Raw genomic sequence first — 144,179 nt, 5'->3', positions numbered from 1 at the left:
GGAAGTAGCAGCAGCTTAGATTTTCGCTGAGTAGATTTCTGGTTGGACACAGAGGGTTTTGCAGCAACAAAATCAATGTCGGGTGGAAGAGAAAAGCACACACTGCAGAGGGAAAATTTCTCTCAGGGAACTTCAAGTCTCAAAAGTTCGATTTTTCCAAGCAGATTGGCAGTAGTAGCAGCTAGCAGATTTGTGCATTCCAGAAGGGAGTGTGAGTAGCAAAGCAACAACCGAGCAGAGGGAAAGAGAGAGTTTTCGACAAATTCAGAGATGGCCACAGCAGGGCTTAGAGATCAGGATAGGTTGGATGGAGCTTCCAACTATGTCATCTGGAAGGCTAGGATGTCCTTCCTTCTAGATGAATATGGCCTGAAAGCCTACATAGATAATGTGGTGTCAGTTCCCTAGGATACAGACCATCTCAAGGAATACAAGAAGAAAATGGCGAAGGCAAAGTGGTTGCTCTTGGATGGAGTCTAAGATCATATAGTCTCACATATAGCGACCAAGGGAATGGCCAAAGAGATGTGGGATGCTCTCTCCACGCTATACCAAGGTACTTTTGAGCAACGGAAGATGTTCTTGGAAGAGAAGCTGAGATGCATCAGAATGCAGAAGGGGGAAGGCATAGATCCCTTCCTCACCAGGATTCAGGAGGTCCAAGACAACTTGCAGATATTGGGGCAGTACCTCAACCTTCAAAGGTAGTCTGGTTGTCACTAAACAGTGTCTCGAAGGATTGGCAAGTCTTCGTCCAAAGTATATTGGAAAGGGACACGCTAACAGAATGGGACGAAATCTAGGCTGACTTACAGTAGGAGGAGTTGAGGCGAGCTCTTCTAAAGAGCTCCATCAATGGCAGCGGATCGAAGGGTGTGAAGGAGGAGGAGAATGTGGCCCTCGCATCAAAGGGTCCCAGTCAGGGGCAGGGGGAGCAGAAGAAGAACCTGTCTAAGGTCAAGTGCTTCAAGTGTGGCGAGTTTGGCCACTACAGTACCCAGTGTCCTCTCAGAAAGAAGGACAAGCAGGAGAAGTAGGACCAGATTGCATGAATATTTTGCGATGTTCGCAGATATACCTCTAGGAGTGAGGTGGGGTGACTTGGAGTTGTAGCCCCAGAGAGCTACAAAGATTGGGCAGGGTCCTTGAGGAGTCCACCTCATGGATCATTACCTGGCTACAGGGGGCCCACAGTATTCAATAGCAGGATGGATCAGTGGAAATTGATGCAGTCAGTACCAGAGTGACAGTTGCAGACTAGTAGCAGTGAGATGTTGAGGAGCGCAATGCAGTGTTAATAGAGCAGCGAATGGCTCAGTGCAGAGTTGGCAGCAACACAGATTCTTCAATGACAGTGTAGAGGCTAGTAGCAGTCAGAGACTCGGGAGACAGATGCATCATACTAAACACAGTTGATTCAGTATTTTGGATGCTTCTCAGTTGCAGTAGTTGCAGTTGCAGCAGCAACAAATGAGAGGGAGTTGCAATGCAGATGCAGTGTTGGCAGCAGTATGGCAGTGTCAGCAGCAGCACAGATGCAGCATCAAAGTTGCGCAGTGGTTGGTGGGCAATATGCTCAAACATCAACAGCGTGGCAGGAGGTGATACAAAGACAGGGTGTTGTGGTAGGATATGCAGCACTAAAGAGAACACAGTCCTCACTAAGAGGGAGTGTTAATTTTTGTAGCATCGTATGTGTTCTAGCCGCGAAATTTGGTGGAAAGGTTAAAACACATGAGATCTCCAAAACCTAGAAATCGCTTCTGGAAATTCGACCTAGAGATGACTTAATTAAGTTATTTACCATTTTTTTTTAATGTTTCCTAATTCTAAACTAAGGAAAACTAGTTAATTAATCAGAATTAATTAAGTCAAAGTGAGAATTCTCTAGAAACTCACACGGATTGATTTAGAAATGATTTGAGCCATCGATTAAGATTTAATCTTGGTCGTTGGAGTCCCAACAGGAAGATATAAGAAGGAATCGATGTGGTGATGGAGAATACACCAGAGTCACTTGGAGAATTCGATTTTCCAGAGTAGTAGCAGTGAGTTGCCGGAGAGTTTGAGCTTCAGTGAGGAAGCAAAGACAGTGAGGGGCAAAGACAATGATCCAAAGGAAGTTTTCCAAATCCGGAGAGGCAGCAGCAAGGAGGTCGAGTTATTCCCAGTGAGGCAGCGTAGAGGACTGTGTATTTGCTTCAAAAAAGCAATTCGATTTGGCTGAAGGAAACAAATTGATTCAGCTTCCAGCAGCCAGGTAAGTCTTCCAAAGGGCCAGAGAATCAGTTTCCTTAGCAAAGACAGGCAGAACAACTTCATCATAGGCAGTTCCGGGATTAGACATCTAAGGGTCTGGCAAGCACTATACAGAGGCTGACAGAGAGGGTCCAGGAGGATGAATTTTCTAAAGAAAAGTTTTGTCGGGGTTGCTTGCGGAAGAAGGGAAATTCCCTTAAATAATTTTGGCCAATTTTTCTTGTTGTTTGGATTCCCATATGGGCATTCGTAGATTGTACTAAAATTTCATTGTTTCTTAGTAATAAAAACCCTCATCTATTTCACCAGTTTTCCCAAGTTGGGTTTTTCCGGGGCAATTGTCCAAAAATAACAGTGTCACAATTCTTCTGTGTGCTAGAATTTCTCAGCATTTTATTTTCCGCAGTGTTTTTTATGGTGAAAATTGCAGTTGTGATTTTATTCATTGTTTGTCATAGCAAATAAATGGCATAATTAAATTTACAGTTAGGAGAATAATTTCCAGTTGCTGCAATAGATGAAATTTTCACATATAAGGTCCCAGACTACATCCATGATCATATGCTTCGCCTTGGCCATTTCTTTCCTGTACTCTTTCAGTTGATCTGCATTAGTAGGTTCTACCATAGCGTTCTCTGCATAGGTCTTTAGGCCAAATTCATGTATAAGGAATAACATCCTAGCCTTTCAAATGGCGTAGTTGAAGGCTCCCTCCAACCTATCCTGATCTCTAAAGCCCAGTTGTGGCCATCTCTTCAAAATCTCGAACTGAAACAGAAATCTCCCCATTTCTCCTGCTCGATCGCTAGCTCTATTATTCGTACTCCCTTCTGGAGTGAGAATCTACCTATTGCTACGGTCCGCTGCAACTAAGTATTAGAAATTCTATAAATAGAAACCCTCTGAGAGAAATCCCCTTTGTGTGTGCACTTTCTCTTCCACCCGACATTGATTCTGCTTTAGCAACTGCTGCAAAATCCTTTTGCGCCCAAACAAGGAAACTGCTTAGCGAAAATCTGAGCTACTGGTGCTCCCTCTACCTGTTGGAATCACTCAATCTTGCAAGATTTATTTTTTTGTAACCCTGCACTGAAAAATCAAACTGCCTAGCAATTCACACTGCTTGGCTAGGCACTACGTAGCCCCCAGAAAATTCATCCTGTTACTCTCTCTGAACAACGAATTTTATTCTTTCGCTTCTAAGCTTCCCTATCCAATCAATTTCGCTTTGATACCATGTGAAATTTTCAACTATTGTATCAACTAGAAATTATTCTTCTAACTATAAATTAATTCGCAGTTTAATTATTATGGCAAACAATGAATAATTCACAACTACAATTTTCACCAAAATAAAATATTGCAGAAGATAAACTGGAAACTGAAAAAATATTGGCACACACACAAAAATATAACATCGTTATTTTTGGACAAAAGTCCCAAGAAAAACCCAATGTGGGAAACCGATGCAGCAACTAAGAGTTTTTATTATTAAGTAGTAGTGAGAAAAATTTTGAGTACAATAAATATCGCCAAATTGGCGAATCTATCCAAGAGAAATACTGGCAAAAATTTTTGAGGGATTTTACCCTCTCTAAGCAATTCAAGCACTGTCTGACCTCTGAAAAGCTATTCATCCAAGTGGTTTGCGCAGAATTTGTGTCACCCTGGCATTGCCTGCCACATACACTGCCTGAAACAACTACCAAGCTAGTCCTTCTACCCGCTACTGACTAGGAAAATGCTTCTCCGACCCTCTAGAAAATCTTCTCAGCCTCTGGAACTGAAAACGTCTTCCCCTCCAACCAAATCGAACTACTCACTTGAGGCTCTGCACAGCGTCCTGGAGAAAATTTTCGGCCTCCTCTTTCTGACTCTCCGGAACTGGAAAACTTCTTCCAGACCAAGGTTACTTGGGAGCGAGAGCGGGGAGTGACATTTTCAAAATCTCCTAGTTTGGGAGCGAATTTTTATATAATATATATTTTTAAATATTTTGATGCATACATGTCAACAAAAGCATGTAGGATGATGAATTAGTTATAAAGAGCATAATAACATGGATTAAACCAAATAACATCAATCATCTAGTCATTGCAATCTTCATCAACCACAGGTCCACAAGTTACAAGTTTTGATTTATATAGCGTGTAAGGGTGCACATAACCAAAATAGCATAGAGTGCAATCCATTTCTAAACCGAAAATACATCAACAAACAGAATCTAGATGGCCTCTGGCATGCAAACAAATCATGCTACAACAAATACCTACATATCATCAAAATCATTGCATGTCTTGGAATCTTTGTCATTAATATCACCCTCTAGGCATTAACATAAGATAGAAAAAGCATGGCATGTCAAGTCAAGATTTTGTTTGAGTGATGGGTACACTTTTAGTAGGGTCATGATAGAGGAGTTTGACAACCAATGTCACTAACATCAAGGTACACAGAGGGATTAATGCTCTTGATTAAATACCAGTTCCATAACCTAGTAGATGACAAAATCCAATGGAAACATTGCAATCCCCCCAATCTTGAAATCCTAAAAAAGTGATAAGTCTGCTAGATTTTGAGTGAGATCTAAATTTCTACTTTCTCCATATGAAATCCAATGAGGTCGAAACCACTCTCAAACATCCCGAGTCATTTTATGGCAATGTTAAATATTTAAGTAAAAGGATGAAAATGAAAGATAAAGGAGACAGCGAGTCTGGAACATTACCATGAATCACATATCAATACTAACATTACCATGAATCACATATCAATACTAGGGCCATAGGTTTGATCATTAGGCTGCCCCAATCACAAATTCTTATTCCTTTTAAAAAAATTGTGTTTGGAATGTTTTTGCAAAAAATGTCAGGGAACGAAAAAAATTTGGGAGCGCACTTCGAGACCGGGTTCGGGGGGGGGCGGGGGGGCGCTCCCCCGCAACCCTGTTCCAGACTTGTTGTCTTTGCCCCTCTCTGTCTCTGCTTCACTTTTCTAGCTTGAGCTCTTCCAACATAATGCTGCTACTCTCTAGAAAGTCGAACTGCCCCAAGGAAATCGATCTCAAGTCTATTCCTCCATCTACCCATCAATTTCTTATAATCCCATTGTGGGACTCCAACGGCCAAGATTAAAACTTAATCAATGGCTGAGATCATTTCCTAGTCAGTGCGTGTGAGTTTCTAGAGAAATCTCACCTTCCTTAATTAATTGTTGTTAATTAATCAATTTCCCTAAGTTAGACTTAGTAAAAATTTAATCACTGACTAATTAACTTAATTAAGGCATCTTTAGGTGAATTTTCTTGAAACCTTTTCTGGGTTATGGAGTTCTATTGTTTCTTAGCCTCTCTAACAACTGTCGAGACTAGAACACAATCTAATGCTACAAAAACTAACAAGCTAACCCTTCAGCTCACAAGCCTTGGATTGTTTGCAGTCCTTTGCAACCAGTCCCTTTACAATCACCTTGTTGTTCAGGAATCAGAACTCATTTACCAAACAGACTTCATTGTATATAAACCAGTATTAAACCCTCTTGCTCAGCAATCCTTCTATCAATAGATCTGCATCTGCTCACCTTCAGTCTGGCCTCGATCTACATTTATCAGTCCTTCGTGGCCCTTACCAAATCACCCTAAACTCTTCGCCAACCTCCAATATCACTAGCAAACTTCGGCCCTACTACAAACCTTTTGCGGCCCACGGATTTGGGTTATTATGGCACTTACCAAGTTTGTCTAGACCCTCGGCTATCTGATCTGTCACTTAGCTTATAGATTTGTCCATTTGCGACCCTCCAATACTCAGATATGAGACCTGTACATCCTTTGCCTACCTCAGCTAGGACTCGACCCTTCTCTTGTGGATTAGACCCTGATTGCTCCAAATCACATAAAAGACTTGGAGGATCTGTGAGTTACCTATCAGCTTGGACTTGGGCCTAGATCAGCCTCTCCTACGGCCAGATCTAGGCCTCCTTGTCACAACGAACCAGCGCTAGACTCGCTCCTCTTCACCCAACAAGCTTGGCCTTCCTTGGTCTACCAACATGGCTTGACCCTCCTCGCACTTAGCTTGCAACACTACCTCAGACAGAATGCTCATGAATGATCACTTGCACAATGTGCCTTTAGGCCTCTCCATTGGCCTCTATTTATATTTCACTTTTAGGGTTTCTTAGGAAAACTCTAGATCCTTTTAGAGTTTTACCCACTTTCCCTTATAATATTAAGTTGAGTTCTTTTCCCACTCACTTAGGATTATAACTCATGACTTGGGTACTTTAGTCACCTCCTCACAAATCAAGTACCCATGATCTATGGGAGTACCTCCCAAGCTACAAAAATTAACACTCCCTCTTAGTGAGGGAGGTACTTCCATTCCACAGAAGTACATCATCTACCCACACAGGAACATGATCCTCCTCTAGGAATGCTTTCCACCATGCATCCTCATCTACCTCTACCATAACAACATAACCTGAAGCATGAACAATGCTCTCCTTGGAAGTGTCCCTACTACTCGAAGCTTCTTGCCTCTTCTTTTCTTGATAGGCCTTTAGGCCATTCCATGGCTCCTTCTTGTCAGCTATAGAAGACTCCTTTCTTCCCTCTGACGATGTGCTCTTCTCGGGTTGCGGAATCTCCCTCTAAGTCTGCAAACTCCCTCTCAAACTCGACTTCTTCTGAGTCACAAGAACCTTCTTCTCTCCTTGTTCGATGGGCTTGCCCTTTAGCCTGTACAACCTATAGAGAAATCTAGAGGGCTACAATTAGGATGATTTCTCTTATACTTGATAATTGTTTGTGATGTATTTTTACTTTTTCTTGATTATTAGCTTCTTCACTTGTTAATATGTTGTTCTTATCATCAAACAACTACCAAAAACATGAAGATCAATAGTACACAAGAACACAGGATGTACGCTGCAAGCTAGGGCCAAAACCTATCCACTTGAGAGGAAAACCCACAAAACTCTTCTCTTCATATAGATTCTTCAAATGATGAGTTCCAAGACCTCTAGATCAAGACCAATACCCTTCCAAGACCAAGCCAAACCTTCTTAATAATGTGCTTCTTCTATCTAAGTCAAAACCCAATCAAATCTCTTCCAATTGCACAATGTCTACCCCGAGCTATAGAATTTTAGCCTCCACTGCAGTTCTGAAATGTTCAGCCCCTACAACAATTATTGCTTCCACACGTGTGAGCAAATTTAGGGCTTCCAAGGCTTCCTTGCTCCTTCGCTTGGGTTGCTTCTCCTTCTAGGGCTAGAAGGTGACCTAAAAGTCCTTTCCTTGACCTTCTTTCTACAACTTGACAAGTTCGATCCTGCAGCTGCAAAACCCTAGCTTTATCTTCACATGTGTGCGAGAGAGGGAGAGAGAGAATTAATCCACAAACTTTGTCCTTCATCCTTCTATCCTTCTTCGATTGCCTTTCTTCTACCTCTTTGCTTAGATGATGAGTGAGTGAGTGTCCATAGGAGGTCGAGTTCTCTCCTATATATAAGCTTCCAAGGAGGACGACCTTCCCTAATGAAGCCTACTTCTTACCTATTAGGCCGACCTAGTCTTGGAGGGGTATTTTGACACTTTAAATACAAAAATAATTTCAGATTGGTTGCTTCTGCGATTCATGATTTAAGCAAAGATCTTCCGGATAAATCACATAGAAATCTTAGCGTCAACGCATTTCAAACCCTATCGAGGTTCATCATCAGGACATGGTTGGCGAGCAAGATCAACAAATCACTAATTTATATCAAAGATGCAATGGTAAATATTTAACAGTCAAAAAGAAAAATAATATAAAAATAGAAATAAACATTAAGGGATCCAAATAAATAATTAAAATAAGCAAATTATTTAAATAGTTATTTATAAATTTAATCTATATTTTTTTTTCTAAAATTCTTATATGACTTTGACAATTATTAATATTTTATCATATAATATAATAGGTATCAACTATCTATCCCTTTATATATTGATATTAAATAATTGTATGATTAAAAACTCTATCTATTAAGAAAGAGAAAATTATATACTAATAATATTAAAAAATTAATAAAAACAAAATTCACAATATAAACAAAAAATATCAAAACATATAAAGGAAAGGAGACCAAAGACAAATACAAACACAAACCAGGACAAGAGAAGGAAACAAAGAAGGGGAGAAAAACCCAAGGGCTTAGGAATAAAGGGAAGGGACCCACGAACTACTAATCTTCCATCCATCGTCCCTATTAAGAGTACTAATTCTCTTATCAATTTCTATGGCTTCTCTTAATTTGCGGTGATGGAAATGTTTGTTGACATGTTACAATATGCCCAATGGGGTCTTCTTCATATGACAATGACTCTATGACCAACCCTAGAAGCACTCAATGGGTGCTTGACCTCTAAATAAAATAACCTTGAGCATGAAACCCGTGCTACAAAAATAACAATAATATTTTTTCTTTTTTTTACAATATACAAGAATCAAGAGTACATTTCATATTTATGAAGACCAAACCTAGTTACATATTTTAACACTCCCTCTTAACGAGGGAGGTATTCATAATGGTGCATGGACATTCTCATACGGAAGAGATCTCATAAGAATTATCGGATTGGTAAGCCATCTCATAAGCTATTATTTCAGCTTCTCTCATTGCATCTCATCATACCAACTAGCGTTGCATAGCAAGGTCTTAACTAACAACTCTATCTCACCACAAGATCAGAGCACAATGTTGGCAAGACAAGTGATTGATAGACACCATCATCATTGTCTCTCGAGGCCAATGTTGCGAAAATCGTTATCGGGATAATATCGGCGAGGGAAATAATCAGTAAAAAATAGTAAAATACAAAAATATTCATTTTTTTTCAATTTTTTTAATATCTAAAGCATCTACAACATAAAATAAATACATTGACACATAAATATGATAAAAGAACTAATATATAACATGTGTAATATGATAATATCATTTCTAGTGCTACATCACACATAACAGTGAATCATGTCCTGAATAGTAAGTCCTGACTCCTAAGTCCCAACTCAGCCTCAAAATATCAACAAAAAATATAATAATGTATCTCATATCATGAGTCATAATGTCATATACAATGAAATGAACCAAATAACTAAAGTTTAATACTATTGATTTCCTCTACCCCTCTTGCGAGAAAATGCAATAGCTTTCCCTCTGAAGAAGTAGGAGCTAGAGGAGGTAGACCATGTCCTCTACTGGTGGCAGGGGTAGCCTGGGTAGGTGGTGTCACCTCCTTCTCCTGTTGCTCTTCCTCCTCCTCCTCCTCTACGCCTTCCACCACCTCTTGCTCTAACCAATCATCGGCAGACTCCATGAGAGGCCTCTCGGCCTCAACCCTCCATGTAGCAGTGGTGTCAATCGCATCCAATGAGATGGCCTCCATATCAGGTATCCTTTCAAGTTGCCTCACCCACAATCAAAGATTGTAGTAGACATAGACCATGTCATTAAGTCGTTGGGACTCCAACCTGTGCAAAGATCATAAAATAATAATTACAAAAAAAATATTGTTTAATGAATTCAAAAAATTAATTGGAAATTTGCAATATTTTAAGTTTTAAGTTTAGCCTGTTGCGCTTCTTGTTGTGTATTTTTTCAAATACACTCTAGTTGTGCTCACATCCTGAGGAGCTACACGTTTGGCTGAGGATTCGATTGGAAAGCTTTTGCAGATGGGGTACTCTGACACCATAGATTCTCCACCATGAAATTTGAAAGTTGAAGCAAAGTATGAAGTTATGAACTTGAAGAGACAACGAAATTTGAAACAAACTAAAAAAAACCTGGCATTTTAGTTGTCCTATCAATCACAGCCATCTCAAAGCCAAATGTGCTAGCTTTCATCCTGTATATCTCCATTTCTTTGGAGATTTATGCACATTTTGCTGGAGATCGCACCATCCTCTGAACACAAGTTAAGAATCCATCCATGATCTCAGCATCAAATACGAACCCACATGGGTAAGAAAATGTGGGGTTCAGGTAGATCCCTGCAGCATGAATGGGACGATGGAGTGTGTTGTTCCATCGTTCATCAATCACTTCCCATAGGAGGAGTTGTTTCTGAAACCCCTCATCTCCCTTATCATCATAGTAGGCCCGAATGGATTCTTTGGCCCTGTCCATGGCCTCATACAAATAGCCCATTGCGGGCTTTTCACCATCAACTAATCGAAGAACCTTTACCAAAGGTTCAGTAACGGTGCACACCTCTTGCACTCCCGCCCAGAAGTCTTCCTGGTATGAAACTAATCTGCATATGGCCTCTCCCTCTGGTTTGCGGCTCACTGTCAAATCACGCCACTAATCTGAAAAAAGCATTCTCTTCACATCCCACATAGAATTCAAGAGGGATTGAAGAGATATGAAACTGGTGGCAAACCATGTAATGGTGGAGTGCACCAACTCCTTGTTGTTGGTGAATTTTCTCATCAAGCTAAGCACAGATGTATGATTATATATAAATTTTGTAATGTTTTTTTATGAATCAACAATATCTTTGACAAAGGAAAATTTTCCTTTGCCCTCCAACATCAAATCAATACAATGTGCAGCACAAGGTATCCAAAATAAAGTAGAATGCTTCTCCATAAGCATCTTGCCAGCAGCAACATAATTTGCAGCATTGTCCATTATGACTTGGACAACATGTTCTGCACCCACCTCCAAAATAAACACATCCAACAAATCACATAAATTTTTTGCATCTTTGATATGTGAAGATGCATCAACAGATTTCATAAACATTGTCCCCTTGGGACAACTAACCAAGAAGTTTATAAGGGTTCTCCCCTTTTGGTCGGTCCAACCATCTAACATCACAGTGCATCCTGTTTGTGCCCATGATGCCCTAAACTCCTCCAATCTTTTGGTGCAGTCAACCTTTTCATCTTGAAGAATGCGGCCTCTAAAGTCATCATAAGAAGGGATTTTGTACCCTAGGCCAACAGTTGCAATAGCATCAACAGCAAGCTGGAAAAATGGATTATTCCTTGCAACGCTGAAAAGAATATCACTCCAAAGGAGAAACTTGCCCAACAACTTGTCAGCTTGTTCTTTCTCTTTTTTTTAAGCATTGAAGTGATAGATGGTTGTGAACCAGCTGTGGTTCTAGGAACAAAAAATGATGAGGCAGCTACAGGGTTGGTTGTAGACATTGATGCTGAAGTAGAACCAGTGCCACTTCCATATTCACCTGAGCCTAACACCCTCCCTGCTAGTTGCTTCTTCACTTCTGCTTTGGCCACTCTCTCTTGCTCCGATTTTTCCAACGATTTCATGGCTTTTCGGATGATTTCCGCATTTGTATTTCGCAAGGCCTTACATCATGTCCAGGGATTTGTGCAAGGTGATACTTCAATCTATAAACCCCCTTGACATATGCTGCCCACACAACTTGCAAGACAAGTTCAATCTATCAAACCCTCCATCAAGTTCACCAAATTCCCACAGAAGGTGCAATTTTCTTGGCATGTTTGTAACTTGGTTGAACTCTTGAGTTTTAATGTAAGATGAAGTTTGAACTTTGAAGTTGAAACTATGGCACAATAAAAATTGCAAGTTACAAAAATTTAAAAAAATTACATACATGACAGTGAACACAACACATTGAATTTTTAACAATTTAACAAACAAAAAAACCTCAACTCAATTCAAAATGAACTCTCTCCACTCTATGCAAAAAAAATGAAAAAAAAACACCATCAAATACACTCAAAATTCTTTGATAAACAATGGGTTATAGAAACCCAAGAAAAAAACAAGAAAAAACCAAAACAAAATGGCCAAATTTGGTGCGCATACCTGGAAACCACGGTTTGTTGGAGAAATTTGATCCAAAGACGAAGTTCTATGCTAAAATCTCCAAGCTTCCTCCTCCTCTACCCTAGTAGATGCCTTCCAGGGTTCTTCTCCTCCTCAGCTCTCAATCCACGTCGCTGTCTGTTCAAAATGACAAAAAAATCGTGTTTTCCCTTTTAAAAACGCGTTGTCTGCCACCCCCACGATAACTTCCCATCGAATCGTGATAACTTCAAAATTATCACGATTTTTTGAAGTTAGCGCGATTTTTTCACCGATTTTTTGGAAAAAAAAACGCGTAGTAATCGGGCGATAATATCGGCATTTTGAAAAACTCGCGATTTTTTATTGTTATCGCGAGTATGTCCTTTTAGGACAATTCCTGTCTCGGAATAACACATCCTCAAGGACTTTTCTCTTTGACTACTCTTACCTATTGGATGCCCTACCTCATCGTCAAAGAGTATGAAAACCAAATGCTTACCCAATCCTCCATTCTTTCTTCACAAAGTGAAGACAAGAACAATGTGTCTATCTCTCCCTCTCAACTAGGGAGGATATATCAACCAATCCAAGCTTGTCTCTCAAATACACAAGCTTCTTATTAGGAAGAGATTTTGTCAAAATGTCAGCTACCTGCTCATCGATGGAGATATATTGTAGTTGCAACACTCCATCTTGCACTAGATTTCGTATGTAATGATACTTGTTATTTATGAGCTTTGTCTTTCCATGGAACACTTGGTCTTCAGACAACCTTGTGCAACTGGTGTTATCACAGTGTATAACCGTAGGGTCCATCGGTCCTTGAAACAGGTCGGACAACAACTTCCTTAACCAGATAGCTTCTCTGCTTACTTCACATGATGCAATGTATTCAGCTTCAATACTACTCAAAGCAATTGACTCTTTCTTTCTACTCATCCATGATATAATAGAGGATCTGAAACTAAAACATCCTCCAGTAGTGCTTCTTCCATCTATTTCACTGCCTCCCCAATCAAAATCTGTATATCCAATCAATTGGACATCATTCTTTCAATCATACTTTAGGCAGTAATGGATTGATCCTCGCAGATATCTCAGTATATGCTTAGCTACTATCCAATGGTCATACTTGGGCTCTATTTTGAAACTGACCGAGAATATTCACTGCAAAACAAATGTTTAGTCAAGCATTCACCAGATACATTAGAGAGCCAACCAATTGTCTATACCTTGTAGGATCCACAGGGCTTGAATCAGAACTTCTTAGCCTCTTCAAATTTGTGATCATGGGGGTTGTCATAGGTTTGCAATCCATCATGCCAAACCTCTGCAGCATCTTAATCACATATTTTCCTTGACCTAAGTATATCTCACCAAGTCCTTGCCAAAGTTCTAACCCCAAGTAATAGTGCATCAACCCTAGATCCTTCATATCGAATTCTGCTGCCAATTGCTTCTTGCACTCTTGAATACGACCTTCCACACTTGTTATGAGAAGATCATCCACATATAGAAGAATGATTACGGGTTCATCCTTCACTACCTTGATATAGAGATTTGGATCAGCAAAACTCTTCAAGAAGCCCAATCTTTGGAGCTTGCTTAAGGCCTAGGAACGATTTCCCAAACTCCATTCTTCATAATTGATTAATATTCTTCATTCATAACATCTTTCCATTCTTGATGATTGACAATATCTTCAAAGGTGGATGGTTCTGTTTCAATCAACTTTGTCATATAGGATGCATACCTTGAATATCTTTTAAGCTTTTTACTTTCCCTAAACGTACCCTTGGTTGCTCCATGTCCTTCTGCATCTTGAAGAATAGACTTCAACCAGTTAGGCCTTTCTATTCTCAGGAATGATGACTTGTTGCACAGGTTCACTGGGACCTTCTTCATTATTGGAATCCTCTTCCTCCCTGGAACATTCTTCAAATATCGGTAGTTCTTCATCATCAAAGTCAATCGAGAGATCTTTAGATTTCTTATATGCAACACTTTCATCAAAGTTCACATCTCGGCTTACTTCGATTCGGTGCCATTTCTTTATGTAGATCCTATATGCCTTTGAAGTGTTACTATAGCCAACAAATATGCCTTTCATGCTTGTAGGATCTGACTTCTTTCCTTCATCTTTTGGAATGTGAATGTAGATAGGAGAACCAAATATCCGGAGATGGTCTACACGTGGTTTCTTCTCAGTGAATGCTTCTTTAGGAGTCATGTTGACTAGTGATCTGTGAGGACTTCGATTTTGAATGTAAACAGCGGTTTTGGATGCTTCACCCTACGAAAATTTAGGCAAGTCTTGATCATGTAACATAGCTCTAACACTTTCTTCAATCGAGCAATTCTTTCGTTCAGCTACTCCATTTTGCTCTAGATTATATGGAACTATCAGCTCCCTCTTAATTCCAGCCTCCTTATAGAAAGCTATGAACTCCTTTGATATGTATTCTCCTCCATTGTCAGATCTCAGTATTTTTATCCTTCTTTTTGTAAGATTTTCTACTTCTTCTTTGAATTCTTGAAATTTTTCGAATACTTCATCCTTGGACTTCAACAAATAGATCCAAGTTTTCCTTGAGTGGTCATCAATGAAAGTTACATAGTATAGATGACCTCCAAGAGACTTTGTCGACATAGGACCACAGACATTGGAGTGAATGTCATCCAGAATTTCTTTTGATCTTGAAGCATTGCTTCCAAATGGTTTCCTAACATTTTTACCTAATGCACATCCCTTGCAAACTCCTCCATGATCCTCCTTAAATTCAAGGATGCCATTTGTTGTCGCTTCCAGAGACAGCCTCGTATTGCTTACAATACCAGTGCCTGGAACATCTAGATTTTGTGTGTCTATATGATTCTCAAGAAGCTGGAGACATCACATATATTTTTGTACATGTCTTCATATACATATTAAACAGCATGGGTTGGTTCATTCATCTAAAGGCTTAAGCTATGTATTTCTGGTACTTCTTCACATATACAACTCACTGAAATATATGTATAAACTAGTGGGGGGCGAGTAGTTCAAGGACCTACAGTTTAATAAGCTTTGGCAGAGCAATGAGAGAAGATAAGGAGATAGAATAACTCATCACATATAGCTTGAAGCGTCAAGAATTCTACACTCATCACATAGAGCTTGAAGCATCAAGAATTCTACACTTATCTGAGTTACAGGTAGACATAATGGATGAAAGAGGATTGTGTGTGATGATTCATGGAGCGCAATTTTAAAGATATAATCTCAAAGATCCATACTGGCACATGGATTAACAAGTCAATACAAATGAATCTGTAAGAACGTATGAAACATTTCTAGCAGCAACGAGTACCTGAAATCAGGGAAGAAACGTGAACATAATGGAATTTATACAGGGGGTAACATATTGTAGTACTCGAAGGAGGAATCACCACCATTTCCTTAATATTCTGAAAGACGCATATCATAAAGTCATACAGTCTTGAAAATAACATGTAGTTCTTTCTTTAGGATTCTAAACCTTTGTGAAGTGTTGCTTCCCACTATTTATCCAGAGAGGGGAGCATTGAACAGTAATTACAACAAAATATCTTTAGCCAAGCCTCAGCTATCAAATCGACTAGTTGTCTCGGCCTGGGATGACTTCGTGACCCAGAAATGACTACAAAAGATTAATTGCTTCATTAAATGGTCGACACATTACATGATTACAAAACAGGTCAACAATTAGATGGAAACGCCAACAAAATCTCTCCATGCCCATCCTTGGGATTGCCTTTGCTCAGGTTTTTGCTTGCCCACAGTCTGGCCTTCTGTGCCACCCAGCTGAGTCTTGTCGCTTCTGCCTTTACTGCTCGAATCATTCATTCTCCAGAACTGGGAGCGGTCAACTATCAGTTTAATGCCACAGTACAGAAGCAGAGGTCGCCTGGGTGGTACTTCATCTTCCCTTTGCATGGAGCACCATGTTGGATCATCAAGTCCTCCCAAGCTTCCATGTCTTCATTTACTCTGTCAGTGTCGACCCTAGTTTCATGTCACAAGGGGCCTTACTGGGTCAGCCCATGCCGATTTTGAATGTTGCATCTCCTTTCTTAAATGCCTCAATTGCCAGCCCACCATGCCTTTAAAGTTTTGCATTACTTTATCACAGAGTTATCGCATCGGGATTTCCCATTAAAGGTCCTTACGGGACGGGACATTCCGATCCACTTTAGCCCCTTTTGCTTCATGTGACCAGGGGCTATGACCAGGCTTTTAGTCCTTGGGTGCTAGGACCTTTGGGCTCGCATCTGTGAGGCTCGTCCCTTTGTTAAACAGAATCCCACATATCGGTGATTTCTGATGCTTGCCTTCAGTGCCTCCTCCCCAACATTGCGATCTTCGATGTGCGATGGTTTGGCCTACTTGGAAAAAGGATAAGGGAGAGTCTGCGCCCTTTATTGCTTGCGACTGTCGAACGCCGATTGGGCCCACCCAAGATATCGCAATCGGTAATTTCATAATATCGTCTCTATATGTACCCTTTGATACTTGCGATTGCCAATATGCAGGGTCGCCTACTGTGCTTAGCCCCTAGTTCTTTTAGCTCTTTATGTGACTACGTGCTAGCCCCCTTATCGGAGCCCCTTTCTCGGCGGATCGCAATCGGGGTTTTAACCTTGATGTAATAACATGCCTCAACCTATAAACATCGATTTGCGATCTCCGACGTGACATCATCCTCTGCCACGTGTCACCTTGTGAGTGGTGACATGTGTCACTCGGATATGCCCCCATAGGACCCTTGAAAATGTCAGATCAACATGCCACGTGTCCTTCGTACTGCCACGTCATGATGATGTCAACCGCCACATGGCCCCATTGGGACCAATAGTATTCCGCCACATGGCCCCCTGGAGGAGAGAGAAAAGGCCCGCCGATACTTGGTTTTTCACTAAAATCCTTTGTTAAAATGTTTTCGGCCCTCCTGGTGATTTTACACTATATCGGAACTTTTCCATTTCGCAACATTTTTAGAGTTGTTACCCTGTCGGCGCACCAATTCGCCGATCGTCGATGTGCGAAGCCCTGGACCCTTCTGATATGAGATTTGTGATATCGGCGATCACTCCATCACAAGTTTGCTATGACCTCGCGATATCGGCAATCGGTGATCGTTGATATATACTCTACCCCGGACCTCTGACATTGGCGATCACTGATATGCGGGATCGCTAGAACCTCCGATCTCCGATATCGGTGATCGTTGATCGCTGGTTTTCTCTTTGCTCCGCTTGCCTCATTACTGCCAGGGACCTCCGATATGCAATATGCTCTCGAACCTCCGATAAGCTCTTCTCCTTTATTTCAAAGGCAATGAAACCTTCGAACTTCAATAGGCCATATCTTTTGATTCTGGGGTCCATTTGAGGAGTTCCATATACCGTCGAAAAGCTTATTCCAAGCACTATCCAATGGAGAGGGACCGATTTAGCTTTGAAATCTTTTGTGGCTTGGAAGATGGCTTCAAACTTTACTGCTCTTTTTCACTTTGGACAACTGAAAACACATTTGGCAGTGAGTGACAACACCATTCACCATTGTTTTTATAGTTGGTAAGATGTTGTAGTGAAGGTGTCCAAACCTTCTATGCCAAAGCTCACATGGGCTGAATTCAATATGAACCAAGACTTGAGAAAGAGGTGTTAGTAACCTGTAGAGTCTTCTTTCACAAATCCCAATGATTTTTGCATTTTTGATGCTAGAGATTTTATCCCATACCATAACTTTTCCATCTATAAAAGTGACTCTATCTCCCTTATCTTCTAGGATGAAATAGAAAGTAATTTATTTTGCAAACCTAGTATGAAGAGAAAGTTGTTGAGATGTATGTTTCCTCCATTTTCTAGCTCCAACGAGATTGATCCAATTCCTCTTACAGGATAGCTCTTCTTATCACCAAGTTCAACAAAGTAGGAAGGTTTTCCTCTTGATAGGGTCTTTAGTTGTTTGTGCTCACCTATCATATGTCTGGATGCTCCATCGTCAATTCCCAAATATTTTCATCTTCAAACGTACCTGTAAGTGCTAAGAATAACCCTTTGTCCCTTGTGGTAGAAGCCTTGGTCATATGATTCTTGATAGACAATAGGAGATCCCAAAATGCTTTGATGCCTTTCTTGAGATGACTTGCAATCATAGAAAACTACTTCAATGACTACTTCAAAGACGTAGTGATCTTCATCATGCCCTTTGTCAACCTTAGCTCAAATACCATGTTGAGAAATCTAGAGGGATACGATTAGGATGATTTCTCTTATACTTGATAGCTACTTGTAACGTATTTTTACTTTTTCTTGATTATTAGCTTCTTCACTTATTATTATGTTGTTCTTATCATCAAACAGCGACCAAAAACATGAAAATCAATAGTACACAAGAACACAGGACGTACGCTACAGGCTAGGGCCAAAACCTCTCCACTTGAGAGGAAAACCCACAAATCTCTTCTCTTCTTATAGATTCTTCAAATGACGAATTCCAAGACCTCTAGACCAAGACCAATACCCTTCCAAGACCAAGCCAGACCTTCTTGATGATGTGCTTCTTTTATTGAAGTCAAAAACCATTCAAATCTCTTCCAACTACACAATTTAGATCCCTAGCTACAGAATTTCGGTCTCCACTGCAGGTCTGAAATTTCTAGTGCCTACAACAGTTACTACTTCCACACGTGTGAGCGAATTTAAGGCTTCCTTGCTCCTTCGCTTGGGTTGCTTCTCCTTCTAGGGCTAGAAGGTGACCTAAAAGTCCTTTCCTTGACATTCTTTCTGCAACTTGACAACTTCGATCTTGCAGCTACAAAACCCTAGCCTTATCTTTGCACATGTGAGAGAGGGAGAGAGAATTAACCCACTAACTTCTTCCTTCGTTCTTCTATCCTTCTTCACTTGCCTTTCTTCTACCTCTTCTTTGCCTGGATGATGTGGAGTGAGTGAGTGTCCATAGGAGGTCAAGTTCTCTCCTAAATATAGGCTTCCAAGGAAGATGGCATGCCCTAATGAGGCCGACTTGGTCTTGGAGGGGTATTTTGACACTTTAAATAAATAAAAAAATTCTTTTGACATGTTACAATATGCCCAATGGGGACTTTTTCATATGACAATGATTCTATTGACTTCTTGACTCTATGACAAACCCTAGAAGCACTCAATGGGTGCTTGACCTCTAAATAAAATAACCTTGAGCATGAAACCCATGCTACAAAAATAACAATAATATTTTTTCTTTCTTTTTACGTTACACAAGAATCAAGAGTACATTTCATATTTATGAAGACCAAACCTAGTTACATATTTCAACACAACCCACTCTCTCTAACTCCAAGTATCGCTCTTGTACTGGAGTTAGAGCCCCTGGACCTGATGATCACTTTTCCATCCTAGAACACGATCTCAAACCCCTTAGCCTTAATAGCTAAGATAGACAACATGTTGCATTTGAGCTCTGGTACCCACAGTACATTCTGAACTCGTAGCAACCCTCCTAACTCTATCCTTAATGGTATAGCCCCTGCCCCTTTAACTGTCTTTTGACTCCTATCATCAATCTTTACGTCTAGGTCAGGCTCCCATTCTATTAGGCTCTCAACCACTTTCCTCGAACCAGTTATTTACCTCAATGCTCCAATGTCGATGAACCATGCACCCTCATCAATGGTGCTCTTAGAGAAATGAAATACTATAGCAAAGTCCTCATCAAACCTTCTCGTGAAATAATTTGTTCAACAAAAGCCATGCTCATTTCCTTCTTCTCATTCACTCCTTTCATCTTGCGTGGGCACTTGCATAGTGACCAAGCTCACCACAGGTGAAATGTTAGAAAATCAAAAAGGCAGTAAAGATTTTCTTATTCTTGATAATTACTTGTGGTGTTTCTTATTATCACAATTCTTTATATCTTCTTTCTTTAGTTCATCAAGCCATTACCAAAAGCAACAACACATAAAATAATAGACACCAGATGTAGGCACATGCCAGGGCAAAACCCCCTCGAGGGGAAAACCTAGTCAAGATAATTCTTCCTTTACTTCACCCTAGACCAAGACCAGACCTTCTCTCCACACCAAGTCAACCTCGCAGAATTTTAACCTTTTCCCAACAACTTCGACTATGCAGCAACTTACAGCAACTGACAGTGTCCAGAAACAGGGAAACTTGGAAGACTTCGATCTCCCAATCCAGGACACGATGCCGAGAGAGAGAGACACCAAAATTTCGATTTTCCTTGTCTCCTTAGACTTCCCTAAACTCGCATTCACTTCGGCGTCCTAGAAACAGACTTCGCACCTTTTCCCAGCTACAAGAGAATTTCACACTTCTGCCCAACAACAAGAGATTTTCACACTTCTTCCCAGCAACAAGGGAATTCGAACTTGATGAGAGAATGATGCTCCAAATGAATTCGATGACCTTCCTTGTATAGGCTCCTTGTGGGGTCGAATAGGGTCCTTAGGCTAATTTGATCTTCTCTTAGGCCGACATGGTGTGGAGGTTACATAATTCATATTTGACTCAATATGTAACCTTTTTACATGATTCAAAAGCCCAAGAAGAGTCTCTTTAAATGTACAATAACTCTATAGACTCAGAATAAATCCTAGAAGTCCTCAATGGGGACTTTGACCTAAAGCATGGTGACCCATGCATGAAACCCATAATTTAATAAGTCACAATAATAATAGTAATAATTCTTTTCTTTATTCTTTTGACAAGTACATTACACAATCACTCAGATGCATTATTGAAGATCGAACATAGTTACACTTTCCAACATGAAACACTTCACCTTACTTAGGTTTTTCTTCTTCTTGCCATCGATTTTTCCTTTACCCTTCCTTAGCTTACCAGCGAGAGCAACATTCTCGCCATTGGTATTCTTCTTATGTTGAAGGTCCTTGTCCCGGATTTCCTTTTGGATGAAGTCATCCCATAAACTATTCCAATCAAGAAGCTTCTCTCGGGAGACTATACCTTTGATAAATGGCTTCCACTAATCTGAGAAGTCGTTCAAGGCAATCCTCACTAACTCAGGTTCCGGAACATCATCATCAATGGCACTCAACTCATCACAAACTAGTTGAATTCTTGTGAGATATGAAGTCATGCCTTCTCCCTCTGTCATCCTGGTTTCCTTGAGCTTCTCTCTCAATACCATCTTTCGATTCTCGTTCTTATTCTGGAACAAGTCTTGAAGAGCCTTCCACATCTCATATGTTGTGGGCTTCCCTGAAAGATGAGGTATTAAGTGATCCTTGACTCCATCAAGGGTGATCAACTTGGCATTCGCATCAAACTTCTCATGCTTTGCAAAATCAACGGATCTATTGGTTTGGGAATGCTTTTTTCAGCAAATTCCTAGATTTCGTTCACAATCAACACTAGCTTGATCCTTTCTTTCCACGAACAATAGTTGGACAAGCCATCCAACCAATCCTCGTATCTCAAGCCAGAAATCATCTTTCACATGCAGTTTGTCCTTCAGCTACATGTCAACCAGCTCCCTCTTGAGCTGCTTCCTGTGCACACTTTGATCCAACTACCTTCAAAGTAGCTTTGATTCCATGTTACTTTTTCAAAAGCCCTAGATCTGGTTTATGACTGATCTAGTACATTAACACACTAGGAACCCTTAACTAGCAACTTAGCACAGTGAAATCAAACAACAAAGAAATCAATAATAGTAACAAAAGTAAATTGGCCCAAATCAGTCCTCTTATTGATCCATTAACAAGAAAACACTAGGGCTCCCACACCAAGGATCATGGCCCTTCAGATCTCTGATACAAAAACAATATCTCGTTTGTCCTTTGACTGAAAGTACGGGGCCTAAGATCTGATCCTCTAGATCTTAAATCTTCCCAATAAAACAAGTGCATACCTAAGCTAGTCCTTCAGCGCACGATCCTTAGATTGTTTACAATCCTTTGCAACTAGTTCCTCTGCAATCACCTTGTTCTTCAGAACTCCTTTACCAAACAAACTTTGATGTATATAAACTAGTATTAAACCCTCTTGCTCAGTAGTCCTTCAATCAACAAATCCACATCCCCTCACCTTCACTTTGGCCTCGATCTACCTTTATTAGTCCTCCATGGCCCTTACCAAACCACCCTAGACTGTCAGCCAGCCTCCAGTATCACTAGCAGACTTCAATCTTGCTACAAACCTTCTGCAGCCCACAAATCTAGGTTATTATGGAACTTACCAGGTCTGTCTAAACCCTCGGTTATCTGATCTATCATTCAACTTACAGATCTGTCCATCTGCAGCCCTCCAATTCTTAGATTTGAGGCCTATACACCCTCGCCTTGCCTCAGTTAGGACTCGGCCCTTCTCTTGTTGGCTCAACTGACTATATAAGGGAACTCGGCCCCTTACTGGAGCCTCCTCTCCACATATTTAGACCCTCAAAACCTTTGCAGCGCTCTTTGATCCATGCATAGCCACCTGTTAGAAAATCAGAAAGGCAAAAAGATTTTCTTCTTTTGATAATTACTCGTGATTTCTTTGTGATCTTATTAACTTCTTTTATGTCTTCTTTTATCTTCTTATCATCAAGCAACTACCAAAACATAAATGCATGAATATCAAAACAACAAGGACACAGGATATAGGCTCTCAGCCAGGGCAAAACCCCTCTTCTAGGGGAAAACCCAAAAATTTTCCTCTTCTTTTAGAACCAAATCAAATGAGACAACCAAGACCCTTTGACCAAGACAAAGACCTCCTCTAATCCACCAAGTCAGCCCTTAAGAATCTTCCTTCAAGACAAGACAAAAATCTTCCAAAAATGTCAACTCAAGTCAACCCTCCAACTCGGCCTTTTGCAATTTAGCTCTCTGCAACTTCTGAAATTTTGGCCTGCTATTTTAGTCCTGCACCTTTGGCCCTGCAATTCTTCAGACTTCTCGCACATGTGCCAGAAAATGGCAGATTTCAGACCTTCTTTCTTTGGCTTGAGGCTCCTCCTTCCTTCGCTAGAGATTAGGCTTTCTCTTCTATGAATTTGCACTTATTTTTCTCCTTGTGAATTGCATATCCAATCCTCTTGAGCTTGGCTTTTATCACAGCTGTAATAACCCTAACCAATACTCACACATGTGAGAGAGAGAGATATAAACTTCAGATTTTGGCTTCTTATTTTGTCTCCTTGTTTCTCCTAGACCTTTGCTTATCTTCCTTGCTATTTTATTTTAGATCGAACTTGTTATTCCTTGGATGCCACAATAGGTCGAATGCTTGCTTATATATAGACTTCAAGGGTGGTCGAATCCCTTCAATCAGGCCAACTTGCTAGATGATGAGGCCGACTTGGTGGAGGAGGGTAAACTTACAATTTGACTCAATTACAAATTTATTTCTTGATATACAAAGCCCAAGAAGGGTCTATTACATGATGACAAGGACTATGACTCATGACACAAACCCTAGAAGCACTCAATGGGTGCTTTGATCTAGAAACAAAATAAAATGAGCATGAAACCCATGCTTATAAATAATTTTTCTTTGACAATAATTCTTCTTTTTCCTTTCTTTTGACAAATACATTATATCATGAGCTAGACAACAATTATGAAGATCGATACTAGTTACATTTTCAACACACCCTCCTATAATGGTGGCCTACTCACACAAGCCTAAACAGTGTCTTTTATTTGTGGATTAGACCTCGATTGCTCCAAATCAAAAAACTGGCTTGGAGGATCTGCGTGTTACTTGTCAGCGCGGACTTGGCCTTAGATCAGCCTCTCCTGTGGCCATATCTAGGCCTCCTCACCACGGATCAGCACTAGATGCGCTCCTCTTCACCCAACAAGCTCGGCCTTCCTTGGTCTACCAATATGGCCTAACCCTTCTCGCACTTAGCTTGTAGCACTGCCTCTAACAAAATGCTCAGAAATAGCTCTCATGAATGAACACTTGCATAATGTGCCTTTAGGCCTCTCCATTGGCCTCTTTATATTTCACTTTTAGGGTTTCTTAGGAAAACACTAAATCATTTTAGAGTTTTACCCACTTTCCCTTATAATATTAAGTTGAGTTATTTTCCCACTCACTTAGGATTACAACTCATGACTTGGGTACTTACGTCACCTCCTCACAAATCAAATGCCCATGATCTATGGGAGTACCTCCCAAGCTACAGCAATTAACAATGTGTACTCACTCCCAAGTGAATGTTGGACTTTTAGTGTGGGTCAGGCCTCTCCAAATCTAGTTGTGGGCATCACTAAGCCATAAATGGGGATTAATGTGAGTTGAAACCCTCTCTTAAGCTAGTAATTGGGTTGGTAGAGGTTACTATTCATCAAGCCAAGAGCATTCAAGGTCTACAACGTTTCTTTGTTGATTTAGTGCAACAATTTATTGTTGTCAAGCTCTTGCACTCTCTATCTATACAAAGAAAAATGTTGCATTTTCAAGCTAAGTGGTTATCAAATCAAGCAAGTTGAGCCCCGTGTGGTTGAATTAATTATTTTGCAGAATATCATTTTCTTATGTAATCACTTAGTCGCCAGTCTTGTGGATGACAACTCAACAAATATCATTTCGGGAGAGGGATCCACTAGTTGTTAACTAGCCATTACAAGAAAAATTATATAAGGGTAGACCCTCTACCCAAATTGGTTGTTGTTGAACTATGAGTTCATTATATGCCATTTCAATAGAATTTATTTTCCAGTGCAATTTGTGGACTGATTCTTGTATGCTTTTTCTTCTCAAGTTGTTGTAATAGTGCTTCATGGAATAGACTGTGAATCATGACCCGCATAAGACCCACGAGTACCTGCCCGTCTTCACAGGTTCAATATCGGGCCCGGTCACCCACATAGAACCTGTGGTTAAGAATCGGACTCGGTGGGTTTATCATAGAACCCGTGTAACCGTATAAGACATGCGGGTATACTATACGACCCATATCGGACCCGTATAAGACCCTCGAACCTCAAAAGGCACAAAATCTTCGGATTTTTGATTTTTTTTTTCTTTTTTGGAAACGAGGTGGAGTGAAAGGGAAATTGGACGGAACAAAATGCTTTATAAGCACCTTTCTCCCTTCCATTTGTCATTCACTTGTCATTTGAGTGTTTGGCTAATTTGTATGAGTGTTGAGTGACTCCATTGCATAGTGAAGGAGCTCTTGGAGGAGGCTAAAGGAGGCTTCATCGGATCAAACTCAGCTTTAGGTAAGCTTCATGAACCTTGTTTGAATGTTTTCCATGTTATTTTGTATTCAATTTTATTTTTATTTTTTTGGGGGGCCACCTATGGCTGAGTTTCTCATCCACACAGCAACCCTGTGTGGCTGAGAAACTCAACCACATGGTGCCTCCTCAACCCGCAAGCCCTATGGCTGAGTTTCTCAACCACACAGGGACAAAAAAATTGCAAATTTAAAAAAAATAATATATATATATATATATATATATAGATATTTCCTTCCAGATTTTGTCACCATGCCACCAAAGGGTTCTAGAAAGTCTCATGATCCAGCATGGGCACATGGTCAACGAATCATTGTCGGTAATGACCACCATATCAAGTGCAATTATTGCAATGCCACAATGCATGCAAGCATAAACAAGCTGAAATACCACCTAGCCAGAATTCCTGGGAATGGTGTGGGATGTTGTCAAAGTTGCCCTGATGAAATCACTACTGAAATGGCAGCTACTTTGGAATCCATTAAAGAAAAAAGTTCTAAGAGGGCAAGAAGGAAGGATGAGATTGTTGGTATAGGTAGATCTTCATCTCAGAGTGAAACATAGTTTCAAAGTCCAGGTATTGGTAACTCTTCTTCAAGTGTTGTGGCAAACAAGAGTATAACCTCTTATTTCTTTAGTCCTCGTACAACTCCAAGATCTCAACAAACCTTGGATAGTTTTAATGAAAAGAAGAGGAAGGAGGCAGATATGGCAGTGAGGAGGTTTTGCTACCATAATAGTCTTTCATTCAACTATGCAAAGTCTTGTTTTTATCAGCCCATGGTGGATACCATTGCAAGTGTTGACCCTGGATACAAATCCCCATCTTATAAGGCACTTAGGGGGAAAGAGCTAGATGAGGAGATTGAATGTGTCAAGGAACAATTGGAAAGCATTAAAAGCTCATGGAAATTTACAAGTTGTACAATTATGTCTGATGGGTGGACAGATCAGAGGGGTAGAACAATAATAAATTTTGTTGTAGCTTGCCCTGAAGGAACCATGTTCCTAAAATCCGTTGATGCATCTACAAATGTAAAAGATGCACATTTGATTTTTCATTGTTGTTTGGTGTGGTGGAGGAAGTTGGGGTTACAAATGTTGTCCAAGTAATCACGACAATGCAGCGAATTATGTGGCAGTTGGAAGGTTGCTTTGTGCCAAATATCCCACCATTTCTTGAACTCCATGCGCTACGCATTGCATAGACTTGATGCTAGAAGACATTGGGAAGTTGGAGTGGGTGCAAGATGTTGTGCAAGAATGCAAGCAAATTACCAAGTATATTTATAATCATACTTGGGTGTTGAACCTTATCTACGCATTGCATAGACTTGATGCTAAAAGACATTGGGAAGTTGGAGTGGGTGCAAGATGTTGTGCAAGAATGCAAGCAAATTACCAAGTATATTTATAATCATACTTGGGTGTTGAACCTTATGAGGGAATTCACACAAGGTGAGCTTAGTCACCCAGCGGTCACACGGTTTGCTACAAACTTTCTTTCCCTCCAAAGCCTTTTGTATGAGCACCAAGCTTTGAGAAGAATGTTTGGTAGCCAACAATGGGTATTTTGGAAAGATAGCACAAAACCAAAAGCATTGTCTGTGAAAGCATCTGCCTTTGGTGATAGTTTGTGGGACAAAGTCACTGAGATTGTCAGTTTTACTAAGCCCCTTGTGAAAGTCTTGAGATTGATGGATGGAGAGAAACCTGCAATGGGATATATTTGTGAGGGGGCATGGACAGGTCCAAAGAGGCCATCAAGACTTTCTATAAGGGAAATTAGTCTAAATATCTCCCTATGGAAAATTATTGATTCCAGGTGGGAGAGGCAGCGACATTCACCATTGCATGCAGCAGGAGCATATCTCAATCCAAGCTTATTCTATAATGAGAGTTCTAGCATTCAAAGAGATCCTGAGGTGATTGTGAAAAATCGATTACCTGATTCCTACTGCAGCAAACTAATTATATTTCACCTACTTGTTAAATTAATTGAACAAGTTATTTACAGTTTTCTATAGCAAACACTGAAATACATACACTGTAGCCTACACCAAAATAAACTGAGGAAACTAAATACAACACAGAAAAGAAATAATAAGCACACACATCTACACAGTTATTTTTGGACAAATGTCCCTCGAAAAATCCAATGTGGGAAAACTGGTGCAACAGCTCTGAGGATTTTATTATTATGCAGTAGTAAATATGAGTACAGTTCGTTGGAAGCCCAACTGGCTATCCGATACAGAGAGACACTGGACAAACAAATAGTGAGATGATCTCACCCTGTGACTGGAAGAATCCAACCCTGATCTCATTAGAAGGAGGCTCTGCATCCCTTCTGTGTCAGCCTCTGCGCAGATCTGCATCAACCCTACACAGTTTTTGCATCACCTCTGTTGGGGACTGTGTTTCTCCTCTTACGGATCCTTTGTTGCCCAGAAACTTCGATTTCCAACCTCTCGGTCTCACACCCCGACTCCCGGCTTTTGAAACTCAATTTCCTTGGTAGGAATTTGATCTCCCTCTAGGCTCTGCACTGCCACTGTGTCAGCTCTGCGTGGACCAGCGTCAGCCTCTCTCTAAACATCGTTCTACCCTCTCTGCCTTGTAATCCTCTCGCTGATCAATCAACAGCCCAGATTAGATTCTAATCAATGGTTAGGATCATATTGACTTGATCTTCGCCTTCTTCTACAAGTTATACCCACAGTTAATAATACCCATTAATTATTTTAATTTCCTAAGTTTAGACTTAGGGTCTCATTAAAAATAATTAATTATTTTAATAAAATTGTTTCCGGGTGGAATTTCCCAAAACCATTTCTGGGTATTGGAGAATGAATGTGTCTAAGCCTCTCTGCAAATTTTGAGACTTAAAGCATATTCGATGCTACCAGAAACAAACACTCCCTCTTAGCGAGAAATGTGCTCTAGCAATGCAACCTACTGAAGCATCACTATGTTCTGTAACATCTCCTTCTGCGTTGCTGATGTCTCACATCACTACCCACCAACTACTGCGCAAATGTTGCATCTGTGCTGCTACTGATCCTGCCACTGTCAACACTACATCCGTACTGCAACTCCCTCTGAATTCTGCATTTGTGCTGCTGTTGGCACTGCCATTGCCAACTACATTTGCACTACAACCTTCTCCAACTGCTGCTTTTACTACATCAGCAACAGAAAAGCATCCAAAATTATTGAATTGGTGTTCAGTATGATGCATCTCGTTGTTGGAGTCTGACTACTGCTAGTCTCTGTGCTGACCCTCTGAGGCCTCTGCTCTGCTACTGACCTATGTTATGTGCCAACTGCATTGTTTCCAACTCTACTCTGTGTTGCTCAGTCTCTGGCACTCCTAGCCACTACAATTGTCTCTCCTAGCACTCTCCTGCATCAACTGATTCGGTCCATACTGCTACTACTAAATTGGGCTCTCGTAGCAAGGAATTGATCTGAGAGGTGGGCTCCTCCAGGATCTTGCCCATCTGTATCTCTTTCGAACTACAGCTCTAAATCAGCGCACCTCCATCTTGGAGGTATCTTAGTTGTCATGGAAAACTCATCCTCGATCTTCGCGACAGCAGCCTTCAGATCATGCTTCTCATCTTTGTCCTTCTTTCTGAGAGGACATTGTGTTGCGTAGTGACCCATTTCACCACACCTGAAGCATTTAATCTTCGAAACGTCCTTCTTCTGCTTCCGCTGCTCCTATTGCCCCTTAGATGTGAGGGTTGCATTCTCATCCTCCTCCTTAGGCTTTGACCCGCTGTTGCTACTTCCGTCAAGTTTACACTTGACCAAATCCCGCATCAGCTCCTCTTGCTTGAGAGCTACCCACATCTCATCCCAATTTGGCAAAGTCGCCCTGCCCAGGATGCTCTGGACAAAGACTTGCCACTCCTCTGAGATTGAATTGAGGGCCAGTCTAACCATCTCGGATCCTTGAGGTGTTGACCCCACAGCTGCCAATTCATCTCAGGTCTCTTGAAGCTTCGTGAGCAACAGATCAATGTGTTCACCCTTCTGCATTTGCGTACATCTCATCTTCTGCTCCAAGTACATCTTCCGTTGCTCGGAAGATCCTTGATACAGCATCGACAATGCATCCCACATCTCTTTGGCAGTGTTTCTGCCAGCTATGTGACAGACTATATGATCCTTCACTCCATCGAGGATCATTCTTTTTGTCTTCGCCATTTCTCCCTTGTACTTCTTGAGTTGATCTAGATTTGTGGGCTCAGCTACCACGCTGTCGACGTAGACTTTGAGAAAATGCTCATCCAGAAGGCATGACATCCTTGCCTTCCAGATCACATAGTTGGATGCCCCATACAACCTGTTAGCACTCCTCAGTGGCCCAAGGCTAAGAAAGGAGACCAACGGAGGTAACCTCAATCTAATCTTTTAGTTTGGCAGCTAGCCCTACCAAACCAGAGAGGGCTCTCTCTATGGTCACAGCCAAGAATTCGAATGGTGCAAGAATGGATTTTAGGCTAGATAATTCACAATTTGGGGGTTTTTGATTTTAGGGTTTTTGCTGGATGATGGTCTAGGTGTAGGGGGCTAGGCCTGGGTTTCCAAAAGATGAGTTTGCAGAGATATAATGGGGCAAGGTAGGCATGCTCAGTTAGCACTCTTAATTTGTCATGATGGATAAGGTAGAAAAGTAAGGTTTAAAAATGAGCATGAGTTTCATGAATTCATTTTTATCAAAAGGAAAGGTAACAAAAATATGAGAGTTTCATCAAAACAAAGCTTAAACTTAAGAATTATGTTTAATACTTATGAAACAATCACAAGAAGCATGAGATGGAAGTAGAGAGAACAAATAGAAGAAAAACACTGCTAATGAACATACCACATGAATCCCACTATAATGACTGCAACTCATCTTTTGGAAACCCTAGCCTAGCCCCATACTCCTAGACCATCATCCAACAAAAACCCTAAAATCAAAAACCCCCAACTTGAGTTGACTTATCTAGCCTAAAATCCATTCTTGCACCAGTCAAATTCTTGGTTGTGACCATAGAGAGAGCCCTCTCTAGTTTGGTAGGGTTAGCTACCAAACTAAAAGATTGGTTTGAGGTTACCTCTGTCGGTCTCCTTTCTCAGCCTTTGGGACACTGAGGAGTGCTAACAATTTTGGTGACCATACTGGAGAGCGAAGTGACAAATCTTCCCCAGGAATTTTCTGTGAGTTCATCAAGATCTAGGCTTGTGGGTGACAGGTCCTAGTTTTCAAGAAGGTTGATTTGGTAATTGAGCCAAAGTGCAGATTGAGGAAAACACTAGCTCCTAAAAGATATACAAGGTCAAATCCAGATCCCAACCCTCCAGCAGTAGTTGACAATCCTGAGAAACTTTTGAGGAAACTGAAGTCTCAACCTCCAGAATCTGAAACAAGTACATCTCCATTGCTAAGAACTACATCTTTACCTGCACAACTGATTGCTCTTGAAGATTTGTCTTTTGATCTAAACTTTGAGTTATCATTATTCAAGTCCAAGTCTGAATCTTCTCTTTCAGAAACACTTTTTGACCCTGTGAAGTTTGAGTCATATGTACAATCTTCTGAGGCTTCATCTGATAAGCTTGACAATAAGGTTTGGTCAAATTTCCATAAACTCCAGAATCTAGTTGATCAGCTAAAAGTAATATCTGAAAAGGCTTACACCTTGTATCAGCAAGAGTCTTTCCCAATTGTTACCCCTCCTTACACAGCTACCCAGTCATCTTCCACCACTAAACCATCATCTCCTCCCAAAGCATCCTCTTCCAAAACAGCTCCTCCATTAATACCCACTGTCGTAACTGTCATATTACCTTTTGCAACCTTTATGGTGAGATTTGGCCCTTTGATTTTGCCTGGGCAGCTTGCTGCTTTACCTTAGAATTATGGTCAAAGGTTGCCTCTGTTTGATGGCACAATCGAGATCACAGCAAGACAACATGTTGATAAGATAAATGATTTCATTGACCTCGAAGAAGTCGATGAAGATGATGCCAAAATGCACCTCATAGCTCAAAGTTTTTCTGGTGAAGTGAAAAATTGGCTTTGTGCTTTGACAGTTGCCTCAATAGCCAATCCCCAACAGTTGATAGACTTGTTCTTGGCCAGATGGGAAGAGAAAAAGAGCCCCCTTCAGATCTTGGGTGAATACAATTCATTGAAAAGAGATCCAAATGAATCTGTGCAAGACTTCAATATCAGATTCAATAAGGTCTACAATGCTATCCCAAACAACATCAAACCTCCTCCTGACTTGGCATTGTTTCATTATCCTGATGCCTTTGACCCTGACATGGGCTATCAGCTGAGAGAGAGGAATCCCACAACTCTTGAATAAATGCAGCAGAATGTTGTGAGTGTTGAAGCAAACCTGTTGATTAAGAAATCTCAGAAGAAAGTGGACAAGAAGGTCACAATCAAAGAGGATCCCTCTACTTCATCAGATGGTAAGCTTGACACTTTAATCAAAACCATGGAGAAAATGATGGATAAGATGACAATATCAAAAACTCAAGTCAAGAATCCTAATTACTGAGGTCAACAGCAGCAACCTCAATTTAGAATTAAAACAAAGAGAGCAGAAAGGTCAAGATCAGCAAGCACAGCAGCAGATCTGTACTCCACTCCAGCAGAATTATGCACAGGGACTTGATGAAGAAGAAGAGTTTGCAGGTGAGAACCACTTTTTTGAGCAGGATCAGCAACCTATTTTTCTCACAAAAGAGGATGAGTTTTCTGAGGAAACATATGCAGCTGATGATCAGAGACTTGTTCTTTCAAATGATGATGTGTTGGCAGTTGAAACAGAAGATTATCAAAGGGGTTACCAAAATGCTCTTAGCCAAGTGCAAAGGCAGTATAATTTGAGGAATAGAAGTGTGCAACTTACTTCAAATCCAAAGAAGCCAACTTCTCAAAAAGATACTCATACCAAAGAAACAACCTCTGCAAATCAGAACAAAGAAAGGAGGTTGCTACCACTAGTCAGGGAAAGAACAATGCAGAAACAGAAACTGGAGGACAAAGAAAGGAGATTCCCACCAAAGAACAACCAGAAAAGAAGGATATGATTTCCAAAGAGGTAGAAAAACATCCTAACTTTTTTAGTCTAGAGAATGAGATTTCTAAACTGAAAATTTCCATTCCTTTGACCAAATTAGTTAAGAATGATCAGTATAAATTCCATATAGCCAAATTGCTAAAGGTCGATCAAATGTCAGACATGGTGAATGTTAGTGATGACCACCCTGAACTTTTGTTTGGCCCTACCGTAGATGGAAATTTAGAAGACAATGAAGTCCCACCATTTTACCTCAGTCTTAGGATCCATGATTTCATCCTTCACAATGCCATGTTAGATTCCAGAGCTTCTCACAATCTCATGCCCAAAGCCATCATGGACAAGTTAGGATTGGATATTACCCGATCATATCATGACCTTTACTCCTTTGACTCAGGAAGAGTCAAGTGTCTCGGTCTCATTAAAGACTTGGTAGTATCTTTAGATTAGATTCCGACAAAGAATGTTCTAATGGATGTGGTTGTTGTTGATATTCCTCCAAGGTATGGAATGTTGCTTTCCCGGTCATGGGGAGCAAAACTCAAAGGTACTTTGCAGCTTGATTTCTCTTATGCTACTATATCGGTGTTCGGTCAACTTAGAAAATTGTACCAGGAAACCAAGATGAAATATATGATTACTAGCAAAGAGAAGCCGAATAATCACCCTATACATGTTGTACATACTGATTTAGAATCTTTTATTTTGTACAATGATAGTAGTTCAGTTGATTTAGATAGTCATATTGAAGAAGTTTTAGAAATTTCAGAAGTTTCAGGTAGTGTTGAAGTAGTTCCACTTGCAGAAAATCAAGAACAGGGATTGAACAGTTTGCAACCTAATATATCAGTTGAAAGGACAGTGGATTCAGTGAAGGAAACAGATTATGTCAAAACAACGGATCATCTTCAAACAAAAAATGAAATCAATCTTCCGAGTTTCAGCTTCCTGATGAGGAAGAGGCTCTTTGGACCATGGATTTTGATGGAGCCCTGGAAAGGAAGGAGCTGGAATCGGAATTTGGATTCGTACTCCAATGAATCACTCAGGTAACATTCCTTGTAATGTCAAAGTATGTTCATATAAACTAGCTTTTGATTGTTCAAATAATGAAGCAAAATACGAAGCCTTGATTACTGGTCTTAAGATTCTTAAAAAGCTAGGTGCAAAAAGAATTTCAGTTTATGGCGACTCCGAATTGGTTATCAAACAAGTAAAGGGGGAATACCAGGCCAAAAATTCCAGGATGCGAGCATATCGAAATGTTGTGTTAGATATCCTCAAAAATTTTCCTGAGTATACATTATCTTTGATTCCAAGAAACCAAAATTTCATGGCTGATTCTCTTGCCACTGTTGCAAGCATGTTTAAAATCCCAATACATTCCAATAAGAAATTTGAAATCAATGTTAAACATCGCCCTATTGTCCCTGATAATCTTCGGTACTGGCAAGTGTTTCAAGATGATAAGAAAATCAATAATTTTCTGCAAATGGAGGAAGAATTTGCCACCTCTTACATTGATGATGTATTTTATGAAGATGATCAGGAGATCCAAGCCACAAAATTGGAAATATTACAGCTAAAGGACAATTCCATTCCAAGAGGTCTTGTACCCTTGGAAGAGCTCTTCGATCATGATGATGTTGCACAGAAGCCGACATTGGCCCCCACTGAAACAGGAGTTGAAGACATCAATATTGGTACAGCCGAGAAGCCAAAGATGGTGAAATTGTCAAAGTCTTTAACCCCAGAAATGAAACGTAAGTATGTAGCACTTTTGGCTAAGTTTTTTGATGTGTTTGCATGGGAATATTCAGATTTGAAGGTTTATGATAAAAGTGTAATTCAACATACTATTCCTATCAAGCCCAATCAAAAACCTTTCCGCCAAAAGCTCAGAAGGATCAATTCGAAGCTACTGCCATCCATAGATAAAGAGGTAAACAGATTATATAAGCTGGTATCATTGTTCCACTTCGCTTTTCTGAATGGATGTCAAATCTCATTCTAGTCCAGAAGAAGACAGGCGAGATTTGTTTATGCATCGATTTTTGAAATCTGAACAAAGTGTCCTTGAAAGATAATTAACCTCTCCCAAAGATGGATCACATTCTGCAAAGGGTGGTGGGTTCTACCAGAATATCTTTACTAAATGGCTATTCCGGGTATAATCAAATCTTGGTCCATCCTAATGACCAAGCAAAGACTGCATTCACTACACCGTGGGGTACTTTCATGTATGCCAAGATATCTTTTGGGCTAAAGAATGCAGGAGCTACATTTCAATGAGCGATGGACATCGCTTTCGCTAATGAAAAGGATGTGTTTTTGGTTATTTACCTTGATGATATCACAGTTTTCTCCCAAACAGATGAGGACCACTTGCATCATTTGAGGATAGTCTTCCAGAGGTGCAGGAAATTTGGTATATCCCTGAATCCGAAGAAGAGTTTGTTTGCCATGGAAGAAGGCAAATTACTTGGTCATATCATATCAAAGGAGGACATCTGCATAGATCCCGCAAGAATCGAGGCAATCCAACAATTGGATTACCCAAGAAACAAGAAGGAAATTTAGTCTTTTAATGGTAAGATCAACTTCTTGAGAAGGTTTATTCCTAACCTTGTTGAACATCTAAGAGAAATAACTAACATGTTGAAAAGTGATAGCAAGGTAAGTTGGTCTAAGGATGCAAGGAAATCTTTCAACCAAGTCAAAACTACATTGTCTTGCGCTCCCATCTTAATCAGCCCTAATTACACTATGGATTTTATCATTTTTTCATTTGCTTCTGAGCACACATTGGCTGTTGTCCTAATGCAGAAAAAAGACCAAAAAACAGAGCAGCCAATTGCATTTTTCAGCAGAACCATAAGGGATGCAGCATTAAGGTACAATATCATTGAAAAATAAGCTTTGGCCCTAGTAAAGGCTTTGAAGGATTTCCAGGTGTACATTCTTCATTCACATACTATTGCCTATGTTCCAAATGTTGCAGTCAAGGATGTTTTGATGCAGAATGATCTTGAAGGTAGGCGAGGTAAATGGATTGCTGCAATGTTGGAGTATGACCTCGAAATTAAGCCTACAAAGTTGGTCAAATGGCAGGGTTTGGCAAAGTTGATGCAGAGTCCAATTTACATGCTTTGGATATCAATCTTATTGCTGCAATGTCTGAAGAAGAAGGGTTTGATTCATTTGTTCAGGTATCACAGATTTTTACCTCATCTCCTTGGTATTCAGATATTGTTTATGTGCTTCAGAATTTGAATTCTCCACCGGGTGTGTCGAAAAGCAAGGCTAGATCATTGAGGTTAAAAGCTCAAAGATATTGTATCTTGGATAATGTTTTATTCTGGAAGGATCCGGGGGGAATTTTGTTGAATTGTCTAGTCGAAAGCGAAGCAAAAGAGGTAATGAATGACTTTCATAAGGGTGATTGTGGCGATCACCTTTATTGGAAAACTACAGCAAACAAGATCTTGAGAGTTGGATATTATTGGCCAAGTTTATTTTCTGATGTCTACAAAACTGTAATGAGTTTTCATGAGTGTCAAATCTTTCAGGGAAAGAGAAAGTTGTTACCGCTGCCCTTGCAGCCCATTTCTGTCCAAGCACCTTTTCAGCAGTGGGGTCTTGATTTTATTGGTGAGATTCACCCTTCATCTTCAGCTCAGCACAAGTGGATTTTGACAACAACCGACTACTTCACGAAGTGGATCGAAGCCATCCCCACTAGACAAGCTACGGATGCAGTAATAATTCAATTTCTTGAGTCTAATATTTTGTCCCGATTTGGTTGTCCACAGAAAATTATCACTGATAATGCAGCAGCCTTCAAGTCGAAGAAGATGATTGATTTCTGTGACAAGTACCACATCAAACTCGAGCATTCAACAACATATTACCCACAAGGTAATGGGTTGGCTGAATCATCAAATAAATCACTGGTTAATATCATCAAGAAGTTGCTGGAAGAAAACAAGAAGAATTGGCACAAAATGTTGATCAATGCTCTGTGGGCAGACAGAGTGAGCACTAAGAAGTCCATAGGTATGTCACCTTTTCAGCTGGTATATGGAGTAGACATTGTTTTTCCGACTTCTCTTGTTGTCCCGGTGATGAATATTTTGCAGGAAGTTGACAGTGAACCCAATGATACTCAGCGGAGGATCAATCAGATGATTCATTTGCAGCAGTCTAGAGAGGAAGTACTTCAGAATACGTCAAAGCTTCAGGAAAAGATCAAGAAGATCTATGACAAGAAAACCAAAGCAGATGATTTTAGTTTGGGAGATGTTGTTCTCTGATGGGATGCCCAGAATGAAGAGAAAGGTAAGCATGGCAAGTTTGATAACTTGTGGAAAGGACCATACAAAATTTTAGCTTTCAGAGGTCAGAATGCCTACTTGTTGGAAGAACTAGATGGCCAAGAGCTAATAGGAGGACCAGTCAATGGCAGATTCCTCAAGCATTACCTCACCTGATTTCTTTAGAAATTTCCCATTTCCATTGTACATAACAGTTTATTTACCACTGAAGTATGAAAGGAGATGTCATGAAATTTTGAAGCCCATGGAGAAGGCCCTAAGGCTTTTTATGATCAGTTGTTGTTTTGAAAGTTGAGTCATTTTCAGTTTGTTCTATGTTTTGTCAGTCAGTCATTTTAGTGTTGAGTTTTGAGTCTGTTTATTCTTTTTTACTCCATCACCCAATGGATAAGGCTACCTAGTCTACGGTGTTCTTAACATCTCCTAAAGGAGCTGCCATCCCCAGCTAGAGCCAATGTTAGTGTCTGCCAGTCCTGCCAGTCACCAGTGATCAAATGTACTCTTTCAAAGTTTTGATAGGGTCCTAAGTCAAATTTTTATAGTTTCAATAGGTTTTCAAATAAAAATTTGGTCACTGGTTAGTGTGTCTAGGCATGTTACTACTCCCTACGTTTCATGGTCAAGTTGCCATTTTGGTTATGTCATCACTCATTATGATGAGTCATCAGTAAAATGTCTTGATCACCATCTCAGTCATAATATCATGGTCAGTCATGTTTCAAGGTCCAAATCATCAGTTTCATACTCCATTAGATGTCACCATTAGGATAAAATCACCAAAAAAGGTCATAAAAAGAGTCACGACATCACCTGGTCATCATTATGGGAGTAGTAATTAAGGGGAAAAATGTTCAAGGAGATTTCAACGTGTTTCAACATCCTCATTCATACTTCATATAACTCCCTCAACCCTCCCTATAAATCCCCTCATTCCATCTAAAACCCCTTTTTCCTTTAGAAAATCCTTAAATTCTAGCCTTATCCCAAAGTCCCATCCCTCCAGCCGCATTTCCATTGTTTACACATTGAAACTCTAGTCGAAGTCCATTTAATATTCCGACTCTAGCCGTTGTTCCATTTTTCTTTGAAATGTTTAAAAATATTCAAAACTATGTTGAAGTCTCTTTGAAGGCCGGAGCTAGCAAAACACATCGCTATCGGCGCATATTACATGAAACAATAAAACAGCGCCCCTCCCCTTCCCGATTGCGATTGCGATTTCGCATATCGCAGAGACACGACTCACCAATTGCGATAAGACCCGACCCGCCGATTGCGATATCGCAATCGGGGATCGCCAAATCTTAAATTCCCCTCTGCCAAACCCCTTCCCACTCCCCAATGGCGATGTGCGATTTCCTTTGGACGCGATATGTTATATATTGCGATTTTTAAATTTTCAGGTCTGTCTTCTTTGTGAAACAGGAAAAATCCGTGTAAAGGTTCCTCTCTGTATTGCGATTGCAATACGATACAGACCCATCCCGGATGTGATTGTGATAAGGATCGACGGCCCAGATTTGATCGGCTCGGATCAGACAGCTCAGCTCGACAATTCATAATTCTTCTCAATGGTCAATATCAGTTCATTTTTTCACACCCTCGGCCGCAGTTTCTTGTTGTCTTTCATGTAATTTCTCAACTGAAAGACCACGGCCTCTATTCACAGAGCACCAAATCACTCATTTCGTCGTCGCTCAAAGGACAATGAGGACCTTTTCAGCACGTTTTAAGCAGCAAAAGGAGACAGCATTGCACATTCATTACAATAGTTTTCAGAACCAAATGCAGTAAAAAGTGGAACAGCAACGCAATTCATAAGCCAGCAAGATTAACATCAATGTTTATTCAAGGCCTCAGTTACACCAAAATGCCCAGAACAGCACCAGAGCTCAACCAAATGATATTTTTAGCAGTTTGAACTATTTTTATGAATTTTTGTAACAAATCTTGAATTCTGTTTCAAGATATTTTTTTGTAAACCATTGTATAAATAGTTCATATTTCGAAGTATTGTGGGTTGGATGTTGTTTAGTCGAGGCTTGTGGAGCTAGAGTATTTGTAATTATTTGTAGGAGTAATATACAGGAGTTGCAGTCATTATAGTGGGATCCATGTGGTATGTTCATTAGCAGTGTTTTTCTTCTATTTGTTCTCTCTACTTCCATCTCATGCTTCTTGTGATTGTTTCATAATTATTAAATAGAATTCTCAAGTTTAAGCTCTGTTTTGATGAAACTCTCATATTTTTGTTACCTTTCCCTCTGATAAAAATGAATTCATGAAATTCATGCTCATTTTTAAACCTTACTTTTCTACCTTATCCATCATGACAAATTAAGAGTGTTAACTGAGCATGCCTATCTTGCCCCATTATATCTCTACAAACTGATCTTTTGGAAACCCTGGCCTAGCCCCCTACATCTAGACCATCATCCAGCAAAAACCCTAAAATCAAAAACCCCCAAATTGAGTTGAATTATCTAGCCTAAAATCCATTCTTGCACCAGTCAAATTCTTGGTTGTGACCATAGAGAGAGCCCTCTCTGGTTTGGTGGGGCTAGCTGCCAAACTAAAAGATTGGTTTGAGGTTACCTCCGTCGGTCTCTTTTCTCAGCCTTGGGAGGAGTGCTAACACAACCTATCCTGATCTCTCAGTCCACTGGCTGCCATCTCTGCCAATCAAAAAATTCGAATGACCTCCTCTCTCCTGCTGCTGCTCAGCAAATGAGAATTTAAATTCCCTGGCTAGGAATTCTCTAAGGAAGAAATTCCCCTAGTGCGTCTCCTTCTCTCCCACTAACGCTTTTCTCCCAGCAACTGCTGCAAAATATCTGCGTCCCAATAGAAGATCTGCTCTGCAAGGAAAAATACGTTGTTGGTTCTGCCTCTGGAATTTTTTGAACTAGAAATTGAATTTCTCTGTCGACTCTCTCAAAGAAATTGATTTCTCCTCTGACTTCACCCTTCAGGCCTTCGAACTGCGCTACCTCCTAGGGTTTCGAATTGCTGTCTCTGCAGGAATTTCGAACTCCCTCTTCCTTTTTGCTTCTAAGCTCTTCTGATCACAATCTGTGCTCCGATACCATGTGAAAAATCGGTTACCTAATTCCTACTGCAGCAAAGTGATTATATTTCACCTACTTGTTAAATTAATTGAACAAGTTATTTGCAGTTATCTACGGTAAACACTGAAATACATACACTGCAGCCTACACCAAAATAAACTGCGGAAACTAAATACAACACAGGAGAGAAATAATAAGCACACACATCTACACAGTTATTTTTGGATAGATGTCCCTGGAAAAACCCAATGTGGGAAAACCAATGCAGTAGCTCTGAGGGTTTTATTATTATGCAGTAGTAAATTTGAGTACAATTTGTTGGAAGCCCAACTGGCTATCCGATACAGAGAGAAACTGGACAAAACAAATAGTGAGATGATCTCACTGTATCACTAGAAGAATCCAACCCTGATCTCATTGGAAGGAGGCTTTGCGCCCCTTCTATGTCAGCCTCTGCGCAAATCTGTGTCAACCCTACACAGTTTATGTGTCACCTCTGTTGGGGACTGCGTTGCTCCTCTTATGGATCCTCCGCTGCCCAAAAACTTCGATTTTCAGCCTCCCGGTCTCACACCCCATCTCCCAGCTTCTAAAACTCTATTTTCTCAACAGGAATTCGATTTGCTTCTAGGCTTTGCGCTGCCACTGCGTCAGCTCTACGTGGGCCAGCATCAACCTCTCACTAGACGTCGTTCTGCCCTCTCTGCCTTGTACTCTCCGGCCCAGGAAAACTTCCCTCTTTCGGATACTATCTCTGCCCCTCACTGCAAAAGCTCACTTCGAATTTCTCACTAGCAACTACTCTGCTTCAAAAATTCAATCTTCTGAACTCTCTCTCTGTGTTCTCCAAGTGCCCATCAAGCCTTCTCTTATAATCCTCTCGCTAATCAATCAACAGCCCATATTAGATTCTAATCACTGGCTAGGATCATATTGACTTGATCTCCGCCTTCTTCTAAAAGTTACACCCACAATTTAGATTAATACCCATTAATTATTTTAATTTCCTAAGTTTAGAATTAAGGTCCCATTAAAAATAATTAATTATTTTAATAAAACTGTTTTTGGGTGGAATTTCCAAAAACGATTTCTGGGTATTGGAGAATGCATGTCTAAGCTTCCCTGCAAATTTTGAGACTTAGAGCACATTTGATGCTACCAGAAATCAATAGTGATGAGAGGTGTCATGATATGCATTGAGAAGATGTTCCCAGATCAATATATTCAGGACAAAATCAACATACAATGAGATATGTACAAGGAAGCATCTGGCATGTTTGGATTCAGCTCAAGCCAACGTCTCAATGACAAGAAAATGACTTGTAAGTGAAAATTGTTAGAACTTAACTTGTAATTTTGCTAGTTCTCTTTTATATGTTTGACATTGCAAACTAATAATCTTTGTTGTTATTTTTTTATAGCTCATTGGTGGATAGATTGTGGCACTGAGGCACCACAATTACAAGAATTCGCCATCAAAGTTTTGAGTCAACCCTGCAGTGCTTCTTCTTGTGAGCGCAATTGGTCAGTGTTTGAGCACATCCATAGCAAAAAGATAAACAAGTTGGAGCATGAGAGGTTGGAGAAGTTGGTTTTCATCTACTACAACCTTCAAATGCTCACAAAACAAGTGCAACCAAAGGATACAAATCCAATTTTATTGGATGCTATTGATTTAGAGTCTGATTGGGTTGTGGAGGAGGAGACCCCTGATTCGAGTTGGCTTTATGAAGAGACCGAGGATCTCTCTAGTTTGCCAACTCAAATGGAGACTCCAAATACACCTGCCTTGCAGTTGCTTCAACCTTCTGATGTTACCACTAGCTCCACGAGGGCTTATTGTAGGTGTCGGCATCCATGAGTGATGACTCGAGATTGTTATGAGACAATCATTCATCATTTATGACATGTATTTGAATTTTGAACTTGCTGACATTTTTCATTTTAATTATGGAATCATGAGTCATTTTCTTATTCAAAATCTAAATGTTTTGCTTACAAAAATCGAATATGTTATGTTGTACTTTTATAGATATGAGATGATGTTATGAATTATTGCATATATTGTGGTTTTAACTTTTATAACTTATAAGGATTGGAATTGTCATTAGTTTCTATTTTATGCTTAAAATTTACCATATTTTAAGTTTTTTTGTGTTTTGATGAGTCTTATACGAGTCTTATAAGGGTCGTTCCCGAGTCTTATACGAGTTGACAAGTCAATGCCGTGACGAGTCTTATACAAGTACAAGTCGTGCAACATTGGAATAGACACAAGTATTTCTAGATTATTGCAAGACTATTGGGTTCCATTGAGGGACAACAAGTCAAGTGGAAGTAGAGGCGCTAAACCTCATCTTATCCTTTGTTGGTATTGGGTGTTCATCAAACCCAACTGTTGGACAAATCCATATTGGGGTTCCTTCAAGAAGGGCAAGATTTCACTTTGTGCCATAGTTTGACCAAGTGGATGGAGGCTTCTCCCATAGCGAGATCCTTCCTAATGGAATTTGAGAATTTGTACCACTATTTTAGAATATATCATATGTGATAGTCGCCTAAACTTCAATCCCCATTCCTAGTCCAAATTGCATAAGCTAACAAAGAGATGATCGCAATCTGACGCCCTACAAGGTAAAAGCAAGGCCACGGTAAGCCTCATCATAACAACCATCTTATTTTTAAAAATTACACCTCTTATTTTTTGTTTTAATAAAAGTAAAAAATATATTAAAAAAAAAAAAAAAAAACTTTTTTAATAGCTTGTGCCAAATTTTATCTTTAGAAAACCAGTGGATCTTGGGACTTTTAACTTAAGATTTATTTTTATCAAAGGATATTTTGCCCTCTGATTTTCTTCCCTTAAATTAGATATTTCACGAGTATTGTTGAGATATTTTGTAGATCTACAATTTATTACAACATAATATTACACAGATCCGGCAAATATCTTCATACATAAGTCTTGACCAAGTATCTATCACTAATGACCCTTGTTTTATTCCAGATTTGATTCTATAGCGTATCTTTAGTTTTATGGAGCAAAAATAAACGTTTTCCAACCTAGAGTCTTGAAAAATTAGCTGGAAAATTTTCCAGGTTTTGACCCTTGGGGGAATTAAACCCGTCACTACAAGTAATTTCCAAATTGCTAGAAAATTACATTTTATTTTCAGATTTAAGTTTCTGAATTGTTTTTATCATCATTAATTTGCTGCCCAAGACTTCCCACCCACAGATCTGTGGATCTTGTGTGCTTCCACACTTGTGGGTGGCCTCAAAGGACATATTTGCTTGCTGGTTTTCTACATTTTCACCTATTTTGCAGGTCTCTAAAGTGCACAACAGCAAGACACTTGTCCACTTCCAACCACTTATCCAAGGGTAAAAGAGTGAATTCATCTTGTAATTGCTTAGGGTATTCTTCAGTCACTCTTTTGCTACTACTGGAGTTAAATAATTAAGGGTTTGAGTGAAATTTTTCTTGTTGGTCTGTGTTTTTCTGCAATTTAATTTCATTTTCAAATCAGTAAATTAGATAATTAACTCCTACCTTCACCTTAAACATCAATACTAGGCACTGGTCTACTCATCTTGGGTGAAGTTTCGCATGTATGTTAGGGAAGCTTTCCATAGCCTTTAACAGGGTTCGGGTTTAAAGAGTGGAATTTGTAAATTAGAGAAAGGACTTTTTCAGATTGATCACACAGGTTTTTTGGGGTCAACGTTTCGAACCCTCCACTGTGCCGAGGTGACAGTGGGTATTTATCCTGTGTGGTACCACCTTAATGCCACGAGAGGATATTTATCCTGTATGGTACCACCTTAATGCCACGAGAGGACCTTGTCGAGACTGCTAAATCATTGGGTAACAGGATGCTTGGACCCTGCTACCCACAAACTTGTTGGGTAACCATGAAAGGAATGCCACCATCTCTTGCAGGCCGCATGGATTGTGGATGCAAAACCTGAACCTCTCTCAAGCCTAAGGCCTTGCCAATAGCCTATGACAGTTTGAGAGGTAACACCTTCCTCACAGTCTCAATTTGAGATCTTCGAATTATAACTAATGTTCCTTCCATATCCGTCCCATCAGTCTAAGCTTCAATTCTTTTCTGTCACTGCATAATGCTGCAAATCAAAATGTTTTCCTTTCTCAACTTCGAAACCCTTCAATACTCTGTAAACGTGCCAGATCTTAAAAATGGGCCGTAACATTATTGTCTGTAGTCATGACTCATAACACCACTTTGGTCCCAGACAAAATTGGTGGTAACAGGTACTTAATCACATGTACGGGTAAAGTCACTTATGCTACATTGAGACAATACAAGCATCAAAGCTGATTACTAAAGATCATTTTCTCCCTTCACAGTCCTACCAAAACAAGGATGCATACTCCAAACCGCTGAAAAGAAAATGCCAAATATTCAGCAACAGCAACTACAGACACTTTAGGAAAAACCCTTAGAATGGCTGACTGTACATTGTAGGTGTAAATTTGAAATAACGTTACATGCTGCTCTGTCAGTGAGAACTTCAAAGTTCCTTTTCCCAAAACAATATCAAGAGAATAATAACTGGTCTCTCGTTGAATACGTAGAAATAAAAAGCCTGTCCCATGTTTTTCCTGATTCCTATTCTGCCAACAGGAACTTTTTAGCAGCATACATGGTCTAGCATGATTCCATTTATTTCTAAGGTAAAAATCTTTTACTCCTGAAAAGCAATAGGATCCTAACAAGTTCCTTCGATTATTTCTGGCAAGTCTACTACTGTATCCTTACTGTTGTTCATTTAGAATTCAGGTTCTTTCACAGATTTGGTATTTTATTTTCCTCTCTGAATATTGAAATTATGTAGATTGAGGAAAAAGCGTAAGGAAAAATTATACAGGTTACAAATCAAAACGCTTACATCAACACGTAAGCATGAAAAGTTTAGACATGTGGAAAATGCAGATGCACAACACCATAAGCAGGGCCAGAAGCCAAAGGAGTTTCATACAGAATCTATTCTCTTCTCAACGAGAACAACATACGCACAGATGCTTGCATATAAGTCATAATTGAATTATATAAAACCCCATTTTGCTATTTACTTATTTCGCAAGAGTGTAAAAGGCAAGAAGAGTACCAAGATGTCAAATCCACCATACTTCTGCTTAATATTTTGTGACAGATTGGCAATTGAGTCGGTACTGCATACATCCAACGTGTGGAAATCAACATTAAGGCCTTCTGCCCGAAGCCTTTCAGTTGATAGCATGCCCAATTTCTCATTTCTTGCTGTCAATATCACTGTGACATCTTCCTTTGCTAACTGGCGGACAATTTCATACCCAATGCCTTTATTTGCACCAGTGACAACAGCAATAGTATCCCTTGACCACCACCTGCTTGTCAGTTCACTCACCAAATATAATTACCAAATTGGTTTCCACCTCAGAGAAAAAATGCACAATGAATAAACCTTGCAACAAAACAAAAATGAGTTCACTTTTCACCAGTGACAAAGATTTCAAAACCCTTTCCTATCTATCATCCTTTCCTACTAAGCTATGTTTCTTTTCCCCAATTCTATTAAATTTCCAGTTTCAATCCCTTTGCATACTTCCTCTGCAGAACAAGAACAATAAGAGGCCTATGTGCGATTGGTGCACTCAGTTTTGAAAGGAAGAGACAAAAATAAAATAACTTGAAGATGATTAGTCTTTGTCTCTTACTTCCAAGTAAGAAGGTAATTGATTGTAAAATAATTTTTTTCCAAGTAAAAATCATAACTCATTATATAAAATATTGAAAATTACATGTAGCCAAAAAGCATATCTGAAAACTGGTGGTCATAACTGCCACTTACTGTATAGAGTTCAAAAAATAACTGATGCATAGCTGTAAATGGAAACAGAAACAAATAAGATATATACAAATCCATAAGTTCTAATAATCAGCAAGATAGGCAAAAAGAGGTCCATTCAAGTTATTGTAACTCAGAGAGCAAAAAGTAGATAACATGAATATTAAAAAATATTTGGGGTTATAAAATGAAAAAAATAATATTATTATTTTTTAAACTTATTATTGGCAATTGATCATAGAAGTTATTGGAACTAAAATAAAAATATTAGTGTCATAAAGATATTATATGATTAGAAGAAAGATTTTATGTAGTTTGTTGATTACTTGTAGTTAAGGAAGCCAGTTAAAAAGTTAATAGAATTTATCAATTTTTTGAAATAAAAAATAAATTATAATTTTATCTAATTAATAAAATACTTTGAAAATATATTATAATATATTATCACACAAAAATAAGAATAATATCAAAGCAATTTAAATTTCATAATAACTTAACATTAAACATGAAATAATAGATTTGTATTGGCAAATGAAATTCTTGTTGGGACTGATTAAAATCACAATTTGAGTCTGTGATATGTCATCATATCTACAGGGAAAGGAACCAGATTTCTGACGGTCTACCCAAAGAAGTTGCGCAGCAACAGTTTGGCACTTGGATAATTCAAGATCAACTGGGACAGGATTTCTTTCAGTACAATAACAGGCCCTTCATTGATCTACAGATACAGGATGGTCTATCCAAAGAAGTTGTGCAGCAACAGTTTGGCACTTGGATGATTCAAGATCAACTGGGACAGGATTTCTTTCAGTACAATAACAGGCCCTTCATTGATCTATAGATACAGGATGCAGGATCAACATAATCCCTCTCAGCTCATAGATGGAACACCTTTTGATTATTTTTGCTGAATCACATGTTTATGGATATGTATATTTTTATTTGGTCTTGTACTCAGCTACTTATATGCAGTCACAGTTATACTAAACTCTATGTTGTATATGGCAAGATGGCCACTAGTTTTGAGACATGCTCTTTTGTAGCATCTACAACATGTAATTTTCAATATTTTATATAATGAAAATTATGATTTTTCCTTGGAAAAATGAAATTCTTGTTGGGAAGGATCACAGTGACTTTGTAATCCTTGTTGTACACTCTAGATTTTCTATTAATAAAATTTTATTTCACGAACAAAGAAAAATACATGGATATTTTTTAATAAAGCCAAAGCATTGTTCTATTGAGGTTTTTGGATTGTAGAGGATAAAATATAAATGGTAGGTAAACATTTGAGATAAGAAGCTACGGTTGTTGAAAACCAAAACTCAACCCCTCGTTTGTCTTATAACCTGTGAAGCAGGGATACACGAACTCAAGGGAGGGTTTCACATACCCATACCCGATACGCGCACCCAAGCACCGAAAATGGGTTTGGGTTCTTCTCAAACGCACTCTTCCAAACTTGGTTCAGGTATGGAGAACTCATTACTCCGAAATTTAAAAATAAGTTCTTTTTTGGGTACTTAGTATTCCGTAAAAAGGTGCAAGGTGCGTGGTACTCATTACGCCATGCGCAATGGTGAAAAAAAAAAGTCATGACTACAGAATATTCATTCCATTCCCTATCACCCCAGTGAATTACCCAGTGACTTAATTCACTGGAATACTATGCGTGGAAATTGGGAAATCACCACTGCTACCATGGAAGTAACAAAAACAAAGAAATTGTTGCGTTGAGGCAAATCATGACAGAATATACCCATCGAAGGGATACATGCAAATACCAAACTTCCGCTATGTGATCTAGCCGCTATCAAAGAAAATGAATTGCAACATATCATTTACGACACCACTGTCTGTACATTTGCTTTCATTTTTTGTGGCTATCTTGGATGAATACACAGCCACAATTTTCTAATGTCAGACCAGTAGGTAACTCCTCAAATGTGATTGATTTATTCATTCAGGTTGCTCATTATTATATACAAGAGAGAGTGACTATTCAATTCATCTCTCGATGACTTTCTATTTCCTCTATTATTTATTTACATTAATTACAGTTGTTTACCCAATCCCTATGATTAGGTGTCAACATTCCCCCCTTAATCTGAAGGGATGTTGGTGAGTCCAAGCATCGTTCTGAATCTTTCAAGCTTTTCTCTTCCAAGCACTTTGGTGAAGATGTTTGCAATCTGTTCATTAGTGGAACAATGGTGGAGATGGATTTTTTTGGCCTCAACATAATGTCGAATCAGATGATAGTTTGTATTGATGTGCTTCGTTCGATCATGGAACTTTGGGTTCTTGGCCAGCTTTATTACCGAGGTATTGTCAATCATGAGTGGAGTCTATTGTACTTGTTTTACCTGTAAATCTTCAAGAATTTTCCTGAGCCACACAATTTCTTTTGTTGCCTCAGTTGCTGCCACATATTCTACCTCTGTTGTGGAATCTGCTAGAACTGATTGTTTGCATGATCTCTAGGAGACAGCGCTTGATCCAAGACTCATAGCATAACCTGAAGTAGATACCCCAGTTTCTTTGTCTCCATCGAAGTCTGAATCAGAGTATCCAATCAAGCTAAAGTCGCCCACCTGTGTATACTTGAGTCCAAAGTCTTGAGTTCCCTTCAAGTACTTTAGAACTCTTTTTGTAGCAGACCAATGTCCCTCACAAGGCTTTTGCATAAATCTAGAGAGGATTCCAACAGCAAACGAAATGTCTAGTCTGATAGTAGTTAGGTAGTTGAGACTTCCGACAAGATGTCTATACTTTGTTGCATCCTCAAATTCTTTTCCTTCAATGGATGTGAGCTTTAAGTTTTATTCCATTGGAGTAGTCAGAGGATTGCATTCAGTCATGCCAGACCTGTTCAACAAATCTCCAATGTATTTCTTTTGAGAAAGGAATATGGACTTCGGATGTTGAGTTACTTCAATACCAAGATAGTAATGAACATAGCTCAAATGAGTGATTTCAAAACCTTTCCTCAATTCCTTCTTTATGGATGCAATGTAGCTCTCATTGTTCCCAGTTATCAAAAGATCATCTACATATACCACAAGATATACAATTGTTTTGCCAACCTTCTTGACAAACAAAGTTGCATCATCAAGACCATAATGTTTGAAATTGAGTTTCAAAAGATGCTCAGTTAGTTTTTCATACCAGGCTCACGGTGCTTGTTTGAGGCCATACAAGGATTTCACAAGTTTGCATACTTTATGTTCATGTCCTTTTATAGCAAATCCTTCAGGCTGGGACATAAAAACATTCTCTTTTAGATCTCCATTCAAGAAAGCAGTTTTTACATCCATTTGATGGACTTTCCAACCATTCTGCGCTGCTAGGGCAAAGAGTGTCCGGATGGTAGCCCATTTTGCTATGGGGGCAAAAGTCTCCTCATAATCGACCCCTTCCTTCTGTGCAAAATCTTTTGCCACAAGCCTGGCTTTGTGCTTGTCAAATGAGCCATCAGCTTTATACTTGTTCTTGTAGACCCACTTGCAGCCAATTGGTTTGGTTCCCAATGGAAAATCAACCAGCTTCCAAGTGCCATTCTTTATTAAGGCACATACTCCTTTTGCATTGCTTCTTTCCATTCATCATGAGAAGCAGCTTCTTTGAAGGAAGTTGGTTCAAAATCTGTAAACAAATTCAATTCAGAATCATAAGAAACATCCATATCAACAAGTGAATAAGAGTCATCTACATCACCTCCATTTTGTCGGTTTGAATTTCTAGTTCCTATCTTTCCAACCTCATCAGGATGAACACTTTCAAGTGTCTTTGTCAACCACTTTGGGGGACCTTTCTCAGATGGTCCAGGCTGCTCTGTTGATTGAGTTGGGACTGAATCAAGATTGAGTCTCCCAATTTTGTCAATCACATCACTCAAAGTATCATCCATTGTTGGAGTTTCATGCAGGGGAGAGTGTGCTTCAAAAGAAGATTCCACAGGTTGATCTAGTATAGGAATCCCCCCTTCAAGATGTGGAATCTGATTATCAAATTCTTGAAATGATTTTGCATTTGCGAATCTATCCACGCGATCAAGTTGTCGCTTAACAACATTGTCAGTTTTGGATGATTCAAGAAATATTACATCTCTAAATACAACAAACTTTTTATTGACTTCATCATAGAGACAGTGTGCTTTGGAGGTGTTTGAATACCCCAGGAAGATACACTTACGACTTCTTGCACCAAGTTTGTTTCTATGTACCTTTGGTATCAAGGCATAACATGTAGAACCAAAGACCCTGAGATGCTTTACCGAAGGAATGTGCCCATACCACATTTCATAAGAAGTCTTGTTTCTAATAGCATTAGATGGACATCTATTCTTTACATATACAACACATAGAACTGCATCAGCCCAAAACATCAATTTTACATTTTTGAAAAACATCATGGAGCGCACCATATTTAAGATTGTCCTATTCATTCTTTCAACTACTCCATTCTGTTGGGGATTATAAAGCACAGTTGTTTGATGTTTGATCCCATGTTGGCGAAAATAGTTTTCAAATTCATTTGAAGTGTATTATTTTCCATTATCAGTGCAAATAGAGCCAATATGAGATTGTGCATCATTTTCAATCCATGTATGAAAGTTCTTGAATGTTTGAAAAGCATCAGATTTGTTCTTCAATAAATAAACCCAACACATTCTGGTGTAGTCATCAATAAATGTCATCATATATTTATTTCCATTTGCAGAAGGAACAAGCATTGGACCACATAAATCTGAATGAATGAGTTCAAGTTTTCTATGTTCTATGGAATGTGAATCATGAAAAGACTGTTTGCTATGCTTTCCTAGAATGCAAGCATCACATTGCTTAAGTTTCCTAGGAATTGTAGGCAAACCAGTAACACCATTTTTCTTCAACAAGTGGAGGTTGTCATAGTTCAAGTGTCCAAATCTAGCATGCCATAATAAACTTGATGGAAATGTACCTTCTTCATAATGAGAATTGTATGAGAAATTTTGTGCACGAGCAGAGGTACCCTGCAGCTTGAGAAACCTTTCTTCTTCTATCCCCGTCATGACAAGTGAGTGGTCTGATGCTTTTCTCACCTCAAGCTTGCCATCAAACATATGAATGGAGTGTCCTTGTTGGCAGATGTGGACCAAGGACAACAAGTTTCTCCTCAGCTATGGGAGATATAGAACATGTGCAAAAGAAAGTCTGAAAGACCGGGTAATTTAAGCCTGATTGTGCCAAGCCCTGATGGCTTGAGTTTTGATTTGTCTGCAAAGTATACTGCTCCATCAACATTGTCAGTAAATTCTTCAAAAAAATCTCTTCTAAAAGTCATGTGGCAAGTTGCTCCTGAATCAAGCAACCAATCATTTTTCCAAGAAGCAAGTGAAGCATTAAATAAGTTTTCATTTACTCCAATATTACAGTGTGCCACAACATAGTGAGCGGATTCAGGTGCTTTACCTTTCTCTTTGTCATTAGTTTTACCTTTGGGTTGGTTTCTTTCCTGCTCAATTCTGTCCCAAGGAAACTTGCATGTGGATGCATCATGTGATCCATCTCTTTTGCAGTGTATGCAGTGCAAATTTGACTTTTCTCCTTAAGAGTGTTTGCCCCCCCTGCCTCTGAAATTTCTTCCTCTTCCTCTTCGACCACCTCTTCCTCTGGAAGAATCTTGAGCAAGATTCTTTTCTCTATGTACAAGGCACACAGCCTCTTCAGAAGACTGAGGAGTTGTCTTCTTCCCAAAAGCTTTCTCTCTTTCAGCAATTTTTTTCACAAGGGAGTCAAAGGTAATATCTTTGAGGTTTCCATTTGCTTGCAATGACTCAAGATAATTTGAGTAAGTAGGATAAAGTGCCTTGAGAAAAGCTATCAGAGGAATATCCAGTTCAACATTAGTGACTTTGATATCATACATAATAGATTTTACTTGTGATGCAAGAGCAAGAGGATTATTTTGTAATTCAAGGGTGAACGGTTTAATCATGAGTTGAACAACTTCAAGTGCAGAGTGTGAGTCATAGAGTTCCTTCAGCGTTTGTAAGGCTTCGAAAGCATTTGAAAATGGCGAAATATGGCGACTCACCTCTTCATTTACTGACGCTGCAATCAATGCATAAGCCTTGTTGTTCTTATTTTCCCAAATGGCGAATTCCTTATTTGAGGTAAGCTGTTCTGGCTCTTTGTCTCCGTTTCCAACACACACTTATTTCCATAGCTCATTAAAAATGAGAGTGTGTTTGATTTTCCGCGACCATTCTGGATAGTTTTCCTTGCCGGTGAGAACCACTCCCACAATGCATATCAATGAATACATTTTAAAAATCTGTGTACTGTAAAAATAATTCTGCTGCCAATGTAAAAAAAATTGCACCTCTAGTGTTAAAAAATGCAATTCTGGTGTAAAATTGGGAAAAAAAAAATTCACTTTGATATATAGGACAGAGGTATCTTATGGGGGAGGTGGTTTATGGGGAAGGGTTTATATGTGGGGGAGGTAACATATGGGGAGTATTTAATGCCAAAAAAAAATCGAAAGGTCATGGAGTTCCTTCAGCATAGTAGGCAGCGGATATTTTATAACAATGAGGCGCAACCAGCCGAGGAGGGCGTAGAGACCACGTGTTGTGGAGGAGCAGCGCATCGTATGGAGTGAGCAAAGTTGTTGGACAATGTGGGAGCGACGGTATAAGGAGGAGCAACGCAGCATGGGAGGAGGGGCTGTATGGTCCGAGGAGCAGCGCAGCGTATGGAGTGAGCAAAGTTGCTGGACAACGTGGGAGCGACGGTATAAGGAGGAGCAACGGCGCCAGCGCTTATGGAGGAGCGGTATGGAGGGAGGGCTGAAGCCGAGGGGTGACTTCACCTTCGTATTCAGGAAATGAGGTGCACATACCAGAATGCTGTGAGGAGGGCGTATTCGTATACCAGAATGTTGTGAGGAGTCTCCAACATTCAACAGAGTCACCAGCGCTCAACGTATTCAACCTGAGAGATATGAAGACCGAAGGCACAGTCGAGGTATGCCTGGAATATGAGAATAATTATGCACAGCTCAAAGAGTGCAGAGAATAGAGGGACAAAATATGGCAGAAAACTGATACAAGGAGTTACAACACAAAAGCTAATTTTGGGAGCTGGCTCTGATACCATGTCAAACCAGGAGGTAACTCCTCAAATGTGATTGATTAATTCATTCAAGTTGTTCATTATTATATACAAGAGGAAGTGACTGTCCAGTTCATCTCCTGATGACTCTCCATTTCCTCTATTATTTATTTACACTAATTACAGTTGTTCACCCAATCCCTATGATCAGGTGTCAACACCTAATTAGCAATGTCACCATTTTAAATTGTCTAATTAGAGGGAGTAAGCTTTGTTTCGGAAGTATTGGAGGTGCATCAATTAAATCCAAGTTTCATAATGTAATATATTTAACAAAGCACAATTGTGGTTTATTATAATTTAGCGAATTCAAAAGAAAGAAAAAAATAGTTATAAGCCAACAAAAATTATTATAAAAGAAAAGGTTTAATAATTTAGAAGGGTGGGAGAATAACATTACAAAGAAGAAAGAAATAGTATCGGAGATAACAAATATACGTTTGACATGGTCAAGAGATATAAAAAGAAGATTAGAGAGATATTCTTAAAAACCTAATTAAGAAGCACAAAGGCATGGAAGTGAAGGGAGTCATTTCAAGCAAAAATATTTGAGGAGCTATAAGAAAGCCAAGAAAAGCAAAGAGAATTATGGATTTCATATCATCAAAATGATGAGAAGAGGAGAAGAGCAAGGGAATTATGGATTTCATACTATTTTCATAATTAGATGATTTTTTTTGAGAAGGAGTCATATGTAAAGAGTTATTTAAAAATCACATTTTCTCAAAATTGTGAGAAAGCCTCTTGTCAAAGTGACAAAAAAAAACTTTGACCAAAAAAAACTTTGACCAAAAAAAAATTATACATGGTTTAAGAATAATATTTCAAAATTGAAAGATTTCAAAATTGAAAATTCATAATTTAAATTTTATATATATATATATATATATATATATATATATATATATATATATATATATATATACCCTCGACAAACCCATGTGTCTCGTTTCAAAAAGTTGCATATGCGTATCTATACTCAAACTCGCATTTCCTAGCAACTTAGTTTATAACTAAGACACTATTACTAAGTAGTGTGGTACATTTATATCTTTTGTTGGACAAGTGGTTTTGGCATTACCTACAGTGATATAGTTGGATGCTGATTACTAGAATATTTTGTATTGGACATTTGGAAGAAGATTATAATTCATCAATCAAGCCACATGAATTAGGAGTCAGGACTGATAACACACAATGACATGAAAGTGTCTCAAGCATGTTCATCTGAAAAGAATTGATTTCAAATGAATATTAAGTGGAAAAGGAGTCAATTGAAATTTGAGCAAATTGTATCATTGACCAATGCATGCTATTGCTAAAGTAGAATCTCAATGGAAGGGAATAAAATCTAAATGGTAGGTGAAACTTTGACAGGAGAAGCTATGGTTGTTGGAAACCACAATTCAACTCCTTTCTTTTACAGCTAAGAGACTACTACTAAATAGTAAATGCATTCAAATCTGATTTTGAACGAGTGGTTTTGGCATTAACTATAATTATATAGATGGATGTTGATTGCTGAAATATTTTATACTAGAGATTTGGGAGAAGATTATAATTCAACAATGAAGCAATAAGAATACAAAAATGATAACACAAAGTGCCATGATAGTGTCTCAACCTTGTTCATCTTGAAAGAATTAATTCCAATTGAATATTGACTGGAAAAGGAGTCAATTGAAATGTCATTGATTAGCATATCCCATTGTTAAAGTAGCATCACAATCTAACAGTGACAAAAGAGAAATATGCCACCATCTACTTTGGCATTACAAAGTTAACAAACAAAATCATTATCACATGCTAACTAGAGAAAAGTGAGCAAAAAAGTTTCACTCAAAATTGCATTGAGCTCAAGCCACAAAGATCACTTTTGAAAACAAAGCATTCTACATCGTATAAAAAAACAAAGAAACCAGCTCAATTCCAATATTTATTGCCATTGTTACTTGGATTTACTTTAATTCTTAGTATGTGAGTCTCTACATGCCCAAGTGTGTGTGCACACATGCCAACTCTTTGTTGAACATAATAAAAATTACACCTCACTCATACTAAACAACACACTAATAATATATATATATATATATATATATATAGATAAGCCCCAAGGGTTAGCTCACTTGGTCAAAATCAGTACCTTGCCATCGGGAGGTCACAGGGTCCATTCTCCCCGAAGCCCGTGGGGTTAGGCCTTGCTAGTGAGCCGCAAGGCTAGATTCCCTTCGGGGTCGATCAGCCCAGATTTTTCCGTAGACGTAGCGCCACCGATTGACTAGGATGTCAGTGAACCACAACCAAAAAAAATATATATATATATATACTTATATAATTTATGATTGGCATTAAAATAGTTTTTTAAATGTCACATTCCAATTCTATACTAAACACTTAAAAAATGACATATCTCCTTAGTATTAAGATATAAAGGCAATTTTGAATCAAATTTAAATAAAAAAAGAGTTGTTTACAATTACTTTATTTATATTATTTAAATAAAGATGATTTTAAAATATTTTATTTAAGATGAATATTAAAATAATTTATTCTTTTATCATTAATTTCTTTTAATATTATATGTTAACTCTATGTTGAACATAAGAGTTACACATCTCTTTCATGTTAAATTGTAAAAAATACATTTTAACACAAAAATAAACTTATTAGTTTGTTTTAATATAAAATAGTTTATAATAACATGTCAATGAAAGTTGAATGTTATCAATATCTCTGTAAAAGTTTGAACCTCTTAGTGGCTTATGTACATTCATAGTTGCAAAATAGATGGGCATAATTTTAACTTAATAGATCAATGGAGTTAGTGACCTCTTATGAACCAAAAAATCCATAGTAAAGGATACATCAATTTAGCATGGAATGACATTTTTGTTCATTAAATATACAAAATTTAATAATTTATATTTATATTGATAAGAAAAAAACTAATTGAAAAAACAAATTATTCAAATGTTTTAAAAAACATTTTATTGCATTTTATGTACTTTTTATTTAATTGAACATACAAACTTTGTTTACTAAACATTTTCCTCTTTTAAGTAAGGAGACTATATGTTACACTCATAAACAACATTTAAATATAAAATAAAATTAATTTAAAAATATATAATAAAATAATAATAATAATGCATCAATAAAGTTCATGGGGCATAGAATATACGGTGATGGGTGTACTATTAAGTCACTGGTTCGAAACTCTGTGGGCAAAAATCCAGTGATGTTAAGCGTCGGTGTGACCCAAACTAGGTACGATTCCCAAGTGATTTTGATCGCTTAGATGCCCCTAGGTCACGGTTTCTCAAGCCACAGGTCAAGCCTGATGTAATCTCTGATGAACTCAGACTACTTGACAAACAAAAAAATAATGCGCCAATAAAGTCTAGTAATCGATATTTACGCACAAGTGCTATGGTCAATGAAACAATATGCTTTTAACACGTAATCCCAAACAAATTTACCCACTGGCCTCCGTATATAAGAGAAGCCTTTCTTTCTTAAACTAAGTCACATGACACGAGGACACGAGACACGGAGGACACGTAAATACGAGTATTCAATACGAAACGCAGCGACCTGGAAACAGGACACGGGGGACACGTTTTATATATATATATATATATATACCGAAATATAGTTTTTTATCCATATTAAATTGCAGGTTGCAACTTATCTAATCAAATTAAAATATAATTACTTCTCAAAGTTCATAGTTCACTTTAAAAAAATAAATAGAATGAAGATTTACTATTTAGAAATTAGAATGTTGTATGCTTGGTCTTGATTCTTGAATATTCAATGTTCATTGTTCATGTACAACTTACAAGCACATAAGAAAATAACTAAAGTCTAATCCTATTGATTTCCTCTGCCCCTCTTGTGAGAAAATGCCACAGCTTTCCCTTTCCCTCTAGATGTAGATGCTGGTGCTGGTGGAGTTGGCAGTGGAGTTTGCTATGCTCTAGAAGCTAAAGAACTAGAAGTAGGAGCTATAGGAGGTAGACCACGTCCTCTACTGGTGGCAGGGGTAGCCGGGGCAGGTGGTGTCACCTGGAAACATTACAATCTCCCAATCCTGAAATCCTGAAAAACTGATAAGTCTGTTGCATTTTGAATGAAATCTAAAATTCTACTTTCTCCATATGAAATCCAATGAGGCCGGAACCACTCTCAAACATCCTGAGTCATTTCATGGTAATGTTAAAAATTTAAGTAAAAGGATGAAAATGAAGATTAAGGAGAATGTCACTTTTACTTTAAGAATTTAACATTACCATGAATAGCATATCAATACTAGGGCCTAGACTTGATCATAAGCTGCCCCACTCAAAAATTATTTGTTTCTTTCAAAATAAATTGCAGCTTATGCAGGGAACGTTTTCTACCAACGAAATACGCGTTTTCCAAATTCAGGACACGACGAAAACCGGCGAATACGTATTCCATTTTACAGGACACAATAAAAACCGTATTCGACACGTATTAGGGCCGTTTTCGTGTCCAGTACGTAAAATATGGGACACGGGAGCCTGGAGGACGTGTCCTGTGACTTAGTTCTTAAAGAATACATTAAGTGATAATTTACAACTTGACTTTCAAATGGATTACAACAAAGTTTCCATTAGTTTGCGTGTACAACATATTTTCCATTTGTTTGTGTGTATGTCATCTCGGACGATTAATGACCTCCCTCGAACAATTAAGGACACAAAACGTCGGTTCAGCTCTTTGTGCATAGAAATCAAAATTTCATAAATATTGAGATTTGATCTGTATTATTATGACATTTGTCAGCATATAGAATTTTTTTTTTTTTGAAATAAAATTTATTTCCGACAAATTCTATCAAAAATCAAATTTTCATAAATATTGAGATTTGATATGTGTATTGTTTTGACATTCAGAAGCATGTAGAATTTTTTTGATTTTTTATTTTTGAAATAATTTTTATTTCTGACAAATTCTATTTATAACCACATAAAATTAGTCATTTCAAACCAATAAGAAAATAGAAATTCAAATTTTCAAAATTTTATTTTTAATTTTTCAAAATATTCAGTTTAATATTTATTTTTTTCAAAACTTTAATAAATTTATAAAATTCATTTCAAAGTTTCAAAATTAATGGAAAGCCTAACTTTTTTTTGCTAAAAGCAAAAACAATATAACCTGCTTTCGGCAAGTATAATAAGTAAATATTAAAAAATTTATTGGCAATTTAATTAAAAAAAATTGACAAAATCTTAAGGTCAAAGTGTGGCTCCCACCGGTGGTAGTCCAGCCCAGCTGTGTCAGGAAATAAACGTTCATCGTTCCCACAATAAGGAGCAAACCAGAAATGACTCAGTACAATCTGGTTGACCCAAACAAATTATAATGTATACCAACATCAGAAATGACTCAGTACAATCTGGTTGACTCAAACAAATTATAATGTATACCAACATAGTGGGTCGCTCAATGTCTCGTGGTTACCTCAGAGAATAAGCAAAATACGTTGTTTGTTCCCAGAATGTTGTGCCACCTTAAAACTCCATACTGGAAAGCCCAGTAGAATGCAACCTTGCTTTAACTGCCCAGCAATGATTAATTTCATCCAACCAAACACTCAGATTGAAAGCCACTTATCGACTCACATATTTTGTTCCGCTTACCCTGAGTGTCCTAAATCCCCTGTGACTCATATTGAGCTCCTTTCTAGTGATAATAATAATAATATCCATTTTTAAGGTCACAGCCAAGCCAGACACCAAATTGGTGTATGAGACCCCCTTGTTTGTGGGACAAAGGACCCACCTCTCGCAGTGATTTGACTGTTAAGTCTACGAAGGCATACATACTCTACCCCCTCTGGTTTTGAACCTGTCACCTCTTAAGAGGAAACACATGCTCTTAACCATTTACTAGCTAACTAATCAATTTGATCTTTTTATATATCCTTTTTCTGTCATACAAGAAAAGGTTTATAATAGCTCCAACAACAATCTTTCCAGTAAGGTCGCTGAGCATCTAGCCCCATCTGAAAGAAATTGATGTCTGATATTGTTGTGCATAACTCTGTCAGATTTATAAACAAGATTGTATATAGGAATATTATTCAAGGACACTGGACACAATATCCAATGTCTCATTACATAGTAAGGTAGAAAGGAGTACATTACATAACTCCCAAAAACCCAATCATTTAATAACTCACTATTCATTGTGTCATGATTACATCACTTAAAATATTTAACTCTCCCTCAGTCATTTATTATAACTTTGTTACATGTCTAAAGTATGTATTCCTCTAATTATGACCATTATGCCTCCCATCATGGTCATATTACATAGATTGTTTGTTTTAAAACAAAACCAAAATCTTTGGACCAAAAAAATGTTTGTGCAGTGCACTTCAAAGTGAAGTCTTCAGTCAACAAGCAGAAGTGAACTGTACCTGGAAAGGTTGATGCAAAATAAGTCATGACACCAACCTTTTGTTTGACCGTTGACTTACCAGCGAGATGACAGCCAATGTTTCCACAATCAATGTAAGACTTGGCTTGTCCATGGAATTCACCTGTTCAACATTTTAGCAGTTCAACATAACAATGTTTTGCTTTTGCTTCTCTGAGGAAGCATCATCAGCTTCACTGCTTCATCTTCACCCTCCTTTAGGGTCTTTCCTTCATGAAAATTAAGAGAGAAAGAATTGAACCTGTTGAGCCAAAATTTGGTTCAACTGATCTTAAAAGCCTGCAAAGAGTTGCCAGTCTCGAATGTAAATATTGACTTATCACTTTGCCTAATATTATATGTGGATTGTATTGGAAGATAGGCGGTGGTCCCTTTAGAAGGTGTTGCAATTCTGTTTGGAAGCATATGCATATGCCATATCCGTTGAAATAAGAATGACATGAGCTATTATACTTGGACACACATATTCACCCTGTAGAGTTTTTAGCATGTATTGCACCCTGATAAAGGTAATTTACTAGTTCACCCCGTAGAATTTTTAGCATGTATTGCATGCTGATAAAGGTACGAATCTTGATTTTAATTGCAATACAAATTAATGTATGAGGCAATAATCAAGCACTGGTATCCATGTGAAAATAGACTTGGAATGGTGCTAACTTATGACTTATTTTGAAAGACACATTATAATGACGATAATAAGCAATGATAAGTAACTGATGATTGATATTGCGTGTTACAAAGGATGGGGTATAAGTGATATAGTGACATATGGTATAGAGATTTTAAACTATTTAATTGCACAAGACTTGAGGAATAGTGGTTATGGCATTAAGGAATGAAGTGAACTTTGTTGTGAAATCTGTGACCATATGTTATAAGCTAACATGAAATGATAATATAATATGGAATGGTAATATAATGTTTTGTTTACGGTGTACTATAATATACTGCAGGGATCGGCATTGGTGTATAGTATTATGGAGGGTCTATGAAAATATGAAAAAGTTGGTATGACTCGTAATAAAGTTAGCACCTGTTTGAAATTTGAAGGTCTTGAGGTCTTGTCAGCATTTATGTAACACTTTGGAATGTACAAGGCACATTTAGTATGAGGTATTTCCATGGATGGCAAGTTTTGGTTTGTAACTTGGTTATGGTTGTTGTTCCGCTGGCATTCAGAACTAACGTGGAGTTAGAAGGTCGCCTTTCTCTCAGGCTTGGCTTCCGATGTGGATCTGGTGAATCCTTGTAGCTTAGCAACCAATTCAGAAGAAAATTTAAGGAGCCAAGCTACTGGAGGTTGATAACGCACAGCCAAAAGGATTTTTTTAGTGTCCAAGATAAGTATGCCAGTTGTAATCTCTAGCTGTGGACATAGATGACTGTATGTAGCTTTTTGTTCATTTCAAAGTTAAAATGGCTCAGAGTTTTTCTTTCATTTTCTTCCATCCCTATTGCACATTATTATGCTCTGTCACTAAATGTATTGAAATGGAATGAAAGAAAATGAAACAGGGCTTTTTCACCCATCGCATTCTTTGCCTGTAGTGTGTTCTGTTTTTCTCATATTGTGGTTTTAACTCCAGTGCATGTCAAAAGAATTCATTTCTCTTAACCACTACGAAGGAAAGTTGCTCTATTATGTCCATTCTCAGTCTATCATGCAGCACTGGTATAAATTTGCTTTTCTAAAGTGAGTTGCATATATATATATATATATATATATAGAAAATGAAATGGGGCTTTTTCATCCATCGCATTCTTTGCCTGTAGTGTGCTCTGTTTTCCTCGTTATGGTTTTAACTCCAACGCATGTCAAAAGAATTCATTTCTTTTATACATATATAGAAAATGAACAGGGCTTTTTCATCCATTGCATTCTTTGCCTGTATTGTGCTCTGTTTTCTTTATATTATGGTGGTTTTAACTCCAGTGCATGTCAAAAGAATTCATTCTTTTATCCATTATGAAGGAAATTTGCTCTATTATGTCCAGTCTCAGTCTATCGAGTAGCATTGGCATAAATTTAACTTTCTAAAATGAGTTGGATATATATATATATACACCCTATCACCTTCATACTCAAATGTTGATTAATAGTTCAAGCTATTGGTTTACCATTACTAAATATAAAACTCCTGTGCATCATCCGTTTACGCTACTCATACCTATCATACCCTTTAATATATAGTTTTGTCAAAATTGTTGGAAAAGAAAAAAAATCCACATGCATAGCTACAGTATATTAGACATATATTTTCAAAATTTTATGGGTTCCAAATGCCATGATTTATGATTTTCCATAGCTCTGTTATAAGGCAAGATCTATAATTGAAGACTAGTACCTGGGTATTGCTTCTGGATACATCGTTTTCCTCCCTATGCATGTAATCATTCCTTTATTACCACTTGCATAGAAGAAATTTTGTTTTCTAACAATAACAAAAAGCAAGCATGCCATTCAAAACTTTGAAATTCCTTTGACAAAAAGAGAAATATCTAGTATAAATTAAGGACACTCTCTATAAGTTTGCATGTAATTTATCATTTCTTCTTTTAGAGCATGTTTCTTAAACTCCAGCCATTATTAAACTGCATGAATGAACGCTTAGTGAGGTATTATACATTATGTTCACATGCAGTTAATAGTGAATTATAAGTTTAAAACGTTTTATGGAACGAAAGATGACATTATTTATGCATGTTACTAAATGAGTTTATTTGGAAAAGGTTCTCATGGACCCAAAAGAGGACATGGCAGGAGACCTTATGCCATATGGCAAGAACAGAGGAACAAGGGGATAAGGTTTTCTATACATTTTGATGCCAATTCTGATAAGTTCAATCAGCTCACAAAGAGTAGGCATCTTTTCCTAGGTGGGCAAGCTTTACCTCAGCCTTTTATCCCCACTAATACCCCCTTGCAGCCTCATCCTAGCATAGCAGATATCTCTCAACCGCAACCAGACCAAGTGAATGATGGGTGTGAACCTGCCTCTAAGATTGCAAACTAGCCAAACAACCATAAGAAACCATCTATGCCAATCACTACTCTTGTTGCCACTTCTACTAATTCATTTGCTTAAAAACAAAAACCCAATGAGTTAAATCTTCCTCACCAAAGTAGCCAGCCAATGAAAAAGGAAAACAACATCTGGTAAAAACCTCTAGTTCTGAGTCTTCCCAGTCTGTTTTTGGTTACTAAAAACTTACAAGCTGACACCAAGAAGGAGGAAGGCAGCAAGAGGGAGATCTCACATTTGGACATGCATCCAAATTTATCTCAATATTGAAGCTTATTTTCGTTTTATGGTCATGTGGTAATGATATACATTTGTATTTTTGACTGGATGAAACCTTTACAACTTTGAATATGACCCCTGATATGTTTTTGAGAGAAAAAATTGAGTGTTATGTCTTAAGCTTATTTTGATATATGGAGGGACAAGGTTATGATGCTGATATGTTTTGATGGTTGTTCATATATATTCTTGTCATGGCATGCATACAGTTTTATATATAAGATGTTTGAAAAAAATATTGGAAGTTACAAGGAGTATACGAATATATTAATATGAAATGAGATATATTTCATATTGAATCTAGTGGGACCTGTTGTCACCTAGGATGCACACCTTAATGTGGGAAAAGTCTCCAATCCCACCAGGTGCGGCCTTAAGGCGAAACGCTCAAAGAAGGGGCTGTCACCTATTCCCAACTCTCTCCGTTTAGTTTCTCTCCTAGTTAAGCAGGGGGGGTGGTCTCTAAAGATGATTCTAAGAGGAAAACTTGCTAGGGATAACAAGCTCTAGGAGATTATGATATTAATAAATTAGTTAAGGCTTTGCCAATTGAACAACTTGTATTATATCTTGAAATGAGATTGATTAGCAAATATGAATAATTAAGAGCATATAGCAATCAACAATCTAGATAGATCAATTATGTTCAACGAGATATCCTGCAAGGCAAATATAATTAGACCAGTGCCAAATATACTTGTAAGAAAGATATGCTCACAGATAAATCCACGATACTTGCAAATATGATATATCAAGAAAATCAACAAGCTGCACAATTAGAGAAGCTACAAAGCAAGAGGTTAGTGAACCACATGAGATTATAAATAAATTTGAGATATGAGCAATAAATAGATCTAGATCTTGCAAGGAAATAAAGAGCTTGTACTTAAAGAGAAATGCTCAAGGCGAAATAACATTAAAGGACAATTGGCAAGAGCAAGCATGTATAAGAAAATGAAATGCTTGCAAATTTGATAAAATGCCCACAACCTAACTTATACAATAACCAATTGTGTAAAAGATGCAAACAAGTGTATGTGAAGTGTGTGAGACAAAATGGTCTTGGTAAATTTTAATTAATGCCTAATCTAAGGTTTGACTACCCCTCAATCCCTTCAATTTGGTAAGGAGTGAGGTGGTTGCAAGAAGTGCTAAGTGAGAAGGCAAAGACCTCATTAAAGATACCCCCTTAGGACTTCAGTACAACCCGCATGCCTTCATTCCTACAAGGGACTCAGCCACAAGAGAACTGTGAGGTCACACGTTTTAACCTTTGTTTCAAACTCAATATTTTAGGAAAATGAATGACAGTTAAGGAAGGTTGTCCTAGATGTCTATCAACCAAGCTTATGCTTGGAGGTAAATTTAGAGGATGCAATATGCAAACTAGATCTAAAATGAAAATTAGTTAATAGCTTCAAGTGAGATACAATTAAAACGAAATGCTTCAAAAGTGAAAAATCTTCAGATTTATCAATAACAAAAATACCATTCTACTTATATGATCAAATAGGAAAATTAATATTTTTAGCACAAGTTAGGATGAGATTAGATTATTCCAATGATCAATGAAGCAAGCGAAAAATACTCAATGTGTTGAAGAATCAAGGGAAGTTATGTATAATAGGATTCTTCTAAACTTGATAACAGTTTGTGAAGCACTTCTACAATTTATCAAAGCTTGATCTCCTTCTTATTATGTGTGTGTGTTTACTTCATCAAACTGCTACCAAAACATATGAAACAAGAACACAAGATATTGGCTCTCTGTCAGGGCCAAAACCTCTCTCTCTTAGAGAGGAAAACCTTCTCGTAATTTTCTCTTTTGAAGCTTCTTATTGATCAATGTCAGACCCTAGACCCTTGACTAGAATATCCTCCAAGCACAAGTCAAGTCCTTCCTCCTTCCAGCATTTTGTTCCCCGGCACTTAGTCCTCCTTCCTCCATCACTTTGTTCTCCTTCTTCCGGCCCTTTGCTCTTCTTACAATTGTTGGTAGTCCTTGTTGTGCTTGCCCTAGAAGAGACACTTATCCTTGGTCTCTAGTGAAGCCCTTCACTAATGATGATTTATTCCTTCTTGACCAACCAAGCTCCTTCTACAATCTGTAGGTACAGACTTGATATGACAGTTCTGCAGCCCTAAATTCTCACACGTGTGGGAGGTTTAGTACTGTATTTGGTTCCTTTCTCCTTCGTATGAGAGAGTCTCTTCTTCGCTCTAGTGGGAGGCCTTGTAGGCCTAAGTTTCAAGCCCAAACCAAGATGAATATATGACTGATTTTGCTGCTGATATAACCAAAGACTACCCTCCTTTTTCTCGCACGTGTGATTGTACTTTGCCCTAGAAACAGTCCCAAAACTTCGCTTTTCTTCCTTCTTTCTTCGCTGCACTTGGAGACCCCTTAAACTTCGTCCTTCTTCACTTTTCCTTGACTTCTCTTGCTCGCTGATTTCAGAGGTGAGTATTGGTCATTATGAGGGAGTGGACAGCCTCTATATATAGAGGACTGTCCCTCCTTTAGGCTGACTTGAGGCCGACTTGGTGTTTCTTCATCATTTTTGCTGCTAGGAGGATGTCGTTGCATGGAGAGGACTTGACTTTGCTTGGAGATATTTCCTTTGACTCTTATACAAGTTTTTGCATAGTGTAAGATGCCCCTAAGGGTCTTCAATAAATACATTGACTCTTTGACTTCCTAGAAGCACTTAAATATGTGCTTGACCTACTTCAATGAGCAAGAAACTCATTGACAAATATAACAAAAATAATATTTCTTTTCTTGAATAAATACAAATATCAAAAGTATATTTATGAAGACCTAACCCAGTTACACTTTCTTCAACACAATGAAGCAAAGCGAATTAGATCAATGACAGTGAGATAGAGCAACTTCAATGGAGAGGCCAATTAGATCAAGAGACAAGTAGTTAACTAAATTTTTCAATAAAACCCAAAGCAAATTATTTCAAGTTAATGATGAGTGATCAAACTACTTGCAAAGTGAAATTAAATCTAGAAATGCTAATGCAACTATAGAATGGAATGAGCAAGAAAACTAAATTAATTAACAATGCAAAATGAACAAAACTAGAGATTAGATCTAATGACTACACTATCAAAAGAAATAAAACTAGTTAGAGACTAGTTGTCCAAGAGGCTCTCCTACCAAATGAGGAGATAGGGATACCAAATGGGGAAAACCCCAAGCTCCCTCAAGAAAAATATTTATTTTATTATATTACAAATTGAAACCCTCTTAGAGAGAAGAGAGGGCTTAGATGTGGAGGAGGGTTTACAAAAATGAGCATCAATGAGCTAATACCCCTCCTCAAGAAATAAGAAAATTATGAAAAAATTATTTACAAAATTTATGATGAAATTACAAGGAAATTCCTAATAACAAAACAAGCTAATCCTCCAAAAAAAAATAGCTATAAATTCTAGACATCCAAGAAGGAGGAAATTCACACAAGAAGCAAGGAGAAGCCTCTCCTTTGCTTGCGGCTTAGAGAGATAGGTCTCAAAACAAAAACGGCTTCCAAAAAAAAAAATCAATCTTGCTCTAAAAATGAAGACGGCCTCCAGAAGAAGTAACAAAACAAAGCAAAAAAATCGATCTTGAATTTCCCCAATGCTCAGATGATGGATCTCATCAAAAAAATTGAACTTGAATAAACCCCTTAAAAGCTCAACTGTCTAGGATCTGCAAGAAAATTCTTCAAGCCAAACCCTTACTCCTTTCTTTAGATATGCAAAAAAAATAGAGAGGAAATCCAAGACATATACAAGATCTATTTACAAGAGAAATATATATATATACAAAATGGGTTAGAAATATATACAAAAAATTTACAGATCTACTAGCCCAAATAGCGCAAGGACACCTCCGCTCTTGGGTAGCAAAAATAAGCTCTAAAATAGCTAGATTTGAGAAATAAAGTGCATAAATAGATAGATCTGAAGAGTTAATGATAAAATTTACAAGCTATGGCAAAGAAAATCCCTTTAAAGTTATCTTATGATAAGCCTTTGAGATAGATCAATGTGGGTTCTTCCACCTCTATGCCTTGAGAGTTGGCTAGTTCAACCGAAAACTTTCCCAAATGCCCAAGATCTGATTCGGAAAATAATCTCTACACTTTCAAAAGATAATGTTAAATCCAAAAGGGATTAAATAGCACAATGACAAAGAATATTAGGGGTTCAACCGAAAACCCACTAGCGCTTCTAGATCTAGAGTGTTTCTCTAATCCAAATATCAATGCAAGATAATTGTACATCAATAGATCCAAACTATGGCAAATGGAAATAACAATTTAATTATTTACCAGTAGAGCATTAAGAACAAATGAATCATAAAAAAATTACCATAGATGTAGAAGAAAAACACCACAAACCTTTAACCCCAAAGACTTTCTTTATTATTAGCTCAGAAAAAAATTCCAGTACAAAGCAGAGCTTCCAACCAAGAGCTTGATTACAACTGATGTTGGTTCCTCAATGAGTTGGTAGGAGCTTCCTTAAATAGAAAAAATGAGAGAGAGACCCCTTCTCCAAGTGAAAACGTCTAGATCCAAGTGCTAACGGCTAGATCTCATTCAAAAAATTCAAACCCTTGATGAGCCAACGCAGATCTCTAGGAGTAAATTCGTTTGCCTTGAAGGAGATGTTGGTTGGAGAAAATATTTGATCCCGGAGTGGTTTGGACCACTAAAAATATTTTTATCCTTCTTTTCTCAAAAAATTCTCATTCAATTTAACCATCATGGACCATCCTTTTCAAGAATTCGATTTTACTGGGACATGGGCTTTTTCCTGGACCATTGAATTTTTCCTTGGGCCACTTTTTCTCAATAAATGGAATTCCCATAAATTTTTGACTTGACTTTAATATTTGGGAATTTCCATCTCATTTTTTATCATTTTCACTCGAAGAGAATTTTTATTTTTCTTTCATTTTATCTTCTGGCTAATTGTTTGTCATTTTTTGCCAAATGGGTTTTTGAGGGGTGATTACATATTTTTCCACCCTCAAATTGTGTCTAGATAGAAAGTTGAGGTGTAGAGGTCTAATTTTGATTACTCATACCCCCTACAACTTTTATAGACAACACTAATTATAGTTTACATCAAATATTATTAAAAATCTAACCAGTGGGAAAAATTTAATAATTAAAAATTGATACTTAAACACAACCAAATTCTGCAAAACTTTAGAGATGATCTAGTATGTAATATACATTAATTCTAGACACTAGGACTCACCTAAGATTTTACCATCAAGCCGCACTCTAGCTTTGGGGTATATTTGGGAGAAAAACTCAACTGATTATAAGTGTTGAAAAACACAAATAATGGGTTGAGGAAAAAAACTCCCTAGAGTGAACTCACTTGCTAGTATAGTCCTAAGCTACCTAGGCCTTTTACATAACTCATTTTCATCATACTAGAATCATTTTTACAATATCCCCGTAGGGTTGCAAAATCTGGAATACATAAAATGACTCATAGGAAGCAGATGAAATTCTAGAATTCTGAAAATCTGGAAGTTTGGAATTTTGACATGATCTGATGATGATGGAATGCTTTTAAATGTGCTTTGCCCGTGGAACCTTTTACAAGTCTTGAAGTGCAACTTGAGTGGTTAACAGGACCCGTGCCTATCTTAAGGTAAAGCCATGAATACAATCCTGTAACTACTTTATGTATTAAATATTACTTCATTAATTCTACTTTCTCCTCTTTTTCCCGCAAATATTTATTGAGTAAAAAAATACAATGGTTGAAACTAAATAACCACTAGAAGATTACACAAAAGGAGGTAAAGAGATCAATGAAAAGGGGGAAAATAGGAAGAGAGGTATGCTAGCACTTTGAGAGTATTTATGCACTTATTCTCACATCCATACACAGTGTTTATGTGGACTTAACAGTTATGTTGATAGCAGGGATTCTTGAAAAGTGGTAGAGAAAAGTAAAGTGAGATTGAGTTGGTCTTCTCTCTTGAGGTTGTTTATTTTTCTCTATTGTTTGTCCTTTTTAGAAGTTTTAATCTATTTCATTGTTAATTAGTGAAATATTATGCAGATTGTAAGTTACGTGCATCACACTACCTAAGGCGGTCCAAGTTAGATCATATTATTTTCCTATCTTAGGCAATTGGATGCCTTTGTATGATTTTCTTTACATCTAAGGCCTTTTGTCCAAGATTGTTTTATGGGCCAATTAACAAAAAGACCATTGCTTTTCTTTCATTGTTGAGTATATTTTCATTGTTTTAGTGACTTATTTTTATTTCAGATATTTATATTCTATTTATCATTTAATATTCTTGTAGTTTCCTTACTTTTTATATTTTTCAAGTATTTTGGATTTAAGTATATATCTGATACTTTTTGTAAAATGTTTTGTTTTCTTGCTTTATAATTCTTTAAGCGTATATTCATATGTTCTACCAAATTTTATTCTTTTAAAATATATAAAAATTGGAAGTTATCAAAAAAATTAAATAAGATCTTCTATGTAAGACTTCATGAATATGAAGTCAGTATTTTTGCTAAGGCTATAAATTCAAGATATCCAACCTTACGTCATTTAACCTTATGAGGTTTGAAATGTTATGGTCATGTTACCCACCATTTTGTGGGTAAGATCCCTAGGAGAAATTTTTTCTCAAAGATGATCCTCAACCGGCAGCGAGCAGCCCCTATAGCCATCAACTAGCTCATTGTGTCATTTCTCCGCCACCTGAGCCAACCATGTGGTCCCTCACCCATATGCCATGATCGTATATTTGAAGGTCGGCCTCCCAAATCTAAAGGTATGCCTTGTCATTTTGAAATTGAGTTTTGTAGTTTGCTTATCATGGACACTTCTAGGCATGGATTAATGGGGGGATTCGGCGAAAAGAATGGGCTAGGTTTGTGCTTCTGTCCCCTAGACCCCTTTTAGGAATTAACCTTGGATTCTAGTCCCGTGGGATCTCTTTTACTGACCATTTGGTTTCAGGGATGGTATTTCACGGGAAACCCTGATTTTGGTTGTGTGGTCCCGCTCCCTTATCCACTTATATTACCCTCTTTCCACTCATTATTACCCCATCCATCATTTCTCCCACCTAGGTCCACATTCCTCCATCGGGTCCACATAGGGTTAGCTCGCCCCTTCCCCTTGCCCACACCTTGAGTCATGGCTTGGAATGAAGCCCGGAGGTTGATGCGGCTAAACAGAAAGTTAAAAGCATATATGGACACATTCAACAGGAAAAGCACCACAAAATCCAAAATATGGTCGGGATAAAAACATTTAGCACGTGGACAAAAGCCAATACATGAGCCCTACCCCATCATCATGGCCATCACCCTAGTTCCAACAGGTTCTATGAACCTTCCTCGTCATATTGGAACTCATAATTGTTCCAACCCCTAGTGGGCGATGAACTGCCCCACCTTGAACGCGGAAATTCACTATTATATCGTATCCATCATGCTCTAACCCCTTGAGCCCCATGCAGTTAATCAGAGAAAATCATAAAAAGGCATATAAAGAAGGATGGAAAAATCAAGGACGAGGCACCTCATGTACCACAATTGCTCCCTCCTACACATTATAAACCCAAGTGTGGGCTTCCCTCTTATTCAATGTTGCGAACATCGGCATCGGGATAAAATCGACAAGGGTTCGAAAAACCAAAAAATCATAAAATTGGTAAAATATTGGTAAAAATCGGCAAACATCGGCAAAATTAAGATACCATCAAAATATCTATAAAAATCGAAAAACATTGGCTAGGCCAAAAATCGTGATTTCGAGATAAAATCAAGATGTTATCAAGATGTTCGCAACATCGCTCTTATTAGCTACCCTTGCACCCTAGCATGTGACCCAGGGCTGTCCCTTCTCAATCCCTACTTCATTCACCTATCTGCCACATGCCACCACATTTTGACGGATGCACCTTGACTATATTATCCCCTTTAGAAGCAAAAACCATCTAATAGGGCACTTGGTTAAACCCATAGGAGTTTAGGATACATTGGCACATCCCAAAGCCCATTATGGAAGGGCAAGCCATTATGAAGTCCCCACCTGTAGTCCATGATTAGGTAAGCTCATTTACTCAATTTCTCTAATGACTTTTTTTATTGGATGCCTAGGGGACGCATTGGATCTTATGCAGGATTGCAGATGGCTTCCATTTGGGGTTTGGTCTCCCTATATGAGGTCCTAATCCTCCAGAGGGCTACAGTGGCCCATTTAGGGTGTGCGTAGAGGGCCACAGGCCTCCACAGTAGCAGATTGCACTTCATGGATCCCCACAACCATTCAAAGATTGCTCGTGGTTCACTTATTAGACGAGGAGGATGCACCTGATCCATCATGCCCAGCTGGCCCCAATCCACACCATACACTTGGCAGATGACCCAAGACTTGTATGATGATGTGGCACCACCTACATTATCATCCCGGCCCATGAGGGACACCTACAGACATCTTTGATTTGTTTGGAGACCCATGAGGACACTTGTGTGCCCCCACATGTCATTTGGAGCACCACATGTCATTATAAGGGACCAGCCCCTTGTCCACTGCTTTTGAGTGTCTTATTCTTCATTGTGGCACCCATGGACCTCATTGGTCCTCTTCGAGGGCCCTACTGTTGATTTAAGGTAGCATCGGATGTGCTCTAGCCACGAAAATTGGTGGAGAGGCTAAGGCACATGAGATCTCCAACACCCAGAAAGGGTTTGGGCAGATTTTAGAAAGTTTGGGAGATATTAAAATAATTAATATTTTTAATGGAGTTCCTAAGTCTAAACTTGGGGAAAATAAAATATGAATGTGAATTAATAAAAAATTGTGTTAGAATGGTCCAAAAGGCATGGATCAAGCCACATCTAATCTTATCTGTTGATTAGGGACTTAATCTCGGCCGTTGAATTGTCAATGAGAAAAATATAAGAGGAGGCTTGAGGGTCACTTGGAGAACATACCGTAGAGATCAAGATTTCGACTTTCTAGGGCTGGGTTTGTTGAGAAAGTTGAGAAAGTGATCAGGAGTTGCAACTGAGGGGCAGTGAATATAGACGCAGAGCACAGAAGCCGGAACTGTCGGGAAAGCTAACGCAGAGGGCAGAAGCCATAACTGCCGAAATTACTAGGAACTATCGAAACAGCCAGGAAAGCTGACACTGAGGGCAGAAGATGGAACTGTCAGGAACTGTCGGAATAGCCGGGAAAGCTGACACAGAGGGCAGAAGCCAAAACTGCCGGAAACTGCCGAAACAGCCGGGAATCTGATGCAAAGGGCAAAAGCCGGAACTGCTGAGATTTTTCTCTATTGGGTGAACTGGATTTGGCACCCAGATTGTATTCTAAAACTGTTTAATAAATCAAACCCTCAAATAGCTGCACCGATTTTCCCACATTGGGTTTTTCCGGGGACATTAGTCCAAAAATAACAATGTCATTTGTGTGCTTGTTTCTGTTTCCTTCAATTGATGATCTGTAATATGTTGAGCATGTACTTTTGTTTATTTTCAATATTTACATGGTAAATAACCTGTTAATTAATCAGAACAAGTAGGAAGGAATAAATTAGAAGGTACATGGAGGGTTTCTAACTGTTAGACTTAGAAACTTCAACATGGTATCAGAGGGTGGTTCCAAATCACAGGAGAACTGAGGACATCAGCCGAGCAGAGCAGCAACAGCAGAAATTAGTTGTCTCGAGTGACAGAGATGATTCTTGCAAAAGGCGACAGAGGAAGGAGTGACGCAGAGGGACTGCATCATCATTCTGGGCCAAAAAAGATAGCGCAGAGGCTAAAAGAGGCAGAATCAGGCACACGCAAAGCCACGCAGAGGCCAGGAGGGCTGACGCAGTTGGCTGGGGGAGCTGATTTGCCGGTGTTGGGATTGCGCAAAGCCAAGTGGCTCAATCCTTCAGTTGTTGGGGTATAGGAGGTTGTGGGTAAGTTGTAGAGTGAAGTTGGTGGGGTACTGTAGTCAGAACAGTACCTAACAGGGCAAGACCAAAGGAAGGGAGTTGCTATCGAGGTGGATTTCCAGTGAAGGAATCCAGTTCAGTGGTGTAGTTGCACAACGATCAGAGAGGGGCAACTTGACGGTTGGCAGAAGGATTTCCAGGAGGGAAATCGGGACTCAAAGGGAGTCCAGAAGAGAACTTCTAGACGGGAAGTAGAGAGACTCAGAGGAGTCGAACAGAGAACTTCCAAATGGGAAGTAGAGAGACTCAGCAGGAGTCGAACCAAGAACTTCCAGGTGGGAAGTAGAGAGACTCGGAGGAGTCGACAGAGAAGAGTAGAGAGATGGCCATGAATGGGATGAGGGATCAGGATAGGTTGGACGGAGCATCCAACTTTGTGGTCTGGAAGGCCAGGATCCTGTCCATTCTAGATAAACATCGTATCAAGGCCTTCGCCTTGAGGGATGACGATTGTGCCATGAGTACTCATGTGCCACTTGAGAAGAAGTGGGGAGACATCGAGCTGTAGTCAGGCGGACTACAGGCGATGAGGGGCAGGATCCTCGAGGTACCCAACCTCTTGGATTATACCTTGCTACGGGAGCCCCGATGAGGAGTAGCAGTACTGGCAGATGTCGGTAGAGACGAATGAGGATGGAGCAGCAGAGGGAGCGACAGTGCAGGATTCCCAAGACAGCGTGAGGCTAGCAAGCTGCAACAGTGCGAGAGGCACAGGAGTGTTGCACCAGTGCAGGATGGCACAGAGAGGTGTGCAACGGTGCGAGATGTAGGGAGTTGTTGCAGCAGCGCAGAGATCAAAGAGGGAGCACTTGTCAGCGACAGAGGGAGTTTCAGCATCAGGAGTGTCTCTAGCCTGACAGAGATGTCAAAGTTGGGAGATCAGTTACTTCTCAGTCACTGAGTTGCAGTGCAGCAATTAGCAGTGGCGATGCTATGGGCAGCACGATGCAGCATGATGAGAGGGGATGCAATGCAGACACAGCAGTGGCAGTGGCAGGGCCATGGGCAGCAACACGGATGCAGAGGGAGCGGTCGTACAGATGCAGCAATGGCAGTGGCAGTGGCAGAGCCATGGGTGGCAGTACGGGATGCAATAGTGCAGATGATGGGCAGCAGGCCTAACACCAGCACAGGGACCGATGCCGGATGATCAAGGTGATACTCAATGAGGGTATTGCTAGAGCATAGTCCTCGCTAAGAGGGAGTGTTTATTTGGGGAATCGGATGTGCTCTAGCCACGAAAACTGGTGGAGAGGCTAAGGCACATGAGATCTCCAATACCCAGAAAGGGTTTGGGCAGATTCTAAACAGTTTGGGAGATATTAAAATAATTAATATTTTTAATGGAGTTCCTAAGTCTAAACTTAGGGAAAATAAAATATTAATATGAATTAATATAAAACTGTGTTAGAATGGTCCAAAAGGCATGGATCAAGCCAAATCTAATCTTAGCCATTGATTAGGGACTTAATCTCGGCCGTTGAATTGTCAACGAGAAAAGTATAAGAGGAGGCTTAAGGGTCACTTGGAGAACACACCGAAGAGATCAAGATTTCGACTTTCTCGGGCTGGGTTTGCTGAGAAAGTTGAGAGAGTGATCAGGGGTTGCAGCTGAGGGGCAGTGAATACAGAAGCAGAGGGCAAAAGCCGGAACTGTCGGGAACAGCCGGAACTGTCGGGAATAGCCAAAACTGCCGGGAACAGCTGGAACAACCGGGAAAGCTGACGCAGAGGGCAGAAGCCGGAACTGCCAAGAATAGCCGAAACTATCGGGAACTGCTGGAACAGCCGGGAAAGCTGACGCAGAGGGCAGAAACCAGAACTGTCGGGAACTGCCAAGAACGCTGAAGTAGAGGGCATAAGCCGGAACTGCTAAGATTTTTCCCTGTTGGGTGAGTCGGATTTGGCACCCAGATTGTATTTTGAAACTACTTAATAAATCAAACCCTCAGATAGCTGCACCGGATTTCCCGCATTGGGTTTTTCCGGGGACACTAGTCCAAAAATAACGGTGTCATTTGTGTGCTTGTTTCTGTTTCCTTCAGTTGATGATCTGTAATGTGTTGAGCATGTACTTGTGTTTATTTTCAGTATTTACATGGTAAATAACCTGTTAATTAATCAAAACAAGTAGGAAGGAATAAATCAGAAAGTACATGGAGGGTTTCTAACTGTTAGACTTAGAAACTTCAACACCTACGACATGCATAGATTATTATTTGACCTCTTGAGAGGCTTACTTTTTCATTTCTGAGCTAGTTTGGTGGGCTTGTCACCAAAAAGTTGTATTATTAGCACATTATTTTATTTTTGGAGCTTATGTAGGCCAAGGAGGCTAATTTGATCTCCTTAGATGTGTATAAATACAAGTGAGGTGAGATCATTTCTCATCCTCACTTTGGATTGGATCTCTCTTCTTTAAAGAATTTCGCACTTTTTGCTGGAGGATGAGTTGGAGCATTTATGGATGAATTTTGATGTATGGTTATTGGTCTATCTTCTCTTGGAGCTTCTCTATTGTCATTTGTGAATGGTTGGATATACTCTACTGCATGTAAGTACGAAATTTTGATGTTATTCTTGTTACTTTTGTCATATATGCTAGATTGAAATTTTCGTTGTCTTAGGGTTAATTGTTGCATGCAAATTATTGCTTAATATTATGGAATTGTCTCTATTATAACGTTCTCTCCATCCTATGGGCCATGTGGTGTGAGTGAAATCTCCTAGGGGTAAAATTTGACCTTGACAAGCCATTCCTCTTGTGCATTTGAAGTATAAAAGCTGCAAGATTGCTCTCACTTGACCTAGAGGGTTTGTGAAGTAATTTTGAGGCCTCCTTGACTGGGAACCAAGAAATCTTACACATAATCAACATAGACTCCATTCTCCCAAGCACTAAGGCACTGATCTACCAAGGGTGGTCACCAAAACTCCCATTCTTTCACCTCCTCTCAAGTCTAGCCACATTGGGGTGTCTAGGGCATCAATTTCCCGCCAAGCTAGCCATTGAAAAATTTCGATCTCCTACGGACTTTTGCGCTACCCATTCCTCTAGCCCTCCTCCAGATTTGAAGACATTCCGACAATGGAATTGGGAGGAAAGGCAAGCCCTAGCTCCAGGACCAAATCTTACACTGCCATCCCCAAGCCTAGCACTCCCCAAGGTCAAAGCAACATCATTAAGTGAAATACATTCTTTGATCCTTCCCACCTTATCTAGGGTAAGAAAACCATTAATTATTTCATACTTTCCTCATACCCCAGACTGGGTCCACTTGGCCCCGTGTGGCCCCACTCCTTCAAAGGACTATTCTTCAAAAACCATCCGGGATACCAACTTTAACAAGGATTTAGGGTGTGGGAGACCCCTTTCAAAGCCTATTCTCATACACCTAAACCCTAAAATCCTCTTCCTTTCCCTAGAAGCACATAGTACGTTGCTTAGAAAGCGAGCAAGTTACATCCTTCAAAACCTTCTCGGAAAGGGTGTGGATCACCGTCACTCATATCCACTAACTTATCATTCATTTGTGACTCCATACATATCAGGTCTCCTCCCGTCAATGAAAGCCCATAAATAGAAGGGAGCCTTAGCTGAGGTGACAGTGGGCTAAGAGTCCATTTGTTGCCCTTAACCTAGCATTTCCCCTTAGGTCCCTTGCTAGTTTGAGCTGTAACATTCTGGCACCGTTGTCGGGGACACGAGACATGTGTTTTGTTCCTCGTACAAGATATTGGTATATCATTATTGGCGACTCCACTAGAAGAACGAAGCCCTAGTTCTTCATTGAACTTTAATTTAATGCTTGTAGGGTGAAGCAAGCATCTATCAAGGCACTTTAATTCACCCTGGCAACTCCATTATAATCTTAATATGCAAAATCATAGAAAATGGACATTTCTCTTGGTCCTATATTTGAAAAACTCAATAATCAAGAGATTCAAGAGTTGCAAAAGAAAGTTGTGGAATATGCAAAAACTTTTCAAAATATGTTGGAAAGCATGGATATGGAACTCATGCTTAGGTTTTGTAGGTTGCACGAAGTACAACTCGACATAGTAAGGTGTTCTTATGAAGAGGATCCTAGTCGTCTCCTTGACCTTGCTCACGTAACTTGTGCTGTGAATATTTTGGGCAACCTCATCAATAACAAGGTGAAAGGGAATTCCTCCTCTCAGGATGACGAAGAATTGGATCCCACTAGCCTCCAAGTCACGCAAGAAAGAATGGATGAATATAGTAGGTCATGCAGGGAGGTAGTAAGGGAATATAATTCTAATGAAGTTTTCTCCTGCTTATATGATGAAGAAGTAAAGCTTCATAAGATGAAATGTGAATATAAAGAGAACCCTACTAATGCTCTCCTCCTAGAAACATACTACTAGAATCATGTAACAAATACCTTAGCCATTGTTCTTCAAGAGAAGAGAGAAGAAGAGAGGTCCCGCTTGTCAACCAACCAAGATGAAGATGACCTTGAGGATCTCAGTGATGAGCAAGAAGATGAGTCCTCGTTGGGGCTATAGGACGGGCAGGATGATTTTGAGAGCACATGTGTTGAGGACAATGAAGTTATGGAAAGTAAGGTTGAGACTGACCTTACCTTTCTCAAGGGTATCACTCCTGATGACTCTCCTTTTGAAAACCTTGAGGAAGGTGATCTCGTGAGCTCCTTGGAGAATGACATTGGAGATTATTTCCGCATTGAAAAGGAGAAATGGGAGATTGTTGGGCCCCAATTTGATTGTGCTCCCATTTATGATACTGACAAGGAAGATGAGATTGAGATTGGTTTTTCCTTTATCTCAGACATTACTTGCGATGACATACCCATCGATGCCTTTGGGAAGGAGAATTATTATTTTCCCTTGCATGAAGAAGGACAGTTGGAAGTGATTGATTTTCCTTTCAGCGAAAGCCCAATCTTTGATGCTTATAATGAGGAAAGAAATGAGGCTCCCACGTACCCACCTTATGACTATGTATTCAAATCACTTGAGCCTTTAGAGTTTGGGGAGGAAAATCCCATTGAATATGATACTTCGCCTCTGCCTTTTCTGCTTGTTCACCACCTTGAGTCCTCCTCAAGTAATTCTCTCATCTCTTTTGATATGACCTCGAATGACCATGCCCCTTTTGCCCTTTCTGAATATGGTGTCAAGAATTGAATATACTTTATCCCCTTTGACCCAACCTCAATATTATGATCACTTTGCAACCTCCCCTCTCAAATGTGACCATCACATTGAGAGACCTATTTGTTGCACTACTTCTTTCTCTCACCCTTTGTTCCCCTCTTATCACAACCGTGTGATATCCTCAAAACATGATATTACAAACAATGATCGTGATAAGGAGTTCTCGGGAGAGATCATTCATTCCACCATTTTGTACCTAGATGGAAAGCCCAAGACCTCTAGATTGACTAATTTTCTCTCTTAGGACTTCCCTTTACCTCGAATGGAGATCATATTTTCCCGCCTCCCACCCGCCTCATTCGCCATGTGATTATGTCCACATTCAATTTGGGGGTTCCTACATGAGTAATCATACTGGCAGGTATATGTATATTGATGTGATAATATGTTGGTTGCACTGGCTTTATGATTACACTTAGTACTAGCCTCACTATATGGATGTTAGGGTAGGATGCATTGCCTGTTCATTTTCTCATTAGAATAACATCATATGGTATTTCTCATGGTAGATTAGTTGCACAAAGATTAAAATCTGCATATATTTATATTTATGTTGATTTTATGGCCTAACATATTAGCATGTGCAATCATGAGACGTCGCGAAAGCAGTCTGCCCTAAGTTTTTCAATCTATTATATGTGCAGGTGACAGGTATATGGTAACGAAGAGATTGTTGAAGTTCTCGTGACCTCTCGTTCGAGTAGCTTCGCCCACTTCTTCGAGAGATCACGTCCCAGTTGGAGCGAGATGTTACCCACCATTTTGTGGGTAATATCCCCTAAAAAAAAAAAATCTCCAAGATGGTCCTCCATCGGCAGCTAGCAGCCCCTTACAAACATCAGCTAGCTCATTGTGCCATTTCTCCACCACCTGAGTCAGCCATGTGATCCCTCGCCGACCTGCCATGATTATATGTTTGAAGGTGGGCCTCCCAAATCTAAAGGTATGCCTTGACATTTTGAAATTAAGTTTTGTAGTTTGCTTATCATGGACACTTTTGGGCATGGATTAATGGGGGGATTTGGCAGAAAGAATGGTCTAGGTCTATGCCTCTGTCCCGTAGACCCCTTTTAGGAATTAACCTTGTATTCTAGTCCTGTGGGATCTCTTTTATTGACCATTTGGTTTCAAGGATGGTATTTCACGAGAAACCCCGATTTTGGTTGTGTGGTCCCGCTCCCTTATCCGCTTATATTACCCTCTTTCCACTCATTATTACCCCATCCATCATTTCTCCCACCTGGGTCCACATTCCTCCATCGGGTCCACATAGGGTCAGCTCGCCCCTTCCCCTTGCCCACACCTTGGGTCATGGCTTGGAATGAAGCCCGGAGGTTGATGCAGCTAAAAAGAAAGTTAAAAGCATATATGGCCACATTCAACAGGAAAAGTACCACAAAATGCAAAAGATGGTCGGGACAAAAACATTTAGCACGTGGGCAAAAGCCAATACATGAGCTCTACCCCATCATCATGGTCATCACCCTGGTTCCAATAGGTTTTATGAGCCATCCTCATCATATAGGAACCCAAGATTGTCCCAACCCCTGGTGGGTGATGAACTGCCCCACCTTGACGAGGGGGATTTATTGTTATATCTTATACATCATGCTCTAACCCCTTAAGCCCCAAGCAGTTAATCAGAGAAAATCATAAAAAGGCATATAAAGAAGAGTGGAAAATTCAAAGTCGGGGCACCTCATGTACCACGATTGCTCCCTCCTACACATTATAAACCCAAGTGTGGGATTCCCTCTTATTAGCTACCCTTGTACCCCAGCATGTGACCTAGGGTTGCCCCTTCTCATTCCCTACTTCATTCACCTATCTACCACATGCCACCACCTTTTGATAGATGTACCTTGACTATATTATCCCCTTTAGAAGCAGAAACCACCTAATAAGGCACTTGGTTAACCCCATTAGGAGTTTAGGAGACATTGGCACATCCCAAAGCCCATTATGGAAGGGCAGTCCATTATGAAGTCCCCACCTGTGGTCCATGATTAGGTAAGCTCATTTACTCGATTTCTCTAATGACTTGTTGTACTAGAAGCCTAGGGGACGCATTAGATCTTATGCAAGATTACAAATGGTTTCCATTTGGGGTTTTGTCTCCCTATATAGGGTCCTAATCCTCCAGAGGGCTACAGTGGCCCATATAGGGTGTGCGTTGAGAGCCATGGGCCTCCACAGCAATAGATTGCACTTCATGGATCCCCACAGCCATTCAGATATTGCTTGTGGTTCACTTATTGGACGAGGAGGATGCACTTGATCCATCATGCCCAGCTGACCCCAAATCCACACCATACACTTGGCAAATGACCCAGGACCTGTATGATGATGAGGCACCACCTACATTATCATCTTGGCCCATGAGGGCAACCTACAGATATCTTCGATTTGTTTGGAGACCCATGAGGACACTTGTGTGCCCCCACATGTCATTTGAGCACCACAAGTCATTACAAGGGGTCAGACCCTTATCCACTGCTTTTGAGGGTCCTATTCTTCATTGTAGCAACCATGGACCTCATTAGGCCTCTTAGAGGGCCCTACAACATGCATAGATTATTATTTGACCACTTGAGAGGCTTACTTTTTCATTTGTGAGCTAGTTTGGTGGGCTTGTCGCCAAAAGGTTGTATTATTAGCACATTATTTTATTTTGGGGGCTTATGTAGGCCAAGGAGACTAATTTGAACTCCTTAGATGTGTATGAATACAAGTGTGGTGAGATCATTTCTCATCGTCACTTTGGATTGGATTTCTCTCTTCTTTAGATAATTTCACACTTTTTGCTGGAGGATGAGTTGGAGCATTTATGGATGAATTTTAATGTATGGTTATTGGTCTATCTTCTCTTGGAGCTTCTTTATTGTCATTTGTGAATGGTTGGATATACTCTACTGCATGTAAGTATAAAATTTTGATGTTATTCTTGTTACTTTTGTCATACATGCTGGATTGAGATTTTCGTTGTCTTAGGGTTAATTGTTGCATGCAAATTAATGTTTAATATTGTGGAATTGTCTCTATTATAACGTTCTCTCCATATTATGGGCCATGTGGTGTGAGTGAAATCTCCTAGGGGTAAAATTTGACCTTGACAAGCCATTCCTCTTGTGCATTTGAAGTATAAAAGCTGCAAGATTGCTCTCACTTGACCTAGAAGGTTTGTGAAGTAATTTTGAGGCCTCCATGACTGGGAACCAAGACATATTACACACGATCAACATAGACTCCATTCTCCCAAGCATTAAGGCATTGATCTACCAAGGGTGGTCACCAAAACTCCCATTCTTTCACCTCCTCTCAAGTCTAGCCACATTGGGATGTCTAAGGCATCAATTTACCGCCAAGCTAGCCATTGAAAAATTTCAATCTCCCAGGGTCTTCTACGCTGCCCCTCCTCCAGATTTGAAGACATTCCGACGGTGGAATTGGGAGAAAAGCCAAGCCCTAGCTTCGGGACCAAATCTTGCCTTGCCATCCCCAAAGCTAGCACTTCCCAAGGTCAAAGCAACATCATTAAGTGAAATACTTTCTTTGATCCTTCCCACTTTGTCTAGAGTAAGAAAATCATTGATTATTTCATACTTTCCTCATACCCCAAACTGGATCCACTTGACCCCATGTGGTCCCACTCCTTCAAAGAACCATTCGGGATACCAACTTTAACAAGGATTTAAAGTGTGGGAGACCCCTTTCAAAGCCTATTCTCATACACCTAACCCCTAAAATCCTCTTCCTTTCCCTAGAAGCACGTAGTACCTTGCTTAGAAAGCAAGCAAGTTCCATCCTTCAAAACCTTCTCGGAAAGGGTTTGGATCACTCATATCCATTGACGTATCATTCATTTGTGACTCCATACATATCGAATCTCCTCCCATTGGTGAAAGTCCATAAATAGAATAGAAGGGAGCCTTAGCTGAGGTGACAGTGGGCTAAGACTCCATTTGTTGCTCTTGACCTAGCATTTCCCCTATAGAGATTCCCCTTAGGTCCCCTACTAGCTTGAGTGGTAACAGGTCAAATCATTAAGTTTCGACATCATTTGAGCGGTAACAGGTCAAATCATTAAAGTTTCGACATCAACAAAACCTATTGCATACCTTCTCATCTCTCCAAGTTCTCTCTTGTAACCGTTAACTTCTCTTCACCATCCACCAATCAAAACAAGCCATGTTCTTTCACAAGGACACCCATAGCAATTTTCTTGTTTCCCTATTTGTCAACAAAACATCTATATTATTAAAGACAACATCAAAGTGTCAGTTCTACTTCTATATCCAACTAACTTAAACTAGATTTTCTGCAAACCAAGGGTAAGGTAGACATCGCAAAATAGCAACCACATACCTTTCATCTAAAGTTGCATACTTTTGTTAACTTTAACTTTACAAACTTCTCCACCACTCAAGAAAACAAAATCAGAGGATTGATCCTCTACAAACTTGGTACTAGTCTTTCTGATTAGTAAAGTGCCATGACACACCCTAAATCAATATACCAGTTTATTGTGTTCCCAATGCTTCTTTATTGCTATTCAAAAAAACATAGAATTCTCTTTCTCCTTTATATTCAATTATATTGGTGTTTTCCTTCCCAAATTGAACATGAGAAGAAGACCCTTGGTTGTATTTTTCATTCATGACCTTTTCCTAGAAATCTTGGCCTTATGCCTACCACAATAAAATACGTTATACCTTTTCCAAGTTTTTGAGTATCCAAATCAGCACTATTGTTGCCATCTTCATGCCCAACCTAAGTCATAGGGTTCATCGAACTTCAAGGTTGAAGCTTGAAATTCGACGAACTCCAAAAAAATTTGAAAGTTTGTTTGGGTTCGACAAAAGGTTCATTGAGGTTATATGTCACCCGCTGCTTTTGCATGCTGTTGTGAGGTTGAACCGGAATCTTCTACGTCTCACTGTGGGTTCCATTCAGAATTTACGTGTTAACTTCTACAAAGCCTGCTCTCGCCAACTAAACTAGTTGCAAACCTCGAGGCTTGGGCCTCATCTATGTATCGTGGCGTTGTTTGATTTGCTGCATCGAGTGATTAGCATCTCCAACACAATATACTTCTGGCGATGGTTAATGTGTGAAGGTCACAACTTGTTGTTGGCCATCCTCACATTGTTACAATTCAGGTTGTCGCTCTACTCACCATGGTAATTTTGTCGTGATGCACAGGTCATCACTCACAAACAATTGTCCACAATAATTGGGCGTCGGATGATTCTCTATTTTTTTATCTTATAAATTATTCATTGTTTGCTAATATATTTTATATGACAAACCATGGTATACGGTAGCTTATAGTTTTATATTTTTTTATTTCATTTATTACTAATATACTTTATATCATATATATTAGAATATTAGTAAATTTATATTAAATATTAATAAAATTTATTTTTTATATAGTTATAAATTAATATAAGAAGGCTTAATAAATTTTAGTTATATATATATATATATATATATATATAATTATGATTAATATTAATTATTGTTATTAATATATACATAGTAAGGTAATATATATTAAGTGTTTATATATATATATATATATATATATAGATATCAATGTTGAGAACATCCACATCGGGATAAAATCGGCAAGGGTCTGGAAAACCAAAAAATCGTAAAAGTCGGGAAAATATCAGTAAAAATTGGCAAACATCGGCAAAATCAAGATACCATCAAAATATCGGTAAAAATCGGCAAACATCGGCTAGGCCAAAAATTCGTGATTTCAAGATAAAATTGGGATGTTATCGAAATGTTCACAACACTAATATATATACTCGAACCTTATTTGAATCTTATCAAAATATTCGAATCAGAATCGAACTTCATCCTTGTCGAACCTGAACCATGTGACATAGTGCCCAACCTTATGCTTGCATATGCCCTTGAATTGCACTTTTAAGACCACCTCTAAATCCCCATTCACATTCCTGCTACCAAATTGCTTCCTCCACTTCTCATGCAAAAGTTTATTTTTCAAATGTCATATCAACATCTTAAGAGATTATATTCAAGGTCTCAACAAAATTTCCATACAAAGACAATAGGCTTTTCAACATCATAATTACCATATCATCTTCAGGTTTTCTAACAATTGCTTTCAACTGATCCCTAATATCTTTGATTTTCAATAACTGACCTTGAAGAGAATCATATTCCCCCATCTTTATTGCAAACAATAAATTCTTTAAGATGCACCCACAATGGGTTAACAAGTTTTCACGAGTCACCTATGAATTATGTCTACAAATAGAGATAAGATAGAAAGCCACCATCACAGAGGAACTGCAACATGATGGGGTAAGGCTGAACTCATCAATGTAAAGCAAGTTCAATTGGAAACCAGTACCAACACAATGGAAAACAATGCACGGGGTTTGCGACTACTATTGAGAGTTATCATTGAAGAAAATGGCTTACAGCCATGGTATAGGAAGTTGGGTTTTACTTATAGCCAAGATCGAAGTGAATGACTTTGTAACTCTCCACCTGTACTGTCACAACATCTTGAACTAACATTCTATAGACAAGGCAATCGAGGAGTAGGTCTCTGGTAGGAGAACCCTAAGAATCACCTATTCAAAAATTGTAAGCATGGATTATGCTACCACACTACTCATTTTTTAAACAGATGGCCTCAAGCAAGAACATAAGGATGCAAGGGTTGTCCCTCCTAGAAGCCAAGGCAAAGGAAGACCAACAAAACCCCAGACTTGAAAGGAGAAGGCTGTAGCTCAACCTCATACATGTAGGCAGAAGTAGAAAACACTGGGGTTTCACCACCAAACACGAGGCTTCCACCATCAAGAAACACAAAATTTAGAAGACAGAATTCGTAAAAAGAGAAGGGTCACCCACAGTCAAATGATCAACAAGGAGATGGAAAAGATAGTGCCAAACACTAGGGTCTCTCAAAGCAGGATCACCCAATATTCAATCACAATTGCTCTACATTGGCACACTGAGGAGATGATTTCCTGCAACATGGACAGGCAACCAAAATAGCATAATCCTATTGCAAAGCACATCTTGGACATTCTTCAGTTATTAGAGGACAAATATGACTCCCTTCTAGATGCAATTCAGGGCTCCACGTGCCACATCAAAAGAAACCCAAAGCACCCCATCTTTCTTGAAGAGGAGTAAACTTAACCATTGGTTTTCCTAGTTCCCCTCTCAAGCTTTATGTTTAGATTTTCTAGCTCTTGTTATAGTAGAATTAGAACTATTTCTTTATGCTTAGTTTCATAGAGCAAGGAGCCAGCCCAAGCCACCTTCTCCTGGAAGACTGTTTATGATTTTAATTCAGACTACCCAAATTAGCTACTATTTAAGCCTTTTTGGTTAGAATCTGGAATGAGGTTGCCAAGAACAATTGGTCAACTCAAGTCTATATGTTAGAATTTAGAACAAGGTTGCCAAGAACAGTTGGATATGTTAGAATTTAGAACAAGGTTGCCAAGAACAGTTGGATATGTTATAATTTAGAACAAGGTTGCCAAGAACAGTTGGATATGTTAGAATTTGGAACAAGGTTGCCAAGAACAGTTGGCCAATTCAACTGCGTATTTTGATTTGGTCACTACCTTAGTAGCTCTGAGAAAAGATCAACTGTAAATTCTTATCCTCTTTTGAGCATATTTTGCTCTCCTTGTATCTATCGTTTCTTGTGTAATAGACAGAATACTTTCTCAAAAATAAATGTCTTTTGAATCACCCAAATCGAACTTCCAATATAGAATTATGACCATTTTACATTTACTTCCCATTTTGGACCCTTCTATGGGGAATAATTCGCAAGTCAACCTTGTATCACTTGTATCTCCTTTCCCCAAGTCAACCTTGTATCACTTATATCTCCTAGATATCTACAACTTTGCTGAAATTTCAGCCTGTAATAACATGAAATATCTTCTCTTGAATGTCGCTTATCTCACTGGTTTGGATTTGCCCAAAGGAAGTTATGGTCAGCTTACCACATCCTACTGTGTTTAGACTGTCTTATGAAAGCGAGCTTCTACCAACAACATCTCTGCAAATTTTGCTCTAACAGCCCTGAAATTTATATCTATAACACCTTTTGAAGTCTTCTTTCAGAAGTCACTGGTATCAAATCAACTGGACCTCGGAATCCTCATATTTGTGTGTTTTACATACAGAATATCTGCTATAATTTCACATTAATTGGTCTGAAATTTGGGCCAGTAATAGCCTCTGAATTATTCTTTCAGAATGAATCAAGTCCCACTTTATCACAACCTTGGAATCTTCAGATATCTGTAATTTAGTGAGCCTTATAAATTTATAAATGTTTTGGGATGGGTCAAAACACCAACTTATATGAGCTGTACCTCCTATAACTTCATGCCTCTGCTGCTGAAATATTGACCAAAGATACCTAGAAATTCCTTCTTTCCAAAAACGTTTTAGTCAATTTAGAGGTACCTAAAAAATGTTATGACTCCAACAGTGAGATGTACTCCTTGAATGTGCCCAATTGAGAATCGCTCATTCAGATACCAAAAGTTATAAATCAAATACACAATCAAGTATGATATACCTACATACACAATGTAAACCAAATATACATGTTGAGCACAACTCTTATATGTCTTATTAATGATCACTTACATAATAATATCTTGTACATTAGGAGAAGAAGTTGCACATAACCCCAATACATCCATATACCATGACACTTCCTAGTTCTCTAGGACAGCAAGTTTACACTCCATCGATAATATTACAGGTCAAGTCAGTAAAGTCACATTAGTGTGATTGATATATTAAGGGATAAAAAAGCCACTGAAGCCTAGGTAGTTAGGGGAATTAGCAGCCTAACTCTGGATGTGATTAGTACCAAAAGATGTCCCAACAAGCCTAACTACATGCCAAATGAATCAAAAGGATATCAAACTCTTACAATTAACTCCAATAAATAAAAGTTTGTATTGCTTGATTTCATACATCTCCCAAAGCATGTGTATATCTGTTGAAAACGAAAGTGGGGGTATATCGTTTTCAAACTTTTTACTGGTCTCAATCCTGGGACCTATGGGTTATGGGCCCACAAACTCAGCTCACCCTCGCTTCCGCTGCAAACTGAATAACCCTATGATCTACATGCAATGTCAATCCATCAAACATTTTCAATGCATCAACGCATCAAGCCATCAAAACATCAACCCATGATTCACACACATAGAATTTACATAAAGCAGAAATCAAATTTCATTAATTAAGCCCACTATACTATTACATAGCATCTATTGGCACCTTGGCTGGCCAGATATTCGTTCTAATGGCCGCCCTTCATATACACACAAGTTTACAATTTATATTAGAAAATTACAACATCATGGATTATTTCAACCACAATCTTCTCCGTAATGCTGTCAACATGATCCTCTCCACAAAGCTCTCAACGTGACCTTCTCCACAAAGCTCTCAACGAATTCCTAAGATTTCTCACAGATGTGATTTTTCAAGCTTTTAATCCTTTACAAAATAGATATTACCCTGCCTTTGGATAGTTGCACCTTTCAGAACTCGTCCTTGCTAATTTTTTGGAGGATGGGTCAATGCCCTTGCATCAGACTCCCAAGGTACAAAAATTTATGACCTCATGATCATATGCTTTTTGGTCTTCTTGTAACAACTTCAACTTGTGAGCTGCAACAAGCCTCTGCAGTGACAAGTCTCTCTTCTTGCTACACAATACCTCACTAAACTTCCTCCTGAGATTGGCCTTTTGGCATCTTCCTTGTTCTCTTCTCTGGAACCCTACGAGCACTCCATGCTCTAAGATGTTCCAAATCTTCGCACCTTCCTCTATTGTCACCTGCACATAGAAAACGAATCTCTTACCAGATCTTAAATCAACTTGTACCTTCTTTTGTTGCTTCTCCTCCACACTACACGCAAGAATCTTCTACGCTTTGATACCACTTGATGAAAAAGAAACTAAGGGTATATTGTTTTCAAACTTTTTACTGATCTCAATCCTGGGACCTGTGGGTTATGGGCCCACAAACTTAGCTCATCCTCTCTTCCGCTGCAACTGAAGAACCCTACAGTCTACATGCAACGTCAATCCATCAAACATTTTCAATACATCAATGCAGCAAGCCATCAAAACATCAACCCATGATTCACACACATAGAATTACATAAAGTAGAAATCAAATTTCATTAATTAAACCCACTATACTATTACATAGCATCTATTGGTGCCTTGGTTGGCCAGATATTCGTTCTAATGGCCGCCCTTCATACACACAAAAGTTTACAATTTATATTAGAAAATTATAATATCATGGATTATTTCAAGATCCACGATCTTCTCCATAAAGCTCTCAATGTGATCCTTTAGCTTTTAATCCATTACAAAATAGATATTGCCTTACCTTTTGATGCCTGCACCTTTCAAAACTCATTCTAACTAAATTTTCTAAGGATGGGTCGATGCCCTTGCGTCAATATAAGTGAATCAACATGGTGTCATAGCATTTATTAGCATAAGCCTATTAGGTGTTAAGAATTTGATGAACATTTTTGTTGTCCATGAAAGAAATTCAAGTTTGTTAACTGAGTCAAACTAACTCTTCTAACTCGTCCTAGCCTCAATTAGACAGTGAGACTCTCATTCGTCCTTTTCCAAATATAAACTTGCACTTGGAGACAAACAAAATTGAGCCTCCAAATTATGCGCATGAGTTAACTGCTCCATGACTCATCCTCGAACTCGTGCATGCTAAAGTAGGATTGATCGAGGTCTATCTTGACTAAGGCACAAATCAAGAAGACCTTTCTCACTACTACTTTCAACAATTCCTCTTAGTGAGGAAGGGATTCTGTACAATTCCCAACTTATCTTTGAGTTGAACTTCCACGTCTTGGGTCTAGGTTAGAATCTTAAAATATCTGACACCACCAAACCAAGAATCTCAACAAGAACTACTTTGCACAGCGGAAAATATAAAGCAATAAATCATATATGCACAAGTAGACACAATTTTTAACAAATATTGTACAATAATGTACAACCCAATATTTGTTATATTAAACCAAATCTAAATAATACAACAGTCTATGGTATATAAGATACAATGACAAACTTCGTATCTTGTCCTGCTAGTCCTTTGCTCTTGTACTGCTCACTAGCTGTACCGTAGTCCTTCAAAGGACAACACATCGAGACACAAGGAGAGTTGCCACCTAACACTGCTGCAAGTCACTTTTGTTGCATGTACACGAACTGATCCAAACTGCTCTCTGGGTAGGCCTAATTCCCGAGCTCCAATCTGCCAGGCTAGCAGTCACCTTAGTCCATCAAGGTGTTGCACTTTGGCACCAACCTTCAACTCCTCTTCGTTGCTTCAAGATAGCTTGTCTACGGTTACTTTAGGTAGCCAACACATTGCCCTCCACTAGGTCAATGTCACACAATACTACACTGCAAGATCTGTACCGATGAAGGCTTCCGATCACCGAATCAAGCCTCCAAATTGGCTCCCAAAGGCTTCCCAACAATCTGATCCAAAACCGGTCACAAACTATGACCCAACACACATAAGATGCACCCAAAATGCATAATCCAACTCACTGTTTTAGGGCCTACTCCAATGCTACAATTCTGGACTAGTTAGGGCACGAACGACAGTCCCTAACACCCTTCAATCTCGGCCCAAAATTGCTCATTAAATCTGTGGCTCACCCTTGGAGAGGTATCCTCCTTGTTTGTTGTTGTTATGGGCATGAACAGCCCTTAAATGACCCTACGTTGCCCCTCAATCAGTTGGAATGGAATGCGGCCTACCCACAGCAACTCCTTGAGGCTGCAACTGCCTCTCCCAAGAGTCCTCCACCCCCAAACAAACCTCAAACAGCCTTGAAACAATTCTCCCTATCCTCAGCCTTCAAGAACAAGCCCTCAGACCTTCAACTAGCAACTCAGTCGTCAAAACGTACCCTTGAAACAACCCTTAAACCCTCATTGTTCAGATATTCTCTTGTTGTGGCTAGAGCACAAAAATATCCCTCTCCAATGAGTTCTTCTCCATGGTATGCGTTGCACAAAATGGATGCACTTTAGCCTCCTCTCCACCTTCTATTTATACACTAAATGAAGGGCTCCACGAATTGATGAAAAGACATGTCTCTTGGACCAAGCCTACATGACTTGATTGTCCATAATTAGTTGTCAACTTCAACAATTCATATCTTCGTTTATAGAGCATCGATTTGAGTGATCTTTGGAGCATTGGAATTGACATGCCAACCTCTATCATCTCAAATTTTCTCATGCCCAAATTCTTCATAGTTTTGGCCCAAATCTCGATGGGTGCAAAACCCCTACCTTGGGTTCCAAGCCCACAAGTGACCCTTGTCGTGCTTTGCCCTCCAAACCCTGAACCAAGCTTGGAGTACCTCCCAAGCTACACAAATCAACAGAAATGAACAATTTTCTTCTTGCCAATGCCTTGGTCAAGATATTTGTTATCTACTCCTCTATTGGAATGTATGATAGCTTTAGTATCCCCTTTTGCACACAATCTCTGAGATGATGATACCTGATCTCAATATGCTTTGAGCGATCATGAAACACTGGGTTCTCAAAGAGCTTGATGCAACTTTGATTATCACAATGTATCACAATAGGCTCCATCCTCTGTCTAAAAAGTCCCACAAGCAACTTCCTCATCCAAATAGCCTTGCATGCTGCCAAACTAGCAACCATGTACTCGACCTCTGTTGAACTAAGTGCAACTGATCTCTGCTTCTTGTTGTACCAGGAAACAAATATTGACCCAATGTTGAAGACGCCACCTGAAGTACTCTTCTGATTTGTGAAGCACCCAGCCCAATTTGCATCTATGAAGCCTTCAAGTCTCACACCATCAACCTATCAATATCACAATCCATAATCCATTGTGCCTCTAAGATACCTCAAAACATGCTTCGCAGCAACCTAGTGAACTCTGGTTGGTTCCATCATGAACTGACTCAGCTGGTTGACTGCAAAACAAATATCAAGTCATGTGTTGACCAAGTACATCAACGACCCGATGAGTTGCATGTATATTGTAGCATCCACTCGCTCTGCTCTACTAGCATCCACCTTCCTCTAGTTTGTGACCAGAGGCGTGGCCATGGGCCTACAATCCTGCATATGAAATCTCTAGAGAATCTTTGTAGTGTACTTCCCTTGTCCCACAAAGATCTCACCATCACCCTGCCAAACCTCCAAGCCAAGGAAATAGTGCATAAGCCCCATATCCTTCATCTCAAACTCCCTTGCAAGGTCCTCCTTGCAATCCTGGATCAAGTTGTCTGCTCCAATCAATATAAGGTCATCAACATAGAGCACTAGAATGAGTGGAAGCCCTCCAACCATGATGTAGTACAGGTTGGCATTTGCCTCACTCTTAGTGAAGCCCAATCCTTGAAGGTAGTTGTCAATACAAGTGTACCATGCTCTTAGAGCTTGCTTGAGCCCATAAAGAGCTCTCTTTAGCCTGCACACATGTGTGTCTCTGCTGAACTACTCAAACCCCTCTAGTTGCTCCATATAAATCTCCTCCTCAACCACTCCGTTGAGGAATGTTGTCTTCACGTCCACCTAGTGGATCTTTAACCCCATCTGTGTTGCAAGTGCCGGAATAGTCTGATGAATGAATACTGTGTACTAGGGCAAAGGTCTCATCATAGTCTATGCCTTCAATCTATGGGAAGCCCTTGGCCACAATCCTAGCCTTCTAGTTCTCCACACTCCCATCTACTCCATGTTTCACCTTGTACACCTAGTGTGAGCCTACTACTGTGATTTGCCCTCAAGTCATGGCACAATCTCCCAAACATTGTTCTTCATGATGGAGGAATATTCCTCCACCATGGCATCCTACCAAACCTACTAAGAAATTGCCTCCTTATAATTAGAAGGCTTAGTGTCCACCACCCTTATCATCAGTGCCATATATCCTGTGTACCTTTGTGGTTGCTTGCTCTGCCTGAACATGGTGCTAGGAGTCTCAACCTGCTCCTGGACCTCTTGAATCAGCCTATCAACCCACTTGGATCTCTTCCTCTCTATGCCAAAAGTCTCTAACTGTGTAGCCTACTCTCATTTTGGTCTCTCCTCCTTTTAACCTACTTTGCATCTTGTTGTGGATCCCGTTGTGCGGCCCTCTTGCCACCTGGCTGAGACTCAATCTATGATCCTGGCTGAGGCTCCTCCTTAGGAGCAAGTAGCTCCTCCATCTCAGGTACTCCAACCTACTCTCACTCTAAGGACTCCCTCAGAGCTCTAGACTCCTCAAACCTCACATCCCACCTGAGAATTGTCTTCTTGAGTCTTGGTAGATACACCCTGTATGCCTGAGTTGTCTCATTGTATCCCATGAAAATACCCTTTTCTGTTGTGGGCTCCAACTTCTTCTTGCTATCTTTGGACACATGGCAATAAACTTTTGTGCCAAAGATACGGAAGTGTGAAACATCAGGCTTCTTGCTTGTGAAAGCCTCCTCTGGTGTAACTCATCCAAGAACCCTGTGTGGACTCTTGTTTTGCAGAAATATTGCAATGTTGCATGCCTCTGCCCACAAGAACATAGCCAGACCCTGATCATGCAACATAGCCTCGGCCACTCCAACAATACTTCAGTTCTCCCTCTCAACCACCGCATGCTGCTGAGGGCTATGGGGTGTTATCAACTCTCTCCTAATGCCCTCCTTTGCACACAAATCCTTGAAGGCATTGGAGACATATTCTCCACCATCGTCACTCCTCATTGCCTTAACCTCCTTCACGGTTTGGTTTTCTATCAAGGCCTTAAACTCCATGAACTTCATTAAGACCTCATCTTTCTTCTTCATAAAAAAAATCCAAGTTTTCCGAGAATAATCATCAATGAAAGTAACATAATACTTGTGTCTCATAAGAGATGGAGAAGAGAAGGGTCTGCATACATCTGAATGCACCAGCTCCAAAATCCCTTTGGCTCTATTGGCCCTAAAAAGAAGTCTTGGCATACTTGCCAAGTGTGCACCCCTTGCACACATCATGTTGGTCAAAGTTGCATGTTGGTAATCCTGTGGCTATCTGCTAAAGAATCTTCAGTGCCCCATGATGCAAGTGTCCCATGCGCCTATGCCAAAGTTCTCCAACATCTCTACTCTGCTCACCACCTGCCTTGCTACTCAAGGTTGTGCATGTCTCAACCTGTAACCTGTAAAGGTTCTTCACCCTCACACCTATCTGCTTCATTGCTCCAGAAGCTAAGTGCTTGAGGTATGCCTTACCTCTGTTGAAGATGACATCATATCCCTTGTCCTCAAGGGTAGCTACTAAAACAAGGTTCTTCTTCAGTCCTGGAACATAGAGGACATCTCTGAGAGGGAGATGGAGAGGGATCCTAAACTCCCTCTCATAGTTGACAATACCAACTCCCCTAGATGCATACTTGCCATCATCTCCTAGCTCTATCTTAAACTACATGTCCTTCTCCTTTAGCTAGTTGAAATACTCCCTGTTCCTGGTCATGTGGAAGGAGGCACTGGAATCAATATACCACATGTTGCTCCCTACTGAGCTTGCCATGCAAAACTATCAGTGAAAAATCTTTCTCAAACTGAGAAGCAACCCATCTACCTCAACTGATGCAGCTGCATGATTCTTACTGGACCTCTTATTCTGATTAGGACACTTAGTAGCATAGTGCCCAAACTCATGGCAATGGAAGCACTTGATCTTACTTAGATCCTTCTTCTTCTTCTCGCCCTTCTAACTAGACTTGGCCTTCCCTTTGCCTTTCTTGCCCTTGGCTTTGCCTGCAAGAGAAAAATTATCCTCGTCCTCAGTCTTTGTTGATCTACCATCTCGGGTTCCTCTTTGGATCTCCTCTTGAACGCAATCAATCCATAACCTTTCCCAATTAGGAAAATTCTCTCTACCACTGACAACATCCTGGAACCCATACCAAGACTTGTGAAGTCCTAGTAAAGCAAAACTCACAAGGTCATGCTCAGGTACAATGACACCCACACCACCTAGCTCATCTCGAACCTAAGTGAACTTCGTAAGATATGTGATGATGGGCTCTCCTTGTCTCATCTGAATACTCCTTAGCTTCTCCTTAAGAGAAAGCTTCCTGGAATCACTGGTATTCTGATATACTTCTAAAATAGTTTTGAGCATCTCAAAATTTGTCTTCTTCTCATGGGTATGAGGAACTATATGATCTTTGACCCCTTCTAGAATAATCCTCCTCGCCTTGATATCATTCTTACTATGTTGGGTCAATTGTCAGGGATCTTGTGGTGGTGGTATAGCGTTCTTGACAAACTCTCCCACCCCATTATCCTCCAACACTATCATGATCCTCCCTTTCCAAGAGACGAAGTTAGAGGCTCCCTCTAAACAGTGGTCGGATCTCAATCCTTGGAACACCATCCTGCTTGCCCAGAGATCTCTGCTTCACAATCTAGTGCTAGCCTTCTTAACTGATCTGCGTTGGTCACAAACTAATCTCAGTGCTAGTATTTATATTGATCTCTGCTCTGATACCATGTAGAATTTCCTTGAAATTCTAGAACTGCTTGATGAACTAATGAAAACTAGGTTCAATTCACCAAGACCCAGAATTTCTCTACTTTAAATTTCCAGCGGAATACAAACAAAATTAAAAACACAGTCACATGATGGCAATAAATCTATTTTCTAGGGAACGCAACTGGTTAAACCCTCTGTTAGCTGTAGAATTTTATTGACAGAAAACGGAGCACTTGATCTCTTTACAAGGAAAATTGTTTCAATAGAAAAAACAAGATTGTTTTCTCTACTAATACTTAGCTCGAAACCTCCCTGCAAGAACTCGACCCAACCCCTATTTCCTTGTGCATCCTTCTTCCTATTTCCTAGTGCTGGATAGGCCCCTATTATTTAGGAGTTAACTGCTAAATCTTAGCGCACTTTTGCAAGGAAAATTATCTTTGTGATCTGCATACACGCTCCTCCTTGATACGTTGTTCCTATAACAAGCTCTCACACAAACTCGTGCTCACAATTATACAATGATGTGCCTTCGTCCTCCTTATAAGCCTTTCGACTCATGCTAAATTTTAGCAAGTTAATTTTTAGAACTCGGACTTGTGATTGATTTGTTAACTGAGTCAAACTGACTCTTCTAACTCGTCCTAGCCTCAATTAGACAGTGAGGGTCTCACTCGTCCTTTTCCAAATATAAACTCGCACTTGGAGACAAACAAAACTGAGCCTCCAAATTTTGCGCATGAGTTAACTGCTCCATGACTCGTCCTCAAACTTGTTGAAGTATGTAACTAGGTTCGGTCTTCATAAATACGAAATGTACTCTTGATTCTTGTATGTTGTAAAAAGAAAGAAAAAATACTATTATTATTTTTGTAGCATGGCTTTCGTGCTCAAGGTCAATTTATTTGTATGTCAAGCACCCATTGAGTTCTTTTAGGATTTGTCATAGAGTCAAGATGTCAATTGAGTCATTGTCATATATGAAAGACCCCATTGGGCATCTTGTATTATGTCTAGAGAATTTATTTAAGTCATAAAATGTGTCAAAGACTCCCTCCAAGACAAGTCAGCCTAAGTAGGGATAAATCGACCTCAGAGGACAAGTCGGCCTAAGTAGGGATAAATCGACCTTAGAGGACAAGTCGGCCTAAGTATGGATAAATCGGCCTCAGAGGACAAGTCAACCTAAATAGGGATAAATCAGCCTCATAAGGGTTGTTTGAATGGTATATATAAGAGTGACATCAACCTCATTTGAAGGAGACACTTCCACTCAAGTTCGATCTAAAGGACAAGAAGAAAAGAAGCCTAATATCTAGCGAAGAGGAGAACTAAAGGAAGAAGAAAGCGAAGTTTTTAGAAGACTATTTTGGGCTACCATTTCTCACATGTGCGAAATTCATCGATCTCGTTGCAACAAGAACAAAAATTGTATTCACCTTAAGGAGCCGAAGTTTAGGGCTCAAAAGAATTAGTTTGAAGGTCGAGTTGCTAAGGAGAAAGGAGATCCTCCAGCGAAGGAGAAAAGAGACCTATTATACCATATTTCCCTCACACGTGCAAGCTAGGGTTCCTACAGTAAGGGCCGAAATTGCAGTCCAGGAAGTGCAGGTCCGAATTTGTGAAGTTGAAACAATTTTGGAGCAGTTTGACTTGGGTTGACTTAGTGAAGGACAAGCTCATCAGAGGAGAGGTTGACTTGGTCTTGGAGGGGTCTTTGTCAAGGGTCTTAGGTCTTGGAATTCATCATTTGAAGATTCTATAAGAGAAGAATTCTTATGGATTTTCCTCTCAAGAGGAGAGGTTTTGGCACTGGCTAGCAGCCTACATTTTGTGTTCTCTCGTCTCTTTGATCTTCAAAGTTTGGTAGTTGTTTGATGATAAAAGAACACTATAATAATCAAGTAAAGAAGAAGCAAACTACAAGTACATCAAGTAAAAGAACATCAAAAACAGTTATCAAAGTAAGAGAAATCACCCTAATCAAATTGAAATTCTAAGTGTTCTAATCTAATTGAGCATATCGTGAATGATTGAGCAACATTGGCATTTATCTCATTGAAATATCTTAATTGTTGCATCTTGTGTTGATAAAATTGGCTAAATTGTTCTAAATGCTCTAATCATCATTGAGTGAATATCTAGTGTGGATTATTGACATATTGGTGATCCTTTCTTTTGAGGAGCATATATCTTGTGGATACTTGAATAATTGAATCATAAATCTTTGGCATCTTTTTCTAAAGAGTATATTGTATTGTATCTCATTGGCACTTGGAGAATTTGGCACACATTCTTGTTGTTGAGATTGCCTTTCCATTGATTTATTAAGTACTCATCATAAGGCTAACCATAACTAAAGTACTTAAAACATTAATCAATCTTAACTCAAGAATCACTCTCTCATCTTGCATTTCATCATAAGTTAGTCTTGCACCTAATAATTTACCTCTAAGCATAAGCTTGGTTGATAGACATTTAGGGCCACCCTTTCTCAATTTAGCTTGAGGAATTTAGCTCCTCTTTAGTGGTTAACACGGTGACCTTGCAGTGGTCAGAGCCACAGTCTCTACAGCGCCAGAGGCATCGGGTGGTTGGAACACAAGAGGAAGTATCGTTAATCAATCCTTTGTTTGCTTCTCGTTGGTTTTCATCCCACAACCTACTCTAGAGACTATTTCCAAAACAGTTAAGAGGAAGGTTACACTTAGAATAGGCATATAAATAAAAATTAACTAAGACTGTGCATTTCACCTAGCTGGTAGGATTTGCATTTCATCTAAGTTAGTGAAGCATCCAGACAATGATTGTTCATCTAGTTACTTGGCATTTAATTGGTAATAAGCAAGAAGTTGACTCTATAAGGCACCGGTCTCACATTCAAATCTAATATAATTTTTAAATCTTGCTAAAATTAACCAAGTAGTTAGGCCATTCAATCGTATCTCCCGGACTTGTAGGTTGCCAACTTATCTTCCGTCTTCACATTTCCATAGGGACTCCTCCCATAACCTGTTGTTGGGAGACAACTAGAACGGAGTGGGCAAGAATCAGAGTGATAGCCCCCGCCCTAAGTCGTTATTGCAGTACCTGTACAATTTGAGCGACAACAAGTGCTACATGAGATTTGGGGTACATGGTGTATATTCATCCCCTGGATGGTCCATGATGGATTTTACACATGGAAGATGACCCATGATGGATTTACACATTGGAGAAAGTTTACTCAATGGTTGTTTGATCTCAATTGGGTACTTGCTTGATTGGGGGTGCTTCATAAGATTTGGGGTGCATGGTGTATATTCAACCCCAAATGGTCCATGATGGATTTTGCACATGGTAAATGGTCCAAGGTCGATTTGCACATTGGAAATAGATTATTGGTTGTTTGACCTCAAGTGGGCACTTTCTTGGCATTATTTCCTAGAGCATTAGAGTTCACTTCATGATGGCCGCATGGAAAAGGTTGTTTACTTGGAAAACGCTCTACTTAGGAGGTGAAGCATTTTGCATCATAGAGGAGGGCATCATGCCCCAGACAACAAGGGGTATTTTGGATTTCTATATGGAGGGTTAGAGTTGGCTTGAGGACACCTGAGTTGCAACAGTGTCCATGCATGACGAGTGGACCTAGTGAAGTACATGGCTCAAGAAGATGATGTGGCCTTTGGAAGCTTGATAAGGAGCGTTGGACACACCTCGTGGAGCACTCTTGTTTTTAGAGCCTTTCTTGTGGACAACAATGACTTGGAGCTTGACACGTGTAACCTTGGAGTCTAGCACTCCACATGTATAAGCCTACATGTGGCTATTATAGGTTTCTCGTAAGGGCATTGGCCCACCTTGTTGGACATTGGATAAACCATTGCTCCCCTTGTGTTTCACAACATGAACTAACCACCACTCGTGGATCCTTATCTGTTAAAATTGGCAACTAGGACCAAACTCCATGTGGGTCATCTTATTTATGGCAGCTGATATTTTTCTTAGATTCCTCTCATCGAGAGGTGTAGGATTGATCTAACGATCATCTGATTCTGACAAGTATTTATGGAGATATGAATTTATTTGTATTTACTTGACAAATTGTTAAGGTTGGCCAGCAGCTAAATGTGTGGCACACATGCTCAACGTTTCATATAAACACAAGATAGGTTGAGGCATTATTCACTCATCTCATCTCTCACATTCTTCTCTCCTTAGTTGATTGGGTTTACACACAAGGAGCAGGATAGAAGAGGGAAAGAGGAGGACGCAGAAGGACGTAGATTTGAGGATGCAAAACTATTTGACTGCGTTGACCAAGGCTGCAGAAGTATCTTTGACCAGCGTGGGCTTTACTTTGAGCGTGGTTTTGGTGTGGTTATCTCTCGTAGGCAGGCCGCAGATTTTGGCACACAAATCGAGGCATTCTGACGTCTGGTTTGACCATTGTTGACTACCCTAATTGCTGGCAGCAAGTTGACTTCAGTTGACTTCATTTGATTGGGTTTTTAAGACAGTTTATGTGTTGCCTCTTCTTGCTGTTGGAGGCCGAGTTGACTGGGATATTGACCAAGCTAATTAGAGGTAAATTCTATCTTGTTTGACCAACTTTGACTTTGCTGGTTAGGATTTATTGTTGTTGTCATAAAATTACAGATTTGTATATTAGTACTATTTCTCTCTCTGTTGAACTATTGAAGATTATAGAAGAATTGATCAAAGGGTTCCCCACATTGGGGTTTGTCCCTGGCTAGCTGCCACATCTAGTTTCTCTTGTCTTGGCTTGTTTTCTGTCGATCTATTAATGTTCTATCGGCATTTTACTTTATGTTAATGTGATTGCTAAACATTGGCTAATAAGAAGAATTTGAAGTAAACTGCTCTAAGCATAGAACATACCATAAATTAACATGGTATCAAAGACAAAGCCCAAGCAAGAGCAAGAGCAAGAGCAATCATCGAAGACTGTTGGAAAAAATCTATAGACTCCATGGGTTCCTCATCGCACTTCCCCGTCAAAGATAAGCTCTATGAAAAGTCTAACTATCACGGATGGAAGGTGTCTCTCGATCTGACATTGGAAGAGCAGGAAGTGTTGGACCATGTGAGAGGCAGAATCATTGAGCCTCCATCAAATGCATTAGTTACTGCAAGGAACAAGTGGACCAAGGGAGAAGTCAAAGCAAAGATCATCCAGAACTCTATCGACAAGCGCCTGGTGACCTACGTTTCTAAGCTATCACCTCCAAGGAAATCTACGATAGACTGGTAAACCTATTTAAAGTTAGTGGTGCAATTCAAGTTTTGTTCCTTAAGAATAAGCTGAAGGAAATTAAGAAGGGCAAAGATGAGAATATGCAAGCCTACTTCTTAAGGATAACCGAGATCAATAATGATCTCTTATCGATTGGGGAAGTCATTCCTGACAGGGAACTAACCATCACAACTCTTGGAGGGCTCCCATCCGAATGGTATGTATTTAGAACCACTCTTCTCAACAATAATGTAATTCAAGGATTTGAGGAATTGATGGCGAGATGCATTCAAGAAGAGACGAGGATGGAAGAGCAGGAAATGCTTGTATTTAGAGGCAATCTCGCTGCTTTCTCCTCTCATGCTAAAGGAGAAATAATTCCGCGTCAAAATCCAAGGGAAAGGCTAGACCGAAAGGTGGAAGGAAAGGAAGATGTTTCATTTGCAACAAAATTGGCTACTATGCGAGGGAGTGTCCTGATAGAAAGGACACATCTCATGACGATGATCAAAATCACTCCCGAGGCAATTCCAACAACAATCAAAGGAAGGGCAGATTCAAAGGCAAAGGAAAGTGGAATGTCAAAAATCAAGGAAGTGGTCAACCCTCCAAGAAGGCAAGAAACTCCAGGTATGAATCTAACATTGTTAACAATAAGCAAGATGAATATTATCTGATATCGGCCCTCTCTACTACTTCTCCTCCGGACTCGTTGGGCAATTGGCTTATTGATAGTGGTGCCTCAAGGCACTTCACTGGTTACAAAGAAGCTCTCTCTAATCTAATAGAGAAGGAGACCAACCTAGAAATTATTCTTGGAGACAACTCCAAATATCCCGTGAAAGGCATAGGGAATGTTTCTCTTCAATTGAATCAGGGTAACACAATTCATTTGCAAGAAGTTCTATATGTACCTGATCTCAAGAAGAACCTGGTGTCCATTTCGGCAATGGAAGACAAAGGCTACAAGGTGGCCTTCATCGATGGCAAGGTACGTGTATGGAAAAAGAATTTTAAAGATGCTTTCACTCTTGGGTTTCGAGTTGACTCTTTATATCAAGTCGGAGGAAGTCCGTTGGGTGTCATGTCTTGTGACACATCTCTTCAGTCCGAACTATGGCACCAGAGGTTTGCTCACCTTCATTATAAAGCTCTACCCGATGTGAGACAAATGGTGACAGGGATGCCCGAGTTTAAAGTAGAGCAAGAAGGTGTATGTCCAGGGTGTGCCGAAGGAAAACTCAAAAGGGGACCATTCCCCTCAAGCCATAGCAAGACCTCCGGTATATTGCAGTTGGTTCACTCCGACATATCTAGTATGATGCATGTGAACTCTTTGGGAAGATATTTATATTACCTCACTTTTACAGATGATTATTCTCGCAAGACTTGGATATACTTCTTGAAAAAGAAGGATGAAGTGTTCTCCTGTTTCTGTCATTTCAAAGCCTTGATCGAGAATCAAACTGAGAAGAAGATCAATATCTTAAGGACTCATAATGGTACCAAGTATGAATCTAATGAGTTCCATGACTTCTGCAAAGAAGCTGGCATTAAGAGGGAGACCACAACACCATACACTCCTGAGCAGAATGGTGTGGTGGAAAGGAAAAATCGTACAATTTTGAAAGTTATTCGTTCCATGCTCCATGATCAAAGGCTTCCAAAGTTTCTATGGGCCGACGCTGCAAATACCGTCGTACTATGTTGCACGGGTTCGCAAACCCGGGGTGGGGTTCTTGAACCTATCCCGAGTTCTCATCCCCAAGTACCGGATTTGGGTACGGGTTCTTCTGAGAAGAACCCATAAGAACCGGGTTCTTAAATGAAAAACAAAGTTCTCCATTAAAAAAAATTGGGTACTTTTGTCTTGACGAGTACAGAGAACCCTGATGATGTATACCTGGAACCCCAAAATCGGGTTCTTTGGGGTTCTTTTTAGTTTTTATTTTTAAATTTTTAATTAATTTAATGGGCTTCCCCTAATATTCCAGGTGGCTAGTTCTTCATCTTGCGAGAGGAATTGAAGTACTTATGCCTTTATCGATTCAATAAAGAGAAATAGGTTGGGCTTAAAGAAGGCAGAGAACTTAGTGTACATTCATAGCACACTTCGTCTCATATCTCGAAAAGACCCTGGGTACAAGAAGGGTCCTTTCAAGAAATGGGACCAATACACAGATGATGTTTTGTGTGGACGAGGAGATACAACCAGATGGCCTTATTGAGCTACCTCCAATTGCTATGGATAAGCAGGAGCCTCAAGATGAGAGTGATTCCTACCTGGAGAGCATGCTAACTGAAGATCTGAGTGATGCTGATGACATGGCTTGAGGAAGCCATTGTTCACTATTAGCTATTTTTATTTTAGTATTTTAAAATTTCCTAGTTTTTGTTTGGAGATGTCTTAAGGCAAATTTTGCATGTAGTATGACTATGGACATATATCATGATTCTTATTAATATGTCAACTCCAATTTGCACTTGATATTAAACTAGAAATTTTGAAATTTCATTGTGAATGTTGAATGTTCAATGATGTGCATGTTTAAATATATAAAGTTTAAATCATAAATATTTTAGTTTTCTTGTTTAAAGTTGAAAAATATACAAATTCATATATATTATAATTTATAAAATATAATATTTATATATTATATACATAAATTATAATATACTCCTGACGAACCTATGCACCCTGTTTCAAAAAATGACGTCCCCGTCCCCATTCCCAAACCCACATTTCCTTGCAACATAGCCGTCGTATATATTCAAAACCGATGCCCTCATCAAGCATTGGGTTCTAAGACTCCTGAAGAGATGTTCACTGGTAAGAAACCTAAGGTATCTCATTTTAGAATTTTTGGAAGTCCTGTTTTTTTTCTTGTGCCAAAAGAGAAAAGGAATAAATTGGGTGCATTTGGAAAGAAGAGAATCTTCGTGGGCTATAGCCAAAATACTAAGGGCTATAGAATCTATGTGGTTGGTCAAAGGGAAGTCGAGATTAGCCATGATGTCACCTTTGACGAAGATATGGCTCTTAGCAAAGTTGACAATCTTCCTATACTAAGGAAATTTGGAGAAGCTGACACCAGCAAACCGGAGGAAAAGAAAGATGAAATGATGCCCGAAGTGGAAGAACCTATGGACCCTATTGATCCCCCTCCGCAAGAGCCTTCCTCTTCTAAGAAGAGGCCCTCATGGCTTAGGGGGACACTTGATGATGCTGAAGGACACATTGCACCCAAAGGGACTTTCCGGGAAAGTAAGAAGCCGACCAGGTATCATGGATACTTGACCATTATGAGCACGATCATTCAAAATGAGCCCTCATCGTTCGCAGAAGCTGTGAAGCATCAAGTATGGAAGGATGTTATGACTGAGGAATACGAGTCCATCATGAAGAACGATGTCTGGGATGTGGTCCCCAGACCCCAGGACAAAACTATTGTCACTTCGAAATGGCTTTACAAGATAAAGCATGGAGTTGATGGAAGTGCTGAAAAGTACAAGGCTCATTTTGTCGCTCATGGCTTCTCTCAAAAGGAAGGTATAGACTATGACAAGATATTTGCACCCGCTGCTCGATACACCACCATTTGCTTGATCATAGCCCTTGCTGCTTCACAAGGATGGAACCTACATTAGATGAATGTCAAGACCGCGTTCTTGCATGGTTCGATCAAAGAAGAAGTCTATGTGGAACAACCCGAAGGATTTGAGATTCATGATCGAGAATATCACGTGTGCAGGTTGAAGAAAGCCCTCTATGGGTTGAAGCAAGCACCCCGAGCTTGGTATGAGAGAATCGGTAGCTACTTGATGAAGTTGGGATTCACTAGGAGTGAAGCTGACCCTAACCTTTACTTTAAGGTTGAAGATGATAAGCCTCTCATACTAGCGTTGTACGTTGACGACCTCTTTCTGACAGGTGCAGACCCTCTCATTCACAAATGTAAGAGGGAGTTGGCTTCCGAATTTGAGATGAAGGACCTAGGGCTAATGCACTATTTCCTAGGACTAGAATTCTAGCAGAAGCCAAGGGAGATTTTCCTATCTCAAGGAAAATATGTGGTGAAGATATTAGAGAGATTCGGTATGGTGGACTGCAAGCCCGTGACTACCCCGATGAAGCTGACTTCAAGAAGTTAAGCAGTAGTGCTGCTGGACCTGTTTTGCAAAATGCTACCGAGTATTGTCAACTCATCGGAGCATTGATATTCTTGGTGAACTCCCGTCCAGATATATGTTTTGCAGTCAACACGTTGAGTCAACATTTGGTTGAGCCTCACCACTCACATTGAATTGGTGCCAAGAATCAGTTGAGATATCTTCGTAGCACAATCACTCATGGGTTGAGATACATTGTTGGAGATGTGAAACTACATGGATATACGATGCTGATTGGGCAGGCAGTGTGGTGGATCGAAAGAGCACTTACGGGTGTTGTTTCCTTTAGGATCTGCCTCAATATCCTGGATGAGCAAGAAGCAGAAGTCGGTGGCTTTGAGCACCACTGAAGCAGAGTACATTGTTGCCAGTATTGCCTCTTGTGAGGTTGTCTGGTTGCAGAACCTCTTCAGTGAGCTGCTTGGATTTACATTGGATACTATCGTGATCCTATGTGACAACCAAAGTGGGATTTGTTTATCAGAGAATCCCATATTTCATGATCGCTCCAAACATATTGATATCAAGTACCACTTTATCCGGGATATGGTACAGCGGGGAGCAATAAGGCTCCAACATATCGGTACAGATGAGCAGGTCCCTGACATTTTGACGAAGCCCCTAGGAAAGGTCAAATTCTTGACTTTTCGAGAACGACTTGGAGTCATTGAGAGACCCTCTTATGAGGGTCCTGCATGATGCATGCATTGAACTTTGGGAGCTCCAGGGGGCTAGGATGACCTCCATTGATCTGGGATCAATGAAACTGATCTGGGATTAATTCGGCAAGGGTCCAAAAGTTGAAAAACTCGTCAAAGTCGGGAGTTTTTTGAAAAAGTCGGCAAAATTAAAAAACCACAAAATTATTCATTTTTTTAATTTTTTTTAACATCTAGAGTATCTACAACATCAAATAAATGCATTTCCACATAAACATGTAAAGAAAGATAATATATAATATGTATATGAAATCTAATGCTACATCACATATCAAAATAGTGAATCAACTCCTGAATTTTGAGTCCTGTCCGAGTCTCAACTCTCAAGAGTCAAAATATCAACAAAAAATATAATAAAGGTATATCATGAGTCATCTAAAAGTCATCAAGTAATCAGTCACTGAGATCCTCTTCCCCTTTTAATTTTTGTTTCCGCTAATTGTATTAAGAAATAAGTCATGCATTTATTCAGTAGATTGTAATCTGCTTGGGTAATAAGGTGTCAGGTGGTAGGTCCAATGAAAATTAATAGTGAGTATCACAGTGGATGTCAAAATTAACGCTTGGTGAATCCAAGTTGCTTATTTTCTGAGAAAACAGTAGATGTCAAATTATTAACCTAGCCTTGGCATCTATTATTCAAAAACTCTTGGAGGTAAAATCCACTTCTGATACATAACCTTTCCCCACATTTATAGGGAGTTCACCACTAAAGAAGATTCCCTTTCAAAACGTGCTCTCATTGCAAGAAGGATCTTTGTTGTCACAAGATTTCACAGGTACTTTGTTCCTGTCTGAAAAATGGGTTCTTTTTCGAGGCACTGGTTTTGTTTTTTTTTAGACACATTGTTGTTATTTGATCTTCATTACCTCCTCTTTGTTGTTTCTTCTGGAAGCATTCAACAACTGTAACAATGTTTTTGATGGTGTGGGGTTCTTTCTATGGAACATTGTTGTATGCTTGTCCTTTTGGTACTTTTTAATCTTTTGAAGGGGCAGTGCTTGTTAGAGTCTGGATCACTGAAAGCCTAGAGGCTTAGCCAATGTATACTTTGCTTTCTAACTAGAAATATGAAGTATAAAGATTTGTTTTTCCTTGGAAAACAAAAACATATCTTAACCTCAAAACTAGCAGATTACAAATGAGACTGCTATGCTCGCAAGAAGTATGACAAACAATACAATGCGATAACTTGAAAATGCATGGATGAAAGCTTCATTTACAGTTTTTTCTCCTTTGCGGCCTCTTTATCCGCGGCCTGGGAAGGGAGGAAGACTTTTTGGGTTGACTCCCGATTAAATCGGGAGTATAAGGGTGAAAAAGTCGCCAAAAAGTCGGGGGATTAAATCGTTTAGTTCAAAAAATCGCATTTTTAGGATTAAATCGGGATTTTTTGCAGACTTTTTCCACACTGATCAGTATGAGTGGTTTGAGACACTCTCTTCTGGCACTGATCTTGGATCAGTAAGAGTGGTATGACACACTTTTTGGGACTGGCTTCGGGTCAGTGGAGGATGGTATGATACATCCTCGATCATTTCTTCTTCTTCATAGTTCAGCAAAGCAAAGTAGAGTCGATCATGCAGGGCAGTGCATTTGATGGCAGAGATAGTACCAACGGTCAGACGGATTAGCAGATGAAGTTCTCCCTAGTTAAGAGGGAGTGTTAAAATTGGCAACTAGGGCCAAACTCCATGTGGGTCATCTTATTTATGGTAGCTCATATTTTTCTTGGATTCCTCTTGCCGAGAGGTGTAGGAATGATATAACGATCATCCGATTCCAACAAGTATTTATGGAGATATGAATTTATTTGTATTTACTTGATAAATTGTCAAGGTCGGCCAGTAGCTAAAAGTGTGGCACATGCTCAACGTTTCATATAAATACAAGATAGATTGAGGCATTATTCACTCATCTCATCTCTTACATTCTTCACTCCTTAGTTTATTGGGTTTACAAACAAGGAGAAGCACACACGTGGAAAAGAGGAGGACGTAGAAGGACGAAGTAAGAGGACGCTTGAGGACACAGAACTATTTAACTGCATTGACCAGGGCTGCAGAAGTATCTTTGACCTGTGTTGACCAGCATGGGTTTTTCTTGAGTGCGGTTTTGGTGTGGTTGTCTCTCCTAGGCAAGCCGCAAATTTTGGCACGCAAATCGAGGCATTTTGACCTCTGGTTTGACCAACATCCATTGCCCTAATTGCTGGCAACAGGTTGACTTCATTTGACTGGGTTTTTCGAACTGTTTATGGGTTGCCTCTTCTCGTTGTTGGAGGCCAAGTTGACTGGGATATTGACCAAGCTAATTACAGGTAAATTCTATCTTGTTTGACCAGCTTTGACTTTGTTGGTTAGGGTTCACTGCTGTTGTCATAAAATTACACATTTGTATATTTGTACTATTTCCCTCTCTGCTAAACTATTGAAGATTATAGAAGAACTGATCAAAGGGTTTCCCCACATTGGGGTTTGTCCCTGGCTAGCCACCACATCTGGTGTCTCTTGTCTTGGCTTGTTTTTTGTTGATCTATTAATGTTCTATCAACATTTTACTTTATGTTAATGTGATTGCTAAACAGTGGCTAATAAGAGGAATTTGAAGTACACTGCTCTAAGCATATAACATACCATAAATTAACATTATCTTTGGCGATGTGATCATTGATTAACACCTGCGGGTTTTGGTCTAACGGCAATCATGATTCCCAACAAATGGTATTAGAGCATAGGTCATGAGTTCGATACACACTCGGCTTGCAATAGGGGGGAGATTGTTGGACATTGGATAAATCAGTGTTGCTAGTGTGTTTCACGACATGGACTAACTGCCTCTCATGGATCCTTATCTATGGCAATGAGATTGTTGACTAACACCTACAGGTTTTGGTCTAACGTCAATCATGTTTCCCAATATACATTGTATTGTTAACCTCCCTTACCTTACATATATATAGAGGAAGTAGAGAGTCCCTTCACTTTGTCATCATTCTTATATTCACACTTGTGCCAAAATGTGACTAGGATGAGCACATTAGTCATACGATCTCTCTCTTATATCTTCTATTGTAATTGATCTCTCTCTTTTAGAGTCATTAGGGTTTTTTGATCTTCTTGGAGCATCTTGAAATCTAGGGTTAGGGTTTCATCCCCTAGAGATTTGTAGATTATGGTTTTGAGATGAAACCCTATGTTGTACTAAGACAAGAAGAAGAGGAGGAGACATTTTACCTTGGAGAATTGCTCGAGTGATTCATGCTCATTGGATTATTCTTCAATGTGAATTGAGTTTTCTTGGTTTTCCTTGGGTAGAGTTTGTTGAATTTGTAGATGCCCTAGACACCTTGCTACAGTGTAGCAAATAATTCATAAACTAATAAAAAATGTTTGTATTGTTTGTAGAAATGCTCCATTTGTAGAAGATACTCATCAACAGTTGGTTACAATACACATAATTGTTGGTGTGCGTGGAGAAATTGTGACATCCATGATAGGCGTTATGTTGAAGTTTCTAAGTTTACTTAGTTAAAAACCCTCCATGCACTTTATCTGATTTATTCCTACCTACTTGTTATTTTCCTTAACAAGTTATTTACAATGTAAATACTAAAAATAAACACCAGTGCATGCTCAACATATTACAGATCAGCAACTAAAAGAAACAAGAACAAACACACCATCTGACACCATTATTTTTGGACTAATGTCCCCGGGAAAACCTAATGTGTGAAAACCGGTGCAACTATCTGAGGGTTTTCTTATTAAGCAATATCAGAGTATAATCTAGGTGTCGAAACTGGCCTACCCAACAGAGAATTTCCTTAGCAGTAATACCTCTCGGTTTCTGACAAATCTATTGGCTAAAACCCCAGATAATCCTTCCGGTAGCTACTCAGCACCAATCTGCCCCAAAAACCCCAGCGTCTACCCAATCTGGATTGCGTCAGTCTCTCCTAGCCCAGCACTAGCAATGCGTCAACCTATCTTGGCCTGTGTCAGCTCTCTGAGCCTTTGCGTCAGCTACGCTGGCCCCTCTAGTCCTCTGCGCAGCACTTAGCTACCTTTGCATGGCCCAGCATGAGCACTAGCTGCTTTTGCGTCTCTCTCTCTAGCTACTCTGCTATCCCGACACTATCTCTGTCTCTCTGTTTCTTTGTACTTAATGCCCCTCAGCTGCTCTCCCGATCATTGATTCTATCTCTCTTAGCAAACCCCGCTCTAGAGAATAGAATGACTGATCACTCTAGTGTATTCTCCAAGTGACACTCAAGCCTCCTCTTATACTTTTCCTGTTGACATCTCAACAGCCGAGATTAAGTCCCTAATCAATGGCTAAGATTAGAATTGGCTTGATCCATGTCTTTTGGCCCACTCTAACACAGATTCATATTAATACACATTAATATTTTATTTTCCCTAAGTTTAGACTTAGGGACTCCATTAAAAATATTAATTATTTTAATATCTCCTGATCTGTTTAGAATATGCCCAAACCCTTTCTGGGTATTGGAGATCTCATGTGGCCCAGCCTCTCCACCAAATTTCATGGCTAGAGCACATTCGATGCTACCCCAAATCAACACTCCCTCTCAGTGAGGACTGTGCTCTAGCAATACTCCTCACTGAGTATTACTCTGATCATCCGGCATTGGTACCTGTGCTGATGCTAGGCCTTCCTTCCCATCATCCTCTGCACTGCTGCATCCTGTACTGCTACCCGTGGTTCTGCCACTGCTACATCTGTACTACAGCTCCCTCTGCATCCATGTTGCTGTTGGTCCTTCCTCCCAGCACTGCGTCTGCACTGCACCTCCTCTCATCATGTTGCATCGTGTTGCCCACTGTTGCACTGCAACTCAGTTACTAAGAAGTAAGTAACTGATCTCCCAACTGACCTCCCTATTGGGCTAGAGACACCCACTGATGCTAAAGCTCCCTCTGTCGTTGACAAGTGCTCCCTCTCTGACCTCTGCGTTGCTGCAACAACTCCCTGCATCTCGCACTGTTGCACACCTCTCTATGCCTTCCTACACTGATGCAACACTCCTGTGCCTCTCGCACTGTTGCAGCCTATTAGCTCTGCGTTGTCTTGGGACTCCTGCATTGTAGCTCTCTCTGTTGCTCCATCCGCATCCGTCTCTACCCACATCATCCAATCCTGCTACTCCTCGTCGGGGCTCCCGTAGCAAGGTCTAATCCAAGAGGTTGGGTACCTCGAGGATCCTACCCCTCATCCCCTGTAGTCCACCTAACTACAGCTCGATGTCTCCCCACTTCTGTTGAAGTGGCGTGTGTGCACTCATGGCACAGTCATTGTCTGTCAAAACTTCCTTCTCTGCCCATGTTGGCGCTGCCTTAGTCTCGAAAGACTCTCCCTTACTCTTCTTCCTTGGGCACCGGGTCGCATAGTGACCCAACTCCCCACAATGGAAGCACTTGATCTTGGAGAGATCTTTCTTCTTCCACTTTTCCCGCTTTCCCTCAGATGTTAGGGCCACATCCTCCTCCTCCTGCTTGACCTTGATCCCTTTGCTGCCGCTACCTGTCTTCGACTGTCATCTGATCTCTTCCTGGCGAAGAGCTGCCCACATCTCATCCCAAGGTGGGAGAGTCCCTCTGCCCAGAATACTCTGGACAGATACTTGCCAATCTTCTGAGACAACATTCAGGGTTGTCCTCACCATAAGCTCCTGATCCGATGTCGCTCTTATAGCAGTAAACTAGTCTCATATCTCATTCAATCCTCCGAGGAAGGTGTCAATCGATTAACCCTTCTTCATCTAATACGACCTCATCTAGTTCTCGAGCAGCATTCTTCTCTGCACAGAAGTATGTTGGTACAGCTTCTTGAGAGCCTCCCACATCTCAAATGTCATTTCCTTCTCGGCTATATGTGGTAACACATGATCCTTGACCCCGTCAAGGATAATGCACTTGACCCTCGCCATCGCCTCTTCGTACCTGTCATTATCATTGGGGTCGACTGGGACAGCGATTACCTTCAAAGCGAAGTTCTTGACATGATTCCTGTCAAGCACTGATAAGATTCTGGCCTTCCAGACTACGAAGTTCGATGCTCTGTCCAGTCTATCCTGGTCTCTTACCCCGTGTAGTGCCATGATGCTCCTCTACTTCCCTCCTGGAAGTTCTCTGTTCGACTCGTCTAAGTCTCTACTTCCCGTCTAGAAGTTCTTTTCTGGACTCCCTCTAAGTCCTGATTTCCCTCCTGGAAATCCTTTTGCTGCTTGTCGAGATGCCCCCTACTCTGATCAACTTGTGCAGTTGCACTTCTGATCTAGGTTCCTCGGCTAGAAACCCTCGGTAACAACTCCTCTGGCCCTGCTCTATTAGGTATTGTTCTGACTACAGTACCTCACTAGCTCCACTCTGCAATATTCCTGCAGCCTTCTAGACCCCAGCAACTGCCTCTTTGTGAACTGCGTCAGCCCCTCTCTGCCTCACGCTAGCTCTGCGTCAACCCTCTGGCCTTCTACGTCAGCAACACTGGCCTTTATGGGGCTCTATGCAACTCTCGGCTTCCTCTGCGTGGCCCTAGCTGGCTCTATGTCACACTCCTTGGCTTTTGCGTTGCTAGAAAGTAGAAATAGCTTGTCACCTCGGGACAACTGTTTTCTGCTGCTATTGCTCCGCTCGGCTGATGTCTTTTAGTCCTCCTGTGATCTGCAATCACGCTCTGATACCATGTTGAAGTTTCTAAGTTTACTTAGTTAGAAACCCTCCATGCACTTTATCTGATTTATTCCTACCTACTTGTTATTTTCCTTAACAAGTTATTTACAATGTAAATATTGAAAATAAACACTAGTGCATGCTCAACATATTACAGATCAGCAACTAAAAGAAACAAGAACAAACACACCATATGACACCATTATTTTTGGACTAATGTCCCCGGAAAATCCAATGTGGGAAAACTGGTGCAGCTATCTGAGGGTTTTCTTATTAAGCAATATCAGAGTACAATCTGGGTGCTGAAACTGGCCTACCCAACAGAGAATTTCCTTAGCAGTAATACCTCTCGGTTTCTAACAAATCTACTGGCTGAAACCCCGGATAATCCTTTCGACAGCTACTCAGCACCAATCTGCCCCAGAAACCCCAGCGTCTGCCCAATCTGAACTGCATCAACCTCTCCTAGCCCAGCGCTGGCACTGCATCAGCCCCAGGAGGCCATGCATCAACTCTCTGAGCCTTTGCGTCAGCTACGCTGGCCCCTCCAGTGTTCTGCGCAGCACTTAGCTGCCTCTGCATGGCCCTTCATGAGCACTGGTTGCTCCTACGTCTCTCTCTCTGGCTGCTCTGCTGCTATCCCGGCCCTATCTCTATCTCTCTGTACTCAATGCCCCTTAATTGCTCTCCCGATCACTGATTCTCTCTCTTAGCAAACCCCGCTCTAGAGAATAGAATGACTGATCACTCTGGTGTATTTTCCAAGTGACCCTCAAGCCTCCTCTTATACTTTTCCTGTTGACATCTCAACGACCGAGATTAAGTCCCTAATCAATGGCTAAGATTAGATTTGGCTTGATCCATGTCTTTTGGACCACTCTAACACAGATTCATATTAATACACATTAATATTTTATTTTCCCTAAGTTTAGACTTAGGAACTCCATTAAAAATATTAATTACTTTAATATCTCCCGATCTGTTTAGAATCCGCCCAAACCCTTTCTGGGTATTGGAGATCTCATGTGCCCCAACCTCTCCACCAAATTTCGTGGCTAGAGCACATTCGATGCTACCCCAAATCAACATCTAACACCATCAACTAGCCCTTTAGGGGTTAGAACCATTATCCATATCCAAGATATGCATTGTACCAAACCACACCATAATGAGATAGTACACTCCATAACCATCCATAAGTGCAACCAAGGGGTGATCAACAGGGCAAGCATGTGTGAGAAGACCACCAAGCAGCAAGCGCATGTCAAAAGACTACCAAGCAGCAAGCACAATCATCCAACCAAGGAGAAATAAGACTCCCCCAAGCCAAAGACCTCCATGGAACTAGCAGTAAATCTCTATCAATGTGATGAAAATCACAAGGTGGAACCTCACACAATATGAAGTGTAATGGGAACAACCAGTAGTTGGTGAAAATATGAACTAATTTTCCTCCTCCTATTAGGTTTTAATAGCTAGAATTAGGGTTTCAAAACACTCTTAGAACTTCCATGATTCTTGTAGAAGTCTATAGTGGATTCCTACACATTACTAACTACCCATGTTCAATTTATGGTAAGCCAATATGGTTGCCACTTGGAACTATAGGGAATATTCAATAATAACAATATCACCTTGTTGGGGCTATAACTTTCACATATGAACTTCAATTTAGGCGCAAAATAGCTTGTAGGGGAGATCTCAATGAGAAGAACAATTTTAATCTTTCTTGAGGAAAACCCATGTCTTAGGTTGTGGGTTTCCATATTTCTATCTTCTTCAAATCTATGTTGCTTGTATACTTACAAGATTTTAGCAAGCCCATTCAGACCATTTCAGAGAGGAAGCTGCTTGCATGCTATCGAGATGCCATCATCCCTGTCCTTGATCAAGTCATTTGCAAGTTATTGGAATGTCACTCTCATCTCTCTCCTCCAACTTGAGAAAATATGAATAAAACAGATATGTTTATTTTCTTCTTCTCCATTATTGCGAAGTTGGAACACATAGGTGAAAGTCTTCGTATACTTGTCTTTGAGCACAGGCTTCAATATCACTGCTCTGATACCATGTTAGTTTTTTAGAAGTAGCACATATAATCGCAATCACATGCGAGAGATAAAATATATTATTAATATGGTATACAGTGTTTTGAGTACACTTCTATTTGGAAGTTGGAACATATCAAAATCTACATAGCCGACCAATTATTAACATTATATGCTGTTCATATATTATGTTATTGACATTTAATGTGACCTTCAACACTAAAATTCATTTAGACGTTGTTATTACCCTAAACGAAATCACTATTGCTTAAAGTGGATATTTTATGGACAAATTTAATGTTAAGGAAGATTTTAATAAATCTTTGGTAAGGGACCATACTTCGTAGGTCATGTTGGACTATACATGAAAACTTGATGTGACCTTTGGTCTAACAATTTTTCCTTCCTATATGCTACTATAAGTAAGAATTTCAAAATGAGGAAGTTTCTAGGCCAAGTGGTAATACTTTGAAAGATTTAATCAAAATCTTCAGCTCAACAATCTAGGAAATAAATGTCTACTTTTGTTCGAATTTCTATGGAATTTAGAAATGTGTTCTCAAAAATGGTTAGTTTGAAATTATTTGATTATAGCTGTAATATCGTAATTACTATGGTCATCTTAGCAAAAGCCCCTTGATTCTTAGCAACATGTTGAAAAAGACTAATCAAGTCAGCCACTCGACCTTGTTCGGGTAGCTTAGAAACATGTAGCTCAGCGAATTTGTTATGCTCTGTATCAGAATATCATTGGTAGCTTAGAAACATGTAGCTCAGCCAATTTATTATGCTCTGTATCAGAATATCATTGAAAAGTCAGAAGCATCAAAATGCTCCTTGAACACATTCAAAAATAGAATAATATCAAAGAGACAAGGAAAAATTTTAAAGGGGGGCAAATCAAGGGTTAAATATGGAGGTGAGGCCACCTCCAAGTGGACCCACATGCAAAATCATCCTACTCCTCTATTACACAACTATAAGGATCTATGAGAACTGACCTATACATGTGTCCACATACTAAGTTAAGTGCTTCCATTAAATTCTAAAAGCATTTCAATTGGCCCATATATATCAAGCACTACAAGTGCCCATTTTCACAAGAAGCCAAGGCGTAAATACTGAACCAGTAATTGCAAGCACTTTCATTCAACTGAGTTGTTGTGACTAGGGGTTATTATTTCATCAAAATCACCCCAGACTTGCACCTAACCACAAAAATCAAACCATAATGGGTGCCCATGCACACCACCACTTTCCTCATTGAACCATGACCTCATTAGCTTTGACTAGGTATTTGTAGAAAACAAAGGCCATTTCCTTCGTCATTCCAACATTTCCCATTTTGTGCAATTCTCCTTAGTATATGTTGCAACCTCATCTCTACTCAGGTTTATCTCCATTTATCTCAATAAAAAAATTTAACATTATGTCTTGTATTGTGTACATAATTCATATCTACGACAAGAACCATTTTCAAATACCTAGTTTCAATGACCTTTTTTCAAGGTATGCATGTTGCTACTATACTTTCTTAAAAACAAAATAGCTCATCATTTCGTTGTAAGTCTTTAAATAAAGAGAAAAATGATCATATTTAAAATGCAGCATCGTGAACCTTAGCTCTAACCTGAGAATAAAGCTTTGCCCTGTATTCAAGTGAAATTCTTATTATTGAATATCTGGGACAGACTAACTCCTAAAAATATATTGCATCACTCTAGGATAGAATAATTCTAAATGGGATTGATCACAAATATACTCATATTTTACTCGTCTTCATCACCGGTGCAATTGATGATAGCCATGTCAAGTTTCAAATACAAAAGGGGCTTGATTTCAAATACCTGGTTCATGTCATAGGTTCAAGTACCCAATTTCAATGTTACAGTTTCAATGTGTAGCGTGCTATGACTACGTTTTGTTAGATACGTGAATAGATTATGATAGACAGATTGATATCAACTACTTGGATTCAGTTAGTCCAATTCAGCGTAACAATCTACCCAAGATAGAGACTAACAGCTTTAGGAAAAATCCCAAAATGGAAAAATCATCGAATGCAACAAGGGTTTCTCATTGGATACCATTTCAAAGATAAATTCATAAGAAAGAAGCCACAAAAGCACGTCGCTCACCTTGAGGACGCCATGGTTTCCTGCTCCTGCTGGTAGCTCGGTAGCTTCCGGAAACCTCGCACGAAACCAATTACACAGATTTGAGTGCAAAGAATATATCAAGAGATAATTAGACAAGCGGGGGAGGTACAGCGAAATGGAAGAAGGCCCCGGTGTTTAAAAGACCACGCAAGTCACAACCGGTCACTGTCATGGTGCCGTCCACATGGAAGTTTTCTCACCACAATCCTGCCGCGAAGAACCCACTGCACTCAAACTTGGTATAAATCGAAAATGTAGTTACGAATGGCAGGTCTTAATTTCATTTAGAAGGGCACATATTCAGGTCGCACTTCTATAATGAAAAGCATTAAAAAAAAAAGAGCAATTCAATTTACAACAGTAAATTATTTTCAAATTTCTTTTTATTTTTTCACAAGAGAATGGTGGAACAACCCCATGGATGTTGTGTATAAGGCAGGGCTGATATGAGCCGCAACTAATATATCGGATGCATTTACCATTAATGGATAAACAGGAGACCTATATTCCTGCTCCAGTTCAGATAAGGATTAATTTTGTAGGAAATTTTTGTGACCAGAATGTTCAAGCCAATACACAAGTAGCTCAATCAAATTTAAGTTTATTGCATGAATGAAAAAATTCAGTAAAATTCTAAATAGGTTTAGGATTCAACAAAAGAGTGTACAAAGGTGTATATGTTTTTGGTATCTCCTTTTTTAATATGAAAACATACCAGGAATTGGGAATCCGCAAACAAATCAAATCCAGTATATTAGGAAGCCTGTTGAATGTGCTCCTCTCCAAGCATAAATCATGCTTTAAACCTTGCTTGACAGGGGTTTGCTGAATGATAAATCTATGCTCCTCTCTAGCTTAAATCGTCGTCAAACCTTGCTTTGGGCAGCCTTCAGGCACAACCCAGTGAAATTACAGACCTAATACATGGCCCATATTGACATCTAGTCGCTCTCAATTGAAACTACCAAATGTAATGGTATCAAAGAGTAATTGTGACATAATAATTAATAAGAACTTCCATCATATGCACAATTAGAAAAAAACAACTCAAAAAGAAACTGTTGTTTTTTAAATGGGAGCAACTCAAAAACTGCCAAATGTAATGGTATTAAAAGTTAATTGTGACATAATAAGAACTTGCACCATATGCACAATTAGAAAAAACAACTCAAAAGGAAATTGTTGTTTTTGAAATGGGAGTTTCTGAAATGGGATTTAAGTTTTAACATGAAAAGAAATTTACAAATTCAACATTCCTAAAATTCTAATTTCAGAAAAAATGAAATTTAAATAAAAGGTTGACAATTTGACAGCACTTCGTAAAAAAATTTAAGATATTATTCCAATTTTTTTTTAAATGACAAAAATCAATTTTTAAATTTTTTTTGACTGGTAAAATTTTCTCCCTACTTCTCTGACGTGCCAGAGACCCTTTGAAGGGCTCTGATGTGTTCAATTTTGATCCCTGGTTACAACCTTCCCTGTACCATTTAGTGTAAAATTTGGAAGTACTGTTGGGTTGCATATATCCGCTTCTGCTCATGTCATAGACAAGTTTGACCCGCTAAATCGGGAAAAACCTGGTGTGAGATATAATTTTTGTGACCTGTTATGGAAAATGTGATTCTTTCTATTTTTAATTAAATCACAAAAGTATCTTCTTTATTCTATTATATTCTTAAAAAAATAATAATAATAATAATAATTTATTAATTTATTAATTTAATTTCTTAAAATATTTGAAATATATATATATATCATTGAATTGGTGATTGTTAATGAAATGAAATGATATTTTAAGGTTCATTAAACTAAAAATAGTCTATGAAATTATTACTTCTTTGTTTTTCTGCAATTCAATCATTTTCCAATTCAAATTGATGATGAATTGACCCAACCTTCCAACAATCCCCTCGCTAAAAAAACAATGTCAAGACACTGATGCTAACATGTTCTCATAACTTTCTCTGATGTCTTTGAATGAATCACATTCCAAAATGAAATATTTTTCCAATTCCACAGCCCAAGACGTGCAAAATGTACACACCCATTCTTCCCAAGCTTCTTTAGGCCTTTTCCACCGTCTTGTTTCACACCAAAGTTGATGTGAGTTGGTCCTTAATTGAGCAATAAGAACCTTTGCCCTCCACGGAATGCTAGCACCAATGAACTCTTTTTGTTGTAGATCACGCGTAGGGTTGAATTCCTCAATGTAATATTTCTTCTTTCTACCCAACTCTTTTCCCTATACCTTTTTACAAAACTTCCCTATAACAAAATCCTTTAGCTCCTTGCTATTTGTGGGACAGGCATTGAGGTAGATATTCCGTTTTTGCATCCATGTGTAGTTTTGTTTCATCCATCTTTTCTTTCTTTCACTCATGCCTTCATTGAAGATAACATTAGACCATCTACCTACTCTCATTTGCTCAATTCTTCTTAGATATCTTATGAGCCGCACCATAGCAATTGCTTCAATGGGAGTTGCTCCTATGTCACTCAACATTATCTCATAAGGTACTGAACTTTTTATTTTGAACTTGCTCATGATCAAGCGTTTTTGGATTTTATCAATTTGTTTCCATTTTGAGACGAGAGTGCTGCTAGCCCACAATTCACACCCACATAGCATCACTGGACAAACTAGGAGTCCAAAAAGCACTTTAATCATTTTCCAATCCCATAACTCTACTTCTCTACTTCTGTTTTGAAGAGCATACATATAATGCTTTCCACCCTCCTACAATTCTCTTCTTTTTGCAGTCCTCCCAATTGAGTTTGTTGTTGAAATCAATCCCAAGGTACTTGTACTCATTTACTTCTTCAAGAATGTTGCTTCAAAGAATAAAGTATGTTGGCTCTGCTTCCTTTTATTAGAAAAAATCATTATTTTGGTCTTGCTAGTATTGACTTGCATCCCCACTGCTCTACAAAAATGCTCAAGGGCATATAAGTGCATTTGCAATCCATGGGTTGATTTAGAAATCAATGCAATATCATCATCATATAAAAGAAGTTTTATCACAAACTCCCCCAACCAAACACCATCTCTACCTTGCAGATTTAGCCACTCTTCCAATTTATCAATATATAGACCAAAAAGAGTAGGGGATAGAGGACAACCTTACTTGACTCCAATGTCACTTCTAAAGCTTTCTGAAATACCTGTTGAGGTTCTAATTTTGACTTTCACTTCTTCATAAAGTCTATGGATAGCAGCTCTACACTGCATAGGAATTTCAAATTCTTCCATTCTACGCGACAACTTATCCCTAGGGACTGTGTCAAATGCTTTTTTGAAGTCAACAAAGTAGCAAAATACTTCTTCTTTGTCCACCCAAACCTTTTCAACAATGTGTCTCAATGTGATGCCATGATCCGTTGTAGAATGTTTTGGCCTAAAACTCGCTTGTCCTCTTGCCCTCTTTTCTTTTACTTCTGCCCACTTACTAATTTTGTCTTCTGCCATGCTGCTGAAAAGCTTTGCAAACAAAGGATTGATCATAATTGTTCTATAGTTGGATGAATTATTAATGTCTCCACTTTTAAAAAGGGGTATTGCTAGGCTAGTTGTCCAGTCTCTTGGGAATCCTTGTTGAATGATGTTGTTGAATATTTACATGATGTGGGTGCAAGATCGTTCATTCCCCATTTTAGATACTCTGCTTGAAGTTCAACCAAGTCCTTTGCCTTTCATGTTTTTAGCTTCTTAATTCCATGCTCCACCTCCTGTAACGTGAAGAGCTTTGAATTTGTGTTGATCCTTGGGGGGACTCTGCCTCAGATTCTTTCTCATAGAGTTGCCTTGCATATTCAAACCATTGATTGGTTGTAATATTATTTTCAATTTGCTTCTTCCTTGGTTGCGGTTCTTGCCAGAAAAGCTTTGGATTATTCTTGCTTAAATATATTAACTCGTCTCTCCATGTTTGCATGAACTCATCTTTTTTCCTTTTTAATATCTGCTTATATAACTTTACATTCATCTTCTCCTTTCCTGCCTTTTTCATGGTTCTTCTTGCCATTTTGCATTCCTCATCAAACCAAGCATTTATAGGAAAACAATTTGATTCTGATTTCCTATTTTTTGCTCTTTTGCACTTCTCAAGTGCACTTTGAATTATATTTGTTAACTCATGACTCTTGAAGCTTTTGAAACTAGTTTTCTCCTTCTGTATTAATCTCTCTAACATTGTCTTGAAGATAGTACAATTTTCTTGTGTTAGAAGAATTTTTCCCCTTGATAGTGATTGTCAAGAGCATTGGGTTTTCCTCCTATGTTGCCTTTCTTCTAACCATGATAACCTTATATAAATTGGGTTATGGTCTGATTTTAAGTCCCAAATATGCTCTCCAATACTAACTTCGTCTATCTTTTCTATTAATCTTAGTGAACACATCGCATAGTCAACGACACTTGCCCCATTGTATGTGTTGCAAGTGAAGTTGCCAGACCTTTTCCATCTATCTAGACCATTGCAAATAATTAAGTTGAAAGCCCCACACAGTGTAAGCAACTTCTCTCCAAAATGATTGCTAGCTTTGTCATCTTCTGAAAACCTCACCCATTGTGATTCTCCTCTTCAGTGAGCCAAATAGGATTGTTATCCTCTTTGCAACAGAGAATGCTAGCTTGGTTATTTGTTGTTCTAGCATTGAAAGCTCCCACTAAAAGAACTTCTCCCCGCCGAGAGTATGCGGCAATATCTCGTTTTAAAGCTACATACGGATCCTTGTTGTCAAGCCCCTTATTTTTGTAAGTTTTTGAGACTTGAGGGGCAAAATAACATGTTGCAATTCTTATGCGATTCTCATTATTAAAAGGCGAGTACAATAATATAATATAGCTACAAAACACTCTTTATTTTTCATGTGTGTGGAATTGATCACAATACGTATTCAAAAAAATATATCCAAGTTTTATTTGCACTTATCTCATAATCTACTTTAATTCTCCCACCAAGGAATTTAGATAGTTAGAAGAGTTAGACTTGTATTTTTTCTATTACATGTTTTGAGTTTTTGATACCCTAAAATGAAATTTAGGGTTTTTTATGTCAATGTGTAGAGTAGATATTTAGTAAAAAGATGTGAAGAGTTTTAACTCAAGATTTGAGTTTATTTAATTGATTAAGATTCTTATTTATGTTCTTTGTATTTTTACTTTGTTATAAGTAATTGTGTTTAAATTAAGGTATAATATATGAGAAGAAGAATAAATTATTTTAACATTCATGAGGTTAAAGATAGCTTATGGGGTAGATTGCTTCGCCATCTGATTCTTGTATTCAACCATTTTCCTATGAAGCCTCGTAATAAACGCTCACAGCTTCTCGACAAACCCTTCACTAAATAAATTATCTCAAGAGCTAGCTCCTAGAATATCTGCATAACTTTCCTTGTTGTCTTTGAAGGCCTCACATTTTAAAATGAAATGCTTTTCTATTTCCACTTTTCTAGAAGAGCAAAATATAAATACTCTTTCTTCCCACACTTCTTTTGGCCTTTTCCAGTGTCTTGTTTCACAACGGAGTAGATGAGAATTAGTCCTTAACTAAACAATGAGAATTTTGGCTCTCCATGAAATATTGGCCCCTACGTATGCTTTTTTTTGATGATTATGAGTGGGATTAAACTCTTCAATATAGTATTTTTTCTTTATCCCTAGCTCCTTATCCCAAGTATGCTTGTGGAACTTATCCATAACAAAAAAATTTATCTCTTTACTATTTGTGGGACGCATTCAAGCAAATACCCCATTTACTAAACCATTTGTTATTTTGTCGCATCCAAGTCTTCTTTCTTTTGCATAATATGTCATTAAAGACAACCTTAGGCCATTTTCTCAAAATTTTTAAATATCTTATGACTCGCATCATAGTGATTGCTTCAATAGGAGCAACCCTTGTTTCACTTAACAAGATATCATAAGGAATTGCACTTTTAATTTTGAACCAATCAAGCACTTCTGAATTTTCTCAATTTGTTTCCACTGCATGTCAGATATACTATTGGCCCACAATTCACAACCGTAGAGAATCACCAGAATCACTAAAAGCCCAAAAAGAGTTTGAGTGGTTTTCCAGTCCCATAACTCTGTCTCTCTACACATATTTTGAAAAGCATAAAATGATTTCCAACCCACGAAAGTTCTTTTCTTTCTACAGTCGTCCTAGCTTAGATTTTTGTTGAAGCCAATTATGAGGTATTTGTAATATGTAACTTCTTCCAAAGTGCTACCTTCAAAGTAGAACTTATGTTGGTTATGTTTTCTTTTTTAGAGAAAACCACTATTTTAGTTTTGCTAATATTGACTTGCATCCCCACCTTTCTACAAAAATGGTCAAGTGAAAGTAAGTTCTCTCGCAAACCAAGAGCATATTTAGCAATCAGAATAAGGCCATTTGCATACAAAAGAAGTATTATAACAAACTCGCCCAAATGGATATCGTCACCCCCTTCAAAATTTAGCCACTCTTCAAGCTTGTCAATATATAAACCAAAAAGGGTAGGAAATAATGGGCAACCTTACTTGACCCCTATATCACTTCTAAAACTTTCAGAAATGCCTCATAAAGTTCTATTTTGATTTTCACCTCTTTATAGATGTTGGCGATAGAATGTAACAGACTTCTACCAATAGATCTTGAGCTTAGGCTTCATTGTTTTTGTTTCTTATCCATCTACATAGCAAAGGAGAGTAACTTTCTTTCCAAGATTGTTTTGTTACTTTTGTCCTCTTACCCTTCTTAATAGTGACTTTCCCATCCCCCTTTGTTGGATAAGTCAAGATGATGTTTTAATTCTCAATTGAAGGCAATTATTGGTGCTTATAAAACATTTCTTTTGTTTTGGTGCTTAGGCAATTATGATGGTTTTGCACGTTGTGATTTTACCACCTTGGTGGAGAAAGAATGTGAAAGAATAGATTCAAGATAATTCAGTGGCATAATAGGTAGTGGTGTTAATCTCTAATGTAGTTGAAATCAACATAAAAGACTTGTAACTTTGATCTGATTATACAACAAGTGTCTAACACAATATGCATGAGTGCATTTGCATTTTGACATTGTTATAAGAAATTATGCATAAATTCGTAATATAACATATGAGATGCTATTGGTGGAACATGAGATGCATCCACAACTAAGCTTGAGCTTTGTGCTTCTTAAGCATCTATGTAGAGAAGGAGAATTATAACTTTTCTTCAAGGATTTCCTTTATAATTTATGATTGGTACCATTGAGAATAACACATTTGATCTAGATTGGATCATTATATTGTTTGTAATCCATCTCGATGCATTTAGAGTGGAAAAAGTGGAGGAATCAGCTCACAAGACCGTTTTTACTGGCAGGACCGCGTTTGGCAAAACGCTTCCGGGAGCTTTTTGAGGCATTAAATGATTTTTTTTGGGTAAAAATTTGGCATTGTAGTGTAGCATCATTTCATGTTATTCTACGCATAGAGATATTTCCAATGGTGCAAGAAGCACGTCAATGAGAGCTTGTATGCAAAAGTTATGCCACTCAAAAGTTGACCTTCCTATTTTTCACATCTACAATTCAGGAGGATGTCACGTTAGCCCCCATTATTCATGGAAAAGGGACTAGCCACGTGATTATGTTGTAAAATACTCTAGAAGAGTCTATATTGTAACTCTAGTAAATAGTTGATGTAGTCAAAATTAACCACTAGTAGACTATGGGGTTGTGTTATAATAAGACCACTCGGAGGAAGAGTCATTTCATTCTTTCGAGAACATTTTGTTCCATAGCTAAGAAAAGATAGCCATGAGAGATAGGAGGTGGAGCACATAGAGAGGAACTGTGACTATAGCAGCCCACGGGCCACAAGCATTACTTTTTTGTACCTGCAGTCATATTTCGAGACAAAGAAAGAGAGTGAAGCAGCCTCACCTTCCAGCTGGGTTTTCTCTCAAAAGGGTTTCCCGGAGAGAATATCTTGTGTCTTATGTGTGTGTGTGAACTTATTTTGTCGTTAACTACTTTTCTGCATAATTTCCATTTGCATGCATGCACTAATAGCGGTTAATTCTATAGATCTTAAAGTTTAATAAAACTGTAATAGTATAGAATCTCATATTTTTAATATAATATTATCAAATATGTTTTAACGAATTGTCCAGTGGAATATCCACGACAGATCATTTGGTATAGAAACCAAGTTTCTTTGGGTATTTTGTGAATATTGAAGGGATCTATATCGGTGGGGCCAAAAATCATAAAACCCTAATCATGGCTGACGAATCTGTAAACGAACCTTATGATCTTGCAAAGGTGAGGTTTTTGTGGCTTGAACAACAAGTCGTGGATATAAAACACAATGTAAACCTCATCATGGAAACCCTAAACAATAAGTTAGGGATATTTGGAAAAGATGGGGGTTTGAATGCACAGGACAAATCAGAAGGGGGGTCAGGAGATCAAGAAGACACTGAGAACTAGCCGAAGAAAGAACCCAGAAAAGATCAACCTAGTTTGAGCGTCGTGAATCAATCCCTGTTTTAAATGGAAGCAAAAGTTGATATTAAGTCATACCATGGCAAGATAGACACTTTGAAGTTGAACCACTGGTTGCAACACCTAGAAGTTTATTTCGGTGTCCATCAGATTGAGGAAGGGCAAAAGATCTCATACACGCGACTGAAATTAGAGGGCTATGAACTGACTTGGTGGGAGAGCCACATGGAAACCCTAAGGTTCAAGGGAGAACCTCCAGTGACTAAGTGAGAATATTTCAAAGCCCTCATTAAGTCACATTTTTATCCCATCGGGTACGTGGAGGACCAGTGGATCCAGTGACTTTACTTCAGGCAAAATTCGAGCCAAAGCGTTCAGGAGTACACCACAGAATTCAGAAAGATGGCTATAATGTTGGGTATCTCTCCAAAGAACCCAACGGTACTCCTCAAGTATTTGGGGGGTCTACACTGCCACAATGGACAAGGCTTGTGTATAGACAAAATACCTGGAAAACATAAGCTTTAAAAGAGCGCAATCAAGTGGATCAAAGCAGAAGAAATAATAGGAAGCTTCTAAGGAGGGGAAGAAGAAGAAAAAAGGGGGGAAAGATAAAAATACAATGGCCACAACACACCAATGCAAAGATCCTAGCAACCACTGCAACATTCATGGCCATACAAAGGAGCAGAGTTGGAAGTTGCATCTAGAGCCAGACCTGAAGAACAAGAAGAAAGATAACAAAAATAATAATCTCATGGCCGCATATTCGAGAAACCAAGTTGAAAGCATCTTGGATGTGGATGAGAAGACCGTTTGTACGTCAGTGCAAAAGGAGTTGAATCTGAGTAGCCTTCAACAACAAGAAGGAAAAGAAATGACCAAACTCTTCCATATAAAGATACAGGTCAAGAAGAAAAATATTGATGCTATGTTTGACTTAGGATTGTAGGTGAATCTCATTGCAACAAAGTTGGTCAAGAATTTGGGGTTGGAATTTCGTGATCATTCAAAAGCATATCCACTGGGATGGGTAAATAAGGATGCAGAGTTGAAGGTAACAAAACAATGTAAAATTGGATTTGTTATTAGTGTTGATTTTATTGATGAAGTAGATCTAGATGTGGTTCCCCTTGATGTATGTGGAGTTGTGTTTAGGAGTCCATACATATACATGTGTGATGCAATATTCATGAGGAGATCCAACTAGTATCGACTCGTCAAGGATGGAAAATCCTTCATCATCAACGCACACAAGGGCAAGTCGAAAATTTCACTGGTAAGTGCCAACCAAGCTAAGAAATTGATAAGTTCCAGCAAGAAGTATGTTTTATTATTTTTAAGAGAAAGTCAGTCTAAAGAGGAGTAAATAAGAGGCAAGGCATCCCTAGAGGGGTGTACTGTTGGGCGCGAGATCCCCCAAGGGAAGTTTTGGGGCTTAGAGCCTAGATTTTGGTCAATTTTGTAATTCTGATGTAAAGACTCTACATTTTGTGGGTGCAGAGCACGTAGTTTGTTAAAAAGTCTTAGGGTTGTCCGCCCTTAATTTTGATAATGTAATGTCGGCTGTAGAGATCTACCCATGGTCCGCGGACCATGGGATTGTATAAATAGAGCGAGGCTCTAAGTAGTTTGAAAGCATAGTCGAAGAATCAATATGATGTATGCGAGATAGATCTGAGGGGTAAAGTCTAGTTTTGGGTCATAGAGTAGGAGAAGGCTTTGTAACTGAGTGCATAGAGGCCTAGTAGTGCGCGGACCCCTGTAGCTAAGTGCATAGGGCGAGTCGAGTCTGTAACCAGTTGAAGTATTAATAAAGAGAAGTTTTCTATCAATTATGCGTATTTATTTCCTGTTTTATGCATTTGTTATATTGGGTATGAAATTCACTTCTAATACTTATATGATGCGTGAATGTGTATAATTGTGTTGATTAAGTGAATGAAAGATAAAATATCTATTTACGCAAAGTTAACTAAGATCAGTTAAAGAAGATAAGTAAGATATTCAGTCTAGGTTAGGAAATAGTGCAGATCGCTGCCCTAGCAACACAAAATCATCTCAGCACCTAGTTAGGGTTGCGTGAAGGCTGATTATAACTGATCGCAAAGATACTGAAGGTTAGAACAGTGCGCGAAGCAACCTGCATGAAGGCAGGCCTAGTTGGACTAAACAGACATCACAAACATCTCAAGGGTGCAGAAACTTGGTTCCAGCGTCCTCCCATACTGCTTCTGGTGAGACTTCAGTCCGCGCTCTGTGGACTGATGCCGAAAGGGCCAGTAGTGTAGGGATTTGTTCGGCTAAATAAATCCGAACCTAGGTCAGGCCCCCATAAGCCAACAAATGGTTCAGTTGCCGGGACCGGAATCTGCATAGAGATAGATGTCTAACTTTGTTTAGTGGAATCCAACTAAGAAATAAATTGAAGGCTGGTTGGACAGAAGAATTCACAAGTTCGTGGCGCAGGAGAACAGAAACCCATGACTATCAAAAGAACAGTGCCTAGATAGCTACTTGTATACAGATATCCATGAAATCTTTTTTCGCATCCTTCCCTACTGAGCTATATGATTGGATCGCGAAGCTAGCAGATAGCCAAGGAAGGTGGAAACTTAACGGTCCTATTGTGTGGACCCCAGAACTAGTGCGAAGGTTGGAAGCATCAGAGGATAATATCGTGCGCGTCATTGACCACTGGCTCGATCATATTATAGGAGGATTCGTTACTGAGTTCGCGTTCGACACTTCAGTCAGCTACAACAAGGCAGAGCGACACTTTCTCAAAGGACCACGAGGTAAGTACGTAAAGTCTTTGAATACTTGGATCAAAATGTTGTTGTGCAAAAAGCGGGTTATGCAGTTACCTTGATGTATGGGGCTACGCGAAGCGGAAAGGTTTATAGGAACGAAGGAAATAAGGGTCTAGAAAATAGCCCCTTGATTTCACCTCCGCGAGGAAACAATGAAGAGCTCTCGAAGGTCTCTCCACAAAGTGAAATTCATCTAATAAGGAAAAGAATTTTGTGAATACCACCTCCACCCACACCACCACCTGCTTCACCACCATCACCTCCATCTTCCCCCGTATCAACACCACCACCACCGCGATTCAATATGGTAAGCACAGTGAAGCTGCCTGTGTTCAAAGGTTTTGGAAACGAAGATCCGAACCAATTCTAGTTCATTGTAAGGGTTGTATGGGAAGCGCAAGGTGTTATAGATGACCATATAAAGAAGATGATGCTGGTTAGCGCCTTGTAAGATCGTGCGCTAACCTGGTATATTAAGTACTCCAATGATAACATGAATGTAGGAATCGTGGATATCCAAATAGCACTAAACAGAGAATTCAACAGGCCTAAGTCTAAAGCACAGTCGATCGTGGGATTTAAAGAGATCACGATGCTACCAGGCGAGACTCCTTGGGAGCTGGATCAGAGGCTGAAATGTACGATTCACGAAGCCAATATGAATTTGATAGATGGACAACATCGCGAGTGGTTTGTAGCTTCATTACTACCACATTTAATGAGTGCGTTATCGCAGCAGAAGATAACAACTTAGACAGAAGCTTTGGAGATTTCCATGAGGCTTCACAAGACCCCGATGTAGGATCCTAATTTGGGAGTTCAACAGATCCACACGCAGCTAATGAATCTGTGCCTTGAGATGCAGAGTTTGAAACAGGATAGGATGGTTCGACCAGAAGTGCGCAAAGAAGTGTGGTGTGTGAAATGCAAGGGTCAGGGTCATGACAAAGACCACTGCCCAATTTTTACAAATTATCTTGCGGGAGGAGGACCAATGCCGTTAAGGCTGGAAGCTCAAGCAGGACCTAGCGCGGTGCTTGCTTTGTGGTGCACGATCTGTCAAATAGCAAGAAAACATGCCACGGACAATTGTCACTTGTTATAGAAGTATACGCAAAATTCACAACAGTTATTCTGCAACTTTTGTAGGTCGGTGGGACATGACGAGCGCACTTGTAGAAGTTGTGAGATGATGATGGATAGAACGCCCACCTACAGAGTTCAAGCCGAAATGCGGCCCCTTGACCAGAATGCAGGAATGGCCCGAATAGGATTTCAAGGGTGCAGACGAGGCCGAGGCAGAGGAGGACCTAGAAGAGATCGTGAATAGTTGATTTGCTACAATTGTGGAGGACCAGGACATTATGCCCACGATTGCACGAATCCAACGCGCCCATCGTATTTGTATTGCATGTTGTTTGATCATGAGACGGAAGATTGTCCTACACTGATAGCTAGGATACGCGACAAAGGAGCGCTACCGCCTCCCCTGACTTAGAACCTGCAGATGATGAGGTCTGAGCCACGCGGGGAAGATCCGAATGTGAACATTGTGCTCCGAACTGGAATCACGAAGGGAGATGAAAAAGGAAAACAACCAAAAGATAGTACTTGGGTTCACAAATCTCCGGCGAAGGAAGCAGAGTTTGATTTGGAGTGCGCTCGAGAAACCTTCATGGAAGCCAAGAAGAGCTTCGCTGATGTCTCCACTTCAGGAAGCAAAGATAAACCGAAGCCGGAAATGGAGCCATCCATGTTGACAACTTTCCTTGAAACATGTATGAAGTTACTATGCGACAGTAAGGCTGTGAAAGGGTTATAATAACTCATCAACAGATGCGTTGGGACCGCGCTAGGAGAACCGCGCATAGTCCGGATGATCGGAAAGCATAAGACAAGGATAGGCCGTGAAATGAGACTCACCACGCAGATCGGAGAGTATGAGATGGATCAAGTCATTTTGGATTTGGGATCGGATGTGAATGTTCTGCCGAAGCAGACATGGGAGCGAATGGGAAGACCTGCGCTGCAATGGTCTCCGATTTAGCTAAGGATGGTGAACCAACATAAAATAATACCCATGGGGTGATTGCAGGGAATAACTGTGGATATTGAGGGAGCGAGCGCTCTGGCATATTTCGAAGTAATAGAGATTGTTGATGACAACAATCCCTACCCCGCACTCCTACGAATTGACTGGGCCACTAATATGAACGGGGTAATTAATCTGAAGAAGTGAAAAATTATCTTTGAAAAGAAATCACTGCGTGTAATTATACCCCTGGACCTTGTTGAAGGATTACGCTATACGGAGCCGGTCCACGACTATGAAAGTGATGATGATCTAGACTGCATCTACAAGATAACAGTGTGAGACTAAGACTGTGTGAATCCCACTGTGGATGGGTGGATTACATGGAGCACGAGAGTTCTTCCACTTCGGATTCTGACAAAGAAGTAGAACAATGGCAAAATCGGTTACACGAAGTAATTACGCTGAATTGCAATATGATGAATAGGTCGCTGCGTTGCATGTCGACAGAAGTAAGAGATGTGCCTACTTATGATGGTCTAAACGAGGTAGATACCTTATTGGATACATTTTAAAGGGAGGTGCTGGAAAAACAACGCTTCTAGGCCTTGGACTGGGTACTGCGAGCTGCGCCCGCAAGATAGTCAAAGGAAGCTTTGACGATTGGCATGAATGCAGGAGAATGATGCACACACGATTTGGGAAGCCTAAGGTGTGATTGACAGAAAAATACAATGGACAAGATGATCCGTGCACGCATCTGACCAAGTGGACGCAGGCCTATGGAAAAGAGCACACGTACCTCCGCGTTGAAACACCTAATCAATAAGAATGTGTTGGGGGGGGAGCTCGCAGATGGCTCTTAATGTTGGGAAAACATTATGCAGGAAGAGTAATCACGCAAAAGATTCTACATGCAAAAGTGTTCAACAAGGTATGCAACGCGTTGAACAAAGTATACAACGCGTAGCGAAGTGATTGGGACCTACGTGTACCTGCAGTGTTATAGGCTTATCAGACGACATGCAAGAAATTGATGGGACATACACCTTTTAGGCTTGTCTATGGAGTGGAAGCCGTAATGCCTATGGAATACATCGTGCCTAGTTTGCGCATAGCAGCGCTCACAGGTATGACGGATCGCGAAGCCCTAGAGGAGAGGCTCGCGCAGCTGGAAGAGCTCGAAGAAGAACGATTTTTGGCTAGATTTCACCAGTAGGTCCAAAAGCAGCGTGAAAAGGCTTGGCACGATCGACATATTAAGCTGTGCACATTCAAGGTAAACGATCTGGTGTTGTTGTATGATAGTAAGTTTGATAAATTCCCAGGGAAATTCAGAATGCATTGGTTAGGGCCGTATGTTATTAAGGAGATTACAGATGGAGGCGCGGTACAGTTGGTCAAGTTAAATGGAGATCCCTTCCCAGGAAAAGTGAATGGCAGTCATTTGAAGCCATGCACAGGTGGTCCGACCACCTGACTAGACAACCAAAGCATAGTCTTAGCGCTCTAGGCAGCTGAAAGGAGGTGCGAGACTATAAACTACTGCGATGTCAGGACTGTGCATAGTAGCGAAGTGTCATAGGGTCCGCGATAGCGCGAGGGTAGCTACGCTGGCACGCGGCTCGGCCGGAAAGTGGCCATTAAAGTCACTATTGATAATGTGATGCTTGGTTTGAGACCAAATGGAGTAGGTGGCAGGCATTTAAGGCGAACTTTATGGGCTAGATTCTTGAAAATCTACCGCCAATCTAGCATTAATGGACCGAATGTGGGGGGAACGATCGAATTCAAATTCAAAAGGCGCTATAAATTACAAAGGGTTGTCCAACAAACAACACTTGGAAATTTTAGAACTGAGTTTTTGTACGTTCAGATATTATGAATCGAGATTTGTTCGATCTTGTGAAATCAAACTCGTTGCTTAAGCAATTGCCAAAGACACTGAGAGAACTATGGAATCGCACTATGGCAGCGCTCGAAGAAGTCATGGATACCGGAGCAATGACTGTCGAAGAAGCCACATAGGCAATTACGAAGGTGTAAGCTCTAGAGAGTGTCGAGATAGTTGTTGAAATCCCTAAATCACTGCGCACGCCGAGACACAAGAAAGACAAGGAGGCCATGGTACCGATGCGCGTATCACCTAGAAATCTACTGAGGACTAAGCTCACCATGGAAGAAAAGGGGAAGGCTATCAATTTGGAGGCCGATGAGGAGGAAGAGTTTGAAGAAATCCTAGTTGAGAAGGAAGATTTAGAGATGGAAGTCGAACCCCAGGGTGCAGACCCTCCCATCAGGTTACCTGCATATGTTCCTCTGTGGAAGGGTAAAGCCAAGGTGCCCAAGGATATAGACAAGAGCAAGAGCTCTCTGTAGACTCCGTTGCTCCCTAATGACATTATTTTTGAAGGAGAGCACTTGGGATGGGTGCCCGTGCTAAAATTTGAAGATTAGGACCTTGCGAACCACGAGAAGTTCCCGCATCTAGTGACCGCGCAGCCAATGTGCCAAAAGAAAGATGCGCCGAATGGAATAATAAAGTTGGAGTCATGCAAATGGCTGAGAGGTGTAGAAAAGGCAGGATTGCTAAACATGCTCTAGGTGTCGCATTACCACCACGCCCCAGTGACCATTTTTGTCATCAGGCAGCTACTCTGCTTAGTGCATGATGGGTGCTTGTGGCTGGAGAAACCCATCCCCATCATAGACCATTTGATTCATAGGATTCCCCGGCTCCCTTGCGCAGGGGAGGACCCAACAAACATCTCAGAGGGAAAGAGTGATGATTTGGCCATCGCAGAGGCCATGAAGAAGAAATTTAAGTTGGAAAAGAAGAAGCGAGGGTATGCTATTTCCAGCATCAACAACCCTGATGTCAAGGTCGCAACACAGATATTGTCAGGGAAGGTGATGCGGAAGTTCCACGCGGATGAGGTGCCCGTGTCGATGGTTGCACTAGCAGCGTAATGCGCAGAAGGGTTCCAGTTCAACTGGGCAAACTATATATGTGGAGAGTTCCTTGAGAATTGTCGCGAGGCACAGGAGCAGGGAAAAAATATTTCATTATGCATGGCTTCTGTTGTCAATAGTACTTGTGGCATGGGAATTGCCCGAAGATAGCTAGTTCCCGACGATCGTGTAGGACCTTCCAGAGGCAGTGAAGTACGCTTTACTGTGCCAACCAAGGATGCACAAAGGATAAGGGAAAGAAAAATAATTTGGGTGCTCATGGAGATGAACATCAGGATGGGGATTAATTGCAAGCCGCGGTTATCGCCCATGGTCTACAACAGTCTGCAGAGCTTCGCGGAGTTCAAACACTTCCACCATGTCTTCATCAGGGTGCAGAAAGACCCCACGAAGACGTGGCACGAACTACCTTTTTGGGCGATCGACAATGTCATCTTTGCGGTCCTTGAATCTTGGCCGCCGGAGTGGCGCGCTCCAGCTAGTTCCGTGGTGGAAGTAGAGAAGTCTGCTGTGTAGCAGATGAAGGAAGAGGCGAAACTACTGATGGCGCAGCTGGTGGAAAAGCGCGGGAAGGAAGAAGCAGCGGATAAGGCCCAGGTGGCGCGCGACACTGCGAAGTTGGTAGAAGAGCAGCAGAAGACAGTAGAAGAAGAGCATGAAGGACAGAAGCCGCCTTCGCTTGAGCCAGAGACCGACACAGAACAAGGTGGCGTGGACCTGCAGACAACATCCACACAACTAAAACGTCCATGCCTAAGAGAGCAGGTCGGGCCGCGAAAGAAGACGAAGGCCTCAAAGAATTCGTTTGACCCTATCACCCTTACTGAAGGTGATCTACACGATATTGGTGAAATGGTGAGGGACGTCACCACGAAGGCCCCCCAGTAGTTTGAGGAGCAACACTAGATGGTATTGGGGGCCCTTCGGACGCAGATACAAGAGTTGCAGGTGCGCACTCTACAGGCTGGCATAGTGTCAACCAGCCTCACAGTCGGCACATCCGCGACCGAGGAAATGCTACGCACTGGGATGACCAACACAATAGTGCTACTAGATGGAGCACTCGTTACAGAAAATGAGGCCGACAGGCCTATGGTCAACAACTTGAAAGGCATCGGGTTAAACACGTCTGCACTCCCTTGGGAGACGCTCTATATTTTACAAGATGGAGTCATTGCAGAACTACAAGCCAGGGAGAGTCGCGCGCTACAGGTAATGAGCGAGCAACGCATAAACTTTGAGCAGCTGAGCCTACAACGCGACGAGGTAGTGGCACAGAACAGATGAATAATGCAGGTGGTGGAGGAAGCCTACTAGATGGTCCCATAATTAGCCATCTAAGCAGAGGAACCGGTGGAGGTGCGCGTACACAAGTTAGCAGCAATGGTGCGCGACACAAGAGAAGAAATGGCTAGGGTTTAGTTGGAGTTGAACCTTCAAATAGCAGAACTGCAGTTGAAGGTGAAGCCTTCAACTCCACCGGAGGTCAAGGAACAATGCACCACCGTGATCACAACAGCGATGGCGGCAGTTAACAGTGCAGTGACAGACTGCATGAAGTTGTTCGAGCAATCGTTCAAGGTCCTCACCACCCTGTAGGAGGACCCGAACATAGAGTGCCTGGAGACGTAGGCGCGCGAGCTACAACAGAGATACGATGAGGTAAAAGGGACTGCGCAGACAGTTTCCCTTATGCAGAGGCTCGCAAGGATGTAGCAGGCTAAGGTGCTCAAGGAGCAGGTGGATGTTGCTAGACATAAGGAAGCAGTTTTGTAGGCGCACCTACAGCCATGGATTGATGAGTCGTATACCATTACAATCTCCATTGAAGCAAAGCTCGCGCAACTGCAAGTAACAGAGGAGAGGATTCAGGGTAGCAGTTCAGCCACAACAGTCACTGAACAATGCGTAAAGGAAGTTCAGTAGGCAGCCGCTCAGTGCATTGCCGAATTTGCAGCGATCTAGTCAGAGTTGGGAGGTCTTCACGCAAAGATCTCTGCACCGATAGAGTGACTTGAGGGTGAGTCACGATGTTTGTGTTGGGGGCCTGTTGGGAACGGGATCCCCCAAGGGAATTTTTGGGGCTTAGAGCCCATATTTTGGTCAATTTTGTAAATCTGATGTAAAGACTCCACATTTTGTGGGCGCAGAGCGCGTAGTTTGTTAAAGAGTCTTAGGGTTGTCCGCCCTTAATTTTGATAATGTAATGTCAGTTGTAGAGATCTACCCATGGTCTGCAGACCATGGGATTGTATAAATAGAGCGAGGCTCTAAGTATTTTAAAAGCATAGTCGAAGAATCAATATGTTGTATGTGAGATAGATCTGAGGGGTAAAGTCTAGTTCTGGGTTGTAGAGTAGGAGAAGGCTTTGCAGCTAAGTGCGTAGAGGGCTAGTAGTTTGCAGCTGAGTGCGCGGACCCCTGTAGCTGAGTGCGCAGGGTGAGTCGAGTCTGTAACCAGTTGAAGTATAAATAAAGAGAAGTTTTCTATCAATTCTGTGTATTTATTTCTTGTTTTATGCATTTGTTATATTGGGTATGAAATTCACTTCTAATACTTATATGATGCGCGAATGTGTATAATTGTGTTGATTAAGTGAATGAAAGATAGAATATCTGTTTACGGGAAGTTAACTAAAATCAATTAAAGAAGGTAAGTAAGATATTCAGTCTAGGTTAGGAAATAACGCAGATTGCTGCCCTAGCAGCGCGAAAGCATCTCAGCCCCTAGTTAAGGCTGCGCGAAGGCCGATTATAATCGATCGCGAAGATACTGAAGGTTAGAATAGTGTGCAAAGCAACCTGCATGAAGGCAGGCCTAGTTGGACTAAACAGACATCATAGACATCTCAAGGGTGCGGAAACTTGGTTCCAGCATCCCCCCATACTGCGTCAGGTGAGACTTCACTCCGCGCTCCGTAGGCTGATGCTGAAAGGGCCAGTAGTGTAGGGATTTGTTTGGCTAAATAACTTTGAACCTAGGTCAGGCCCCCATAAGCCAAAATGTATTAAGAAACAAAAACAATAATTGGAGGAGTTGTTACAGGCATACAAGGATGTGTTCCGAGAACCTAAAGGGTTACCACCTAACAGAGAAGTGGAGCATGAGATCCAACTATTTCCAGACACCCCATTGCCAAATATTGGGCTATACAGGCAGTCTGTTATAGAAGCAAGTGAGGTGAAGAAACAATTGCAGTAGTTATTGGAATAGGGTGTCACTCGACCGAGTACATCACCATGTGGGTAACCCATCATCATTGTGTCGAAGAAAGATGGGACTTGGTGGATTTGTATAGATTACAAGGTGTTGAACAAAATCATGCTCAAGAACAGATACCCCCTAAGCAAGATAGATGACCTATTAGATAAATTGCAATAAGTAAAGTACTTTGCCAAGTTGGACTTGAAATTTGGATATCACCAAGTTCGAGTCAAAGAAGAAGATACATGGAAGACCGCCTTCAAAGCTAGGAAAGGTTTGTATGAGTGGTTAGTCATGCCATTTGGCCTATGTAATGCACCAGCTACATTTACGAGATTAATGAGTGATGTATTGCGCCATTTTATTGATTCATTTGTTATTGTCTATTTGGATGATATATTGTATATAGTGCTACCAGGGAGGAGCACATGTCACATTTAACGCAAGTGTTGGAAACATTGAAGAAGCACCAGTTGCTAGCAAATCTCAAGAAGTGTGATTTTGCGCATTAGTCTTTGGTGTATCCGGGTATGTGATTGGTGGAGGAGAACTGAAGATAAATCCTTCCAAGATGGAGGCCATCATGAAATGGCTGGTGCTTGCTAATGTTTCTAAGGTCAAGAGTTTCACTGGGGTAGCACAATACCTGAGGAAGTTCATAGCCTTATTTTTAGCAGTAGCAACACCTCTCCACACCATAACAACAAGTGGCAAGAGTTTCCAGTGGGCAAAAGGTCAGCAAAGGGCTCTCGAAGAGCTAAAGAAGAAAATCATCCAAGCACCAATTATGGAATTACCAAACTTGCAGTGACCCTCTGAAGTGCAAACATATGCGAGTGGGTATGATATGGGAGTTATCTTGATGCAGGGAGGAAGGCATGTATAATACCATTCTAAAGTATTTCATGGGGTAGTCCTTAACTACCCTACCTACGACAAGAAGCTCTATACCATGGTGAAAACTGTAAAGAAGTGGAAGCATTATCTGATGGGAAAGGAGACAATAATCCACACAGATCACCAGTCATTATAGTACTTGCAGGCATAGAGTAAGCTATAGCAGACCAGGCATTACAAGTGGATGGGGTTTTTACAACAGTTCCATTTGGTGAGAAAATATAAGAAGGGAACCACAAACAAGTTGGCTAACATGCTTTCAAGGCCACCCACATCAAATATCACAGCTTTGGGGACTCTTATGCACATGGAGCCATTCACCCATGATGCATACAGAGAGGCATATTCTGATCTGGAGCTCAAAAATTTGCTCAAAATTCACAGTTGTAGGATCGGTGTGGAACCTGAACGACCATTTAGTGCTCCTCATCCTGAATCCGGCACAACTTGTTTTGCTCGAAACGAACATCGTATGCTCCCAGAAACGAGTTCTGCTCGTTTTTCAAAACAAACAATTTTTTGTAAAAATGATAGTCCAGTCAGCAGTCCCTAATGTTGACGTGGCACTGACTAGGCATGCCTATGTGGCAGGGTGACTGTGCACATGATTAGACTTCAACCAATTGATGTTCGCCACGTGTCACAAGGTACAGGCCTAGTGGCAATTAACATAGGCGATTTTTATTGGTTGTATAGTGATTAACCATAGGTTGCCACATGGCCCAACCAAAGGTTGCCACGTAGCAACATGGGGGCCACCAAAAAATTGTTAAGAGGCTGAACTACACCTCATAGGATTTGAACTATGGACCTCATGCCAACAATTATTCGCATATGCCATTGCGCTAAGGGTGGGCCTTGTTAAAAGGACCCACCCAAACCTTATTTGAATATTAATTGGGGGCAAATATGGGGTGAGGGCCGAGGGCTAGCCCCAGCCCTGGTCACCACGCCTAAAAGGACCAGGGTCCAAGGCTTAGCCCCAACCCCCCCAACCTTAAAACAATATAGCATGCAACCATAGCCCAGGAACCAAGGGTCGATTCGAAGGGGGCTAGCCCCAGGGCACGTGGGGGGTCCATGTGACCAGGAGGGCATGCACAGGTGTCATTAGGCAATTTAATGAGCCCATAAATTGCGTCAAGATTGCACCAATTTGTTGCTCCGTTACTAGAAAATAAGGCGAAATTGTAGGGCGGTTCGCCGGACTTAGCGAATTTGTGGGTCAACTAGCAACAAAACTTGGGAAGCTCATAACTTCTTCAGTTTTGATCCAATTGAGGAGTAGGAAGAGGCTAGATAGGAATTTTTGGGTCTTATGAAGCCAATGGAACATGTTTCAAAGAAATTTGAGCACTTTTGAAGAGACTTCTTTTTTTAGGTTAAAGTCTATGGGTACTAGGATCAACTAGGAGGTTGAATCAATTTTTGAAGGCTTTTGAGAATGGAGAGGACCTTGTAGGGGTTTTCCAGTATTCATATGTTTTCTACAACAGTTGAGACATCTATGGTGTAGCTCATATTTCTCTTTTCTCACGATTTCTTTGAGGAAAGCTCTCTTTTAGTACTTCAAGTGAATTGTTGTACTTGTTATGCTCATTGTCGGATGGAGTATGGGGTCTTGATTTGAGAACCCTTTTCTTGTTGATTGTTTCATGACTAACTGTAGGTTGTCATGTTTTTTAGAGTGAGAGTTATTTGCAAAAGAATGTTGCCTTGAAGGGGAAACTAGCCACTCTTTTGGTCAGCACACTTTATGTACTCTTTATCACTGAAGTATTTTGAGCATAATGAGATTGGGTCAAGCCATTGGGAGTTGGACCAAGGAGACGTAGCCCAAGAGGGGTGAACTCCTTTATCAATTTTTGAGTGTATTACTATTATGCCAATGTTCAATGTTTTTTTAATTCATGTTTTAAGCTCATGAGTTACATATAAAGACATAAAAACTCATGAAAAATTTGCAATTCACCTCATAATTCTCAAGCAATTTGTTTACTATTCTAAATTTGAATTTAGCACAACAAACACTAACTTTCCCATTCATATCATATTCAGAAGATGAGGACTTCAAGGAGGTGTATCACTAGTTGCAGAGTCAAAGTCATGTGCATAATGACGATATCACGTTGATTAAAATCTCTAGGATGGGTTACTCTATAGGCTGGACAAGTTATGTGTTCCTAAAGGTGAGCGATTGCAACTGATCAGAGAGGCTCACATCTCTAAGGTTGCAAGACACTTTGGTGTAGGGAAGACCATGGCTAACTTGCAGTGGTATCTGTATTGGCCCAATATGCAAGAGCAGGTAGCTAGGTTCATATGAGTATGCATGATTTTTTGTACCAACAAGCCTAGCAATAAGAAACAAGCTCTATATCATCCCTTACTTGTACCTATCGTCTTTGGGAAAGAATTTCCATGGACTTTGTGGGAGGTTTTCCAACAACCAGGAAGGGACATGACTACCTGTTAGTGGTAGTTGACAGTTTCAACAATATGTGTGTTATGATGCCCTATAAAAAGACCATCAACGGACAAAAAACAACAAACTTGTTCTTTGGACAAGTCTGTGTTCACTTTGGGATACCAAGGAGCATCATTTTAAACAAAGATACAAGATTTCTAAGTGCATTCTAGACTACATTATGGGAGAAGATGGACATGATGCTGAAAAGATGTACAACATTCCATCCACAGATAGAAGTAGTCAACAGGACTTTGGTGCAGCTTCTAAGGGGATACAACCAGAAGCATCTGAAGACTTGGATGAAAGTATGGTTTATATACAACATTCTTACACCAGAGCAATCCACACTTCTATAGGAAAGCCCCCATTTGAGACTTGTTTTGGATATTTTCCACCTTCACCTTTGGATATTGCATATGGCCAACAAGGAGGAGTGAGGGAAGATCTTATAGGAGATGCTTTTAGGGTTGAATTTTTTATAGAAAAGATCAGGCAAATTCATCTACATGTACAAGAAACACTACAGAAGTCACAAGAGAAGTATAAGGCCAATCATGATCAATACGGAACAGAGAAATCATTCAAGGTGGGAGACCGAGTGTGGTTACAATTGAACAAGGAGAGGCTGCAAATGGTTTAGTAAGAAAATCAAGGCTCTTAGGTATGGTCCCTTTGAGATACTGGAAAAGATGGGTGATAATGCATATAGACTTAATTTACCACCATATATGCACATTTACTTAGTTGTTAATGTAAAGAATTTGAAACTTTATGAGCTTTCCATGCTCGATCAGGAAGAGGAACAAGTCCTACCTTCTATGGAATATTTGGCACAAGATGCTCAGGGATAGTTGGTAGAAGATACAATTTTGCAGAAGAGGTCTAGAACTAAAAGACAGGGGCAACATGACCTTTGGCATATTGGGTTGAAGGGACAGCTTCCAGGCAAAGCTAAATAGTACACCAGAGAGAAGGTGGAGGAAGAATTTCCTCACTTCATTCAGTAGAATATTTTGGGGACCAAAAGAGTCCCAAAATGAGGAGGTGTGATCCATATTGGATCATTATATTGTTTTTCATCCATCTCGATTCATTTGGAGTGGAAAAAGTGGAGGAATCATCTCACGGGACAGTTTTTACTAGCGGGACCTTGTTTGGCAAAACGGGGTTTGAAGCCTTCCAGGAGTGTTTTGAGGCATCAAACGACATTTTTGGGGGTAAAACTTGGTGCTTCAATGCCATACTAGTTATTTTTATTCTACACACAGATATCTTTCCAGTGGCACAAGAATCACGTCAATAAGAGTTTGTATGAAAAAGTTATGCCGCTCAAAAGTTGACCTTCATGTTTTTCACACCTATTGTTCGGGAGGATGTTGCGTCAGCCCCCATTATTCATGAAAAAGGGGCTAGCCATGTGATTATCATGTAGAAAACTCTAGAAGAGTCTATATTATAACTCTAATTAACAGTTTATGCAGTCAAAATTGACCACTAATAAGCTATCACAGGAGAAGTATAAGGCCAAGCATGATAAACACGGAATAGAGAAATCATTCAAGGTGGGAGACCGAGTATGGTTACAATTGAACAAGGAGAGGCTACAATGGTTTAGTAAGAAAATCAAGGATTTGAGGTATGGTCCCTTCGAGATACTAGAAAATATGGGTGATAATGCATATCGACTCAATTACCACCATATATGCGCATTTACTCAGTTGTGAATGTAGAGAATTTGAAGCTCTATGAGCCTTCCATGCTCGATCAGGAAGAGGAACAAGTCTTACCTTCTGTGGAAGATTTGGTACCAGATACTCAAGCATAGTTGACAGAAGATACAGTTTTGCAGAAGAGGTCCAGAACTAAAAGACAGGGGCAACATGACCTTTGGCATATTGGGTTGAAGGGACAACTTCCAGGCAAAGCTAAATAGTACACCAGAGAGAAGGTGGAGGAAAAATTTCCTCACCTCATTCAGTAGAATATTTTGGGGACCAAAAGAGTCCCAAAATGAGGAGGTGTGATCCAAATTGGATCATTATATTGTTTGTCATCCATCTCAATTAATTTGGAGTGGAAAAAGTGGAGGAATTAGCACACGGGACAATTTTTACTCGCGAGACCCAGTTTGGCAAAATGAGGTATGAATCCTTCCGGGGGCATTTTGAGGCATCAAACGACGTTTTTTTAGGGGTAAAACTTGGCACTTCAACATCAAACTAGTTCTTTTTATTCTAAGCATAGAGATCTTTCTAATGGCACAAGAAGTGTGTTAATAAGAGTTTGTATGAAAAAGTTATGCCACTTAAAAGTTGACCTTCCTGTTTTTCACACCTATAGTTCAGGAGGATGTCGCATCAGCCCCCATTATTCATGAAAAAGGGTTTGGCCACGTGATTATGATGTAAAAAACTCTAGAAGGATCTATATTGTAACTCTAATTAAGAGTTGATGCAATCAAAATTAACCACTAATAGGCTATCGGGTTGTGTTATAACCAAACTACTAGGAGGAAGAGGCATTCCATTATTTTGAGAGACTTTTGTTCCATAGTTGAGCAAAGATAGCTAGGAAAGATAGGAGGTAAAACACAAAAAGAGGATCTGTGCACTGTAGCATCCCACGGGCCACAGGAAATACTTCTTTGTACTTGCAGCTATATTTCCAGACAGAGACAGAGAGCGAAGCGACCTCACGGTCCAACAGGGTTTTCTCTTGAAAGGGTTTACCAAATAACATATCTTGTGCCTTATGTGTGTGTGTGAGCTTATTTTTTCATTCTCTACTTTTCTACATAATTTTCCTTCGCATGCATGCACTAATTATAGTTAAATCTACATATCTTAAAGTTTAATAAAACTGTAATAGTGTAGAATCTCATATTGTTAATATAATATTATCATATTTGTTATGATGAACTATCTAGTGGAGTATCCATGGAAATTTACGGATCAACATTGTACCACTAAAAAAAATTATATAGTTCAAATGGCTCACTATCATACCAACTTTTGCACAAAAAAAGTACAAAAACACCAATGTTACCAATTTTTGAAAGGTGAGAAAGAGCTTTCATTTACTTTAGCTTGTAACAGAACTCATTGCAACGGAAATAGAAACCTTACAATCATTTATTTAATAAATATTTTGTATTTCATATAAATTGTTGGGGATTGAAGCCTTTGAGATCATTTTGAGCCTTGACTAGTTTGAATAATTACACATCTATCTCTTGTAACTTCATGAATGAGGAAACTAAATACATGGGCCCAATCCATCGAGAATAAGGGGCTTCCTTAGATCCCTAACAAGGAAGGGCATGAGTAGTTAGATCTAATTCCATGTGAGAAATTACCCAACACAACATGGAATTCATAGTATCAAATCTAAAACAATAAGGAAGACAATAATCGAGTGCTTGAAGTTTGAGAGGAGAAACCTTAACTTAATGAGAATACATTTTAATGTCTCTTCAAATTTAGAGATATATAAGAACAAGAAAAGAGAGATAGGATATCATGTGGTCATATTGAGTCATGGATGTAAGGGGAGAAGCAAGAAGCATCAAGTAAAAGATCAAGAAGAACAAGTAACTCTTCTTCCTCTAATTCATCGATAAGGAAGTCTTCTTCCATGGAAAGGATGGCCTCCTCCCACTCTACCAACGAAATTTATTTCATAGAAGGAGGAGCAAGAGAAAGACAAAATCCATGGAGGGGTTGTGAGAGGCAAAGTGATTCTCTTCAATGGGGAGGCAGCTAAGTTTAGAAAAGAGGTTAAGGCGTGGCTTCTTGAGATACATGGGTGTTTTAAGGTTAATGATTTTTTAGCAACAATAAGGTGAAGGATTCCGTTTACAACTTAATAAGAAAGGTAACCCTATGGTGGGAGAACCAATGTAAAAAAATAAAACACTAGAGAAATATCTCTCATAACAAGTTCAAAAATTACTTTAAACAACCATATTTGTTCGAACATTAATATGAGTAAAATATTTATAATTTTTATAACATTCAACTAATAAAAAATATATTGAACTAAACCATTCCCTTGCCTATCAACAAGATAAGAAGTCAAAGGTATATCATTTAATAAATAGAGTTAAATGTGTGAATATGAACTATATTCACATCATGGATCCTGAAACCTTAGTGAAGGCCATGAGAAAATTTAAACATTTTAAAGACCAACAACAAGGTTGCTAGGACCTCTATAACAATCCAAAAAGAGAGAACCAATAAAAGTAGTGGTATGCTTTTGAGCAATGCTTGCAAGTGTCCCAAAAAGAAGGGTGGAGCTAGGGATCATGATAATATCCACGAGCACCAATTGTGAAAGCCTTTGTTTATGAACCATGAATCTAAGTGACAAAACATGCATAAACAAACCACTTAGAAATAATGCTTGAATCCCAAGGTAAGATTTCCTTCAACTTGTAACCCTATCGATAAATCTATTGGATAATAATTGCTTCATAGACCAAGTGGATTTGGCACACGTGTGCTTGGAGTACGCAACTTAAAGGTGCCATGGTATATATAGATGAATAACTCAATAGGAGAGGTAGTTCTAAAATTATGTGCAAATTTAAATTTCATAATTTTTAACATTGGGATCACGGGATTCCCTTTGACCTAATTAGATTCTCACCCCACCAAGCAAGGGCGGATTATTATGAAGAGAGCTTTGAACATGGTTGTGAATAATATTATAAGTTTGTGGATAAAATGATGAATATTCCATGTATTCTAATGAATATTCTCTAGGTTCCAAGGAATATTGTGGGTAAAATGATGATTTTGAGAAAATATTCCCTAGATTCCAATGAATATTCTCTAGATTTCAAGGAATATTATTTAGATTTTCTATAAGTGCATGAAAAACATTTTTTAAAGAAATGTTGTTTTAAATTATAGATTATTTAAGTTAGTTTATGAAAAGGACATTTGATTTTTTATTTAAAATAATTAAACCAGAGAAATAGGCATTTTGCAAACCATGAATGCAATTGTGTAGCATAAAAATTCCCAGGTTTAATAACATCATAAAAATTTATAATGTTTATAATAGTCTACCCATGCACATATAAGTGGATCAAAGCCAACCCCCATGTCCTTCTTTAAGGATGTCGAATGGGTTTATCTCTGGTGGTTGGGAGGAATGATTGTTATCCTCCCCACCTAGGTTCAATTCTTGCAAGTGACAAGTTCCAGCAAGAAGTATGTTTTATTGTTTTTAAGAGAAATTTAGTCTAAAGAGGAGTCAATAAGAGGCAAGGCATCCTTGGTGGGGTGTACTAAGAAACATAAACAACAATTGGAGGAGTTGTTACAGGCATACAAGGATATGTTCCAAGCGCCTAAAGGGTTACCACCTAATAGAGAAGTGGAGCATGAGGTCCAACTATTTCCAGAATCCCCATTGCTGAATATTGGGCTATACAGGCAATTTGTTATAGAAGCAAGTGAGGTGAAGAAACAGTTGTAACAACTACTAGAAGGGTGTCATTCAACCGAGTACATCACCATGTGGGTCACCCATCATCATTATACAAAAGAAGGATGGGACTTGGCAAATGTGTATAGGTTACAGGGCGTTGAACAAAATCACGCTCAAGAACATATACCCCCTGCCTAGGATAGATGATTTGTTGGATTAGTTGCAACAAACAAATTACTTCACCAAGATGGACTTGAAGTCTGGATATTACTAGGTTTGAGTCAAAGAAGAAGATATATGGAAGACCGCTTTCAAAACCAGGAAAGGTTTGTATGAGTGGTTAATCATGCCATTTGGACTATGTAATGCACCAGCTACATTTATGAGATTAATGAGT

The 144,179-nt window shown here is 39.6% G+C and overlaps 1 protein-coding gene across 1 annotated transcript; it reads right to left on the bottom strand.

Moving 5' to 3' along the window:
* Positions 1–44,930: 44,930 nt before the first annotated feature.
* On the bottom strand, positions 44,931–115,726 carry LOC149202592 (short-chain dehydrogenase/reductase 1-like). The gene is made up of 2 exons (XM_089401633.1): positions 115,450–115,726; positions 44,931–45,228 (listed from the first exon to the last, which is right to left on the bottom strand). Exons 1-2 carry the CDS (start codon positions 115,461–115,463, stop codon positions 44,931–44,933), a joined length of 312 nt encoding a protein of 103 aa, XP_089257759.1. The 5' UTR covers positions 115,464–115,726.
* Between the last annotated feature and the right edge of the window lie 28,453 nt (positions 115,727–144,179).

This window comes from Pinus tabuliformis, chromosome 2_1 (assembly GCF_031772625.1).
Source record: "Pinus tabuliformis cultivar Carrire ecotype Pingquan chromosome 2_1, CPIR1, whole genome shotgun sequence".
Lineage (NCBI taxonomy): Eukaryota > Viridiplantae > Streptophyta > Pinopsida > Pinales > Pinaceae > Pinus > Pinus tabuliformis.
The sequence above is the reverse complement of the archived record's forward strand: the minus strand, read 5'-3'. Positions and strand labels throughout refer to the sequence as shown.